This window comes from Panicum hallii, chromosome 5 (genome assembly GCF_002211085.1).
Source record: "Panicum hallii strain FIL2 chromosome 5, PHallii_v3.1, whole genome shotgun sequence".
NCBI classification, from domain to species: Eukaryota; Viridiplantae; Streptophyta; class Magnoliopsida; order Poales; family Poaceae; genus Panicum; species Panicum hallii.
In genome coordinates, this window is record NC_038046.1 from 53,319,612 (window position 1) to 53,456,338 (window position 136,727).

At 49.1% G+C, this 136,727-nt stretch overlaps 19 protein-coding genes and 2 long non-coding RNA genes across 30 annotated transcripts; 11 read left to right on the forward strand and 10 right to left on the reverse strand.

The window, feature by feature from the left end:
• Positions 1-1,872: 1,872 nt before the first annotated feature.
• LOC112894832 (phosphoenolpyruvate carboxylase 4) lies at positions 1,873-9,840 on the reverse strand. 2 transcript variants are annotated; one of them, XM_025962655.1, is made up of 20 exons: positions 9,685-9,840; positions 9,339-9,502; positions 8,305-8,419; positions 8,142-8,219; positions 7,904-7,972; positions 7,735-7,813; positions 7,573-7,649; positions 7,387-7,482; positions 7,116-7,257; positions 6,740-6,868; positions 6,384-6,445; positions 5,814-6,038; positions 5,403-5,528; positions 4,860-4,961; positions 4,617-4,763; positions 3,736-3,834; positions 3,386-3,474; positions 3,125-3,251; positions 2,828-3,034; positions 1,873-2,755 (listed from the first exon to the last, which is right to left on the reverse strand). In XM_025962655.1, exons 1-20 carry the CDS (start codon positions 9,838-9,840, stop codon positions 1,931-1,933), a joined length of 3,114 nt encoding a protein of 1,037 aa, XP_025818440.1. In that variant the 3' UTR covers positions 1,873-1,930. The 2 variants fall into 2 exon arrangements, with proteins under 2 accessions (XP_025818440.1, XP_025818439.1); XM_025962654.1 differs by having other exon boundaries at positions 6,740-6,880.
• Positions 9,841-16,024: 6,184 nt separating this feature from the next.
• Positions 16,025-19,113, reverse strand: LOC112894713 (piriformospora indica-insensitive protein 2). Of its 2 annotated transcripts, XM_025962507.1 has the most exons (3): positions 18,557-19,113; positions 17,152-17,572; positions 16,025-17,073 (listed from the first exon to the last, which is right to left on the reverse strand). In XM_025962507.1, exons 1-3 carry the CDS (start codon positions 18,794-18,796, stop codon positions 16,352-16,354), a joined length of 1,383 nt encoding a protein of 460 aa, XP_025818292.1. In that variant the 5' UTR covers positions 18,797-19,113; the 3' UTR covers positions 16,025-16,351. The 2 variants fall into 2 exon arrangements, with proteins under 2 accessions (XP_025818292.1, XP_025818290.1); XM_025962505.1 differs by having other exon boundaries at positions 16,025-17,572.
• Positions 19,114-26,156: 7,043 nt separating this feature from the next.
• On the forward strand, positions 26,157-29,534 carry LOC112891573 (receptor-like protein EIX2). The gene has a single exon (XM_025958467.1). It carries the CDS (start codon positions 26,210-26,212, stop codon positions 29,201-29,203), a length of 2,994 nt encoding a protein of 997 aa, XP_025814252.1. The 5' UTR covers positions 26,157-26,209; the 3' UTR covers positions 29,204-29,534.
• A 1,039-nt stretch (positions 29,535-30,573) lies between these two features.
• LOC112892774 lies at positions 30,574-31,301 on the forward strand. Its single transcript, XM_025959889.1, has one exon. The coding sequence runs from the start codon at positions 30,723-30,725 to the stop codon at positions 31,299-31,301; it is 579 nt and encodes a 192-aa protein (XP_025815674.1). The 5' UTR covers positions 30,574-30,722.
• A 73-nt stretch (positions 31,302-31,374) lies between these two features.
• Positions 31,375-32,575, reverse strand: LOC112891574 (peptidyl-prolyl cis-trans isomerase CYP26-2, chloroplastic). Its single transcript, XM_025958468.1, has 2 exons — positions 31,733-32,575; positions 31,375-31,623 (listed from the first exon to the last, which is right to left on the reverse strand). The coding sequence occupies exons 1-2, from the start codon at positions 32,527-32,529 to the stop codon at positions 31,512-31,514; spliced, it is 909 nt and encodes a 302-aa protein (XP_025814253.1). The 5' UTR covers positions 32,530-32,575; the 3' UTR covers positions 31,375-31,511.
• A 1,651-nt stretch (positions 32,576-34,226) lies between these two features.
• LOC112893316 (protein decapping 5-like) lies at positions 34,227-39,877 on the forward strand. 2 transcript variants are annotated; one of them, XM_025960567.1, is made up of 8 exons: positions 34,227-34,618; positions 35,111-35,211; positions 36,198-36,278; positions 36,356-37,318; positions 37,924-37,989; positions 38,764-38,958; positions 39,046-39,159; positions 39,225-39,877. In XM_025960567.1, the coding sequence occupies exons 1-8, from the start codon at positions 34,411-34,413 to the stop codon at positions 39,420-39,422; spliced, it is 1,926 nt and encodes a 641-aa protein (XP_025816352.1). In that variant the 5' UTR covers positions 34,227-34,410; the 3' UTR covers positions 39,423-39,877. The 2 variants fall into 2 exon arrangements, with proteins under 2 accessions (XP_025816352.1, XP_025816353.1); XM_025960568.1 differs by having other exon boundaries at positions 34,229-34,618; positions 36,359-37,318.
• A 3,137-nt stretch (positions 39,878-43,014) lies between these two features.
• LOC112893283 lies at positions 43,015-45,370 on the forward strand. Its single transcript, XM_025960523.1, has 4 exons — positions 43,015-43,698; positions 43,871-43,989; positions 44,128-44,253; positions 44,920-45,370. Exons 1-4 carry the CDS (start codon positions 43,483-43,485, stop codon positions 44,999-45,001), a joined length of 543 nt encoding a protein of 180 aa, XP_025816308.1. The 5' UTR covers positions 43,015-43,482; the 3' UTR covers positions 45,002-45,370.
• A 663-nt stretch (positions 45,371-46,033) lies between these two features.
• On the forward strand, positions 46,034-51,656 carry LOC112893281 (putative AC transposase). 6 transcript variants are annotated; one of them, XM_025960521.1, is made up of 5 exons: positions 46,034-46,223; positions 46,324-46,338; positions 46,596-46,818; positions 47,300-48,276; positions 48,364-49,284. In XM_025960521.1, the coding sequence occupies exons 3-5, from the start codon at positions 46,602-46,604 to the stop codon at positions 49,282-49,284; spliced, it is 2,115 nt and encodes a 704-aa protein (XP_025816306.1). In that variant the 5' UTR covers positions 46,034-46,223; positions 46,324-46,338; positions 46,596-46,601. The 6 variants fall into 6 exon arrangements, 4 of the variants coding, with proteins under 4 accessions (XP_025816306.1, XP_025816305.1, XP_025816304.1 ...); XR_003228763.1 differs by lacking the exons at positions 46,034-46,223; positions 46,324-46,338 and adding exons at positions 49,805-49,892; positions 51,116-51,656 and having other exon boundaries at positions 46,602-46,818; positions 48,364-49,287; XR_003228764.1 differs by lacking the exons at positions 46,034-46,223; positions 46,324-46,338 and adding exons at positions 49,805-49,892; positions 51,147-51,656 and having other exon boundaries at positions 46,602-46,818; positions 48,364-49,287.
• A 593-nt stretch (positions 51,657-52,249) lies between these two features.
• On the reverse strand, positions 52,250-54,203 carry LOC112895335 (transcription factor bHLH83-like). The gene is made up of 5 exons (XM_025963282.1): positions 53,526-54,203; positions 53,268-53,384; positions 53,069-53,134; positions 52,887-52,952; positions 52,250-52,740 (listed from the first exon to the last, which is right to left on the reverse strand). Exons 1-5 carry the CDS (start codon positions 54,060-54,062, stop codon positions 52,627-52,629), a joined length of 900 nt encoding a protein of 299 aa, XP_025819067.1. The 5' UTR covers positions 54,063-54,203; the 3' UTR covers positions 52,250-52,626.
• Positions 54,204-64,021: 9,818 nt separating this feature from the next.
• On the reverse strand, positions 64,022-65,827 carry LOC112893780 (cell division cycle protein 123 homolog). Its single transcript, XM_025961273.1, has one exon. The coding sequence runs from the start codon at positions 65,658-65,660 to the stop codon at positions 64,404-64,406; it is 1,257 nt and encodes a 418-aa protein (XP_025817058.1). The 5' UTR covers positions 65,661-65,827; the 3' UTR covers positions 64,022-64,403.
• A 3,554-nt stretch (positions 65,828-69,381) lies between these two features.
• On the forward strand, positions 69,382-71,541 carry LOC112894777 (protein MOTHER of FT and TFL1 homolog 2-like). The gene is made up of 4 exons (XM_025962586.1): positions 69,382-69,606; positions 69,729-69,790; positions 69,916-69,956; positions 71,324-71,541. The coding sequence occupies exons 1-4, from the start codon at positions 69,412-69,414 to the stop codon at positions 71,539-71,541; spliced, it is 516 nt and encodes a 171-aa protein (XP_025818371.1). The 5' UTR covers positions 69,382-69,411.
• Positions 71,542-77,127: 5,586 nt separating this feature from the next.
• Positions 77,128-80,452, reverse strand: LOC112891406. 2 transcript variants are annotated; one of them, XR_003228549.1, is made up of 7 exons: positions 79,636-80,452; positions 79,157-79,465; positions 78,979-79,077; positions 78,296-78,912; positions 78,145-78,225; positions 77,583-78,008; positions 77,128-77,511 (listed from the first exon to the last, which is right to left on the reverse strand). It is a non-coding gene; the product is annotated as an uncharacterized LOC112891406 (long non-coding RNA). The 2 variants fall into 2 exon arrangements; XR_003228550.1 differs by lacking the exon at positions 79,157-79,465.
• Positions 80,453-83,022: 2,570 nt separating this feature from the next.
• On the reverse strand, positions 83,023-83,902 carry LOC112891405. Its single transcript, XM_025958251.1, has one exon. The coding sequence runs from the start codon at positions 83,829-83,831 to the stop codon at positions 83,301-83,303; it is 531 nt and encodes a 176-aa protein (XP_025814036.1). The 5' UTR covers positions 83,832-83,902; the 3' UTR covers positions 83,023-83,300.
• Positions 83,903-88,300: 4,398 nt separating this feature from the next.
• LOC112894607 lies at positions 88,301-89,469 on the forward strand. Its single transcript, XM_025962371.1, has 2 exons — positions 88,301-88,576; positions 88,671-89,469. The coding sequence occupies exon 2, from the start codon at positions 88,889-88,891 to the stop codon at positions 89,207-89,209; it is 321 nt and encodes a 106-aa protein (XP_025818156.1). The 5' UTR covers positions 88,301-88,576; positions 88,671-88,888; the 3' UTR covers positions 89,210-89,469.
• Positions 89,470-90,931: 1,462 nt separating this feature from the next.
• Positions 90,932-92,042, forward strand: LOC112894080 (extensin-like). Its single transcript, XM_025961675.1, has one exon. The coding sequence runs from the start codon at positions 91,212-91,214 to the stop codon at positions 91,758-91,760; it is 549 nt and encodes a 182-aa protein (XP_025817460.1). The 5' UTR covers positions 90,932-91,211; the 3' UTR covers positions 91,761-92,042.
• A 4,560-nt stretch (positions 92,043-96,602) lies between these two features.
• On the forward strand, positions 96,603-97,309 carry LOC112892103 (leucine-rich repeat extensin-like protein 6). The gene has a single exon (XM_025959180.1). The coding sequence runs from the start codon at positions 96,625-96,627 to the stop codon at positions 97,120-97,122; it is 498 nt and encodes a 165-aa protein (XP_025814965.1). The 5' UTR covers positions 96,603-96,624; the 3' UTR covers positions 97,123-97,309.
• A 5,207-nt stretch (positions 97,310-102,516) lies between these two features.
• Positions 102,517-103,904, reverse strand: LOC112892100. The gene has a single exon (XM_025959177.1). It carries the CDS (start codon positions 103,801-103,803, stop codon positions 102,667-102,669), a length of 1,137 nt encoding a protein of 378 aa, XP_025814962.1. The 5' UTR covers positions 103,804-103,904; the 3' UTR covers positions 102,517-102,666.
• A 978-nt stretch (positions 103,905-104,882) lies between these two features.
• LOC112892102 (aquaporin NIP4-1-like) lies at positions 104,883-107,189 on the reverse strand. Its single transcript, XM_025959179.1, has 4 exons — positions 106,273-107,189; positions 105,894-106,106; positions 105,610-105,804; positions 104,883-105,479 (listed from the first exon to the last, which is right to left on the reverse strand). Exons 1-4 carry the CDS (start codon positions 106,432-106,434, stop codon positions 105,150-105,152), a joined length of 900 nt encoding a protein of 299 aa, XP_025814964.1. The 5' UTR covers positions 106,435-107,189; the 3' UTR covers positions 104,883-105,149.
• A 714-nt stretch (positions 107,190-107,903) lies between these two features.
• LOC112892101 (U-box domain-containing protein 4) lies at positions 107,904-111,367 on the reverse strand. Its single transcript, XM_025959178.1, has 2 exons — positions 110,980-111,367; positions 107,904-109,042 (listed from the first exon to the last, which is right to left on the reverse strand). Exons 1-2 carry the CDS (start codon positions 111,258-111,260, stop codon positions 108,241-108,243), a joined length of 1,083 nt encoding a protein of 360 aa, XP_025814963.1. The 5' UTR covers positions 111,261-111,367; the 3' UTR covers positions 107,904-108,240.
• A 9,912-nt stretch (positions 111,368-121,279) lies between these two features.
• On the forward strand, positions 121,280-122,388 carry LOC112892105. The gene is made up of 2 exons (XR_003228667.1): positions 121,280-121,747; positions 121,919-122,388. It is a non-coding gene; the product is annotated as an uncharacterized LOC112892105 (long non-coding RNA).
• An 8,039-nt stretch (positions 122,389-130,427) lies between these two features.
• Positions 130,428-131,010, forward strand: LOC112892104. The gene is made up of 2 exons (XM_025959181.1): positions 130,428-130,609; positions 130,701-131,010. Exons 1-2 carry the CDS (start codon positions 130,492-130,494, stop codon positions 130,883-130,885), a joined length of 303 nt encoding a protein of 100 aa, XP_025814966.1. The 5' UTR covers positions 130,428-130,491; the 3' UTR covers positions 130,886-131,010.
• Positions 131,011-136,727: the final 5,717 nt, after the last annotated feature.

Below are 136,727 nucleotides of genomic sequence, written 5' to 3' on the forward strand. Positions count from 1 at the left end.
CCCCCCCCCCCCAAAAAATGGAGCGCATCTAATATAAAATCATATTTGACACAATTCATCTCTGTAATTTAAACCCTGCTCAAAGAGCGACTTTCAGCTAGTCCTCTGCCATTGTTTTGTTTTTTTTTTTGATAAAGTGACATATATTCTTTTTAAAATAGTGACATGTTGAAATTGATCTTATGGCCACAGCTAACAAACCACACACATTTGTTGAGAACTTTGTTGCGACATTGTGTTTTCTAGTCTTTTTGTCGAAATTATAGAACACATGGAGAGGTACCGGTAATTTATGAACCGTACAACACGTTGCCGTTTCAGCTTAAGGTTAACCACACCCCCGGGGCAAGCTAACTACGCAAGCCAGCTCATGCCGCTCAGTGTGTGACGCACCGTCACTGTATTTCCGTTGACCCAGGCTTCACTAAAGTATCGCTGTTTTCTGTCCACATGTGGCTGATTGAACCCCCATTTTTGGGCATCTTTTGCTTTCCATGCAATCTCGCAGATGGACGTACAGCTAGTGTCCACATTGCTCCAACAAACAGCTCTAAATTGCTGATGCGACATTAGGCAGATGCCGAGCCACCTAATTGCCTAATTGTACGGTGCTGAAAGGAAATGGTAGCTTGAAAAAGATCAGGAAATAACAATGATATGCTCGCATGCATGTTTGTTAAAATGGTCAAGTACTAGAGTTAAAATGGGGTGCTGTGCTCAGGCAAAAGAAATGGTAGCTTATGTTTCCACGTCATATGATTTGGTGCTGACAGCTGAGCGAAACCAAGGGTGGGATAGTTAATCATGACGATTGTCAATTGGGTCCAGGGCGAAGCCAGATGAAAATGTTGCTGGGGTCTTTCCTATTTCTTGCCGGAGTCTTTATTTATAAAATAAAAAACCAGTGCAGAACAGTGATTCTCGCTGATTCAACCGGGGTCCGAAGACCCCGACAGCAAGGCCTAGCTCCGCCCTTGATTGGATCTATTTAAGCACCAATTTGCATTAAATAGTAAATTTGTAGGGGCACTTATTTTTCTTTTCTGAAAAATTATAGGGGCTCTTATATCAACATGTTCACATGTCAGGCGCTAGGGGCCAAATTTCTCAGAATAAGTGCACTTCTATCCAATTCCAAACATACTACTTGCTTTGACGAATGATCTTGTTACCTTTAATTACTAACAGTAATTGTGATGAAAGTCGCGCTGTCTGATGAATAAATTCGCATGCAGTGGAACCAGGAAAGTAGCGCCTCTCCACATTTTTTTTCACCCATATCGCTTCTAAAAATGCACTCTTTGTTAACGGTGACGCTCAAACGCACACGTGCTCGTTAAGTTTGTGGGAGCTGGTAGTGTCACCGTTTAGGAAGTAAACAGTGTAGGTGCCGGAAGCTATCCTTGCGAAATCGAAGCACGTAGACCAGCAGCGTATAAACAACTCGTCGAAAGAAGGAAACTTCGTCATCGAAAGGAACCATGTATAAAACTCAACGTTTGTATTGATGAGATGACCCGGTCAATCCACTGTCCACATGTCCATGGCCTGCGCGACATTTTAGGGCACGCGACGCGGCCTGCCGTCCTGCACCGACGACACCCCCGCTGCTGGGCAGCTGCGCGGTCGATCTCCCCGGAATCCCTGGCTCACGTTACCGCGTCGCCGTCGGCGGCGGTGGCCCACGAGATTTCTCGCGCGGGCTCGCGATCAACCCAACAGGCCCACCAGTGTCGGCGCGCGCATCAATAATTCACAACTCCCTCGCCACGCGCATGGGAGAAGAATCGACTGCAGATATTCTGATGAATTCAAGACCGTAGATCCGGATGAACAACAAAAATTTAAATTTGATTTCAGTTCATTGTCATTTCTAACAAAATCCGGGAAAGCTTCGGCGCCGCTAAACAACAAGACGAGGCAGGCGGCGTCAGCCGGTGTTGCGCATGCCGGCGGCGATGCCGTTGATGGTGATGAGCAGCGCGTCGCGGAGCCTGCGGTTGTCGTCGTCGCGGCGGAGCCTGCGGAGCACCTCCACCTGCAGCATGTTGATGGGGTTGAGGTACGCGAGGCGGCTCTCGATCAGCCGCCGCAGGCTCCGGTTGTGCGCCGTCAGCTTGCTGTGCCCGCTCACCGCCAGCACGCACCGCTCCGTGCGCGCCAGCTCCCGCCGCAGCTCGCCGCCCACCGCGCGCCGCTCCCGGGCCACCAGCATCTCCTCGTAGTGCGCCGCCATGGGCGCGTCCGCCTTCGCCGTCACCATCTCGATCAGGTCCAGCGTGCTCTGGAAGAAGGGCCACTCCGCGTACATGGCGCGGAGCTCCCCGCCGTGGCCCCGGTCCAGCGCGTCCTGCAGCCCCGCCCCGACGCCCAGCCACGCCGGGAGCACCAGCCGCGTCTGCGTCCACGCGAACACCCAGGGGATGGCGCGCAGGCTCGAGATGCCCCCCGCGGGCTTGCGCTTCGCCGGCCGGCTGCCGATGTTGAGGAACCCCAGCTCCGCCTGCGGCGTCGCCTCCTGGAAGTAGGTGATGAACTCCGGGTCCTCGTACACCGTGCGCCGGTAGTGCGCGCAGCTCACGCGGGAGATCTCCTCCATCAGGTGCCGCCAGTTGGGGTCGCGCGGCGGATGCGGCGGCCGCAGCGTCGCTAGCAGCACCGCCGTCGTGTAGATCTCCAGCTGGCGGACGGCGGTCTGCGGCAGGCCGAACTTGGCCTGCACCATCTCGCCTTGCTCCGTCGACCGGAGTGTGCCCTGATGAAGCAATATTTCCTATTTGTCAGGAACACAAGAACGCATGCGAAAACTTGATGCACGGCCACTCACCATTACTGAGCCCGGCGGCTGCGACTGGATGGCCAGGTACGTCGGACCGCCGCCGCGGCCGATGCTGCCGCCACGGCCGTGGAAGAGCGTCACCTTGATCCCGAACTCGTTGCACGCGGCAACAACGTCTTCCTGAGCCTTGTAGAGCTCCCATGCGGCCGTGAAGCGCCCGGCGTCCTTGCCGGAGTCTGAGTAGCCCACCATGACCTGCAATCATCGACGAGTTCAGAAGTTTCAGACAAAAATCGGACTGAAAAGAGGAATGTTCTACTTGCTAGCATTCCATTTCTTGTGTACCTCCTGGTGGCCGTTGTGATTCTTGATGATGTGCTCCCTGTACCAGTCGATGGATAGCAGCTTCCTGATTGCTGAGCCGGCTTCCCGCAAATCTTTCACGGTCTCGAACAAAGGAACAACCCTTAACCTGCTCACCAAGGAACAATCGCAGAGTAATCAACAAAAGAACACCGAAAATAAGATGACGGCCTTAGCAAGTCAATATCAAATCACTAGACTGTACAGATTCGCATGGAAATCAATCAAGAGCATCATGCTTACGTTCCACCAGGACATGGCCTTCCTAGGTCCCCGCTAACTGTAAGTCTTGCATCCTTCTGCAACAGCTCAACAGCGAGGACATCACTTGCCTGCAAGGGAAAGTGTAAATGAATGGTAAGTTAAACCATGGTTGAACACCGATCATTCTAAGCAGCAAACTGCTGAACACGTATGATTTGTCCTGGTCTACGGCATAAGGGTGTTAATAAGCATGGCATGATCACAATGTACTGCAATTTTACTCCAGTAGTGGGTGCAGGAGATGATCAGTCAAGTATAAAACATTGACTGCACACTTTTCAGACTTTATTTGTCTATTACTGCATTGTAGAGATGGTGTCTCTTCATACATTTGAGGCCATTGAGATCACATATGCTCCAAGTGAGTCGCTTCCTAATTCTGCAGCAACTTTGAAGGTGTCCAGAACTTCTTTCACATCAGCAGCAACCTGTACAAAAGGAAATAGATGCAAATGTAGGTGAATTAGTGCAGACTTTCTCCCTTTTCTTCTTCTTTAACGAACATGCAGTTTAGAAAGACATAAACTTGTGATACCAAAATTCAAAACAATGGATACTTAAACCCATTATTGGTATATCCAGGGATGTTAGTTCTGGTGTTGGAATCTCACCAAACACTTCACAGACCACTGCCTCTCTATTGTCAGTTTAGAAGAGCAGTAACTGTAGCCATTTTGGCACTGGGTCACCGTTAAATCAATTCCAGCAGCAGTAACTTCACTAGGGACCTACCCCAATATGCTTATTTCCAGCGGGAGCTGATAGCTTTGATCAGTTTTATAATCTCTCATCTTCAGAATGATATTCTAACATGATGTTGCAACATTACAATAATGTGGAACTCAATTAAAATGACTTCAAACCATTAGTAAAAAAACATCAAGCAGCAAATAACATGAAGAACTGAAGCAGTTTTATTCTGGAATGCAACATTTAACCTGGATAACATCTAAACAACATTTCGTCTATTTTTTTTTCTCGAACACGCAGGAGAGCTATGTATCTTTGTATTAAGAAGAGAGAAATGGTCCAATTACAAAAAACAAACCCCCACCTTGGACCAGAATGGGGGATGGTGAAAACATCCTTAAAAGGACTCTTACAAAAAATATAAAAAAAACAGGGACCTGACAACTAGCTGGCACCAAACTGGTGCAACTAAACCACCTCGTCTATAGGATTCGAAAAGGTTATGCAAGGACGTACTAACCTCTATGTTTGGAGGAACAAGAGGACGCTTCCCTTTCAGCTCTCTAGTCAAGAAATCCAACTTCTTCTCTTCATCCCACTCACTATAAACACCAAGATCTAAGTAAGATGTGACGGCATCAAGTGCTTCTGTGTGTCGACCAGATTCCTGCAGCAACAAACAACTTTGCCTAAGCTTTTATGAAATTGCCAATAGTAAAATTAGAAGTTTAGCAAGCAAAGCACCAGTTTTCATTATATGTACCTGGCGCACATCGAGCTTCATTAGCACCATACCAAAGGTTGCAACCCTTCGTATCAAATCTGCTAACCGGCCATCAGCAAGCACGCTAGATCCACATGATTCCTGCTTCACAGAGTAATGGCAGGTTTGAGCACTACTAATACAAGAGCAATTCTTATATTAAGAGTAAGGATTCTTTAGCTACCGTTGCTGTTTCTCACAATTCAAGTCTTATTTTATCAATTTAACTGCAGATACGTTTTCTATTTTTACTGAAATAAAAATTTCTCTTTCTTATTTCCATCCTCTCCATACATTTAATAAAAGCTGTCACGTACACAGTTTTTGTAAGAAAAATGGAACGCATCTAGTATTAGGGCCATCCACATGTTTGTTGGTGGTTATTCAAGAAAAAAAAATAGCACAGACAAACTAGACTTTGAGTGACGTCGTTAAGAATATTTGCGTCAAATTTTCCAACACGGATACTTGTGATTGTAATTTTAAGTAGCGTCACATGACTAACCCGGCATTCTGCAACCACAGTTATTCAAGAAGACTAACCAGTGATTGATAGCACAAGAGCAAGGGCTCCAAAACTTGATCTGATGTTTCACAATATTCTTCAGTGTCATAGTCACACGGTAAATCCTCAAGAAGAAGTTCGAGTCTTCTGCGTGTCTTCACCAGCTGACCACGGACATTATGATCAGAACAGTCAACGAAAAAAACATGTAAAATATACCAATTTGGTCCTATATGTATACCTAGCACCATTGGTTTGCTTTAGTCTTGAATTGCCCATTTGTATCAAATTTGACTATAGATCACTCTAGTTGCCAAATATTTGGATTTATAGTTGTCTATGGTACAGAAAATTTTCAAGACAAACATAAGATCTGTCTGATAAAGTGATAATAACAAGTTCTTATATTCACACTATATTTCTAATAAATGGAAAAATATGATTCTGACCTTTTCTTTCACATTACCAAGGACAACCCTGTAAGGAGTAATTCCTGGTTTGTCTGATATGCTTGGCTCAAGTAGTTTCCGGAAGCTACTTGATCGACCAATATGAGATTCTTTGAACAACTTCCTCAGTTGACCGCCACTTGCAGTTCTACCTATTTGTGATTGACGGCCAGTAGGAGATGACAATGGACTGTCTTCAAATTTTTCTGGCACATTAAGAGCTCCCTGGAAAACATGAGCCATGAAGTAAACTTTTATTGTATGAAAACAAATTTAGAGTTGCATTAAATATATCTGGATGGCAAGTGCTTGCTTCCTTGCTAGAAGAAAAAAACTTTATAAAGCAGTTGCCAGAAAAAATATTTTTTTATCTGGTGAGGTTTTCATATCTAATATGCAAATACTAAATTAGGTGAGGCTAGGCTTTATTCAAGCAACCTGTGCTAATGTGTATGCCTATTTCACCAGATGCATCAGCATAAAGTTTGATGGATAGCTAACTATTGCTCAATGAACTTCACATAAAGGTAAAGAACATTTTCAGAAGTCACAAAATTAACGTGTTCTTACTGGACGACTTCGGTTCCTTGGAAGATTTATGATCCTGAATTGGGATTCTCCATCACTGCATTCTGCATCAAAGGACAATTGCTCAAGGTTAGAAGTTGATGCGGAGATACAGAAATGCATTAGAGATGGAGGAAACCCAGGTGCTATTAGAGATGGAGGAAACCCAGGTGCTATTAGAGATGATGCATGATGTTAAATCCTAGCCTGTTACACAGGAGGTTTGTTAAATAAAGACACTGATTGAACCAGTGCATATGATGAATGGTGATATAATGAAATGCTATAAATAATTTGTCAATATTGTCCACTTTATGCACATAAACATAAAGTTATCTGCTCCAAACAGAGAAATCTACCTGTACATGAAGGAAGATCAGCACCAGAAGGAAGTTGTGCAGGTAGCGGCAAGTTATGATGTAGTTTTGCGTTGTTTTGAGGTACTGTTTGGTTCCAGGTGCTGGCCTTTAGGTCCTCGGATGCTGACTCTGTAGGGTTCACTCGAAAATATCAAAACAAATTATCCAATGAACTTTCTGTGAGACAACACATCATGTATGGAATGTTCTGCAAAAGCTCAAGCTCATTTCTATCGCACATATATGTGTTTCCGTCTTAAACTAGTAATAAACTAACAATCCAATAGTTGTCTTGGCTGATGACAAGTAGCCAACTTCTAGAGGAACTGTACCTAATCTAGATTTGATAATCAGGTAAAGAACCCATGAAACTGACCTTTGAGCAAAATTTCATTAGCCAAGTTTGCAACCTTGTCACTGCATCTCTTGACGGACAGCTCAAAGCTGAGATTCTCCAATTCCCTGATGTATAAGTCAATTGCCATCCACCGGGACAACAACGAAACATCCCTAGTCACCTGTACCATGGAAATGACAAATTGTTTCAGTATTTCTGATTGTATCAAAACTCAGAGAAGTGACGACTCCATCAAACCATTGCAATAGTACAAGTTTAGTGAAAATGCACCAAGTAAATGATATCTTACTTTTGCTGTAACATTAGGATTCCCGTCCCGGTCACCACCCATCCAAGAACCAAACTTGATTGGTGTGGAGGTTAGCGGAAGTGTCCTTCCAGTGTGCTATGTGCAAAATATGAAGAGGAAAGGTTTAGATTTCTTTTGGCGAACCAAATGGATGTTAAATCCAATAATGGCAATAATTGCATTTACCTTCTTTAGAGCACTGCTAACACGGCGAAGATAGTGTGGTACCGCTTTCCAAAGGGATTGCTCCACGATATGAAGACCTGCAATGTCAGTAAAAAATAATTATAAAATATACATAAACAGCATGAGTGACAAATCAGAGATCAGAACGCCTAATTTTCGTACCAGCCCTTGCTTCATCAACTGGTGTAGGTTTATGGCGCCTCAACTCATCTGTCTGCCATATTGCTGTGATTTCCCTTACCTACATATCAAAGTTCTGGGTTTTAGAATAGATAAGAAAAGAGGAGAGTAAAAGAACTACTGTGCAAATTCTCTTAGTTCTGATGTATACCAGATCCTCAATTAGCATTTCTTTATCCTCATGGCTAAGATCAGGGCGTGCATTGAACTCCAAAAGATGCTACAACACAGCTCCATCAGTAAGTGACAGCCAATGTAGTAAGATTTTCTTTTTAAAAAAGATAAACGAGTATAATTAGTGTTTAATATTTTATGAAACAGAACTCTGCAATCAACTAATGAAGGGAAATGGACAAAGAGTTGTAACAAACTATAGATGTTAAACTCACAGCTACTCTAAGGTGCTTGTATTGCAAAGTTCGCCGATTTATTTGGGTGGGATGAGCTGTCAGAACAATTTCAACCTCCTGCAAAAAGAAAATGATCAAGGGTCAACTAAAAGGCTTGATGATGCCTGTCATTCTTAAGAACTACTACAATGTAGAAAAGTACCTGCTTGCAAACAGTGTCATATAGTTGTTCCGGAGGGACACCACTTTGAATCAGCTTGTCGAATATATCATCACATGATTTTGAGAGTTTTTCTACGTTTCGTGCTTTACGAACCCTGCATAAAAGAATTGTAATATGTGTGATCCATGCCCAATAATAACCAGTTCATCAAAAACTGTAAAGTTTAGTTGATTTGCCAAACTGTAAAAATGTACGTTTGTCAGAAAAGTGCATTAGTACCAAATGGGTAAGATATTATTGTTAGTCTGTATCATTCATGACAATTGCGACATCAATCCACATAACATATCACCTAGGTAACTTTTTCTTAAGCATCTGGAGAGACTCCTGACCATTGCTAAATCTGTCAAACATATTTCGCAGCAGAATATTCCCAATGACAATCACAATCAACCTAGGATAGTAGGATGTCAAAGCCTAAGGCTCGTTCAGTTAGATGTGTCTGAGGAGGGTCACATGGAAGCAATTAACAATGGTCCAGCATTACAATGTTGTATGCATCATATATTCATATTGTACAGAAATTATTGGATTCTAGGCTGCGGAATAGAACAAAGGCTTCTGATACCTAAGGCTGCTACAATGCATGTCCCACCCCTATATCATATACACAATCTGAACAAAATAGTATGTTGGAGTCAGAGAGAACAACAAAATCCTGCATACTTATTTGAGTTCTACTTAAAATTTAGTCCCAAATTGTTTTGACTCAAAATTTGAGCATCAAACTGGGGGAGATGAGCCTTTCGAGTTGAGTGACTCATACTGTAAATTAAGTCTGAAATTGGGTTCATTCAAAATGTCTGCACCAAAAATATTACTTTATAACGGCTAGTTGTCAACTAATACACATGCACATTTTTAAAAATATTATGTTAAAATGTAAACAAAATTTAATCTTGAACGAGAACGTAATTGACACAGGAACCTGTACCAAAGCGGATCACAAATTCATAACCGCATCGCGCAAATAAATATGCACTAGAACAGCGTCAAAATGCTAGCGAGCCTACCTGTGGTGGGTCTCCGCGATGCCCATGAGGTTGAGGTAGTGCGAGAAGGCCCGGGCGACGCAGAGCGCGTCCTCGAGGGGCATGGCGGCCAGGTCGGCCTCCAGCTGGCGCTCGACGACGGCCGCCGTGTCCTCCATCCCCGCCGCGCGCATGGAGACGGCGCTCTGGTCGATTGGACGATCGATCGCGCGCCGACCAAACGATTGTCAGATTATCAGTTAACGTACATCGAGTGCAGCCAGTGCAGTGCGGGTGCGAGGGGTGATGAGATCGATCGATAAATGCGATGGCGAACGGCCAAACGCAGTGCATGATCTACGGCGATGCGACGGCGGATCGGAGGTACCTGCGCGAGGATGCGGTTGCGCTCGAGGATGTGGATGAAGCGGGGGCCGAGCTCGCGGAGGAGGACGTCGTGGAGGAGGGTGGCGAGGAGGCGGCAGTCATCCTCGAACGCCTGGAACGATATCCCCTCCGCGATGTCGTCCGTCGTGTCCAGCATCCTCCCGCTCCTTCTTCTTCCTCCTCGAGATCGATCGACGGGTAAATGGATTGATCGAGAAGAGAGAGAGGGGGGACGTGAGATGGAATGGAGACTGTATGTGTGAGAGAGTGGTATGCGAGAGCGAGAGAGGGGATCTCAAAGAGGGGAGGCGATGCACAGGTGGAGGAAAAACCGGAGGGCGCGGACAACCGAAATAGAAGGTGACAGTGCATGACGCAGTGAGGCATCCATTGATACTGGACAAATTATTTCATGACCTATTCATCGTTTTTCATTGTGGGGTTTTCCAGGTTGGCCAAGAGAGATAATGGATCAATGTATCTTGTATGAGTTTATCTCACCGGTACAAAAACGGTCATCCGTTTTGGTATTTATCCTGGCTGCAATTAGATACGGGACTAAAAAATAATCATCCGTCTTTGGTATTTATTCCGGCTAGAATTAGACCCGGGACTAATATAGATATTAGTTCCAGATCCAATATCGAATAGATCAGAGAGAATTTGATCCTAGTTGGTAGGTTCACACGGTCTTCTTTTAGTTCCGGTTGGAGCCATCCACCCCGGTGGATGGCTCCATCGTAACTAAAAGGGAGCATTAACTAAAAGAGAGCATTGGTCCCAGTTGCAGCCCGCCATCGGGATTAAAAACTCGAACAATTTTTTTCGCTCATTGTCGGTGTTTCGTATCGCCGACCAGTGAATTTATGTTTGTGCATCTATCCGGATGGTGTACAATGAAAACACAGAGGTTTATACTGGTTTCGAGTAGAATGTCCCTACATCTAGTTCGACCTGCTCGTATTTTTATACTGGTCTACAGTAGGGGTTACAAATGGACGAAAGAGTGACGGGCTCCTAAGTCTCTGGTGGCGAAGTGTTGTGTGGGGGAGTGAATATTTTTCCAAAATCCCTCCCCCTCCCTTTTATATGCCAAGGGGCAGGGATCGGATACACGAGAGAGAGGAAGGTCGTCGAGATCCTATCAGATCCGGTCCTACGGGACTGTGCGCATAGCGTATATTTTTTAGGATAAGGGATGGGATATATAGCGTACATTTCCTAGAATAAGGGATGAGATATAGCCCACGCCCTACATCTATTGTAACTATTCGTAACGTAGTAAGACTACTTGTAGTAAAATTAGTCGGAGATGATAGGAAACTACCCGAAAAGTGAGAATGATCATGTTACTTCTGGTTACTCATCATAATTTTGATCGAAAGTCACGTTGTTTGTTTGATTTTCTAAATGTTGAATAAATGTGCATGAATGGGATCAGCAAAATAGCATTAATTAACTATTTGATTGGCTCAATATGCTTCTCAATAAAAAATTTTATTGGCATGGGTGTTGCTTTATTTAGATAGCCTCACTAATTAGAAGCTAAACCTGCACTCTTTGTGGAAAAAATTTAAAACTAGAAACATTTATTTTAGGACATAACATTAACTTGTAGAGTGTAAATGCTAACATTTGGAAGAACGAAGTTAATAAGAAACTCCTCCAAATGATATTGTCCTACAATACAAAAGCTACGAGGTTCTAGGTGATAAAACCATATAAACATGATTTAATAAGACCTAGCAAATGGCACTTGCTGAATTGGGTCTAGCTCGAGAAGTTGGCTAGGAAAAATATCTTATAAAAATATCTACAAGGGAAAAGGGAAAAATAATAAAGAAAAAATAATATAAATAGAAAACATAAAGAAAAGAGAAAAAAAAGGAAAGGAGTATAAAAGTAATAAAAGTAAATGAAGGAAAAGGAAAACGAAAGGGAAAATAGAAAATTGGTCAAATGGGCTATAACTGTGAATGTACGTTCCACTGAATCCATGTGTTGAACTCACTGCGGTCGGCACAATCTTCATCCCCACCCCTGCGGACATGCGAAACAGTAACCAGAACAGTTATTGGACCGAATTAAAGCCACCTAGCCTGCATTTAGCCTTCGGATGATATGCTATGATTTTATCACGCGAGTGACCTATAACCACGGTGGTGAAAGTGGACTTTAGCCAAACAAGTACTTGTAGGTCTAACGTTTGAACTCGTCTTTCGCTTAAAAAAAGGAGTTGGGTGCACGTTGAATTTAGTCGGGTCGCATTTGTGCATTCACACTGGCCACATAGAGTTTGGCCCAACCTGAATTTGGTTCATGAAAGACCACCGCTGCTACGTTAAGAGTTGTTTGGTTTCGGAAGGCTAAAGTTTAGCTCCGTTATGTAGAAAAGAATTTTGTTATTTAAAAGTATTAAATAAAGTTTAATTATAAAACTAATTGCAGAATCTCTAGACTAATTCGCGAGATGAATCTAATGAGGTACGTTAATTCATGATTAGCGGATGGTTACTGTAGGAAATCATCGATTAATTAGACTTATTAAATTTGTATCACGAATTAGCACGATAATTTTTTTTAATATATGATAGCGCTAAAACTTTAGGACTCCACAACCTCAGCTCCGTTAGCAGCATACGGGATGGTCACACGACATCACTCCTTTCTCTTTTTCTTGCTTGCCCGAGGAAGCAGACGATGAACAACGGAGCATGGAACAAGGACACTGCGGCTGTGCCTGACTGGCAGCAGCACAGCAGTACGTGTCCTTCAGCTCGGGCGTTCGGGCAAATCTCGCAGCAGCAGGAGGCAATCGTGTCGCTGTGTCCCAGTAGCACGCGAGCACCATGGCTCCATCCGTCCATCGATCGATGAGATGCATATGTGGAAGGGAAATTTTTTTATGGCGTATTTTAAAAGTTTGGTTCTGTGCTGCACACGTCACCAAAAGAGAATTTAATTTCCACCGCATCACAAAAATGCAGTTTGGTCTGCAACATACCACGCGCAATAAGCAAATCATTTTCAGCAAAGAGGAAATATAAAAAGACTATTTTACTTTTAGGCCCACCTATCATCTTTGTCATATTTCTCCTTCTGCTCTCTTTCATCTCCTTTTCTCCCCGTCCGGCTCTGCCTCTGCTCTGCATGCTGGATGACCATGGAAAACTCACCCGACGCTCTCGCACAGTCGCACTCCCTCTCTGCCTCTCTCCAGATCACTCCCACTCGCGAACCGTGGTAGCTCGTAGCCCCTCCGGATCGGAACGCCGGGAGCCTGAAGGCCGAGCGTGCAGTTGCGCATTGTGCGGGGCTGCGGGATCGGAGCTGCGGCGGTGGCGCCATAGAGGCTGGAGTTGCGGTCGCGCGCTTTGCCGTTGCTGTGCTGTGTGCCGTGCGGCCGGGTGCCCAGATGGTCGGCGTTGGCTCATGCGGCGGTGCGGAAGTGCACAAGCAGGCAAGCAGCAGCCAAGAAGGGCCACGACGCCGAGAACCCAACCAGTGAAAAGGATGGCCAGCTATACTAGCTGTGACCAACAGCACCGTATGTTAAAAAAAAAAGCTCTCGTACGGCATGCTCCATTCACTTGTCATCTTATTTTAAAATTGATTGAAATGAGAGGGAGAAGGAGATAAGTGGGTTGGAGGGCAAAACGGTATTTTACTCCTCCTTTCAACCGAAAATGGTTAGTTATTTGGTGCGGTGCGTTGCAGACCAAATTAATCTTTCACGATACGTTAAAGACTAAATTAACTTCTGCGATATACACGTGGCACGAAACCATATTTCCACGGTGTGCGACAGGCAAACTTCCCGATGTCGAAACTCGGGACTTGGGCCCCGTTTAGATCGCAACTTTTTATAACATTTGGAACTTTTTGCTACTGTAGTATTTTCGTTTGTATTTGACAAATTTTATCTAATCATGGTCTAACTAGGCTTAAAAGATTCGTCTCGTGATGTACAATTAAACTGTGCAATTAGTTATTTTTTTTACATACATTTACTGCTTTATGCATGTGTCCTAAAATTGATGTGATGGAGAGAGTGTAAAAATTTGGAACTTTGAAGTGATCTAAAACGGGGCCTCGGAAGTTGCATTCAAGATGGCCACGAACAAACAGTAAAAGTGAACGTCTAATCGACAGGCATGGAGGCGCCGCATGATCCGGAGAGCAGCTCCGGCGGCAGCGGCGGGAAGCATCATTTCATTTCGGTCGGCTCAGGCGCAGAGCAGAGCAGGGCGGTCAGGCCGGCAGGCGCCTGCGGTCCGCAGATGGATGGATGGGATGGGCGTCCGTCGCCTCGACAAGGCAAGGCAGGCGCCAGATGAGACAAAGCTTGAGACGCCTCACACCTCCCTCTGGTTTCCTTTCACGATCGATGGGGAGCAGCGGAGCCTACAGGACAAGTGCAGAGGAAAGCAGGCGAACAAGCAACGCGCTGGGCGCTGGGAGATGAGATGAAGCGAGGCGACAGCAAAGAGACAGTTTGCCCCGACGGGGAACACCGCGGCAAGCACGGAAGCACCTGCGCCTCGCCATGCCATCTCCATCTCTCGCTAGACCAAACACTGATGACTGATGTGCTTGGGAGCAAGCACAGTATCGACGACAGCAGCTTTTTTTTCTTCTGAAAAGTCGACGACAGCAGTGAGGTACGCAATTTCCTCCGTTACACTCGACACGGTCACACGGCTGTACTGTACTGTACTGTACTGTACTGTACACAGCCGTATCGCACTTCTGGTCGCGCTCCGGTGCAGTACAGAAAGACGCCTGCTGCTTGACTCAACTCATGCCAAGAAAGAAAGTCCGGCTCCGGCGTACAGCATGCACTGACACGCTTCCAGCACGAGGCACCCCTCCGTAGTTCCATTTCTCCAGTCGGCCACACTCTCCTTTTCTTTTCTTTTACCGTTACTTTTACCGCTGCCTGTAGGCTGTGACTGCGAGGTGTATTCATTGCTACTGCTAGGTACTTCTGCCCTACTGCAAAGTGTGAGCTGTGCTGTGCAGTGTCCCTAGTAGCACGCAGCGGCACCACAGCGCAGCAGCCACACTGCTATACCTGCGCCTGCAAATACTACTACGTATGTAGCGGTACAATTCCTACGTACATGCGGCTGCCGGTAGGAATAGAGTACGGGGTGTTTGAATGAGGGGCTAGAAAGAATAGAAAGAATGTTTGGGTATGAAATAGAAGAATTAAATATGAGCTAACTATAAAATTAATTATATAAGCTGGTGCTAATTCACGAGATGAATCTATTAAATCTAATTAATTTATTATTAGCGTATGTTTACTGTATCACAATATATTTATATTATGAATTAATTAGATTTAATATCACGAATTGCCCTTCATTTACATTTTATAATTAAATTATATTTAATATTTTTAATTGATGTTAAAAATTTAGGATTAGAATTTAGCGCCGGAAAACCAAACATCGCTGCAATTCATTGCTACGCGCCCGGCGAGAGCGAGTGCTCCTACTGTCCTACTCCTACAGCTCTGCTCCTGCGACCATGACTAGAGCCTACTAGTCGCGTAGAGGAGGGGGTAGCGCCAGACCCCTACTGCTGCCAGCGTGCAGGCTGCCCGTCAGACAAGCTAGGCAGCAGCCAAGCCACAGCCCGCCGCTCCGGCCCGGGCCCCAGCTTTCCAAGGACCTTTCTGTCTCCGACTCCCTGGCAGCTGATCTGATCCGGCTCCTCTGAGCGCGCGGGGCCCCGCGCAATCACCGTCACGGTTCAGAAACAGATCAGGCAAGCTGGCCAAGCTCAGGCCAGCAGGCCAGGGCGCCAGGCACGCGCGCACCTGCACGGCGCTCGCCGCGGCAGTGTCGCCGCTTCCTGCAATCCTGCTTGCCCGTCCCTGTGCTCCGGTGCGCTTCTGTTCCGATCATTCGATGTCGCGGTACGAGAGCGCAGCACGGAGCGCACCGCCGCGCTGCTGTTTCTGCCGAGCTGCCGATGCCATCGCCCGCTCTCCCGTCTCCATGCGCCAGCGGCCAGCCGCCGCGGGACGGGCAGGCCTTCCCCCCGGTTGTGCGTCCGCCGGCCGCCGCCTCCGTTTTGGCTTTCGTGGTGATGATTCATTCTGTCTGGGATTCGCTAGAAAGCGCCCATAATAGTTTCATCGTGTAACGGATCGGAGATGTTTCCTGGCCGCCCTTTCTTTCTTGTGTTAGAATTCACTATTCAAATACAGAATTTTGTGCTTGATGATATGAAATGGATGAAAAATCACAAGTAGCACGTCAGAGCAGAATGTAACCCTCCATCTTCCAGATCAAGTACTTGCAAAGCTTGCCAGTACGAACCATCCAAGCGATAGGACGGCGGCTAATTATCCACTTCCTGTTGCAACATCGGAGAACACAGGCTAATTACACAGAACGAACAACCAACCCTGTCACCACTAGACACTTTCAGAACTCACCCTCTACTGTACTCTGGCTCTCAACCATACACACGTCCATCCATCCATGACCATGCTCGCTTCCCCCCTCATCCCATGATGAGCAGAAGCACCAACCAAAAAGGGGCAAAAGATCAGAGAACACACAGAAACTGGTTTTCGCTAAACTACCTACAAGTTTCTCCATGTTCTTCTCCCGTTCCATATGTCTGAACTCTGAACTGTCTGAAACCTGCCGCTATAGGAGCACAGACCCAAGAAACGCCGCCACGGTGCCCTGAACGGCCACCACGGACCAGAACCCGCCGCCCCTGGCAGCCGAGAACCCGACCGCCGACGACGCCGCCACGAGGCTCGAGCTCGCCTCGGGCTTCCTCCCCCCGTCCTGCGGGACGCTGGGCTCCTGCAGGTCCTTGCACACCACCACGCCTGACGGCGCGTGCGCCGCGTCCACGGCCGCGACGTTGTAGCACAGCCCCGGGTTGTCCCACGACGCGAACCGCCGCCCCATCCGCTGGTAGAACCCCGGCGCGAACTCCAGCGCGCCCGTCAGGTTGTTGCCGTTCAGGTACAGGGCCCCGATGTTGGGGAGCTGCGCGAGCCTCGCCGGCACGGTGCCCGTCAGCCGGTTGTGGTCCAGCGCCAGGTACCGCAGCCCGGCCAGCGCCGCCATGGACTCCGGTATGGCGCCGGTCAGGCCGACGTTGGACAGGTCCAGCGTCGCGAGGTCGCCCAGCGCCTCCCACCCGGACGGCGGCAGGCTCCCGCCCAGCGGGTTGTTCGAGAGCAGCAGGTCCTGCAGCGACGCCATGCCTTGCACGAACTGGGGCAGGCCGCCGGTGAGGCTGTTGTTCCTGAGGTCCAGCAGCGTGAGGTTCCTGAGCCTGCCGAGCTCCGGCGGGATGCTGCCTTGCAGCAGGTTGTTGCTCAGGTCCATCTTGAGGAGCCCCCTCAGGCCACCTAGCGATGAAGGCAGAGACCCCGTTAGATGGTTCTTGCTCAGGTCCACGATCAGCAGCTCGTCGTGGCGGGCGTTACCGAGTGTCGCCGGGATCGGCCCCGACAGCCCGTTCCCGGACAGCACCAGCCGCCTCAGCTTCAGCAGCGCGCCGAGCTCGGCGGGCACGGGTCCGGTCAGGTTGTTCTCGACGAGCACCAGCGACTGCAGGCTGGCCAGGCGGCCGAGGGAGGCCGGGATGGCGCCGGCGAGGCCCGGGTTGGTGCGGAACTCGAGCGTCTCGAGGCTGCCCGACAGCTTCTCCCAGCTGGCGGCGGGGATGGCCGTGGGGTTGCTCGCCGGGAAGCAGCTGTAGAAGGAGAGCGTCCGGAGGCGCCTCAGGTCGAACAGCTGGGGGCTGAACCTGGCGTCAGGGGCGCACTGCAGCGAGTTGTCAAGAACTGGGCCAATGCTGATCGCCGTTGGGTACCACAAACCATTGAACAGATCACATGACACCCCCTGCACAGATTCCGGCATCCGAGAACCAGTTAATCAACAGAATTTGAATTTTACAGGCAGGCACATTGCTACAATTTGAGTTTTACAGCCAATTTGTGTTCATCAGTTGCAGACAAGGGAAGCAACACATGTTGCACAGTAACGGGAGTGGTAACTATTAGCAGTAACAACAAACATGGTTGACCCAAGCTGGTGACATTTCTTTTAAAGGTACACCTACAAATTTGGCCCCTTCTTAACTTGTCCAGTAACAATTAGTAAATTGTAATTCCAGTGTAGTGTAAAGGTAAATAATTGCAAGAGCGAATTGCCATGGAGTATGTGTAAAGAAAAAGGCCTGTCTGGAGAGCAAAAGGAACAAGATACTAAAATAGCGAGTACTGTACGAGACATCGAGATGAAACATGACATTTCAAATCATCAGAGATTCTTTTTCATGTGTGAGGAAAGCTCCTGCCCAAGAGAGAAGATCCTTCTATATCGAGTAGGCTGGAGAGTGAAGGCTCAAAGCAGATGTCTCATCCAACAGTAAAGTGAATGCGCACAACGAACAGTGGCGCACTCTTGAACCGAACAGTTCAAGAACAGGGAACTCGAAGAACAGAAGCAGGACAAAACAGAGGCCGCCGGAAACCTGGAATTTCAGAACCAATACGAGGAAGGTTCAATAAAATCAAGTTGAAAGGAAAAAATTCAAGAACGAACATCTGGCATTTCCCAAAAAAGACACCAATTTGGACGTCGCCTGGTCGTTTCAGCTTGGATTTGGATTGGAGCTAGCAACAGGCCAGGCAGCACCAGCAAAGGATTGGTGGCCAGCATGGGCAAAGCAGACAGAAGAAAAACAAAGCGAAGAGCTTTTGGAGAAGCCGATGAGCACCCCGGTGCCAAGGAAATGAACAACAGATTCATCAGAGAGGGAAGTACTAGTCTGCGCACTGTGCCTGGCATTGGCAACGAATCAGCAGGCAGGCACGCACGCACCTGGATGGGCGACCAGCCGCAGGGGTCGGGGTAGAGGCCGGAGCCGTTCCACCCCTTGCCGACGAAGCCCTCGATGGCCGCGTACAGCGCCGCCCGCTCCTTCTCCTCCATCGGGGCCGTCGCCGCCGCCGCCGGGGCGTCCGAGCCGCCGCCGTCCTCGCCCTGGCCGGAGCAGGCACGGAGCACCACGAGCAGCGCGAGGCCGAGGGCCAGCACCCGGCGACCGCGCGCGGCACCCATCGCCGGACGAACAGGCCGAGCTGTGACTGGAACAGCACGCCACTCCCCTCTCCTCGGCTCCGGATCGAGCGCCCGCTCGCTATATAGCGGCGGCCATCGCTGGTGCTCCTGCTCGGTTCCGGGGGGCCGCGGGGCGCGGGCTGGGTCTCGCGAGGCGTGCCCCGTCTAGGTGGCGAATAAATGCGGCTCTCGCGGCGCGAGGAGTCGCAGCAGCGCCCGGGACATTCCCCTATGCCGAGTGCCGCTCTGGGGATCCCGAGGCGACGGAGGAGAAGGCGGAGGCAGGCGGGCGGCCGCCGCAGACGACAGGCAGGCAGGCGCTGTGGCGTGCGTGGGAGAGGCTCGCGGGCTCGGAGTGCAGGTTGGTTTTGTAGCGGGGGGCAGGGCACTGTAGAGGGAGGGAGGCCCCGGCCGGCGGGCGGAGGGGGGCTGGGTGAGTTTAAACACGCGGCAGCGAGCGCCGCCGTAATAAACGATGGGACGCACCGGCCGGTGAAACGACGGCGAGGGCGCAGTGGAAAATTCCCGGTGGGCGGCTGACTGGCTGGCTCTGCTTGCACAAGTTTTCCCTGAAACGACTTTGCGACGTCTCCCTGGGTAGACACGAGGGAGGAACGTCTCGTCGCGTGTCTCTTCTACTGCGGATGCGACGCACGCGTCCCCCTCCCTCCCTCCCCTCTCCCTCTCTGCCTAACCCATGTACGTGACGCCTGCTACTCCTTGTACAGTACCCAATGGCTGACACGTGGGCCCTGCCGTTTAATAACCATGAGATTAGGGCCGCGGCACCCAAGCCTAGGCTCATTTACACGCCTGCCCTTCAGCTGGTACCCCAAAGCAGAGATTACGTAGGTGACTAGCAGGTGGGCGCGGAGCGGTTGGCAGCGAGAGGGCCGCTGGCTTTTTAGGCCGGCCGCGCCGGTGGCTGATCCACCATCACGTCGCGCGCACCCAGCACCAGCAGGCAGCAGAGTAGTAGGAGTAGCTCGTAGATAGTAGAGGTGGGTGGTAAATACGCGAGCAGCCTCGTCTGGATCTGCATCCCTCCCAGGCCCAGTGTCCTAGCGGCGCCAGCGTGACGGAGACGGAGGGCGACGCCCCCCGTCCCCGCTCCTAGTCCCATCCCTACTCGGGCCCGGCGGCTAGCCCTGCGCCTACGCCTCGTGGCACTGGCTATGGCGTGGGAAAGGAAAGGGGAGGAGCGGACCACAGATCGCCACAGCAGGCGAGAGGCCCGGCGCCGGCGGGGCATGGGCATCCATGGGTGGAGCTGGAGCGTGCGAGCTAGAGCCACAGGCAAGCTGTCCCTGGAAGCACGGCCGCCTGCCTGCTTGGTTCGGGCGCCTGTTCCACCGGCCACGGCGCCTTCGTGCCGCTCGCTCCCTTGTGCTGCTGCTGGGCCATGCCACCGGCATCGCCATGGGGCCGACCGGCCGGGCGGCGGGGGGGCCGCCGTCCTTGCCGAGCCGTACGTACGGCGTGCATGCCGCGCCCGGCTGCCCATCGCCGTCCGCTGAAAAGGTCGCGCTGGCGCAGGGCGACACCTCGCCTGGCACTGCTCCGGCGCGCTCCCAGCTCCCACCCACCCGGTCAGGTGATGCTTTACTGTGGCCATCGCTCGATCGGAGCAGGATCCGGTACGGCCAGGTTAACGAATCCTCTCCCTAAACCATGTACCCCGCCCGGACAGCATGCATGCAGATGCAGCCTCTGAGCACGGCGCACACAGCTGATACCGCCGCTGCCGTTGCAGTGGCAGGGAGAGGAAGGCTCGCCATCGCCATTGCCACTGTGCACGGTCGCGGGTGCAGGCCAACGGAGTGGTTCTGGTTCGTCTCTCAACAGTGCCTGTCTGACGTCACAGCAGAGGTTTCTCATTCCGAAAGAACAAATGTAAAGATTTTTTTTCTTAAAAAAGTGGAATTGTCGCGAAAGCAGCTGTGAATCTAGCTGAGCCAACCAGCCAATCCCACGGCGATTTTTTCACAGCGCGTAGTGGAAGCAGCAGCGTCGCGAGTGGCATATGATTGACCCTCCTGATAGTTTTCTCTTTTTTTTGCCCTTTTGTTGTCTGAAGGGAAATGATTGACTCTTGATGGGTGGGGCAGCAGCAGCAGCGCAGCATGTGTGATCTGTTCTGGTGCCTGGCGCCTGTTAGAGGTGAGCTGGTGTGTGGGGCTCTTGTGGTGGTTTTTTTTCCTTTTTTTCTTTTTTGCTTTGGCGTGGCGGATTTGCTGCGGCGCCCGCTTCGCGGGGACAGAAAGATGAAACAAAAGAGAGGGAGGCCGGGGCGGGGGGGGGGGGGGGGTGGCGGGGGCAGCAGCGGGAGGCGGCCCACAGCTACAGCTCCTTTTCGCATATGTGCCATTGCCACTAAAAGGTTCAGATTCAGAGAAACGAAAGGGTAAAGATCTCATGCTCCTCTGCCTCTCGTCAGCATCTTTCCTTTTCTCTTCTTTTAATTTTGCGATACAAACCGGATGTTAGTCTGGACTCTGGAAACCACGTGGCGGCAAATCACGTGCTGGGTTGTTTATCTGTGAGCTTAACGTGACCTGACACGCACTCACACAGCATGCCGGTGCACGCACGGTCACTTGGATTGAGCAGGTGTGGCTGCCCTCGCCCCTGAGCTCTGTACGTGCTGAGAAGAAAAGGCGTGTGCCTCACCAGGCAGCCGAGTGGACCCGGGGCTGCGGCCCGCGGGTGCGACCAGCAATGCCATTCCTGTGCACCACCCCTACCTGAGAGGAGAGACGTACGGACCCGCGCGGCGCGCGTGGCGCAGGGCGGACGGTTAACCATCTGCCTGCGCAGCCGCAACCGACACGGGCCGGCGCTGCTGCAGCGCCTGCTGTAACGCCGTACGACCGTTTGGCCCCCGTTCCTCTCACGTCTCGTCAACACATTCGAACGCCAACCGAACGTACATCACGAGACGCGCCAGTGCTGCTGCTGGCTGAACATGCCTCGGGTACGACCAGAGCATCTGCGACCGATCGCCGGGCAGAGCGCCGCTGCGTGCGTGCGTGAGCGCATGCACGGGGCGAGGCGCGTGGCGCGTGGCGCCGAACCAACGGTATCGGCGTGGATGGGGGAGGGAAGGAGAACGAAGAGCTGGCCGGGTGGAGTGGAGGACGGGGCGACGTGGGGACGGGACCGTGAGGAGGCGGAGGCGGCGGCGGCGGCCGGCGAAGGAAGGGAGGAGCGGTAGATGGCGAGAGGTAATGCGACGTACGCCTGCAACGCGCTAGCTAGCTGCCGCGGCCTCAGATCGGATCGGATCGGATGGGGTGGGGTGGGGAGATAGAGATGGCCGGGCGCTTTTGTTCCGGTAGTGGAGGCCTGCCCGGGGCTACCTAGCTCGCTAGCTGCAGGCGACGGGACCACCCATCATCCATCGCAGGCTCGCAGCTACGGCGAGCCTGGAGGATGCGTCGTCGTAGGCGCCGAGAGGGCGCGGGGGCGAGCGGCGAGGAGGGGTTGGGTGCGCATGAGCGGCGCATGTGATTGGGCCCATGCCATGCCACCGCCGCCCCGGGCCGGCAATCATGGGTGGGGGACCTCGGCCTCCCCCTGCCTGATGGGCGGCGATTTTGCATGGCAGGCTGCTCGCGCTGGCCCATCATCATTCACTGAGCACTTGGGCAGAGTGGAGGTGGAGTGAGTGATGGCATGGGGGCGGAGTAGGAGCGGGCGCGGCTGCCGCCGGTCGCCGTCGCGTGCCATGCCCATGCCATCCCGCTGCGAAAGCTTCGGCAGACGAGACGATGCGCACCCCTGCTGGTGGTAGCACTGGTTGCTGTTCAGCAGCCTGAGCCTGGAGGGGGTTTCAGAACGTTCTATTCCTGCACCCCCCCCCCCCCCTCCTGCAAGCTTTGATTTACTGTGCGCGGTGCGCCTGCTCCTCCATTTCTTACTGTTCCCGCGTGTCCAGTGCGTCGGGCCTGAACCATCCGAAGTTTCTTCTAATTGCCTGTTCGGTTCAGTTTCAAACGCCAGAGTTTTACGGTAAACAGTCGGTTCAAATCCCATTCAACCGGAGCTGCGAAACAAAGTCGAGCTCGTTAACTATTAGTCTCGCACGGTCTGACGACCGAGTTTATCGCAGCACGGCGGCCGTAAGCTGCAGCCGTACCGCGCGCTGAACCGTAGCTGCCGGCTACTGACCGGGTCGGTGGGGTCAGTACGCGCCGGTTTTAAGGGCGGCGCGGACCGGAGTTAATTTGCGGCGAACCAGAAGGGTTGGACCGGACGGGGAGCGAGCGGAGCAGAGCAGAGCAGGTGGCGAGCTCCCGAGGACGGACGGCGGCCTGCGGGGCAGTTGGCAATGGCATCCGGCGGACCACGACGGCACGACGCGCCCATTACCCTCCCTTCGCGCGTTCCGTCCGGCGGGATGTGGTCAGGGGATGGTACGCTCGTACGCCGCCATGGATGCATGCGAATGCGATGCGGCTGTCAGGATCCCACATGACCTGCCGGCCCGGCCGTAGGACTGCCCTAGCGCAACTGTATGCATGTACGGGTAACTTTGGAGCAAGTGCTTTTCCAAAGTGGATTCGTATAGGGGGAGAATGAGGCCACGACGGCTATGCTTTATGCTCACTCAGAACACAAGGAATTTTTGGGACGAGTTTGGAGAGAAGCAACTCGGTTCCGGTTTCCGTCAGCGTGTGCAGAATTCGAACTTCCGCACCAAGTCGTCGGTGACTTGTGCTTGAGCTTTTTTTTAAATTTTATGGAAAGGTCCTCGTGATTTATGAATCTAACTTGGCAAATATAGCCGTGAGTTGTTTCGGATAAAGTTGGTATAAGTATCGGATACATATAATTGGCCATACGTTAATTTGTAAGGATCTACATGATCGATTCGTAGACGGATGGTTGATCCGACTCGCATACGAGCTCACCTGTCAATAATACAAGACGGACCAACCAAAAATTTAGATGAAAACTCGCATACAAACTCACCTCTCAATGACACAAGACGTGCTTTATAAATAGTATAGATATAGATATGTTTGGGCCATCCAGTAGGGCCCATGAAATGAAGGAGAGCCTTCAAAGACGACGTTCTGGCCCGGCCTATGAGGAGATTTTGGTTCACACTCTAGGGCTGCTTCAAATTTATATTTGTAATTTTAATATGAAATTTATCTTCATTTGAAATTATATAAAAAGATTATAAATTTGTTTGCACGGGACTACTTCTAGGAGTAGGCCGTCTTACACACTGCCCTTGCAAATTGATTTCACGGACAACCCTTAGTTGTGGTTTCAGCCCATCTCTAAAATTCGGCCCGATTACCAAGGGTAGTTTGCAACATGAACCACATCTGGAAATCGATTTTCGAGAAGAACTAGCCACCTGTTATAGTGGGCATGGAAGTGAGTAGTAGATGGATGAACTCTACTCCCTCCGTTCCTTTTGGGATTTCTAGATACATAGCTAGAAATCTCAAAACGATCTATAATTTAAAATGGAGGGAATAGCTTCATCCGACCTTAAAAAATGAAGATCCTGTAAATTATTTTTGTAATAATGTATTACTCTATTGACATATTTTGATATGACAGCGAAATTTGAGACGGCCCCAAATCAGCAGGAATCTGCGACGATCATAACTCACGAGGACGGGCCAATTATACACAAGCTGCATCACAGATTCGCAGCTACATTTTCAACTAGCAATCATTCATTTTTAAATATCACAGTCTTATGTCAAGAAAATAAATAATAAAACAATTATTAACTGCCACATGATCCACCAGATTCTGCAAGTTTTTCCAGACACCACAGTACATAGATGTAAGCTTATGTGAGGTGACAAGATTAGAGATGGCAATGGGTACACGACATCCGAAACCTGGTGGATTTTTACTCTATTAGGGTACGGGTACAGACTAATATCTATACTCGTGGGTTTCTTAATAGGTGATAATCTGTACCCAGCGGGTACGCGGGCACGGGTATGGCATCGTAGCATCCGAACCCGCAAACCTATGGATTTTTTAAACCCGACATAATATAAAGAATGCAGATCATATACTCATTTTATTATAGCCTAATAATTTTATTTTGAAACTTTGATGTCTAATGTAGTGAACTAGTGGTGCCATGCTAGGGATGGTGGATATTAACTGGATATTAATCTAGCTGTGAACTTGTGATGTTTGATGTGATCAATGGTGTTATGATTTGTGAAACACTCTATCAGTCTTATAATTGATGTTTATCATGTATTATTGCCTCAGTTTTATGCATGTGTGTATTGGCTGATACATCTGAGTGGTTGAGTACTTAACAGATTGTCGGGCACGGGCAGCCCGCGGGTACCCGCCACCCGTGCAGGTACGGGTTTGGGATATAATCTGTACACGGCAGCGGGTATGGATTTCTTAGTGAGTATATTTTATCCTGACGGGCACGGATATGGGCAAGCAATATCCAGCGGGCGCGTGCCCGTTGCCATCTCTAGACAAGACATGCAATCGATGGCCGCGCTCACGAGTGACGGCTTCAACACCTTATGCAAGGACGACGTTGACACTGACCTATGCCTTCCAATAGAACAATCCACGGGCAGGTGAACGTACACAGGCACATTGACGATCGTTGCCACAATGCGTCGCCCAGCTGCCATGTTCGTTGCTCGTTCTCATCACCTGCTCCTTTATATATTCATCACGGCGTATGCACAGCAGCAGCCAGCCGCTGGTGGTAACATTTCAGCTGCCGGTGGAAATAGCACATGTTGGGTGTTCATCTAATGGAGGGAAGGGAATGGCCCATACATTCTGCAACAATAACCGTTCGCTATTTAGGATCATAACTTAAAGAAAACAAAATTATATGTACTACAGATCATCAGCCGGGGAAGGCTGCGTTACTCTAGTATGGAGCTACCATTTGTAGATGTAGGATATATAGGAACATGTAAAATAAACTCATAAATATTGCCGCGCAGCAACCTCGCGTATTACTCGCTCCAGTCAATAATATTTGCCGTCTAATGTTAACCGTTATCGATTGGAGGTAGTAATAATACAATGTTTGCGCCGGGTCTGCATTCTACCTGTCGCAGTTCGTTCTGCAAAAAAATTAGCTTAAGCTGTATAACAACTAGCATGCACCTTCTGCAAGTTGAGCAGGAACCAGTACATAGATGTAAGCTTGAGTGAGGTGACAGGCAATCAATACCTCGCTATGGACTTGACTACTTCAACTTCAACACACGTATGCACCAGATGAGACCAAGACGTTGAGTGTCGTTGACCGACCTAGTCCATTAGAAGTGATGGTGCCATTCTTGATAATACCGTGCCTTCTGATGGAAGGAAAAATCCAATGGGCAGTTTAACATAGCAGAATCGTTGATTGCTGTTGCCATTGCCATTGCCATTGCCATCATGCATCGCCCAGCTTCTATGTTCGTGTTGCTCGTCATCACCTGCGGCCGGTTCTTCCTCGCCACGCATGCCCAGCAGCAGCCCCAGCCACCTGCTGGTGGTAGCACTGCGAGCGTGAGCTGCCTCCCGCACGAGAGGGACGCACTGCTGGCCTTCAAGCACGGCCTCACCAGCGATCCTGCGGGACTCCTCAGCTCGTGGCGGCGAGATGGTGGCCACGGCGAGCAGGATTGCTGCCGGTGGAGAGGCGTCCGGTGCAGCAACCGGACTGGCCACGTCCACAAGCTTCGACTTCGCAACACCGGCAGAGAAGCTTTGGTTGGCCAGATAAGTCCTTCTTTGCTTGCTCTGGAACATCTGGCGTACCTTGATCTCAGCAACAATGAACTTGAGGGGTCAACCGGTCGTCTTCCCGAATTCTTGGGTTCTCTGAAGAGCCTCAAGTATCTTAACCTCTCCGGTATACATTTTCGCGGTGGCCTGCCTCCCCAGCTTGGCAACTTATCAGAGCTGCAGCATCTGGATCTTTCCTCTACGGGAGGCACAAACTCAACTGATCTCTCATGGTTAACACGTCTTCCTTCCATACGATATCTTAACCTCAACGGAGTGAACCTCAGCACAGCAGTGGATTGGGCACATGTCATGAACATGATTCCTTCTCTGAGGGTCCTTTATATTTCCAGGTGCTCTCTTGCAAGCGCAAACCAGTCGCTGCCACACCTCAACATCACAAACCTTGAGGAGCTGGATGCCTTCGGAAACTCCTTCAACCATCCATTGGAGACCAGCTGGTTCTGGAACATAACAAGCCTCACGTACCTTAACCTCGGCTACACTAGTTTGTATGGTCGAATTCCGGACACACTGGGAGACATGGCATCCCTGCAAGTCCTTGATCTTTCATATCGTAACGATGATGACAAGAACATGCGCATCATGACTACAGACATGAAGAATCTATGCAATTTGGAGGTCCTGAATCTTCGTTGGGCTCTATTTTATGGAGACATAACTCAGCTGTTTAGGAATCTGCCTCGCTGCTCGCCGAACAAATTGCAGGATCTGGACCTCAGTGGGAACCAGTTATCTGGGATGCTACCAAGATGGATAGGGCGGTTAACGAGCTTGGTCCTTCTGGATCTCGGTTATAACAACATCACAGGACCTCTCCCAACGTCTGTAGGGCAATTTACTGGTTTGCGAACCCTTGACCTTTCTTTCAACCACCTGACTGGACATGTTCCATATGAGATTGGTATGCTCACTAATCTGACCTCACTGCAACTAAACAATAATGACTTGGATGGTGTGATAACGGAGAAACACTTTGCTAGCACGAGGAGCTTGCAGTACATAGACTTGTCTTATAATGCTTATAATGCCCTGAAGATTGAGCTCAGCTCGGACTGGCAACCACCATCTAGACTAACTAGTGCATACTTTGCAGCCTGCCAGATGGGCCCTACGTTTCCTGGATGGCTTCAATGGCATGTGAGCATTACCAATCTCGATATCTCGAGTGCAGGCATAGCTGATAGGCTTCCACAATGGTTCTCCGATGCCTTTACAAATGTTAAACGCTTGAACATCTCCAACAATCAACTCAGCGGAGGATTGCCGACCAATATGAGCTATATGTCACTTTCAGAACTCTATCTCAGTTCCAACCAATTAACTGGTCAGATACCCACAATGCCACCAAACCTAACCATCTTGGACTTATCTGATAATTCCTTGTCAGGGCCTCTGCCCGCTGAGATTGGAAACTCAAATCTAATGGAGCTGTCTCTTTTCTCCAACCAAATAACTGGCCATATTCCCGAATCTTTTTGTAAATTATGGTTGGCTGTGCTAGACTTATCCAACAACTTTTTGGAGGGAGAATTGCCACCATGCCTCGGGGTAATGGAAGATATGGAATTTATGGCCTTAAGCAACAATAGTTTTTCAGGAGAGTTCCCACCTTTTGTGCAAAACTTTACAAGTGTGCTATTCTTAGATTTGGCTAGGAACAAATTTTCTGGAAGATTGCCGTTATGGATTGGAAAATTGAAGTTATTAAGAATTCTACGGTTAAGTCACAATAAGTTCTCCGGGAACATTCCAGTGAACATCACAAATCTTGATTGTCTTCAGTATATAGATCTAAATAACAATGAGATATCAGGCTCTTTGCCGAGCTACCTGTCAAATCTGAAAGCAATGAAAAAGACAGACATGACAAGGGTGTGCTACGAGGATGATATAAAACACTTTCATCTTATTAGTTTGCTTTCAGTCTTGAAGGGGAAGGAAATGAACTACGGTTCCATTAGTAGAGTTTTTGACACGAATATGGTGAGCATTGATTTATCTTCAAATAATTTAAGAGGCGAAATTCTAGAAGAAATAACCACTCTTGATGCGCTAGTGAATTTGAATTTATCATGGAACCACTTCAGCGGAGTTGTTCCAAACAAGATTGGGGAAATGCAATCGCTGGAATCACTCGACCTCTCAAGGAACAATCTTTCAAGGGAAATACCAGCCTCTCTGTCAAATCTGACATTCTTAAGTTACTTGGACTTGTCGTACAACAATCTTACAGGAAGAATTCCATCAGGACAGCAGCTTGATACCCTGTATGCAGCAAACCCATCTATGTACATTGGTAACATTGGTCTTTGCGGGCATCCTCTTCAAAACAATTGCTCGAGGGAAGGTGATGCATCAAAGCAAGGTCGCCTAGGAAGAACTGAAGAAGGTCATGGGATAGAATTCTTTTATCTTGGACTTGGTTGTGGCTTCGTAGTTGGTACCTGGGTGGCATTTGGTGTTCTGTTGTTCAAGAGAAGCTGGAGAATTGTTTACTTCCAGCTCCCGGACAAATTGTATGACAAAATTTATGTCCTTGTTGCTACATGGACAAGACAACCACAAACTGGTTACCATGAAGATGAAGTGGACGCAATGATTGCTTCGACTAAATTTAGCCAAGGGTTGCATGAATAAATGGAAGCGGAGAAGTCTGTTCACTGCTTCGACTTATGTTACTATTACATATTGCTGGTTTTCTTTTTTTTCTCAAATGAAATGTAATATCGTTGTTATAAGTCCTGCTCCCACCCACATTCTTTGGGGGCAAGAGTTGTGTGATATTATCTTTATGAGATGGTGAATGGTATATTTTATTAAGCAGCTACCAAGAGCCGGAACGCCAAAAGCCCAAAATGGCACAACTTAAATGCAGGGTCAGGGTGTAGGCATGCAGTAGCAGTTGCCAATTGCCGCCATCCCCTGTAAAACTTTCGGCAATAATATTACTATTACTAGTGGAGGAGTGCAAGTGTTGTGCATATATGGGTTAAGAACGCTCAATTCCTACTGGTAAATGCTTGGCGCTGAGTTTTTTTTATCATGCACGCAGCGTATTTTCACTTTGGTTTCCGCTTGCTTTGTTCTGTTCTTAACTTCTTATAATTAGTATCTCTAGTGAGGTGTTACGTTAAGTCAGTGGGAGATCTAGGAAGAAAAGTTTAAAATCCACCAATGGCAAACCTAACACTTACAACTAAGGAAGCAGAAAAAGCGAGGACACAAAACACAAGAGGCAACAATACGATGTAACGGGAACATGGTATGAATAAGTACAAATAATAACAAAGCATAATGAAAATATAAACGATGGAAATAAGGTAGAAAACTTATTCACACGGCGGGTTGAATTTGGAACAAAAGAAATTGAAACTTACATTTTCTTTTTGCCCCCATCGTGAAGCCCTAGCGTAGTTGCTTATACCAAGGCTTCCTGGATCCTGAGCGCGAGAGCGGAGGGGCTGCCTCCTGGGGCGCTACGGTCGCCGTTACTCCCAACCAGGCGAGCACCGCGCTCCGGCCGCCGGCACGCCCTTCGTTCGTCGTCGTCGCCCGGGCGTCGCGGACCCCGAGAAAAACCGAAACGTCGATATATAGATTGGAGGAGTAGAGGAGTTCTTCGTTTGTGGACTGGGCCTGTTCCAACCTCGGCTCAGGTGCTGCTCTTGCTTAGGTAAGGCTAAAAGGCCCAGTAGGCCCAAGTGAACAAATTCTAACAGAGTGCCAAATAACCTGGATTATCTTAGCAGTGTTTTTTAACTGGTCATCTTTTTTGTGATACAAAATTTAATATCTCTCGGCCACCTTAAACCAACCTTTGTATAATTTTAGCACAAGTTCAATATAATCTTTGGTTTTGATATTCATTGCCGAAGGAAAATACTACTAGTTGGTTTTACTGGCTTCAATTTCTGAAAGTTTGCATCAACCTGGTAGGACATTTGATGCTGCAGAGATGAGTGCTAATTGTGATGTGCGTTAAGCGTTACAATAAACGGAAGCCACCTTTAATTTCCACTTCATCTGTTACCTCCTCGCCATCGTCAATGCTACAATGAACTCCCATCCGTGATCAATACTACGCGCGCTATATAGGATTCATGGCGCAGGGGCATTAGAATTTGCACAAACACAAGGCCCGGCTCATCCAACGGCAATGGCAACGACAATGAGCGTCGCAGCAGGAGCAAACCCCAAAGCCCTCCTCGCCGCCCTGCTCTGCGCCGCCGTCGCTGCCGCCTTCCCCTTCCCGGGATCATCCGCCGGCGGCGCGTCGGCCCTGGTGTCCCAGACCTGCCGCGTGACGTCGAACCCGGGCCTCTGCGTCGAGCTGCTCCAGTCCAGCAACCGGAGCGACGCCGCCACGACGGTCCGGGAGCTCGCCGTCGTCGCGGTGACTGCCGCCAGGAGGTCGGCGCTCCGCGCCAGGATGCGCGCGATGGACCTGAGCCACGGGACGGGAGGAGGAGGAGCGGTGGCGGCCCGCCTGGCGGCGCGGTGCGTGGCGCTGTACGCGGACTGCCTCCGCGACGGGGCCCGGGCGGTGGGCAGGGTGTCCACCATGCCGGTGCACGACGCCCGCGCGCCCGACGCCGTGAGCGCCCTGCGCAGGTTCCCGCGGAAGTGCGCGGGCCTCTTCCACGCGCGGAGGATCGCGTCGCCGCTGGAGCGGGTGAGCAGGGAGACGGAGGAGAAGCTGGGCATCGCGTCGGAGATCGTTCGCCTGTCGCGCTAGAATTGCATCGAGCTAATGGCGATGGAGCTGATAAGTGCGCCGTGCGCGGTTGGCATGCTACAATAAGCCACGGTGACGCTGCAATGGGTTGTTCGCGTCCTGTCCGGTCAATCTCCGTTCAATTCTTGTGATGGGAAGAACAGGGGAAGCGAAGAGAAGGAACTCTCGCGCTAAAAATGAAAAAGAGTGTTGATTGCTCTGTTGCTCATACTACTCCGTTTTACTTAGCACGCCGCAGTTGGAGACGACAACCTTGGTGTATGGACGGTTGAATCCTCTCTCGGCAACCACTGCTCTCTTGTCACCGATCAGCTTGGCCACTCTGCAACACACGAACAGTCAGACGCGGTTAGGTAGCTAGCCAGCTAACGCTAGCCAGAGTAGGACCGATTCTGACAGGACTGCGGGGGCAGAGCTGATGGATGGATCACCTGAAGTAGGGCGAGGCGGCGTTGTCCCGGACGGTGGGTACGGCGGCGATCTTGGCCACGACGTCCATGCCGTCCAGCACCCTGCCCACCAGCACCGCCGACGCGTCCAGCTCGGGCGCCGCCCCGGTGGTGATCACGAACTCGGTGCCGTTGGGTGCCACGCCCACCTGCTCCTCCTCCACCTCCAGCTTCCCGCCCCTGGCCACCAGCTTCGGCTTCGGGGGCGGCAGGCTCGGGTCCCGCACCACGATCGACACCGCGCCCGCCGCGCCGTGCACGGCGCCGCCCGGACACCGCGCGCGCAGGGAGTCCGCCTCGGCCGCCAGCCGGTCCGTCACCGCGGGGACGGCCGGGTACGACACCACGCCGCCGTGCTGCACATAGCCAGGCACGATCTTGACGAACTCCTTGCGCCGGTACCCGACCCCCGTGACGAGGGACAGGAACCGGGACGCGCCCGCCGGGGCCGCGTCGCCGAATAGGCCCACCGTGATGCGCCCCGCGGGCTCCCCGCCGATGGACACGTCCAGGAAAGCCGTCGCGGTGACGGGCAGCTCCGCGAGGCACGGCGCCGCCGCCGCGGCACCGGCGACGCCAACGGCTTCGGGTTCGGGTTCCTGCGCCCTGGACGACGCCGGCGAGACGCTCAGGAGCGCCGGCGCGGCCGCGATGGCGATCGCCGCGGAGGCGGCGCGGCGGCCGAGCTTAGGCGGCGGCTGCGGCGGCGAAGGGTGGTGGCGCTGGGTCTGGGTCGGTGCTGGCGTCGGCTTGGCGGTGTTGAGGATTCGCTGCGACATTGTTGCTTTGCTGAGGCTGGCACGGCATGCCGCGCATTCTTTACAAAGCGTGGTGACGAGGCCGGTGCGTGGATAAGGTGGCCAATCAGGTTCCTTTGCTGAGGGGCTTGGGATTCTCTGCTACCTCCCGGTTTGTGGCAGATGCCTGCCAGTGCCAGCTTCACCGGTTCACAATGAGACAACCTGAAAATACCAAACCTGACAATTGCGAGATTCTACCAGTTTTAGGCGCCGTCACAGAGCAACTGGTGAATGCATAGTAAGTGGGATATATACAATTTCCTTTTTTTAACAACAATTCAGCAAATAGTATTTTATTTGGAAATTGACAAAAAAAAAAGAAACAAGAGAGGAGATGCCAGTCACCTAAGTTCTTTCTAATTTGTTTGACTGTTTGGAGGCTACCTCCATCATCAGGTAGCTTGCATGTTACCACCATAGTGTTTATAATAGATGCATTACTTTCCACAAGAAAGCTCAAACCAAAGTATAGGCATGAGGTCTCCGTGTACACAAAACCAAAATCTTGAACATAGCCAAAAAGACAGTACCTAGCACACCTTTCGATGTAACCATGTGAAGATAACGAACAAGTCGGATATGATACACCATATGCTGAGATCGTTCTTGACAGTCCATGGTTGCAACATAAATGATAAAGGCAAATACACACAAGAATAAGTGTTATAAGTGGAGAGACACAAGAGAGCAAAGTATAGGCATGAGGTTTCCGTGTACATAATAGATGCATTACTTTCCACAAGAAAGCTCAAACCAAAGTATAGGCATGAGGTTTCCGTGTACACAAAACCAATATCTTGAACATAGCCAAAAAGACAGTACGTAGCACACCTTTCGATGTAACCATGTGGAAATAACGAATAAGTCGGACATGATACACCATATGCTGAGATTGTTCTTGACAGTCCAAGATTGCAACATAAATGATGAAGGCAAATACATACAAGAATAAGTGTTATAAGTGGAGAGAAACAGGAGAACAAAGTGTTGATAGCTCAATCTCATAGCATAAAAGTTAAGTAGTGAGGTATAGAGCACTAAACTTCATTGCTATCTCTCTCTCTCTCTCTTGCAATGCTATGCTATCACATAACTTGTATTTAAGCATTTCAGTCAAGATCCTACCATATAGCATAAAGGGATGGCATGTAGCTTGCCAACCCGCTTTCCATCACCTCGGCGCTACCTCTACTTTTGAGACCACGTGCTTCAATCGTCTACCCAAATTAACATATCCATTTCAAAGAAGAAAAGATATACATTTTGAAGGTCAAGCTAAGGTTGAAATTAAAGTTGAAAGTTAAAAACATTTAGTTGGCCTAGGAATCTTTTTGTGTTGAAAAATTTGGTATGTCAAAGTTGAAAGATAAATTCATAGTCCCGTGCCCACCTTGGAAGTGATTCTCGGGCTAGGTCATGAGGTTCTATGTTCCTTTTTATGAGGGAACATAGAGTTTGTTTAAAAAAAGAAAAAGAAAAGGAAAAAAAATAAAGGAAACATATAGTAGATTCAGTCCTCGACATTCAAAATGTGACTTGGACAGTAGGGAAAATCCATTTCTGCTTCCGGGCTTGCTTGCAGTTTGCACAGTGGATCGGGTCGGCATCTTTGGGCATTAGAAATTCCCAACCTGGGCCCCTAATCCGGTCGGACGCAAGCGAACCGCGCCCCGCTCACCCTCTCCACTCTCCTCGCCCATATCCATCCGAGAGCCCGTTTAATACAGAGCAGCGAGGAGAGCGAGCGCACCAACGGGATCTGCCCTGCCGCCTGCGCTAGGGTTTCCTCCTCCCCGCACCGCCTCGCATCCCTAGCCCTAGCCTCCCCCGCTCGCCGCGCCCCGGGATCCCGCGGCGGCCATGGCGGCGGAAGCGCCACCGTCGGCGTCCTCCTCCTCCGCGCCGGCCCCGCGGCCGCCGGCCGCGTCCGGCTCCGGCGGCGGGGCGGCCGCGTCCCCGGAGTCGTACATCGGGAGCCTCATCAGCCTGACCTCCAAGAGCGAGATCAGGTACGAAGGCGTCCTCTACAACATCAACACCGAGGAGTCCAGCATCGGCCTGCGCAACGGTAATTGGCGTCTCCCCTCCTCGGACGCTCTCACTCCGCGCCCCCGCTGCTGTCGCTTTCAACAGATGCGCCTGGTTGAGACCTAGATTTGGTAGTCCCTCGTGCGCCCGGCGTGGCGAATCCGAGCCCTCTAACTAGTTCTTTGCCGGGGATTGAGGGGAATTCGGAGCTTCCGTATGCTATGTTTGCCCACCACACTAATCCCCGAGACTTGATTTGTTAGCAGTTATTATTCCATTTGTTATGTCTGTCTCATGTCCGAACCATTTGAGCTTCCATTTTCAAAATGCTGTTCGGCCACCTATGTTTGCCACCGCACTAATCCCCGAAACTAGGTTTGTTAGCAGTTATTATTCCATCTGCTATGTCCTCTCATGTCCGGATCATTTGAGCCTCAATTTTCAAACTGAGATGCGCGCCATAGACCTTAACTATTGCTTTACTTCAGGTGCTGCTGTTGTGATCTACACCTGTCTATCCCTTGTTTTGTAGTGCGGTCATTTGGGACTGAAGGGCGGAAGAAAGATGGAATGCAGATTCCTGCTAGCGACAAAGTTTACGAGTACATCCTCTTTCGGGGAAGTGATATCAAGGTATATTGGAAACACCAACGGGGCTCCTGATGTTACTTTCAGTTGCGAGAATTGCGTGTTTCATTCTTGTCGCTCCCATTTCTGGTGCACGGTTTTGGTTAATGCATACTTTTGATGGTTCCTTCACATTGTTGGTGCCTTGTCTCTGCTTATTTAAGTACAAGACGTAGATTGGGTATATTGTGTTTGTATCACACGTGTTGGCTAATCAGTGTGAAGGTCTAAGGGGCACAAAAGCACGAACAGAATTATTTCCTTGCCACATTTAGCCATATCCGCACGTGTTGGTCATGCTTCACATTTACACTACTGTATTTGCTTCCTTTTCAGAGTGTTTGTATCATTAGAATATAAGATTGCTGTTAAGTTGCTAAGCACATGTTATTGGAACTGGGTGTTTACCTACAGTAAGATTGCCCACACGGAACTACACAGCCTAGTGTATGTTTAATATGCATACCTAGCCTGTACCATGTGCCCAAACCATGACCTAGAAAATCGATCTTCTTTTTCCTATTATTACTACTGCGTGTTATGTCCTCTTTATTGTGTCTCTTGTAAGCTTTCATCTAACCTACCTGAACTTGCTTGGGAAGATTCTGTAATTGTTCTTTATGTTTCATAGTATCCAACTTAGTAGAATCAGCAGACTAGTTATATCAGCTGTGCAGTAGTCAGTTGTGTATATTTTAATTTGATATGTGTGCAACCCATAAATGCATTTGATATGTGTGCAACCCATAAATGCATATGTACCATGTTCTCAATGTACTTATTTAAAATTTTTATTCTGAAGTTTCCTTATCTAAACTGTATGCCATCCATTGATTATTTTGCCTTGTATGTTTTGATGCATGAATGCATTTATGTTACGCTTCCGATGCAAGCATTTATAAATTATATACTTTATCTTTTACACTGTCTGCTACCCATTTGATATATTTACCATCATAATTTATCTGGGTTCAAATAATTTTCTTCTGTAGGATCTGCAAGTTAAGTCATCTCCACCACCACCACCACCACCACAAGCAGCTTCCCTGCACAACGATCCTGCCATAATCCAGGTACCACTGTGCCAGTATGAAATGGAAACTTGTTCTTTAACCCTTTAGGGCTGCGTAGCTAATGCAGTTATGTTCAGCAGTCACATTATTCCCAACCAGCATCAACTTCTTCAAGTTTGCCTTCAGCTGGGGGTACAGTTGTACCAGACCTCAGCTCCCAGGCGGCTCAATATGGGCTTCAGAGGCCAAGTTTTCAGAGTAATCTTCCGCTGTATCAACCAGGGAACACTCCATGGGGATCTTCAGTGGCGCCTCAGGCAGGAAATGCTTCCACACTTTCAGTTCCCTCAATGTATTGGCAAGGATACTATGGGCCTTCAAGTGGACTGCCACCTCATTTGCAGCAACCTCCTTTGCTTCAGCCCACACCAGGATTGTCGGTTCCCCAGAATCTCCAATATCCAGGACTTAATCCTTCTTTGCCATCTGGGCTGCAAAAGCTGTCGGAACTCCAACCCTCATTGATGCCACCTGGTACTAGTCAAGGTCCTTCGTCAGGTATCCTGCCTGCTACAACAGCTCCTGCTTCTGCGACCTTATTAGCTCCAGAAAGTTCAAAGCCTCTTCTCCCGAACATGGGATCGTTGTTTGCTCCTCCTGTGACATCTCTTGGTGCCACTTTTCCTTTTCCAAGCCAGCCAACTTCCACGGCTGAAACTAGTGCAACAGTGTCACAGAACTTAAATTCTTTTGGTAGCAGCAAGGCTGCTGCTCTTCCAGGCTCAACACTGGCATACCAAACTGTATCTCAGTCTATTTCTTCGACTGTTGCCCCATCTAGCTCGTCCCAAGTGGAGATGCCTGTGCCTTTGTTAGCACCATCAGGTCAGCTATTGCAGAACACGGCATCCATGCTTTCATCCTCGCACTCCATGCAGACACCTTTACAGATGGGCAGCAAAGAATCAAAGCAGGTTGAGCCTAAGGCAAAGGTTGCAGAACCACTGCTACCTGACCCTTTGCTACCTGATCCACCATCACGTGCTCTGCCTGAAAATAAGGAGCCTATATTACCATTGCCGAAACAAACACCTCAAAAGGTATACATATTTCTATTCCTGTCTTTGTGCTTATGGAGGCAAACAGGTCTCTCTTTTTTTTTAAAAAAAAATGGAAATCTATTCGAGTGTGTAATCATGTGCTGATGTTTTAATACATGTTTTATTTCCCTGAGTTCTCCATGACCTGATAAGCCTACAAGCATAATCTTGCTCATTTTAAATATCTGAACTGAGAAAATTAGTATTTTGGCTCTTTCTTTCCTTTTTCCCTAATTTCTATTCTAATGAAAGCAAACTACAACAATTTTAACCAATAACCATACTATCAACTGATATAATCCACTAGATAAGATGACGTTGCAATTTTCAACAAATTAGGCAAGGTTGCATGGATTATGATTGTTGGTAGCTTGGCATACATCTCACTACTCAAGTAGTCATAGTGCTTTTTAATGCATGGTGATGAATTCCCTTGCTGACTTGCATATCTTGTCTTACATCAACTTGCTTTTAAAATATTGTGATGAAACTGATGCTGCATGTTTTCTCTCAAGGAATTTCTTGTTTATCTCATGTATGTTTATATGTTTATTATTATCAGTAAGTCTTTGATACCATTGAGTTGTGCCTCATTTTTTTTTCAGTACAATGGATCTGGTTCACACAACCACCACAACTTCAGGGGCCGTGGAAGGGGTAGAGGGAGTGCGGTATGTTGATATAATCCAATTTGTGTTTTTATCCGAACTTATTTAGTCAAAAGGAAGCTATTGTTAATCCTGAATATTGTTTGACACGTTTGTAATACTCACCTTGTGGTGCTTGTGGCTTCCTTTCACTATTTTCTACCTGTCTGAATTGAGTCATTCTATGTATCATTCAGCTTATTCATGTTTATTTTGTTTTTTTGCCATCTATGAAGCGTGAAATTTGCTATTAGCATGAGCAACATAGGTGTGTTGGACATGTACATCGTTCAATTTTATTTCAACAGATCTTCCTGAATTAGTTTCCTAGCTTCACTTTATTGGTTGATAGTGAGTGGCCTGCACATGTTGCAATGTACAATCCAAGTGCACTTTAAAAAGTTTTTTTTTCGGGTAAGCTATGGGGAAATTGCTTCGTTTGGAGTTGGGAATCCCTGAGTCATTATACATATGCCCCTATAGCAAGTTTTATAGGAGCACTAGGAGAGGGGTTTTTGAAGGCATAGATTGTGCACCCCTTTGTTCTTGGCTGTAGTTTGGTAAGTCATTGGCTGAAGCTGACGCTTCATTAAAGAGGGGTGTGTTCTCATGAATTACGATAACTCCAAGAACAGACCATACAGACCTTTTGAGTGTACTTCCATATATTTATTTTGCAAGGGCCTCTTAGTCCATACCTGGATCTTTTTTGTATACCTTGGAAAACGATTCTCCGATTTAAAAATGGTTCTTGTTATTTGTCAGATTTGTTCATGTTTGTATGGTCTTTCTTTGCAGTTTTCACAGTCTGTGACAGCATTTACTGAAGAATTTGATTTCATGGCTATGAATGAGAAGTTCAACAAAGATGAAGTCTGGGGTCATCTTGGTAAGAAATCCCAGTCAAGGGATAAGGATGGTGAGATGGGAGGTGATGTGTTTGATGAAGACTTGGAGGTTGAGGAAACAGAAAACCCAGAGTTGGCTGTCAAGGTTTGATGCTCTTTTAGAATTGTGTCAGATATATTGATGGTTTCTCCTTTGCTGCAGGGGACCTGACCTGTTTTGAACTTTATGCAGCCTGTTTATGTCAAGGACGACTTTTTTGATTCCCTCTCTAGTGGAACATTTGGACGTGGAGGAGGGCCAAATGGAAGGGGCAGGTTTTCAGAAAGGCGGAGAGTTGACACAGAGGTACAGTAGCCACTTATACTTGAGTTTCCTCTATTACTGCTTTACTCATTGTTATTGCTGTGCAGACATTTGGCGAGTTTCCAAGGCATTGGCAGCCCTACCGTGGTGGCGCCCGTGGTTACCGTGGTGGTGGCCGTTCCCGTGGTGGGTACTATGGTGGCAGAGGCTACGGGAACATGGGGCAGGGTGGCTATGGAAACATGGGCACAGGTGGCCCTGGAAATTCGTATCCTCACCGCGGCGGGTCGTATGGGAGAGATTGATTGTAGCCAGCAGACAAGCGCATCCAACCATACTTGCGGGTGTTGTAGTCTTTTACCATATGCATGATGCATCCCTTACTGTTCAACAAATAAATGGAACTTACCACCATGTCACTTGGCTGCGCCTTGTCTAGGCAAGGCCTGCAGCTTCTGGTCATTGGTGTGGTTTATACCCGCGTTCTGTAGGAAGAGTTACCAGTATATGAGCAGCTGATGCTTGATAGGGTATAAGCTTGTGGCCCTTGGTGTGCGTGCCGAGCGCTTGGGATGTAGTTGTATAGGCCGATCTCAATCCAGGTATGCAAAGTTGGGCCTAGCTCCGTAACTTTTTTCTTTCAGATTAGCCATGTTGTCTGTTTAGTATTGGTGGTAGTGTAACTTTGAATTTTTCCCGCTTTATCTGAAGCTTCAATTGTATCATGAACTGCATTTCCTGAGCTGTTGCTGTTAATCAATCTTTAGCTTGTGAAATGCTGAGCGGTACTGGTTCAGTGCAGTAGTTTCTTTGGAAGGGTTTGATTGTTAGCTGAACGTAACAAGGCAGTGCAAGAAATTCGTGGCCATAAGCCAGTTGTGGTTTCCCGTTTTGTTGTAGGGTGGGCATCAGTTTGGTTGATCGCGGTGGGGCGATGAGTTGGTTCATCAGTAGTGTGCGGTGTGCCCAGCCCAGGTCGCCATGAATGAATTATGGATGCTATTTGCCTGCCTGCCCCTGCCCAATTGGATAAGGCAGCAACCGGTGTCCTTGTTCGGCGGTAAATGGGTGGGTTAGAATTTGCAGCTGGATCTGGATGGATGCCACAGATTCTGGCATTCTGCAAGCGGATGTGTGAGAGAGAGCTAGCCTCCATGGCTCGTCCTCTGGCTTGGGCCATCCCCTCGAAGCATATTGCACGCTGGGGGGAGTGGATGCCTAATGTCGGCGCTACCGGCCAACTTTTGCCGTCACCAAAAGGGGGATGGTCCACGTGCACCAAACACTGGACACGAGAAAGCAAGCTGAGAACACTGCACACGCACACGAAAGTACTAAACAAAGTGCTGGTAACAGCCACCGGAAATAGCAAAATTCACGAGGGAAAAAAACGAAGGCGAGTGATCACCGCAGTGATGACAGAGCCAGTTGGACCGGTGAGAAGCTGATGAGTCAGGCAATGAGCTCGCGACAGAGGAATCTTCCAGCAGGACCCAGAGAGAAGCGAGTGGGATTCACGGCGGCCCGGCCGGGTTGGTTGGTTGGTCGACGCAGATGACACCAGTGTCCTAAACAGTCAAGGTGAGCACGCGCACGTGCGGAGCAGGACAGCAGCAGCAACAAAACACGCGAGCGCTCCAAGGCAAAAAGCCTGTGCTCGCCATGGCCTCTCTTGCTCTTGGTTCTGGCCTCTTGTTGCTCTCTCCGCCGTGTAGCGCGGGCGCGACCATGCGCATGCTGGGTGGGATTCTGAAATTACACGATCAGCCAAGCTGGGCCGTTTAAACTACTGGACGTGCTTGAGACCAAAATTCTTTGCAGCTGAATCAACTTTGCTTACAGAAAAATGAACATTTTTAGACTGCATGCACGAATACTGTGAAAAGCGAAATAGAGGAAGTAAGAGTGTATTCGAGAAAAATCCTGCCTGCAAAATTTAGTACTGACCGACTGCACCAGGGTTCCATTTGCAGGGCCACGGCATCGCTGACAGGAACAGTCCACCAGAAATACCTGTCGTGTGGGCCCGCGATGGTGCCAGCTGTTTAAATGCATGATGCACGACGCGTCGAATGGCTGCACAGTGGTGTTCGGTTGTTCAGCAAGGTCTCGGCAGCCCAACCTACAAACAATGCACAGATTATTACTACCATACCTTATCTGACAAAAGCTAGGTACTGAGAAGCGGAAATGCAAGCATACACTGTGCACATCTATATTCATATGTTGTGGCGTGACATGAGCCACCACCATCATATCTACGCACATTTCTTTTGAGCGATTCCACCTAATGAACCAACTGCTACACTAGCCAAGTCTACTTAAGTTCATTTATAAATTTATAATTATGCACTATTGAGACGAAATGGAATCCGACCCTGCCTGGTCGCTCTCATCTGACGCCACCACACCCAGGTAATGTGCCCTGACCATTTCTTCCTGACCTGGCTTCCTTCCCTGAAGATCGCACGAGAGAAAGAGCCCCGATTTGCTGTTTTCTTGACAGCAACAAGGTTTGCTGTTGATGAACATGAGGTAACAAAGGTTCCTAAACCGATGCCGTAATCCGCTGCTGACCTCCACCGCGTGACCACCAGAACCACCCCCGGTTTGAGGGCGCGCGCGCCGGCGGTTGTTCAGGCAGCGGCGAGGCAAAAGAGGGACCATACGCGACGCATGATCCAACAGACATGACACAAAAAGCGAATAATCCAACAGGGTTTAGCTTGCGGACAAGAGGCAAATTGTAAACATCCAAACAGTAACCGCCAAACAATAATTTTTTAAAGATTAATTGGATATATACCACTACAATTGTCTGATTTCAGAGATCTACTATTACTACTCATGGTAGTAAATAAACGTGCCATTACAATTTTATCATTCTTGGAGATACGTCACTACGTACCTCTTCGATATTTTATAAAAAAAATATGGACCAAAATACGCTTATCTTCTTCGTCCCATCCTCTATCTCATTTCTCCCCTCATCTGCCTTTCCATGTCACGGCGGCCATTTCACCACCCGTCTTCTGGCCCAGCCGCGCGCATCCACCGCCGTCCCTCCTCCCGGCCTGCCACACGCAGCCCTGCTCTGGCCTGGCCCTGCATGCCCGCGGCCACCGTGGTCCGGCGGTCCAGTTCGGCTGGCCATCCTACCGCGCAGGTGGTGCTTCGGCCCTGCCAAAGCACGTCCACGCGCCGCACTTCGGCTCAGCCGCCTGGCCGGGCGTGCGACGTCCACCCTCCTTCCGGGTGGCTTGCCACGCTGGCGCTCCAGCCCGGGCCTCGCGCCGCCGCGATCCGGCTCGGCTGCCCGTCCTGCCGCGTAGGTGGCGGTCCGGCTCAGCCACCTTGGCGGCCGCATGTGGCGGCGCTCCGACCCGGCCTCGTGCAACGGCGAAAGGCGGGCACCGTGTGGCGCCAGCAGCACCCGAGGGCGGCGCGCGCGGGGGCGGCAAACAAGGGAGAGGAGAGGAGGCGGTTGGAGCCGTCAGGGAGTGAGGGAGAAGGTAGCGACGGAGGGGACACAGGGAGGGGAGCAGCAGCAGCGAGCGGAGGTGGTGAGAATAGCAGATAAGGAGCCGGCGCCATGAAAGAGAGGAGAGAGAGGATGAGAGGAAGAAAAAGAAGATGAGGATATAAGTAGTGGTGTATTTGTAAGAGTTGTAAAATTACAATGGTATATTTGCAATATTACGAATAGTAATGGCAAATCTTTAAACTCGGACAATTGTAATGGTATATATCCAATTAACCTATTTTTTAAATGCTCTGCTAGCCATGACACGTTGGCATGACACGCTTACACGCACTCACACCAGGCCGCCATTCAATTTCAATTTCAGTTCAGGCATAGTAGTCAGGGTTAGGAGCCGTATGAGACCATCAGTATGTTAACTACTAGACAGGAGTGGGGGCAAGCAGCAAGACGCTCTCCTTCCCTGCCAGCGCCACACCCTCCGCTTTCTCATCACCGCCTCTTGTCTCCCTCCTCCTCTGGTCCCCTTGCCAAGCCCACCCCATCAACATTTCTTAACTCTAGCTAGCAAGCTACAGGCCTACAGGCCACAGCTCCTCTGCTCTGTTCCGCTCTAATATTCCATCAGCTGCTCGCCTACAGCCATACTCGCCATTAGTGCGTAGTTGTTTGTGTACACGCATAGCTCATCCCTGTCCTGACAGTTGCGGAGCAAGGAGGCCAAGAAAAGGCTCGAGCCTTTTGGTTTCCATGGTAGGCAACACACGCCATGGAGCCGGAATGGGTATTCAGGCAGCTGAATTAGTTGTTGTCATCATCAGCTGCTAGGGAGTTCTTGGCTTCGAATATTTCTCTTGGGAGGAGGGGAGGCGGCGTTGTGTTGTATGGAGAGCCAGCGCGTGGTGGTGGTCGTGGAGGACGCGGCCGCCGCCCGCGCGGCGCTGCAGTGGGCCGTCGGCAACTTCATCCGCGGCGGTGACTCCATCACGCTGCTCCACGTCTGCCCGCCCGCGCGCTCGCGCCGGAAGCGCCGCCGCCTCCGCCTCGGCGGCTTCCAGCTCGCGCTCGCCTTCAAGGACCTCTGCAACGGCATCGCCGAGGTACGTGGCCGCCGGCGGCCCGGTCGGATCGGGTTGGGTTGGTTAGCCGGTCGGTCGGTCGGGGCTCCGCACTGAACGCAATCAATCCACCGGCGTGACGCTGCTGTTGCGCCGTCAATCACGGTCGCTGTCTCGGCGGCGATGGCTTACGGTGGATGCGATGGGATTGCAGGCCAAGATGGAGATCGTGGTGACGGAGGGGGAGCTCGGCGAGACGGTGGTGGCCACGGTCAACCAGCTCGGCGCCACCACGCTCGTCGTCGGCCTCCACGACAAGAGCTTCCTCTACAGGTGAGCGCGCGATCGCCGAATTCGATCGAACCAGCAACAGTTTCTGTGAATTTGATTTCACACCTGCGTTCTGATTTTCTGAACTTTGAACATGCAACTGCTTTACTTCTTCTGAACATTTCGCTTCTCCGGGTGCAGGGCGCCGAGCCCGTACACCAGAGTGAGGAGCCTGGGGTGCAGGGTCCTCGCCGTCCGGCAGCACGCCACGGCGCGGGACGGCTTCTTGAACGCCGACCTCACCCAGATCGAGACCATAAGCTTGCAGTAAGCACATCTCTGAACTCCGAAACTGTGAACATAGCAAATGGCTCGTTCCAAGGACAGTAGTTTCTTGGTTTAGCATCAGGTCGGTCGTTCAGAATAGAAAACCACGGGCGACAAAATCGCAGTGGGTTGGTTAGTTCACCAGCTCGACATCCTTGGATTCCCGGGCTCTGCTCGAGATTAGACAACTTGGACATCGTGCGAGGTCTGAATTTTTATAATCAACTGTGCTTAGGCGCTTCCAAGACCCAAATGGAGTTAACCCGCTCTGACGATTCTTTTCGAATGCGTTACAACTCGAGCAGCATTCAGAAAACCTGCATCCCGTAGTCCCTTTCTTTCCCCGTGAACATTCAGGCATTCAGGCCGGCTGCCTCCGACGATCCGAACCTTTCGTGCGTCGTTACGCTAGTATAATACTGCAAATGCCACAGCTTTTCGTGCTGGAAAATCATCCATCCATCCATCCATCCATCCATCCATCCATCCCATTTAAACAGAAAGAAAGTACGCTGGTAATAAATATGCATATAGTACTACAGCAGTTAGTTCAGTTCAGCATTATCTGGCTCTCTGATTGCGTCTGACTCGGTCAGTAACCCTTGGAACGATCCTGCTCTCTGATTGCCTCTGACTCGGTCGATGACCCTTGCAACGATCTTGCAGCGTACCGCCGCCGAAGATCCCGTTCCCGATGTTCACGCTCCCGCTCGGCGTGATATGGAGGAGATCGAAGCGGAGAAGGTGATGCTGCGAGGCGAGCGGAGCTCTTCTTCTGTCGGGGGAACAGCACGGCAGGCAGGCTGAGCCGAGCTGAGCCTGACGGGTAGATACGCAAGCACACATGCATGGACACCGTGACACCGGCAGTCGGCAGATTGACATAACTCAGCGGCACAGAGTGTAGAAAGAAATTGAAGGGTATACTCCGGCTCCAACCTGTTACCTGTAGCAGTGAGTGAATCGACAGATGATTTACGAAAGGTAGAGGGCTCGTTCTGTCTCTGGAAAAAACAGAGAAAATCAGGGGATTCGTTCGGATGTATGTGTTTCTGTCTATATGTATACGGCTTTGTCGTCTTCGGCTGAAGACTTGGTCTCTTGGTGTTCTTGGTCATTTACTCTTCTCTGAACTTTTCGTTTCGCCTCCTGGGCACTTCAAGCAGACCTACCAAACTAGCCCTCACAGCCAGGGACTTCGTCGTTGGCGTGGATCGTCAGTGGCTCCTGCAGGGGTGGAAGGGGCTATGTCGACATGGGTTGCAGATGGGCCTGTCTCCTGATAGTTGCTGCTGCTTAAAGTTCATCCGTTACGTGTTTTGATCTGTGCTGGGCTGTTGGCAACATACAACAATGTCGAAGCTCAAGAGTTCCGACTTCCTTTTCATGTCGGAAAAAAGAACTTTCTTTTCATGTCAATGTTGCTGATGTGATTGGTTTGATTTTGGAGAGAGATGGAGAATTTTCTTTTTACACGCATGGGCTCTGCAGGGGTCCGTTCAATTGATCCTTGAACACGAGTTCTCACTACATTGGCGCTGAGTTACTAGCGAGCGATGAATAAGCTAAGTTTCTTTTTTTTTTTTGAGAGGAACTGAGGAAGTAAAGCTAAGTTAATTCACATGACACCAGCCCAGCCCAGCCCACGAAACCCATGAGGGGAGCCGGCTGCTGCTGGCTCGCGTCGCCGGCGGCCGCCATCGAGCCGCTCCGTCCCGTCCGATTGAAATCCGAGCGAGTCGGATCCGACGCAACTACCCAACTCGCCAAACCCTAGCTCGCTCGGTCGGCGTCGTCGCCGGCTCGCCCCCACCTCCTCCCCCTCGGCTCCGACCTCCCTTGTCTCTCCCATCGAGAGCGGCGGCTCGGCTCCCCCGACCCGCACCCCCTCGCCGGCGCCGCTGCGTCCCGCCCGAGTCCCAGTCTCCGGATCGGCTCGCCCCCCGCCTCTCCCAAATCAATCTCGTCAGGTACCCGCCCCCGTCCCCGTCACTCCTCCTCCCCTTCGTCGTCGCGAGTCGCTAAGCACTGGGACGTGAAATAACCAGGAACTTTTTGCGATTTTGCCAGTTGGATGAGTTGCAGGTTTGCAACAGCAAGATAAATCTTTGGATTCTTCTCAATCGCATCAATCTTTCTGATCTCGTCAAACTGTTGTCGACAAAAATCTGTTTTTTAACCAAAAAAAGTGGCAATTTCACAGTTAAATTCTCCGTGCTCAATTCAGATCCTGAAGGATCCATGCTACGCGAGTTGTTGGACATGTTTAAAATTTTGTTCGAAATTCGAACGTTGACATCGAATCTGATCCTGCCATGGCTTGACTCCCCTTCCAACGGCAGGCCGGCATGGGGAACTCGACCCTCACCGACATGACGCTCCTGCCCGGCGTCGAGACGATCGTGGCGGGGCTGGCCGCCGGCTCCTCCTCCCCGGGCCAGGATGGCAAGGTCAAGAAGAAGCCCATGAAGTCCCTCTACCTCAAGTTCTTCGACACGGCGCCCGACGGCAAGTCCCGCATCTGCAGGCTCTGCAGGAAGAGCTACTGCATGACCACTGCCACGGGTAAGCGTTGGTGTTACCAGAATGCCTTGAAGGCTTCACCTATATGCTTTGACCTCCCCTGTTATATGACTGATTCAGTGCTGTTTAAAGTGTTTTCAACTCTTAGTCGGGTGAGGATAAGGGAGGTGTGGAAAACCGTATTGCAGGGCATTGACGGGGTTTCGGTATTTGCAGGGTTCACTTTTGGGCACTTGGAGTTGGCCTTAAGATCTCCCAGGAGCATTTCTTGGTTGCCTATTTCTAGGAAAACATATAGGCCAAAGAAAACGTTTATACTTTATATGTTTGAGCATCAAACACGATTTTTAAAGTTACTGGTTGCCGTAAATGGGTAATCTGTAGATTTGCACACTTCTCCTTTTCCAGTATAACTGGACTCAAGTTTTTGTAGATGACATGAGCAAACCTGAAGTCCATTTATTGGACAAAGTCAGTTCTACTTGTTGGACATACACTAATATGCACTCATGGCTGTATACAGGGAATTTGGGAAAGCATCTTAATAACCGCCACCCTGGTTATCACCAACTTCCTGAAGGCCCCAGCTTCACTGCTCAGAGTACCGTACAGACTACCATGGTTACTAGAAGCGAGAAACCTCATGTTCCAGTGCGAGCTCGGGCCCAAGCACAGCCTCAAGTTCAAAGTCAATCTCAAATTCAAGATCAACCTCAAGCTAAAGTTCATTCTCAACCTAAGACGAAACCAACTGTTGATGTTGACCATGTCAACTGGTTACTTCTTAGGTGGCTTATTGGCTCCTCCCTTCCGCCTTCCACCCTTGAAGATAATATGCTTATTGACAGTTGCAAGTACCTGAGCTCGTCTGTCAGGCTTTGGCCAAAAGAAAAGGTTCAAGAAATTACCCTAGAGGTGTTCAGAAGTATGAAGGAGGATGTCAAGGCATCTCTGCAACATATCAGTTCCCGGCTCTCTGTTACTCTGGACTTTTGGACTTCGTACGAGAAAATCGTATACATGTCCGTCAAGTGCCATTGGATTGATGAAAACTGGGTCTCGCAGAAAGTTCTACTTGATGTGTGTCGTATCCCATACCCATGCACTGGCCCCAAGATTTTTCAAGTTCTAATGGATGTCTTAGTGTCATATAACATTGATTCAAGAGTCCTTGCTTGCACACACAATAACAGCCAAAATTCAATAAACGCTTGTCATGAGCATGAGCTCGGACGGGAGCTTGAGTCCCATAAGCTGCCCTTTTGTTACATTCCTTGTGCTGCCAGAACACTGAAGGTTATTATTGAAGCAGGCCTGGAAAATGTCAAACCAATTTTGTCCAAGATCCGTGAGTTTATTCTTCAGACCAATTCAAACCAGGAAATGATGGAGGACTTTAAGCACTGGACTGAAGTTTATCAAGAAGGCTCATGGAAACTCCCCTTTGACCATTCAGCAAATTGGAGCAGCGATTATAATATGCTTGATGTGGTAAAGAAGGTACTGCGTAGTCCATTTCTGTACATTTTATCATGTTTGTGCTCTACAGTTTTAACTCTTAAGTTCTGTATATCTGTTTTCCTTTAGGCACCTAATGCAATGGATAGCACCATCAAGAAGGTTGAAGAGATCTTCGGACCAAGGGATTGGGTTCTGAGTACTGCAGAAAAGTCGGTGATCGATTCGTTGCACTCGTACCTTGAGCCTTTTTTCAAAACTACTACCAACCTTTGTAATTGCAAACTACCAACTGTTGGGCTGGTCTTCTTCTTCATGGACCATGTCACTGAGTTGATCAACATGTCCAAGAATGGCTCATCCCATGACAGCAGCCACCAAGAATGGCTCAAGAACATTGCCAGTGACATGTCCGAGACAGCTCGTAAGTTCATATCTGAAGCTTACAGCATCTACACCTTCACAGCTGCAATTCTTGACCCAAGGATTAAAGGAGAGCTCATCCCTGAAACCCTGAACTCTGCACGTAACTTAGAAGGTGCAAGGAACCATTTTGTCAGGGACTACAGCAACACCTTCCAAGCTGTTGGAAATGGTCATGGTGCTCAGGACACCACGGAGGAAGCTGGCGCATTCTCCTTTGCTGAAGAGATTATTCGTAAACGACGTCGGGTGAGCATGACCACTGCTGCTGACGAGCTCTCTCAGTATCTCGCGGAGCCCCCTGCACCAATTTCCACTGATGCCCTTGAATGGTGGAGGGGGCATTCCTCCCGCTACCCACGGCTCTCCTTGATGGCCCGAGACTATTTGGCGATTCAGGGGACCTCAATAGATCCTGAAGAATTGTTCACAAGTAAAGGGGACAACATCCACAAGCAGCAGTACTGCCTTCCCCTTAGTAGTATGCAGGCTACAATGTGCATAAAATCATGGATGCAAAGTGGGTATCTCTTCAATTTTCAGTCAACCATCATAGATTTCGAGAGTTTGGTCAAATCTGCTACTGCTTCTGGTGATATTGATGATTCTAGCCTTCTTCATAACTGAATGGTCGGTGATTAAGAATGCTAGTATGTTTTTTGGTTTTTTTTTCGTTTTAGGTGATCTTGTAAATAGATCTTGTGAATTTCGACTTCTATGGTGGGTCTCTTGCAAAATCCCCGAGTTAGAACTTAGAACCATGCGAGCAGCTTGTGCTTGCATAATTATGAAAATTCAGAATCTTGTGCTCATTGCAATTGTGAACAACCCTGTACCTGCAAAATTGTGTTTGTTTCTCGTGAAGATGCCATGCTTTGATACCAAATGGTAATTCTGCTTTCCTAATGTTATCAGGGGATTAATTTGTCTAGTCTTGATGCTTTTGTTTGCTGGTATACTCCTGTAGTTCGAGGAACCTTTTGCTGCTGCAGTACAATGTGATGCTTTTAGGAGTTCAGTTCAGTTCTTAATATTGTCGTGTTAGCACTCTCTGGTTGCTGGGAGTAGCTGTAGCAGTTTAGACAATCGATGCACCAAAGAGTGATGATGAATCTGTTCCATAAATTTCGTTTGAGTTATTTTGCAGATCATTTGCTACCTCAACGCTCCAATACTTTTCTACTGGAAAAGGTGGACCTCTGAGTCAAAGGACTAAAGAAATGGCATGTTCACAAGTATGTGCATTAAATTCATGTGATTTTCTGAATTGTTTTCAATTGTGATTTGCAAACAAAGGACAAAGCAATTGGAACTTTGGGAGGCAAGTAGTAGTGCTCCTCACGTCCTTGGCTAGTTTAATCCACTTTTCAATGACATGGAATGCCATTAATTCGTAGCCCTTATTGGTTTTAGTTTAAGAGTTGTTTTTCAAGAATCACATGGGATTGAAAGTGAGAATTGAGAGTACAGTACAATACAATACTAGTTGGTGTGGAAGAATCCTTGGATTTTATTCTGCTGGAATGATGTCTCAGAGAACAGAGCGCAATGCTCACGTAAGGGCACATGGCAACACCCCATGTTTACTGATTCCTTTTGGATTCACCATTATCAAATTAGCCATACAAACCTCAAAGGCACAAGATCCCAAAAAGTGATTTTTTTTTCAACAGATGAATGTACCAATAAAGGACTTACGCGAATGACACCAATTTCCAGAACTGATCTTTCAAGATTCACAGCCATGCTGTTTCAAGTTTCATGTACTCTCATTGTCTCATTGTTTCAAGTTTCCAGAACTGATTGTTTGACTTCTAAAATGTGTCTCATTGTACTCTCATTGTCAACAATTAAAGTAATGAAGTTCCCACATGATCTACTTCTGATGGGACTTCCGTTCTGTAGGATTGTAGCTAGAAACTTGTAGATCTTAGGACCACATTATAATTTTTTCCTTCATTTTTACAAAGAATAATACTGCCTGTGTGCTTTAAACACCGGCCATTTGCTTGGCACAGCTAAGATCTATCACATTTCCTGGCCATTATCTCATTATTAGGGGTTATTGTAGCATCTCAACAGCATTGCTTATCATTTTCCCTTTAATGAGGATCCGAATGACAGTCAGTTCCACATGCATGCGGTATGATGGTCAGCTATTTTCTTTTTGTCTGAAAACACATCCCTGGAGTATCCCATTTAATATCCCGTTCTCAGATGGGAGCCTCTTCACTTTTCGCTCTCATGTTCCCCTGCTAAGACCTCCAGGAAAAATTGTTCTAAGACCTCCAGGAAAAATTGTTCTTCGTTCAACATGCAAATTTTTCTGGACCTGCTTCTATATGATTGAGAATAGACAAAATAGGGAAAAGCAGATTGAGCAAATTAAACTGCATTTTTACGTCCTCCTTTTTTTTACACAAATTCTCACACTTTATAATATTGTGTCATCACTCAGGACCATCGCCGATGATTCATTTTCTGAACAGGAACTTGTGCTCATTCTACTGATAATATGTTCAATCAGTCCTCGAGAGAAAGGAAGCTGTTCTCCATCATTGAGCACCAGCGGCATCTCCGTCCTCTGGTCACTCGCCAATCGCCGTCCCAGTTGCATTACAGAATTGTTTGACCTGCAGAAAAACACCAGTTCTTGGACGATGATGACCCAAGATCATGTGCTACGCTATCAATGTTTTGTGGCAGAAAATAGCTAGTGTCAGAGTACAGGGTCTTGTAATCTATCACATCACGCCCCCCAATTAAGACATCTGACAGGCAGTCGTGGAGCCATGCTGTATTTTTACAAGCTCTCCATCAGTTCGTGCAGATCAGGTAGAGGTCGATTCATCTGGATCTCTCTCCATGTGGGAAGAATCCTTACTTGCAAGGTCATCCATGCTTCACTGACCGACCAAATGGCAAAACAATGCTGCATTTTTTTTCCATCTACCTCAGAAGCTGCCCGTCTCGTTCATTGGGATTTGGGCTTGATATTATGCTCCTGTCAAGAAGTTACTAACTTAAATTACTTGCACACGATCATGTCATTTAGATTAATTAGCTATTTTTTTTCGTATCTCCAGTGATAAATGCTTCCGTTATTCTAATGTCCAATTGTCCATCCTTCTTAACCTAAAAGCATGATTCAGCCGGAATAAAAAGGATGGGGATTCATGTATGAAAGTTTTAAAGTTGTACTGTGTAATAAAAGAAGAAGAAGAAGAAAGTTTTGAGAGGACTGTTTGATGAACAAAGGGCATGTTTGATGGTGGCCACATGATAAGTTAGTCATCTACAGTTTTTTAGGCCAGTATTTGGGTTCCTACCATACTTGTAACTTTCCACACTTTTTCAGCTACGCGGCCCGCAAATCACAGACACATCTATTTGGCAAACTTTTCCTATGGCGTGTGGACAATTTTTTGGCTACACTTGAGCAAAATTTGGCAACTGAGTGCAACGATATATGGACACCATCCAAGCAGGCCCAAAGTTATTCACTACAAATCTATTTAAAATTTATCTCAAGTATGGCTCATCACGACATGGACAGATTTATCTCTTCATCTTTCTCACCATCTATCAAACATCATCGTCCTCTATGGTTCATTACTTCGATTGTGGTAATCAGATTGTACTTTCAGGTCCTAACAATTTATTTGACCAAGCAAAGAGCTGATAATTGCGTACATCCTTGCTAGTTAAGTGTTGGAATCCAAAAATAGCTGTGATACTATCAAATGAATTCCTTGGTAAGCATTAATGAGACAGGAAGAAATGATCTTGTAAAAAGGGTGTAAAGAAACAAGATCCATGTATGACTGAACTCCAACGCTAGACTCCAGATATCTCAACGCCATCTCTACTACTTTGCCTTGTTCTTCACCAGCGCGCGATACATGCGTAGATCTAACATCTTCACCACCTTAGCCTTCTAGAAGAAGAAACTAAAACGAGAGCACGGCCTCATTTGTGAGGGTACTGCTGGGACGACAGGATGGCGTCCAAGGCGTCCTTCACTTGAGAGAGCTCTGGTGCCTTCCCTCCTTGTGCAGGCCAGAACTCATCGGCAGCCAACACCTGCAGCGTACACCATACAAGTCTGAATCAGGATGACTACTGAAACTGCACTTTTATCAAACACAAGAGATCAACCAAAAAAAAAAACTAAGATCAGACTAGAATAAGTTGAGTCGATCGACACAGACTATGGTGTCATCAGGTACCTTCACTTGCAGCTGGAGGAACTTGACATAGGTGATTGCCTTCTCAAGCATGGTGACCAAATCCACCTGCACGCGAGTCATTTCCATCTATATGGTTAACTTCTCGATCCACTTAATTATCAAGGGAAGGCAAGAAAAATACACCAGAACTACTAGATCGAGTGAATGATCGATGGATGTACCTTGGTGCCATTGGGCACGAGATCTTGCAGGACTTTGAGCTTCTCGGCGATCCTCTCTCTTCGAACCTACACATGCATGGAAATGTAGCTTGCGTTAATCCGATTCGATCGCGATAGAAACTAAACGACAATTATGTGTTGTCTCCCAAGAATAATGAAGATTCTCAAGAAGAAAAGGACAGAGGAAATGGTGTTTCACCTTTGCAGCCACGCTTTGAGGGTCCTTGGTAGGAGCAGGAGCAGCCTTGGCCTTGCTCTTCCTGCCGCCGCCGCCGCCGCACTGCTTCTTCGCCGCGGCAGCGTGCACCTCACCATCCTGACTCACAGACAATACCATCATGTTATAACTAGCCTGAATTGGGCGACCACTTTTGATGCGATCCTTACAACTAACCACGAATGAAATTCTTCTTGACTGTTGGAGATGAATTAATAATTACTGTAGATAGTAAATTACCGGTCGTGCGCGCTTGTTCGTGGCCTTGGCCGGCGGCTGGACGGAGCTCAGGTCCTGGATGCGCAGACCACCGGCATCATCATCAGCCGAGCTGCCTGGGCTCACGAGCCCGAACCTGCAGGCGGATCCGTTCTGCGGCGGCGGATGCTCGACCATGCCTGCGGCGGCGGCGTCCATCCACAGCGCGCACCCGTCGTCGCCGTAGCCCAGGTGGTGGTGGTGGTGCCCTCCGCTGCCGGCCTGCTCGAAGCTGAGCACCGACGAGCTGGAGCTGGAGCTGGCGCCCGAGCCGCCGTACCCGGCCCAGCTGCCGTAGTAGTCGCCGCCGGCCGAGGCGCCGTGCTTGAAGCTGTCGTCGTCGAAGGCGAGCTGCAGCGAGAGCGCCGCGGCTGCGGAGCCCTCGCCCTCGTCGCCGTCCACGACGACGCCGCCGTGGTAGCCGAAGAGCTCGAGGGACATGGAGGAAGGCTCCTCGTCGTACATCACCGGCCGGAGCTGCGGCTGCATCGCACTACTGCGCTTGCTTGCCTGAGCCATCTCGTCAATCACTCGACGGACTGATGGATCAACTAGCTAGCTTTGTGTCACTGTGAACGCGATACTGGTGTGTGGTCGTGCTTAGGAGATGGACAAGGAGTAAACGGCTAGGGTTTCTGTTCTTGGAAGCTCGCTGGGCTGCCTAGCTATGCATGAAACGTGTAGGCCGGCCGGCAGCTACTTTTATAGAGAGGGTTTCTGAAGAAGCTAGCAGCTAGTAGAGACTAGAGAGTAGCTGCTGCTAGGCTCTGGAGCTCAAGGCAGCAGCAAGTTGGTGTAAAAAATACTCTTAACTAGAGAGGTGTGTCTTGTCTTGACTCTTGATCAAGCGCGCTGGCACATGCACGGCGGCCGGAGTAGTAAGCACTGGTGTGTTAGCTCCGAGGAGGGCAGCCCGCAGCCGAGCCAGCCAGCCATGGATGGCATGACGCATGCCGCTGTTTAGGGTTACAGACCCACACAAAACTATCTGTTTAGCTCAGATGATTAAGGCAAGTAGCAGTAATTAGGGACGAGCGCTCGAGAGCCGCCGCGGCACGCGGGAGCCCCCATGTTCCGGTGGAAGAGGGAGCGACTAATTTACACTTGATCCTCCGCAGTTGATCCGCATACCGATCGATCCGGTTCACGTGGCATTCGAGGCCACTTCGTGCGCTTGCATTAAAGCATGGTAAGAGGAGCTCAGAGCTGGCTAAGCTAGGGGTATTTTTTTTAAAAAAAATGTAGAGCTGCAGCTGGACGCGAGTGCACGCACGAAGTATGTTATTATTAACAGCGAACAATCTCGGCTTCCAGCGCCCATATGCAGGACACGAAAAATATAGGGGATCCCTACTTTCAACACGGATGTTTCTCTCCCCTTATTCCTCCGCACACATTAACATTTCTCTAAAACCCTTGCAGTTTTGAAGGTTCCAAACACCTCAAATAATGGTTACAGAAACGGAGAGATAGGCATCGATCTGGCGTCCAATTACCATGAGCGAGCTAGCCACCATGCTCATGATCGTCTTCTTCTGAATCTTTATTTACAATACAAAGAAACTGAATTTGCTAGTACGATCACCGACTTGCATGCATCCAGCTAAACTGCTGGAGCTCTGGCGCGGCGGTACACTGGGCGGCTATACAATAATCGCCCTAGTCAGCTAACCGTACGTACCTTTAAACAATATATATATAACCGTACGTACTATATACATACATACATACATACATATATATATATACATATATACAAGCTGTACAACCTTCATGCATGGGCAGCTTACCAAGGCAGAATGGCGGATCGGCATTCGTATCCGCGCGCTCCAGCTTCGACGTGCCCCCACGTTTCAAGTTTTCAATGGGTAGTAAGCCATGGAGTACGGTGCAAATGAACCGAGCTTGATTGCACTTCAAATTAAAGCTTCACATGGCCTCGCCAGCAGCGCCCCCACGCTGCACCGAAAAACTATGTTCGGCGCAAGTGCCACACTTGCTGGGGAAGACGCTTAAACTATGCGCCCTCCGGCCTCCAGTGATAAACCTGGACCTGCTGCAATCCCTTCAGAGAGGAGAAACAGTGAACAGACAAACGGACGTGCGAACCAGTCGTGCCGCACGTAGGCGCCCCGCCCCGCCCCACCACACCAACCTACTACTCGTCTCCGTGCATCTCTCGCCATACAAAAATCTGAAAGCTCTGATGCAAAGTCTCACAAGTAGAATGCGCCAGCAGTATTATACGGCATCAGGGCAGTCTCCGAAGACCGGAGCTGACGCACTCGGCTGCTTCGAGTAAACAACAGCTAGTGCAAGCCTGGACTATATATTCTGTGCTGATCAGATGCTCTGGGCATAATTGCCCAACAAATCGGATAGTTTCGGGTATCATTAATTCTAAGCGTGGTTTTGTGCCGTGGTTGAGCTGGGTGCTCCGATATAATGGCTGTACAACTGTGTGTTGATGTGATTCGAGCGGTTTGTGCTGACACCCAGCACGCGCAACCACCCACCAGTCTCAGCTTCTCAGAATCAGGTGGCTGGCACTGCAATAGCACTCGAGTGATGTTGAAATGAGCAGCAGGCGTCGACTGGACAGGGCATAACTAAACATGAAGAGAGACCGCCATGTTACTGCTTATCAGTTCCCACTACAATCCAGTAGTTACTGACAAATGCAGTCCAATTTCACTGTAAGCATGGCGATGTGTGGTAGCAAGACAAAGTACTGCTATTATTAGTTCATGTGAAATGCAACCCAGATTAGAGACAGCGGATTACCTCATAGAACCATCACAACAAGCCTCTGAATCTGTACTGTTACCTTCTCATTACAACTATCACCTCTGCTTCAAGTTCCAGCCTGCGACATAAAACAAAAACTTAGGCCTGTCAAGAATAGGATACAGTAATCAGGTACTTAATTATTAAGACAGCATTTACTCGACCTTGTCATATAACCCAGGTCATGATCTAGGGCATTCTATTGATTTTGTTTACTCAACTGTCACCAACAGCAGGGTACAGCTCATTGTGTCCTAAAATAAACAGATACTGAAGTGCTACGGAATACCATAATGAAGTCCGCATGGTAATAAATGGATAAGTACTAAGTTATCAGTTAGCACTACATCCTGAGTCACCTCAAATGATCGCTTGTCGTCTGGCAAGCCAGTCTTACAATAGTCGACATTCAGATAATAATATGGTGAAACCAAAGCAATAAAATGCAGTTATCAAGCTGCTCTGTAAAGCTCCTAATGTTTTTACTCACAGATATATTTATTTTGCATTACATCACCATGTTTTCTGTTCAATGATGCATTGAATCTGCAGTGTCCCAGACTCCAAGCCTATGGGTTTCTCAAAAGGCACCCCTGCTATACCTTGAGTTATTGGCACTTGAAGAAAATCCGCGGAGTATGAGTCTACACATCAAGTTACCTTGCCCAGCAACTCTTGTTTAACACACTCAGATTGATGGATAAGTCCTTGCTGCTGGTCTTTGTGGTCCTTAGCAGCAGTTAGCATCTTGTAGACCTTAGCATCTTGGACTGTAGGCATCTTGGACTGTAAGACAGCAGTTAGTGTCCTCTCTAGGACAGCAGTTAGACTAGTGTTAGACTAGCATTATTGGCTTCGTTTGCTGCCCAGCAGCCTGCTGTATATATATGTGGCCGCCCCTCCCGTTGGAAGGCATGGCATTGTGAGTGTGAATGAAGAAAAACCTAGAAAACTTCCCCAACTTGAGTGTCATCCTCTCAGCTCAATGAGAGTGAAAATTGAGCTACTAACATCTGGTATCAGAGCCGTACTTTCCTGTAGGTTGGATATCTCTTGCTCCTCCCCTTCCGAAGCCGCTGTAGCAGCCCAGCCACCACCAGCAGCTAGTGCAGCAGCAGCTAGTGCTGCACCAGCCGCTGCAACAGCAGCAGTAGCTCCGGCTGCCTCTTCTTCCCCGTTCCCTTCCCCCTCTCCACGCAGCAGCCCCTTGGAGGCGCGCCATGTCCGACGCACCGTCTCAGCGCTTGGTCGCCTGGAGCGCACGGCGCCAGCAAGACGCCGAGCTCGCCGTGGCAGAGGAGCGCAGCCGAGCGACAGCTCAAGCCGCTGCAGCAGCGGCGAGGGCGGCCAGGCTGGCTGCAGCGGAGCTGGCAGCTGCCCGGGCGGAGGTGGAAGCAGCGGAGGCGGAGGATGCAGCGCGTGCGGCGGAGGTCGAGGTTGAGACCTTACGCGGCAGCCTCAGCGGCTCCATCGCCGGCGACACCACTGCCGACGGGGATCTTGAGGGGTTGGCAAGGGAGAGGGCGTGGCAGCGGACCGCGCGGTGGGCAGTAGCCCACCCCCACGGCGGCGGTCCAGGGGGCCGCGCGCCTGGCGGCGGAGGCGGCGCCTCTGGTGGCGGCGCTCCTGGCTGGGGTGCGCGCGGCGGCGCCCCCGGCTACCACGGCCTCCAGGCGGTGGTCAGGGACGTCGGTCCCGGCAGTGGGTGGCCCACCCTCACCAAGACCAACTACGTCGAGTGGGCCGCGGTTATGGAGGTGAAGCTCCAGGTGCGGCATATGTGGGAGGCAGTCCGGTACGGCGATGTCGACTACGATGCGGATCGACGGGCGCTGGATGCTCTCATCACAGCAGCCCCGCTCGAGATGCAGTTCACGCTTTCCAAGAAGCGAACTGCCAAGGAGGCCTGGGACTCCATCGCTGTGGCACGTATCGGCAGCGACCGCGCCCGCAAGACCACTCTCCAGGCACTTCGCAAGGAGTGGGAGAACCTGGCCTTCAAGCAAGGTGAGGATGTTGATGACTTCGCCCTTCGTCTCAACACTCTGCTGCAGAAGGTGGTGCAGTTCGGCGACGACACCTACGACGAGGAGAGAGCCATCGAGAAGCTCTTCCGCTGCGTCCCCGAGAGGTACAGGCAGATCGCTCGCTCAATCGAGTCTCTGCTGGACCTCTCCACCATGACGATCGTGGAGGCGATAGGTCGCCTCAAGGTCGTTGATAGCGACGAGCCACAGCCTCCCTCGAGAGGCATCTCCATCGGTGGGAAGCTCCACCTCACTCAGGAGCAGTGGGAGGCTCGGCGCGGTGACAGGAGGGGGGGGGACCCCTCTCCCTCGACTGGTGGCCGCAAGCGCGGCAAGCCGCGAAAGGGGCGCGGAGGTGCCCAAGTCGGGGCACGAGGGCGCACCGAGGGTGGCGCCCGCGGAGATGCTCAAGGCGGCGCCGCTGACAGGCCCAAGGCGGCATGAGACGACGCCTGCCACAACTGTGGCAGGCCCGGCCACTGGGCCAGGGACTGCCTGCAGCGGAGGCGTGGGGTCCAAGCCCACATCACGGAGGCCCAGCCGGATGACGAGCCGGCACTGTTCCTACTCCACGGGGACATGGGGCCGCATCCGGCAGCACCGCCTGCCACCGCTCTACTCCACCTCGACGAGCCGCGTGCCCGAGTCCTCCTCGGCGACAGCTCTGACGACGACAGGGTCGATGGCTGGTACCTCGACTCCGGCGCCACGCACCACATGACCGGGCGGCGGGAGTTCTTCTCCGACCTGGACGTCGACGTAGGTGGCTCCGTCAAGTTCGGGGACTCCTCCGCTGTGGAGATCAAGGGCGTGGGCTCCGTGATCCTCACCGCCAAGTCCGGAGAGCACCGGATGCTCACCGGAGTCTACTACATCCCGGCGCTGCGAAATTCCATCATCAGCCTTGGGTAGCTCGATGAGAGCGGCTCCCGCGTGGTGATCGACAGCGGGGTCCTTCACATCTGGGACCACCGTCGCCAACTTCTCGCCAGGGTGGTTCGAGGGAAGAATCGCCTCTACATCCTCCATGTCAGGGTGGCCCAGCCTCTTTGTCTTGCAGCTCACAGGGACGACGAGGCATGGCAGTGGCACGAGCGCTTTGGGCACCTCCACTTTGAGGCCCTGAAGCGGCTCGGCGCCAAGGAGATGGTGCGAGGCCTCCCGTGTCTCGACCACGTGGAGCACCTCTGCGACGTCTGCGTGCTGACGAAGTAGAGGCGGCACTCCTTCCCCCAGCAGGCGAGCTTCCGAGCCAAGGAGCGGCTCGAGCTCGTACACGGGGACTTGTGTGGCCCGGTGACACCGGTCACACCAGGAGGACGGCGCTACTTTCTGCTGCTCGTCGACGACCTCTCCCACTTCATGTGGGTGATGATCCTCGGCAGCAAGGGAGAGGCTGCGGACGCCATCAGGCGTGCTCAGGCTGTTGCGGAGACGGAGAGCGGCCGCAAGTTGCGCGTGCTGCGCACCGACAACGGCGGTGAGTTCACGGCGGCCGAGTTCACGGCGTACTGCGCGGATGAGGGCATCCAGCGCCACTACTCTGCGCCGTACAGCCCGCAGCAGAATGGCATCATCGAGCGGCGCAACCAGACGGTGGTGGGGATGGCCCGGGCCCTCCTCAAGCAGAGGGGCATGCCGGCCATCTTCTGGGGAGAGGCGGTGGTGACGGCCGTCTACATCCTCAACCGCTCGCCCACCAAGGCACTCGACGGCATGACGCCGTATGAGGCTTGGCATGGGCGTAAGCCGGCGGTCTCCCACCTGCGGGTCTTCGGCTGCCTCGCGTTCGCCAAGGAGCTTGGCCCCATCGGCAAGCTTGACGACAGGAGCACTCTGGGAGTGTTCATCGGCTACGCGGAGGGATCGAAAGCCTACCGCATTCTCGACCCGGAGACACAGCGTGTGCGCACGGCGCGCGATGTTGTGTTCGACGAAGGGCGAGGATGGGCGTGGGACAAGGCGGTGGACGACGGCTCGGCTCCGACGTACGACGACTTCACCGTCGAGTACGTCCACTTTGAGGGAACTGGGGGAGTAGACAGCTCTTCTTCGCGAGCGTGCCTACCCCGGTCCCCGAGCCTCCACCGACTCCGGCGCCCGCCACACCGGCGGCACTACGCCCTTCAGCTACGACTCCGGCTGCGCCGAGTTCCTCGGCTGCACCACCACAGCCGGCGACGCCGCGATCTCCAGTACCGATAGCCACTCCTCCGGGCCCGTCTACTTCGACACCTGCTCGTGCTGAGCACAGTCCGGTGGAGTTCGCTACTCCGCTCTCTCACGACGAGGAGCGCGTCGACGCGTACCATGACGGCGAGCCGTTGCGGTATCGTACGATGGAGGACCTTCTCACTGATCAGCCGGTGCCGGGACTGGTGCCTCACGACCTGGAGGCACAGTTGCACCTCGCATGCGATGACGGCGAGCCTCGGTCTTTCGCAGAGGCCGAGGGACACGCGGCATGGCGTGCCGCGATGCAGTCGGAGATGGACGCGATTGAGAAGAACCGCACTTGGGAGCTTGCTGATCTCCCTCGCGGGCACCGCGCGATCACCCTTAAGTGGGTGTTCAAGCTGAAGAGGGATGAGGCCGGCACCGTCATCAAGCACAAAGCCCGCCTGGTGGCACGAGGTTTCATGCAGCAGGAGGGCGTCGACTTCGACGATGCCTTCGCTCCCGTAGCACGGATGGAGTCCGTGCGACTCCTCCTTGCGCTAGCTGCCCAGGAGGGCTGGCGTGTCCATCACATGGACATCAAGTCGGCGTTTCTCAACGGCGACTTGAAGGAGGAGGTCTACGTGCACCAGCCGCCGGGGTTTGCGATCCCCGGCAAGGAGGGTAAGGCGCTACGTCTGCGCAAGGCCCTCTATGGCTTGCGGCAGGCCCCGAGGGCGTGGAACGCCAAGCTGGATTCCACGCTCAAGGGGATGGGCTTTGAGCAAAGCCCGTACGAGGCGGCCATCTACCGGCGGGGCAAAGGAGGCAATGCCCTGCTGGTGGGTGTCTACGTTGACGACTTGGTGATCACCGGCACCAAGAATGCAGAGGTGGCGGCGTTCAAGGAGGAGATGAAGGCCACCTTCCAGATGAGCGACCTGGGGCCTCTCTCCTTCTACCTGGGGATCGAGGTGCACCAGGACGACTCCGGGATCACACTTCGACAGACCGCCTACGCCAAGCGCGTCGTCGAGCTCGCTGGGCTCATCGACTGCAACCCAGCTCTTACTCCGATGGAGGAAAGGCTGAAGCTGAGCCGTGACAGCACGGCGGAGGAGGTAGACGCTACTCAGTACCAGCGTCTTGTGGGGAGCCTCCGCTACCTCGCCCACACACGGCCGGACTTGGCGTTCTCCGTCGGCTACGTCAGTCGGTTCATGCAGCGACCGACGACGGAGCACCAGCAGTCCGTGAAGAGGATCATTCGCTATGTTGCGGGGACTCTCGACCATGGTATCCACTACCCGAGGTGCCCTGGAGCGGCACACTTCGTCGAGTACAGCTACAGCGACCACGCCGGCGACATCGACACCAGCAAGAGCACGAGCGGGATCCTCTTCCTCCTCGGCAAGTGCCTCGTTAGCTGGCAGTCGGTCAAGCAGCAGGTGGTGGCCTTGTCCAGCTGCGAGGCCGAGTACATAGCGGCCTCCACCGCGTCGACTCAGGCGCTCTGGCTCGCTCGACTGCTTGGTGATCTACTCGGCAGAGACACTGGAGCAGTGGAGCTCAGGGTGGACAGCAAGTCCGCTCTGGCCTTGGCGAAGAACTCCGTTTTCCACGAACGGAGCAAGCACATCCGGGTGAGGTATCACTTCATCCGAGGTTGCTTGGAGGAAGGAAGCATCAAGGCGAGCTACATCAACACCAAGGATCAGCTTGCGGATCTGCTCACCAAGCCCCTTGGGAGGATCAAGTTCCTTGAGCTTTGCTCCAGGACTGGGATGGTCCAATCTTCCCACAAGACGACGCACAAGACTTAGGGGGAGAATGATGGATAAGTCCTTGCTGCTGGTCTTTGTGGTCCTTAGCAGCAGTTAGCATCTTGTAGTCCTTAACATCTTGGACTGCAGGCATCTTGGACTGTAGGACAGCAATTAGTGTCCTCTCTAGGACAACAGTTAGACTAGTGTTAGACTAGCATTATTGGCTTCGTTTGCTGCCCAGCAGCCTGCTGTATATATATGTGGCCACCCCTCCCGTTGGAAGGCATGGCATTGTGAGTGTGAATGAAGAAAAACCCAGAAAACTTCCCCAACTTGAGTGTCATCCTCTCAGCTCAATGAGAGTGAAAATTGAGCTACTAACACAGATAACTGGAATGAAAAAGGTATGTTGTATTATCTGCCATACCATAGTTCACAGAACATGGCATCTATGAATTTGAAAAATTATACCAGTGCAAGCCAGTACCCTATAGGCCAAGGCTATTCCCACTAAGTTACCACATGGCCTGGCTGGCCCGGCTTCAGCTTTAGACTTACTAGTAAATATGAGGTAGTTAATTTACGTCCAAATAGCTAACTAGACTAGAAGCCCACTACCAAAGCAACAGGCGGGCCTCAGCTCAAGTATGCAGGGGTTCATGAACCATTTGCTTATACGGCTTCAGGGTTATTAATAAGACAGCATATTGTGCCTATAAGCATGAGCCCAGAATAGCACCTTATATACATGTCATGTGGGGCTTACAGTATGCCCAACGCAGGAAGCAGAAGGGCCAGGAGAGGGGTTCAAACCTATTAGCTAAGAGATAGATTTAGTGTTTGGTTTGAGTTAGTTTGGTTTAGTTTGGTTTTGTCGCTGGGCTCTAGCAATATATAAGCAGATCCGAGACCCCGCCAAGTCTAGGCAAGCATTAGATTGAAATTCATCCTGTTCCTTACACCCAGCCTCCCTGGTGCGGCGCCGATCAGGGCTCCTCAGACCTCTGCGCCGTCAAGGTCCAGGACCACGTCCAAATACTTCATTTAGATATAATCTTCACCATAATCCTTCCCCAAATCGCCCTGCCTGTGACACATTTTGTCAAGAGGTCCTATAAACCTTTCATCATGCAACCGATTTCTGAAAAATTTAAATGACTCATTCGTTTCAACAAAGTTAACTGAGTTCAAGTCTAGCATCTGATGAAATTGTGGGGGGAATGATAGTGTTATCAGAGTTTACAGCCTCAACCTCTTTCAGTCTTTAATATTTCACATATCAATGTTTGCATACACATGGCTAGAAACCATCGCCTATACCATTACTGAGCATCTCTATTTTTGGTTGGCCAACCAGAAGAGTTCTAAGCAGGGCTTTGCATGCACAAACTATAAATCAATTCCTATTCCATTACTGTGCATAACTATTTTTAGTTGGCCAACCTATGCAGTAGGAGTCTAGTGTTCTAAGCTGTCTATGGTCTAATTCAGGCAGTGATGTGTCGTGTCATGGCCGTGGTTTATTGGGGAGGGAGGAGGCGGCAGGTGATTTCAACTATTTATAGTAAGATAAATCTCCTTCACAACTACAGATAAACAAATCAGACCCAGTTACATACCCACATGAGGTTCACAATATAAGTTAGCACAAAGAAACTAAAATTAGCTAGCATGATGCTATTTGCTATCTCAATTCTCAACTGAAGTTTCCAGATGAACAGGTAGATATAAGGAGCAATCATAAACAGCAATGAAAGATGAGGGATATTCATTGCAGCTGAGCAGACGGGCAACAAATTTCCACTGCAAATACATTTCTGAAGATTCAAGTACTAACCATCAGCTCCACTAAACTAAACCGCTTATTAGTTATGTTGGAGGTTATAACTGAATAACCAATACATGAGATGATGTGGCTATAATAGGTGATCTCCACTATCAGCCTAGCACTACAAAGGGTAACCGGAAACAAAAAAAAAAAACATCATAGTGGCAGGAGACTGCATATCAATCTTAAGAAAGCAGGTGACTGCTAGTATGTGGCTGGCAAGAAAATCAGCAGATATCACTTTAAGTTGTGCACATACTGCATACTCCAAACATCTTTTCCTGAAATGAAATTATCAATCACCATCTAGTGAGTTCATCTGTCTGTTGAGCTCTTCATCAGCCTTCTTCAGAAAAACATCCCAGCCACTCCCCTCCCCCCAATCCAGCATATCATATGGCACTGCTGTCATCAATCCTGGCCTCACTGCACCCTGCTGCATGACTACTCTAAACTCCAGCTCATGATCTCTTCCCTCCTCTTCAAGCTCCTCCCAAGTAAACAGCAGCGGCAAGGTATAACCACCCCATGGATTGAAATCTATCAGCTTGACTCGCCCATGAGTTGTCACGTACACATCAAATGTATAGCTGTTTGAACCAAACTGTGGTTCAATCACTTCCTCAAAGAAAACCTCAATCTTCGGTTGCACCTCAGAAATCCATCCAGGCAGCGATGGGTAGTAAGCTGATGCATCTCTCTGGGACACAGCAACCAGCTTCCGCTCCCGCACGAAGCATCTGAACTCTGACTCAGGGCGGAGTCCTGGGTACCACTTGCGGAGGGCGAGATGGTATTGGAAACCATCGTCCACCCAAGTATCCCCATTACTTGCTTCTTCCTGTGCATCTTCCGCATCACAATCCACAGCATTTGTCTTGCCTCCATCCTCACCTATGTCGCTTGAACCACCAGTCTCATTGGCATTAGGCCGAGCACCTTCCTCGGCACCAGCACTAACTTTCCGGGCATTCCGTCGAGCACCCTCCGGGCGCACAAAATCCTCGCACGATTGGCGCGCGGCGGCGAGGTCGTGGGCCACACAGTCGGAGGCGCGGAGCAGCATGGCAACCTCGGCGAAGCACGTGCACCGGGTCGTGCCATCCGCGGACATGAAGGTGGCGTCCTTGGGCGCGCTCCAGTTGAGCTTGGGGAGCGCGGCACCGCCGAGCTCCGCGATGGCGGCGTCGATGGCCGCCTCCAGCTCCGGGAACTCCGGCCGGTGCGGGTGGTCGGCGTCGGGGTCGTAGACGTCGTCGGTGCTGGAGCCGAAGAAGAGCTCGGAGCTGAGGAGGGAATCCGGGTCCGGATGGTGGGCGTGGACGGGCGCGAAGGGCTGGCGGCCGGAGGTTATCGCGGGGAGGAGGAACGGAAGCGGCTCCTCATCGGCGTCGGCGTCGGCGTCGGCGTCGGGGTCGGGATAGGCCGCTTGGCCGGCGAGGTAGCGGAGGAAGGCGGCGGGGAGCGGGATGGTGACGGTGGGGATGGAGTGGCGGCGGAAGGCCGGGTACCACTCGTGGATCTGGCAGCGGAGCAGCTCCTCGAGAAGCATCTCCTCCGCCGCTTCTCCGGGATTCGCGCGGCTTCTCTGGGGCCGTGGCCGTGGGTGCGCCTTTCCGAGTCTCCGCTCTCGGCGGCGGCGGCGGCTTCGTCTTGGGTTAAACCCTCGCCGCCGTCCGCCGTGCGTGGTCGTCTGGTCGAGTCTGTCTCGGTTAGGCCAAAATTACCTGTTGAGCGGGCTAGAAAGGCCCAATAGTCGGATGCATCATCAGACTATTGGGCCCAAAATTACCTGCCTAACTCCATCTGTCGTGCAAATTTTGAGCCCAATTTAGTCTGGGCTGACCTTTTTTTTTAAGTGTAGATAAGTATAGAGGTAACTGGTTTTATCATTTCGCACCGTACTCGGGCTGGCCTTATTCTTTAGACCATCAAATAAAGCCCAACCCTAAATGAATCTTCTAATAACGAAACAGGCTCCATGCACTCTGGCACCTCGTTAGTCCACGTCATCCTTTTCTTTTCATCGTTGGATCAACCAGCAATCACATCTTAACCGTGCATTGCATTCCGCTCTTTATCCTTGGAGAGACCTTATCCAGGTATTGTATGCATGTATTGTATTAGCAAGAGTGCACCTGAACAGGTAAAACAAGAATTAAGAATAAGTAATTATGTCTTCGTACCATTGCATACGACATTAGATTTCCCATCTGGCTCACAAAATGTCAGCGACAGAGAGGAGGGTCCTTGCTGGTAAATTTGCAAAGCGTGAACTTAGATCACTCTTGCTGTATGTCAGGTGAAAAGGCAATCTTAGCTTGGTATCCATAACGCTTGGTCAACAACAATAATATGAGCACGTTAGGTCCATTTTCTTTTAAATAAATGTGAGGTCCATTCTCTACCATTAACACACTGAAACTAATGACTATCATAGTCCATTAGTTCACCAGTTTTATGCATATGCTACCTTAGTAGTGAACTGTGCTAGGTGTTCTCAACCTTCCAAGATATGACAGTGCTGAAACAATTTAAGAGGCACTCAATCTTGTTTAATGCCAAGATGATCACAGGTATACTACTAGCTGAATGATATAAAAATGATCCCACACATTCTATTTATTCAGCTCCACATTTCTGAGTGATCATACCTTTGACAGTAATAAGCCAGGCGTCGGTGAAGGGCAAGCAAGTGCATGACGCTGGAATTTAGAGAAACTAGCCTTATCCAGTTGGGACGCGGCAACGCCACGCCTGCAGTTCTAGGGGGTGTTTGGTTCTTGGAGCTTATTTTAAACTCTGTCACATCGAATATTTTAATATTAATTAGAAAGATTAAACATAAACTAATTATAAAACTAACTGTATAAGCGTAGGGCTTATTCATAAGATGAATCTATTTAGCCTAATTAATCTATGATTAGCATATATTTACTGTAACATCACATGGGCTAATCACGGACTAATTAGGTTTAATAGATTTATTTTATCATTAGTCTACGTTTAATACTTCTAATTAGCATATAAATATCCGATATGACGGGATTAATTATTAAATTAAGCCCCCGGAACCGACAACCCCCTGTATCATCACGAGGAACTTAGCTCGTCGATGGATCCCAGACGGACCTAATATATTTTATTTGCTTAGGCCTGCTCCACGTTTTACAGGAAGAAAAATGATTCTTGAGAGCAGGGCCGGGGACAAGGATGAAGGCGTTTCTCCATTTGGGACCAAGATGGGGAACCATTGCTCGGCATGGAATTCCCCATTGGCATTCCTATCTTGGCTTGATCAGATCATTTAACTTCCTTCTGCCCATTCCATTTGATATAATATGCCTCCTTGCCTTTCTTCTCGTCAAGATCTTGCACTTATAAGGTCTCAATTCGTTTATAAATTCTTTCAACTGGGATAAAAGCTTTTCAAGCTAACATAATATAGGATTCTAAAAATGGCCTGTTGAGGGCCGGAGTTATCTTAGTTTCTATGAATCGTATTTTTATTTCTGAGTTTGAGAAACTTCTAATTTATGTAATATCAACTATGTAAGATATTTTGTTTGCTTCTCCTCTCTTAAATCATAAAGCAGTGCTCCTCAAGTAATATAGGATTCCGAGGTAGAAAATTTGATTTATTGGGAAAAGTTTCTGTTCTGGAAAAAATTAATTTTGACTCACAACCAAAACTTTCTTCGAGATAAAAAAAAACTTCCAAATTATGCCTGTTGCAGTAGGAGAAAGATGGGAGATATGGCCAAAACCAGTATTATCGTGGCTGGTGGAGTCATGCTTTGAGGTGACTAGAGGAAGCCTTGCAGGGGAGCACTGGAGTCGGTGTAGAGGCGATGGTGTCAGATGAGGGTAGAGGTGGGACTTGGGCCGGGTCGTGCCGGTTTGGCACGGTCCTCTCGTGCCTCGTGCTATGTCGGATCTAACTGCCAGGCACATGAGGTATGTCGTGCCGTGCCGCAATGGCACGACAATCTTTCTATGTATAGAAAATAAAAAGTTATCTTTTTTTATTGACTCTATTGAACAAAAGTAATATAAATTGATTGATATTAGAACAACTGGTTATACACGTGTCAACGGGCTATTTTCGTGCCGTGCTGGCCAAGCATGGCCTATCGTGCTAGGATCCTAAGCATGCACGGCCCTCGTGTTCGTGTCGTGCCGGCACGGTCCAAAATTTTTCGTATCGTGCCGTGCTCGGATCGTGCTAAAAGACCGTGCCGTAGTCCGTTCAAAAATAGCATGGCAAGTTTCATTACTTTTCTTCCATTCAAATTCCAAAACTACATAGATGGTGGTACACAACTGCACACATCAAGAACAAGCAAGAAACCCACAACGCACCACCCACCAAGCGACTAGAGACAATTAGAAACCTGCTCTAACAAGAAGATATACACCGAAGCTGTCCATTATAAGTATAGCCAAAGGCCAGCTGAAGAAGAAGCGGAAGGTAAAGCAAGACGAAGCCTCCAAGGTCATGTTGCCCAGAACGCCGCCGGCTTCTGTCCGAAAACGGACCGAATTTTCACTCGGCAATACCAAAGGGTTTCACGGGATTGACAACGCCCTCGTCGAAGAAGAAGCGGAAGGGGTAAAGCAAGACGAAGCCTCTAAGGTCACGTTGCCCAGAACGCACCACTGTCAGCGCCGGCGACCGCCAGGCCGAGCTTTACTCAAGAACCTTCTAACCCCATCACCGCACTCCAACCGCCGCGACCAATCAGCTTGACGACCACGAGCAGACCAAGGTGTCGATGAAGATCGAGTGCATATAATAGTTACACTACACTAAAATTACGCGATCTTTACCTGTGACACAGTACAGTGATCAGGGCCGGAGTAGATCGATGGATGTGCAGTGGGTAGATTCATCCAATGTGGACACAGTGCGCACACAACGTACCCAGCTGCGTCCAGATCATCACGGCACACGTGTCGCCGGGGGCCCGGCTCCCCAAGCCGGTACGTGGCGGCCGCGGCAGGCCCCCGCGCTGCGTCGTGCCAATAATCCAAGTCCCATGACACCAAGACGAAGCCCACCGTTTTGTGCCGTCCTCTCGGCCTGCTGCGCGCTGTATGTACATGCTGATCCATCCTGCTCCCGTAGCCGTGTGCGTCACGCGACGGGTCGGAGCGATCGAGTAGTTAACACTGCGACGGCAGCAGCCAGCAGGTCCTCCTCCCGGCCCGTCGTCGAAGCGCGCGCTCGCACACACACTGAGTGACTGAGACTGAGGCAGTGAGGAGGAGCTAGGGGGCCGGCCTCTCGCCGGAGATAATTGATGGCCCGGTTCGTGGATCCGCTGGTGGTGGGGCGGGTGATCGGCGAGGTGGTGGACCTGTTCGTGCCCTCCATCAACATGACCGTCGCGTACGGGCCCAAGGACATCAGCAACGGCTGCCTCCTCAAGCCCTCCGCCACCGCCGCGCCGCCGCTCGTCCGCATCTCCGGCCGCCGCAACGACCTCTACACGCTGGTAGTAGGCGGTTGCCTTTTCTTCCTCACTTCTAGCTAGGATTCATCGTAGCTTGCTAGCTTGTTGCCCGTGCATGCGCCGCGACATATGATAGTATAGATTCATCGTATCATATACTACAGATCATGACGGACCCGGATGCGCCGAGCCCCAGCGACCCCACCATGAGGGAGTACCTCCACTGGTACCTCCGGCAGTCTGATCGATACCCTTTACAATTATTCCACCTACTACTTTGCTTTTGTTCTTGCCACCCGTGCTACTACATCTGCATGGATCCTCCTTGAGAGAAATTTGCTGTATGTGCAGGATAGTGGCTAACATACCAGGGGGAACAGATGCATCAAAAGGTGAGTTTTTAATTATTCTTCAGTTATGTCTTTAAATTTGTCTCTAATTTGAATATACGTGTGCATGCTTGTTTAAAATTGTGGATTTGTGCTTCCTTTCTATGAACATAGATGGACAGCGTGCAGCGTCACTTTGCTAGAGCTCATATTCTTTCAAGCATACCCTTGGCCTGTGCGAACGCGCAGGTTGACGACTACTAGTTACATTAGTTTAGTTGTAGGAGTATATTACCTATCATGGATTATTATTTCATATGACTTTAATTTTTGTCGCTTTAGTTTCCCAAATTCAGCCAATATGCTTGCTTGCAGTTGCATGCATTGCTAATGGCTCTCAAAAAAAAAATTATCCACTTCATTCCGAAGTGTGTTCTCCTTTTGCTCTGACTGACTTATCACCCACAAGTCCATATGAGTTAAGTTACTTTTTCCTAACGTAAATGATTTAAACTTGTTGGGAAATACTTAAACTCGGCGTACATATGACAGGATAATATAAAGAATGCAAATTTTGGATTTTCTTTCTGTAGTTATTTCATGAGTGACCAACAATTTTTTAGTCTTTACCATTTTTCTCGAGTATAGCCGATGGTTTTTGCAAGTATATCTCTTACCTTTCCCGACAGTATTAACGAATTCACGATTACTACATCATTACTAAAAAGATGTATTATCCATGTTATTGTAGATAGATAATATAAAAAATTACATATTGTTGGCCAGTCTCAAGAGAGAAATTACATAATATAAAAAATTAGATATATAGTCTTATATAAAGTGACATACTACTGACATGACCAGAACAAGTCTGGGAAATGGAAAGGAACGCATTGAACCATGCATCCATAATCATTATTTTTTCACACCAGATTATACTTTGCTAGGCCTATGCAAAGCTAGTTCGATCAAAGAAACCGGCCTATGTCATGGGCGCGCCAAGCATCCATGGATGTGTGATCCCCGCATGATACTACTTTCCATATCTAGAAACGGGAAAAGTACAAAACCAACAGATAGGCGCCTTGTTGTTCCGATCCCATCGAGATTTGGGAAGGAATTTCATGGAGTACTGCATTTTCCTTTCTTGCACGCACCGGGGGTCATGTCAGGGTATGTGCCCAGCGCCGGCAACCTGCACGGCACAAACTCTCACGCAGAGCCGCCGTTCGCGCCGCGCGCGAGTTGGCAGCACACTGTGAGGCTGCCGCCGCGCCGCAACGTGGCGCCGCCCGCCAAGCGTTGGCCGGCGAGGTCGGACACGTGTGACGATGACGGCGTGAGCGCGCGCTCTCCATTCTCGCAGTCGCGGCCATGCCGGCACGGCAGGCGGTTTAATCAGTTGCCGACGACCGCGACGTGTGCTGCAGGTGAGGAGGTGGTGGAGTACATGGGCCCGCGGCCGCCGGTGGGGATCCACCGCTACGTGCTGGTGCTGTTCGAGCAGAAGACGCGCGTGCGCGCCGAGGCGCCGGCGGAGCGCGCCAACTTCAACACGCGCGCCTTCGCGGCGGCGCACGAGCTCGGCCTCCCCACCGCCGTCGTCTACTTCAACGCCCAGAAGGAGCCCGCCAACCGCCGCCGCTAGCTATACCTCAACTCCACGGCGCGCCAGCTAGCTATCGCTGATGCGTGAGTGCGTGCGCCGGCCGCCGGTGGTTATATCATAATTACCGCCGGTGAATAAGAGCTTTATTACTGTACCGTTAAGTACCTTATTAACTACCGTGTACTCCCACATTCTCTCTGCGGTTGTTCGTATGTGTATGGCTGTCTGTGTACTTGTGCGCTTGCATGTATATGTAGCATGATGCGTCCTGCAAGTTGCATGTATATGTATTTCATCACTAGCTCACCTCTAGCGATAGCTAGGGATAACTAAGGGTGGTAACAGATCATAACCTTAATTCTCTCTTTGTAATCCAACTCGACCATCCGCACGAGCTATGTGTCATTCTGTCTGAGCACTCAAGCCAGCAGTTGTTAGGGACGCGGATTTTTCGCATGTTCCTGCGACCGCAAGGTCTATCCAGGCCATTGGAACATTTCCGCGCGTTGAGATTCGTGAAAGGAAAAGGAATCTACCGTAAACTAAGCAGCAAGACCTGGCGGAGCGGCAGCATTGAAGCCAGGGGCAAAATGGGTAATGTACCGCGCTGCATTTTGAAATTCTCCTTGGCCACGATTGGGCAGAGAAGCTGTGCATCATGTCTTCTTTCCTCTTCCTGGAAGGGAGAACACGAACTCCATTGCCTACGATGGAGGCGAGATGCGAGAGGTCCAGTTCTAAATCCAATGTCCTCCCGTATGTGCTGGATGAGGTCATGTTCTCGCTGACCTCGCCGGAGCACAGTGCACGGGCACGTGCCGAGCGGCGGCCGTCCCCAACCATCGGCGCCGGGATCCAGGAGGAGTGCGGATGCAACTAAGAAGAAGAAGTGGAAGCCCAAGGAGGGTTTCAGATGGAAACCTCGCCGGAGACGCAGGGCAAAAAGGCAAGCACAAGCCATAAGAATAATCCATGTGCTCTTTATTAGTACATTTGCTCGATTTGCACAGTGATCTTTTTGATAGACGGATGCAAAGGAATGGAGTATGTCGGATATCTCGATACTGTCAAAAGCCCGAGCTTGGCTGGTTCCAACAATTCTCTGCTTCGTCTGGTTTCAACAAACGATCATCCTGACTCTTTTGCATACAATGGTAAGCAAATGTCAGATAATTTTCGAAGGCGCTAGTCTGAATGGAGTATGCTTGGGGTTCAGATAATGTTTCATTGATTTTGCAACTGCGTACTGGAATTAAAAAGAAAACATGCTAAATATGTGGTTTCGGAATACTTTCGTGCGTGCTAAGATCTGCCATGGCATTGGTTAGTACACTGAAAAAAAATCAGTTAAATAAGATGTTCACCAAAGTAGAATTATGAAATGAAAAACTAAAAACCAACTATTGTTGTCTGTGAACCATTCCTCAATTTAAACTAAGTTAATTAATCAATCATGTACAAAACAGAGAGAAGCTTTGGTACAGTTCTTGTATGTTGTGCATCAGAAGGAAATTTCTGATTTGCACTATTCAATTTGCCATCTCCTAGACATATGTCAGACAATGTGTAATGCTCTGAATAGGGGTTTTCTGTTTCATTCTTAGCAGGGATTGGTTGTTATTACCAGCAGCTCCTGTATGGCATGACTTATGGAAATATAACATTTGTCAATGAAGACAGTGAAGACACTGGTTTAGATTCTTGCGATGATCAGGCAGTTGAAGCACCAACACATAACGAAAGGTTGTCTGAAGTAAGTGCAGCTGACATTCAAGGCAACGGGCGAACAGATGGTGATTATATAGAAAGCGAAGATTTTTTGTCAGAACATGTACAGAAACATTTGATAGCTTGTCTTTAGACGGCAGTTGGTGAGCATAATGTAGCAGACCAAGGGAGAAATAGGCTTTCACTAGGAACAATACATGTTAGCACTTAGCACCGCTGAAGATTGTTATACAGTTGCCAATGGTGAGGCAGTGAATCCGGGAGGATGGAAAAAAAGGCTAGTAATTACCTTCATTATTGCCTTGCTACGTATAAACTGTCATTGCACCAGGTTCGTGAATCAGGAAGGATGGAAAAAAATGGCCAGTGAATCAGGGAGGATGGAAAAATACTAGCACCAGAAAATGGTGTAATGTGTAAGCTACTGCTAGGTGTCCCGCGCAAATAGCGTGGGTACCTAGTTTTTTCCAGACGTTTAAATTTTTTTACTTAAAAAGGTTGAATGCAAATAATTCTATTTACTTGTATCTTTGTAATTATTTTGTTCTAATGGTTGTGGTCCAGACACAGGTGCAATCTTTATTTTCTCTTTATTATATTTTGTTGTGTATTTTTGGATAATAATTTAGAAGAAAAATGAATATTTTATATAAAAATAAATTTTTTGTGGTATTTACTGGAAGTAACTAAATATTTACATATTTTATTTTGACATAAATATTACTTTTTAAAAAATATTTGCGATGCACAACTTTTTATTGAGTGTTCCGGTTACTGTGCATGATAAATAAATTGTTCCTAGACTTGTAGAAGAAAATTTAGGTAAGTGGTTCAATATAGATACCACCAGAAGTATAATATACTTTCTTTTCATTATCTTCCAATCACCCCTTGATATAGCCCTACTCTCGTATTATCTTAGGTATATATATCGTCATTATGCTCCTGAGAATCTTTATCCACTATACCATGGTAACCGAAGATGCATCATTGATAGTGCACGCCATTACTTTTGAGCACTGCACATAGCTTGCTATGGACGGACGTGCATGTCAAACATCGATTTTCAAGTTGCTTGGTTCTAGATCTCGCATCATCACTCCACAAAATGGTTGTAACATCTATCATTCCTTCTCTTCTAAAATTTTTTAGCTCTCGACCATCAACAAATGGCAATGCTACATAGCAAAACATCACCATCTCAGTTCTTCTCGTTGTCGCTAGTGGTGATCGCCATGCTTTGGTAACAGAGACAATGCAATCCATGTTAGAGTAATCATAACTTGGTGACAGGACTAAGATTATATCATGGCTATGACATGATTGCACCACCGTGCACTTATTGCTATACCTCTAATTTAATTTTATTAGGCTAGTTACCTATGTATTTTCCATGTTTAGATACTCTTATCTTCTCATCATTTTTCAGATCAAAATCACTTCTTAGCAATATTTCCATTTTCTAATTTTGCAGAGTATGCTACTATTTGGATAAGCTTCTTTATGGTTAACTCAACAATTTTCATTTTGTTTTAATTAATCTGGTAATTTTTCAACCCTCTCGGTGAACGTGATTACTTCTTTTAACACTTTATTTAAAATTCATATAAAAATTAACTACTAGTTTTATTAATTATCATTCTAAATTTAGCTATTTATTAAATATATTTGACATGAAATGTTAGTGAACTTTTGTCCTGTTTATAACTCGAATTTGGGATTTTATTATTTGCATTTGACCTGTACTATCTATTTAATGCTTCTTAATCACTATAAAAGTTAAATACTAATTTTTTCTATATTTAATTTTTGCACTCATCTATTTATTAGTTATATTCGATATGGACTCTTTAATCAACAGCTAATTTTCTTATATTTTTAATTTCGAATTTAGCTATTTTGCTAATAATAACTCTTTCTTATAAAGTGCTAATGCTAAAGCATTTTTTTTATATTTATAATTTCAAGTTTAGCTATTTACTAATTGTATTCGACATGAACTCTTTAGGTAAGTTCTAATTTTCTTCTTTTTCTAATTTGGATAGCTATTTACTAATCATATTCGGCATGGACTCTTTGTTCCTATCGGCGAACATGGGAATTTAACTATTTTGCTAATAGTAACTCTTTTTATCAAGTGCTAATGCTAATGCTAATTTTTTTATTTTTATAATTTTTAATTTAGCTATTTACTAATTGTATTCAATATGGACTCTTTAGTTAAGTTCTAATTTTATTTTTTTCCTAATTTGGATAGCTATTTACTAATAGTATTCGGCATGGACTCTTTGTTCCTGTCTTAATTTTCCTTAATTTTTAAATCTAAAAATAGCTATTATTAATCGTATTGGATACGAACGCTCCTAATTTTTCTTAATTTTTAAACATGAAAATAGATATTTATTTATCGTTTTGGATGTGAGCTCTCCTAATTTTCCTGAATTTTTAAATCCAAAAATAGCTATTTATTAATCGTATTGGATATGGACTCTCCTAATTATCATTAATTTTTTAAATCCGAAAATAGCTATTCATTAATCGTATTGGATATGGACTGTTGAGTTAATCTGGACTGTTAGATCTTCATAAAATCTAACGGCGCAAATTCTTCTCCTTTCTAGATTAAGGTGGAAATTTCTAGACCCTCTTGGCGAACGTGGTGGCTTCCTTTAACACTCTCTTATTAATATAATAGATTATCATTGCAAGGTATACATTGTGTAAGCTATAGGAATCAAATGTTGCTGATCTGCGCAATTTTTTGTTGGTTTTTATACGAACCGATGTGGTGGAGATTCCAGCGACACACATTGCCGCGCGGTGGCCATGGCATGCCTGAGATATGGTACCAACAAATCTGAGATTACGCAATTACAGAACAGAATCCAACAGAGTCGCCTGTATGGGAAGGCACTTGAGGTAGCCAGGAAAGGAAATCAAGAATTTGGTGAATATAAGATTGGGATGAAGTACCTCCATCTAGCTGTGGATGAGATTTAAATATATTGAAGCGCAACAGGATGGTGCATGCTTACAAGGTGGAAACAACGAGAACTGCATACTGGATGGAAATGAAGCTAACTAAGAAAGTGAAGCGGTATCTGCAAATAGGTATGGTGCTTCTGGTTGCTGTACAGCGAAGAGTGACGATGAAGTTATGAGGATCAAAGCACCACCAAAACCACCAATGAAGGGAAGACCTAGAACACAACGTTACCTTGCTTTGAGTGACAAAATTGACAAGAAAAACAAAGCACATAAAAAAACTGGAAATAGTAACTTGACATGGATAACTAGACACTGCAGGAACTGCAAAATGACCCGTCATAATAGGACTGCAAATGAGCCAAATGAGAAGCCACTCATCAGCTTTAGTGACTCAAAGTAGGTACAAGGGACTGCCCAAGAGTTACTTGAAGCATTTTGTATGAGCACACGATGTATGTTAATATCGTTTTATTAGAAGTACTGTATCCATGTAGACAACTGATTGATTCAATTATGTTTTAGTATGGATGCATAACTCGTGCAAGCGCAATGAACGGGAGAAACTAGATGCATGAGCTTAGAGTATGAATTTCACACCATGTGTTGTGTCACTGCTGTACTGCATCCTTAGAGTTTGAATTTCCTATCGTGTGATGTGTGAAGGAAAATCTACGCTGGAACTATTAGTCTGAAAAAATGTCTCGTAAGAATAAAAGAGCTTACACCTTCTGTGGGTCTGGTTAATGATGGTTACCTAAAAGACAAAAACAGTTCGAGCATAGGAAACAAGACTAGTGTAGCAGCATTGTAGAACTGGTGAGATGACCCATAAGAGTAAAAGTGCTTTCATGTTACACCAATGTAGTGTATCAGAATGAAATCCAAGAATTGCTAATAGAACTGGAGAGATGACATCAAATTAAATTGTTTAGAACACACATAAGGTTTACAGCCCACAATCAATAGAAGACACTGTCTTAATAGGGCACACAACCAAACTAAAGGTAAGTTTGTGTGCAGTGGAAACATTGCATATACCCATATGCAGATTATAAAAATGAGCAACAACAAAATACCAAGCTCTAAGTCCAGTGAGATTAACCTCCCAACACAAACTAAACGACACATAACTAAACTTAATAGCATTAGACTAAACTTGGTGTGGATGGGCAGACGGGCGTAGATTCCAAGCACCTCAAACAGATCTTCTGGGAGGTACCCTACATTACCAGCCATTGTAAACATTGTAAACAGCCAATACGGATTCTTTGCACGGGCTTCCGAGAGATTGCTCTACACAAGTAATAAATTAGTGCTGTTACTTCCTGACCCTGCAAGCGAGGAAATATGTACTAGGAACAAACCTCACATGGTTGCTTCAGCTGGAAACAAAGAATTTCACCATCAAATGCCCTTGCATAGTGTACAGCATAAAGTCCGCTGTCAACACTCCACAAAGCAAATATACAACACTGTAGCACTAGTAAGAACATAATAAATTAAGTAAGAAAAGCGTGAGATGTCGGAAAGCACTATCGATTTGCATCTTGGACCCTGGTCTGTTGGGTATTAGAAGGTCCAGTCATCTGGATCAACAGACCACCCATCAAAAAATTGATTAATACAAGCAATGACAGCCCTGTGAAGATCCATTACAGGCTGCTCATGATGCAAATCAAAATTTATTGGGTTTGTCTTCATAAGATTTGGGTCCATGACAGTTATCCTCCTGAACTTCATATCCAAAAGTAACAACTCCACTTGCCAAGGTACTCGACAGGCAACACCAGCTGCATGGATTTACAAGATAAAAAATAATAGAGTATTCTGAACTATCCAGAAATCAATGAAGTGGACTAACCAAAAGAAGAAGCATTTATTTTAAGTAGTTAGTGAACTATCCAGAAATCAATGAAGTGGACTAACACGATAGTGTAAATGGTCACCAATGAAGCTAGCCCTTATCTTCTCAGACCGTAGGTAATCTTCTTGAGCTAACACCGATTGCTGCAGCATACCATTTGTTAGCATGTTTGTAAAGACAATATAAGCTCAAGAATTTGAAGTGGTCACCTACCGCAAAACCGGCAGGAAGGGAATGGCGCCATGGCTTGTGTATTTCACCATACTTGACTTAGTCATATATATTCGTCTGTCCAGATACATCCAAAGCCTCGTGATAGTATCAGAAACATCAACTGAGAAACTTCCAGATAGAACAATGCATGACTTCAACACATACCCACGGATCGATGAAGTCCAAGGTTGATTGTGCAGCATGCCCATTTCAAAGACATAAAAAAATAAGAGCTAGTTGCATAAAACAAGTTCAATTAATAAATTAGTAAAAGGGAGTGATGAGGCGAATACTGCTCCAGTATCTTGTCAGGCATATTTGGTTGTATCAACCATCGGTACACTGTAATCTTGTACGCACGTGCCAGATATTGGTGACCGAAAACTAGCTCAAAATGTGAAAGTGGAAACTTGGAGTGACTAGTAACTATTCTCTTCAATGGCACTAATGAGTCGCTAGGGACTCAACAAAAGGCTATGAATGAAGATAAGAAAAATACACACCAGAGTCTGTGTTTTCTTGCTGGATTGCTTGACTCACCAAAGAGGTGCCTGAACTAATTTCAATATTTTGTTGGTCCCGTGTTGCAGCAGTGTTGTTTGCAGTAAAGGAATCACCTGTGAAATAAACAATTTGTCAATGACTAAAGGTAGGGTTCATTAGAATTGGCAGTTGATTCTGACCTTCGCTTGTGTGCTCTTGTGTCGCCTGTATTCCAAGCTCAGCATTAACAGACGCTTGATCTGGAATTGGTTGGCTGCTACCTTCACCGAAATTTCCATCTATTGACACGAGAACACTAATCAATTAGTTGGCAGGACACTACAAACAACAAAAATAACTTAACAGGACACTACATACTCTAAAAGAGTTCCACCGCTGTCCCACCACTGAAAAAATAGTTTGAGTGTGAATTAACTTTTGGTAACTCCAGGCAAACTTAAAAGAGTTCTAGAACAAACCGCCGTGTTGCCATAACAAATAAATCATAAAAAGCACTATGACAAGAAGGAATTATAAAATACCTGCTACCAACTGACATATGCTAAATGTATATGAACAAAAGTGTTCAACCATAAGTTAAAAAAAAAAAGCAATGGCGAGCTCATGCCTCACTTCTGGATGCAAATGGGAGGACACCTCAGTGCCATCAAGCACAAAAGGTTTGCTCTGCAGAAAACATAGTATATTACAGTCAAACAGTGTCTATTATGTACACATGAGCCTACGAGTAACACCCTAACAACATTGTGAAATTTTTAATTTGTATCTAACTCGACTAAAACTTGGCACATCATAATACATGCGCTGGTAAAATCGACCAACCCAAGAACACTAACCTTAGTGTGCGCCGATGAATCCCTAGATATAGATCCGGATTTGCCCTTTTTCGCCCTTGATAAATCTAAATCCTTCATGCAGCGAGCTAGATCCAAATCCTCCTGATGCACATCATCACTCCCCACAAGGACCCATCACTCCCCACAAGGACCTTGACAGAGATCTTCAAAGCCGAAAACGAGCTCCTGCCCGTCCCCTCCTTCACCCCTTCCTTCGCCATAAAGCTTGCTTCCAGGGGAACAATGGCGAAGCCGAAATGAAGTTCCGCCTGCTGCACTCATCTTTTTTCCTCGTCTAGAACACAACAGCTTCCTGGGGAAGACCGAAAGGGTGTGCACCTTGTCCGCTTCCGAAACTACCGCTCGTCCTAAACGCGGAAACGGGAACAATTAAACAATACAACCGGCCGGGGCAGGGGGTCCACAATCGGCTATGGACGGTGGCGATAGACCTGGCCGCACGTACATGTGAGCAGGCCTTTTCGAGCAGTTTTTGAGTAGATTGAAGTCCCCTCCGTCAAAAACGGATCGATCCATTGTGTCCGCAAGAATGGAGAGCCCCTTCCGCCATGCAATCGATTGCAGACTTGGGTGAAGGTTATCAAATTTGATTGCTGGGGTGTCGACTGGTGGCGCAGGGGCCGGAGGCAGGAAGGAGAAGGCCAGAGAAGGCGGCAACTATGAGCGGCTTGGTCATCCCGACTTGCAACTACAGCCACGACCTGATTGGACTCCGGCGTCCGCTCGGCAAAAGGCCGTGGCTTGGTTGATTGTTTCTGCAGCGGCTTGCAAACGCAGCGGCTCAGGAGAAGGGGCCTCTCCTCGGCTCAGCCTGGCATTGTGCGATTGCGGCGGCTCCGATCGACATGCAGACGAGATCGACTTGTCGTTATCCTGGGCGGTGTCGCACTAGGGCGCGGTGCGGCACCGTCGCAGAGAATTTTTTGCTTAAAATTATACAAGAGTCCGATCCGAAACCATCCCTTAGATTCTGTAGATTAATATTTAAAGCTCTTTACCATACCTAGTAATAACAGCAATTGACGCTTCGAATGTCTGCCATGCGTATTTCAATCTTTATTAGTTTTGCATTTACTCCATTCGTTAATGCTAGATAAATGTCCTGTAGTGGCGGTTTTAAAGCAGGTGCTCTCGCAGGCTGCTAGCCAGTGGAGCTCGCTCTTAAACTAGGAGATCCGGATTCGAGCTCTGCTTCTTTTTAATTCAAAGCGGGAAGGCTGCCTGCCTCTTTCTATCAAAGTTTTTTCTTATAGCGGTTCTAAGAATGATTTGTAATGTTAGTTATACATAAATAAACAACGGTTACACCGAACTTTTATTATATATTGTATTTGATTTCATATTTCTTCCTTACTTATTTCCTCACCTGAACTTTTATATAATCGAACCATGGGAATGATGGAAAGATATTTGTGTGCGGAGAGGAAAACTACCCCGTATGATATGGATAACCGTAGAAGTGTATATCGATGTTATACATAGGAATTTATTGTTTTCCTTTTTTTTCTTTTATAAGCGAATGGCTAAGAGAAAATTTTAGTAGTTCTAGAAGAAATATTCGGCCAATCAGTCTTCAACTCACCCGTGTGTATTTAGACCCCGTTTGATTCTGAAGGGCTAAAGTTTAGCCCTACCACATCGAAGAGATTCTTACCGAGTATTAAATAAAATTTGTTTACAAATTTTTTGCACAGATGGATGCTAATTCGCGAGATGAATTTAATGAGCCTAATGAATCTTGCACACAGTACCATCGGCTAATCATGGATTAATATACCTTATTAGATTCGTCTCCTGAATTAGCCTAGAAGTTTTGCAATCAATTTTATAATTAAAATTTATTTAATGCTTTTAAATAGCGAAATTTTTTTAAATATGATAGGGCTAAAATTTTAGCACTGCGAAACCAAACACCCCGCCAGCACGCCAACACGATGCAAATGGATCGGCTTTTTGTCGTTTTCTGCAGCAAACTTACACTACGAGCCACGCAGAACAACTAGTATGCAATGCAGCAGGTGAGCAAGAGTCCTTACCATCAAGCCAATTTCTAGAGGTGTTAACTTCTAGCGATGATTTCAGGCACATGATCGCATCACATCGTGGCAAATATAGAAAAATCAGGGTTCGTTTCCATATATTGAGCCTAACACAAACAGAATCACCAATCACCAGTCACAAAATTCATCTCTAGATTTGCAGGATGGCAACGGGCACAGGCGCGCTGGATTTTACAGTTCCAAATCCGTGCCTGCGAAAATTATTTACATCTACTAAATATCTCATACCCATAACGGGTATAAAATTTTATCCAAACCCAAACCTTCGGATTAACAGGTGGTCATCCGTGATCGAGAACATTTCTTTGCACTTTGTCATAATAGAAGCTTGTTAATAATCAATACGTGCATATTCTTCTCATTATCAACTATCCTTCAATTGAAACAATTAAGAGAGATAATACATTTATCTAAGCAACAAGTTATAGTTTACATAAATATAGAATGATCAATAAGTTTATAATTTATTGTATAAAGATGCTAAAGGGAATAAAATTACATAATTACATGTAACAAGTTTAGTACTTCAAGTAGCAATGGTACTAACAAGTTTGTTATAAGTTCACAACAAAATTGTGGTATTAAAATCAAGTTTGTTACAAGTTCATAATAAAATGAGGTACTAACATCAAATTTGTTACAAATTCACAATAAAATGGTAGTATATAATTGGATCGCATCGGGTTTAAAAAACCTACGGGTTTACGGGTTTGGATACTATAGGAACTAACCCGTGCCTATAAACCCAACGGATAGAACTTCTTGTCCGTTAACGAACCCACGACTCTAAAAGTTGATCTAAACCTGTATCCTAATGGAGTAAAACTAAAAGCCCATCGGATTTCGGGTACTAGTTGCCATCCCTTGCAGGCTGAGGGACTGTTTGGATCCAGAGACTCATTTTTAATCCCGGATCGCATTGGATGTTTGTATATTAGAAGGAATAAATATGGGCTAACTATAAAACTAGTTGCATAAATGGAGACTAATTCACCAGACGAATCTATTAAATCTAATTAATCCATCATTAGCATATATTTACTGTAGCACAACATTATCAAATCACGGACTAATTAAATTTAATGGAATCATATCGCAAATCAATCTTAATTTATGCAATTGATTTTATAATTAGCCTCTATTTAATATTTCTAATTGGTGTCAAACATCCGACGTGACGTGACTATTAGTACCGAGGAACCAAACACCCTCCTAAATCTCTCATGTTGTTCATAGGATGTGTGCATGTACTTAAGCGTCTGATTCAGTATCCTATTTCAGAAGAATATGATCATGAGATATAGTAGCCCGGAATACTTACTGATCTCTAGCATCAATTTGATTCTGTTTGAAGAAAAGGCGAAACGCTTCATCAGATGATTCAGATCGATACCGATGGCCACTTCGACTCGACGAGGTTAACCCGAATCCGTGGAGACACGGGTCAAGCTAGCTGGCACGCACGGCTACTCGCACTCGCACGGACGATTTGACGCGGCAACACCTCAACACACCTTGCAGATCAAACTCTCACTCAACTGCACGTGCACGTTCGTGCGCGCGCGCAGTTGTTAAGCACTTAAGCTAAGCCTCGTCGGCGGCATCCTTCTCGACAGGGGCCGGCGGCGGTGGCTGCAGCGGGTTGCCGTCGGAGTCGTAGGCAATGTGGCCGGAGGACTCGAGCGGACGGCACTTGCCGCCCATGATGATGGTCTTCTTCCACAGCGCCTCTTCCTCCTCGACTGCGCCAACGTCGTCGTCGTCGTTGCTGCTCCACCCGCCCGACGCCGGCGGCGACCGGCGGTTCCACGAGACCATCTTGGCCACCGCGGCCGCCTTGACGCCGATGCCGCTGAGGCTGGCGAGCAGCTGCGGCTTGCTCCTGCCGGCGCCGGCGCCGGCGCCGCTGTCCTGGTGCTCCTGCGGGGCCGGCGCCAGGGACGACCGCCGCTGCTTCCGCGGCCTGGCGTTCTTGCCGCTGGTGCAGAGGGAGACGACGATCGCGGCGACGGCAACGACGACGGCGACGATAAGGAGGGCGGAGGCCGCCGGCGCTCCGGCGTGGACGAACGCGGCTGCGGGATCGGCCTTGGGCTGGAGCAGAGTCCTCGCCATGGCCGGCCCCTCGTGCGCGCGCACACACCAAGCTCTGTTCTTTTGCAAGACTGAACTGCGGTCTTGGCCTGTGCGAGTGTGCAGTATTTGTTGGCAACGACACTGCGCTATCAGGCCATCGGTGCTGTGGCGCAATACCTCGCCGTGCGAGACAACTCACGACGACCGGCTGCGGCTGCGACGACGACAGGTCAGGTCGTCGCCGGAGACCCGGTCCAGCCAATAGCAGGCGCGGCCGGGTCAAGTCGGTCTGCGCCGCACGCGCACGGCGCCACGGCGCACCCCAGTCCCACCGCCTGGTGCGGCCCAGTCACATCAAGGCAGGAGGGCTAGTAGCCACGTACAGCTTGTATTGATCCCGACGGGCGACGAGATGTGCTCGGCATGGCAGTACGTTCTCTGGAGTCTGTAGATATACAGTACAGGAAGGGTGTGATTGGTATGGTGGCTACCCTCTAGCCAGGCTTCCACTATGCAGTCTAGCTCTGTTTGGTATCCTGTATAGCTTACGTAGCTAGGCTTACGGAGTGCAAAAGTAGTCTGCTGGCCTGGCTTACTTGGAACGTAAATAAGAGCCTGTTTGGTTACTTGAACCATATACGCCTATAAGCCTCTTATTTGGAGAGATTTATAATAACCTTAAAAAGATGTGAGCTTATAATAAATTTTTTAGTAGCAAATGATCTTTGTGCCTATTATTAATATTTTTAAAAGGGCTGAATGAATAAGGTTACAGAAGGGTAGAGATTGTAAAATATTGTTTTTCTGATGAGGTCCATAAAAAATAAAGCTCATAAGCACTTTACGGAGAGGCACCTAGGTGTTTGAATGAAACGAAATTTATTTAAAATTATTGGGTGCCTCAAGTAACCAATGCAGGCAGGCTGGCTTAGCTATCGGTGGCCATCTGGGCGAGGGTGATTCGTCTCACATCTTCTTTTGTCTTCTATTGCTTCTTCATTTTCACCGCTGCCGCCTTGCATCTTGCTGTCACCGCCGCCGCTCCCGGCCAGCCACCGTGTGGCCATCAGGAGGAGATGGGCTTAGGCTAATCACAATGGGGGTTTCATGTTCATATTTCCAAGAATGCTACGTCAACTTTGTAGAAGGATGAAACACCCTCTCTCAATAGAGAGTTTCATCTCACTATTTCATATGCCAACATACTACTTAAATGCTGCAAATAAATAACCAATAGGATTTACTCAATTGTGTGAAGATGAAACAAAACACTCTCAATGGAGGTTTCACACGGTTTCCAAATTCTTGGAAATGGGTTAACATAGTTTCATCCTCATGAAACTCCATAAAACTCTTACTTCTTAAATGATGTGCCATGTCATCTAAATTGCTGATGTGGCAGGCTAATTAATGCCATGAAACACCCCATGAAACTTCCATTATGAATAGTCTTATGGTGCAGACTAACTGAGATCGTACGCTTCTGCCTCGTGATTACACTGTGTACCATCAAGTCACCTCGGTCCCCACGGAAGAAGAACCCAATCCAGTTGCAGGTTGTTGAATGCAAAGACTGTAGGTCGTTTGAACGAAGCATCGTGCATGCTTCTCTCTCTAGTCATCATATGCGTGGTCTATTTCTCATCTCGTTAGCAGTTATCCAGGGCCAGCTCAAACCCGTTTAAGATTTTATTTGGATGGTTGTATTGCTCCCCCTGGGTTGCACTGTTGTACCTAGATTGGGGTCGAAACTTAACCAATCGGAGCCTTGCGCAGCCTGCACAACCAGAGACGAGCCTTATCCGCGTTTTCCACTGCAGAGCTATTTGCACAATCGAAGCCTGGTTAACGTATCTATTCAGATTACCAAACACCCAAACCTCTGCACTATGCAAGTCTGGGTCCTACCAATCACAACCATAAGCATCAAACTGCTTCTACGCCAAGAAGCATAAGTGCTATGAAATAGCCTCTATGTGATATGTGGGTGGGACAAGACATACTATAGTGGTGTGAGTTGCATAAAACATAAAATGACCAAGAAAAAATAAAAAGAAACGAAGAAAAAAGAAGGTGATTATACTAGTCCAAAAGCATATATTATCAGATTGGGTTGGGCTACGGATTCGCAAGGGTCTCGCACGGCCTTCTTCACATTCCATTTGGCCCAAACAGATTTTCGGCTCAGTGGGCTACTGGGCTCTATCAGGTATGCTCTTGGAGACAAATTTTAGGGGCTCTTCCAGGTAACGCGCGTGACTGCCAGCTCAGTCATCGCAGAAATAGCTGGCCCACACGCGCACCTCCCGAGGATACATACAATAGGTAGATTTGAAGGAAATAAATTCGTAATTTTCAACTGAAATATTCAAATTAAATTGCGAATGCACTATTGAATTTTTTATGATAAAATCTTCAAAATAAGATCTCAATTGACTATATTTAAATAATTTTTAAAATGGAACATTTTTCTGTAAGAAGAACAATATTATTTTGAAGCTGGAATAATTGCTCCAGCTTAAATTTTGTTCAAATGTAGTCTTATTCTGAAGATATCATCATTAGAAACATGATGATGATGTAATCAGAATTTAATTTGGATAGTTAATTTGAAAACTACAGACTTCTTCACTTGAACCTTTCTTTACACGGAACCCCATGCACCATATAACTATAAGCACTTGGTTGACGAATCATGGGCCGGAAGCAGTGGAAGAAAGAGAAAACGAAGCCCAAAAGGAAGAAAAAAGCTTCTGTGATGCTTTGCCTCGAGGTCACGATCTCGATTATTTCCGCAAATTTTAGTCTAATGACCCTCAGGCCTTACCAAATCAAATCTCTACTACAGTATCGTAGCCGCGGCCCGCTCCAGGCTATTTACCGGGTAAAACCTTGCGCCTTTTTCCTCTCTATTATTTTCAGATCAATCTTCGCAGCAAAAATTGGACGCAAATCCTCGCACCATGGCCCACCTTTTCTTTGACGTGACGTCACAACCGACACCCACCGCACTAGCAACAGGCATCTACAGAAAGAGAAAACGAAAAGGGGAGCTCTCCAGAGACGCATATCCTCGAGTGAAAAGTCTGGTTCAGAAATCTGCACGGGATTCCACCAGCAAAAGGAAGATTATAAACTGCACTGTACCAAAGATATGGATGGTGAATCAGTCAAAGAAACCGCTGCGGCAGACAGCAACGGTTGAAAGACGCTCGAGGCTTCAAACTCTTTTGACCGATCACGACATGATCCGTGATTTGTGGTTTGTATTTCTAGGGCTTATGCCCCGATCATGTAACCGCGCCTTCCATTTCTGACCTGGCTAGTGTCATTGGAAAATTATCCAGGTGGGAACTCTCATCCTCTCGATGACCTTTTAAACCTTTTAAAGGCAAAAAGTAAAAAACCGAAGAATTGGCTGTTAGAGTTTCTCTTTCATTCATCCTCTTGCTTGGCACTAGACCTGCATGTTTCATGTTCATGCAATGCCACGCCATTCATGCCATGACAGAAAAGAAAAAAAAATAATATCATTGAAAAGCACTGCATAAATGGCCGAAAAGGAAAATCACTAATTCATAAAGGTACCAGCATATGCATTGTGCTACCATTTTCTGGAAGAAAAGCAGCATGCATGGCCGAAAAAGAAAACGAAAAGAAAAAACCGCTTGCCTGCAGGCAAAGATAAGGGACACCCACGCATCATACATGCCCCTGTCTATCCTGGACTGGAAGGATATGGTAGGGTAGGGGAGGGATCACCAAATACGCTTGCTTGCTGCTACTTTCCAGTGGAGGAGAGGAAGACCGGAAGAGGTTGTTGCCCACTTGGCTTTCCCAACCCAGCCCTGATGAACTATTCGATCAAGTACCCTCTTGGATTTGGAGTGCTTGTCTCTCCCAGCCAGCCTTAAGTGCCCACAGGCCAGTCTGCATTGTGAAGCATGCACACCACGCCATCCATCAGTTCAGTGCTGCTGCTGGTGGCCAGTCCCCATCCTAGGCCTGCTTCCCCTTGTGCCCCTCTTGCAGATGCTCCAAAGCCCCTGCCAATTTGCCTTGCATATCAGTGTGCCTCACATCACAACCAACCAATTTCTCCCTGCCGTTAACTGCAGGCTCGTGCTCAGCTGCAGTAACCTGATTTCTTGATCCGTCACTTTTCAGAGCCGAGCCTTTGCTTCAGTATCCTGGATGCATGATTGGAATTTAGAAAAAAAAGGGACTCCACTTTGAGGCGACTGGAGCTGCAGATGAGGAGTCAAGCAAAAGGCAGCGCCTCTCTAATTGCCATGTCACCGACTTCAGAGCTGTTGAGCAATGCTGACTAGTCACTCCCGTGCTTGTGAAGTGATCTAGGAAAGGAGGTCGCCTGAATCACATCAGCTTTATACTTCCATTAATTCAAGGTGGGAGGATGATTGCTGCTTTTGTTTGCAGATCATTAAGTGAGGCTACACTACACTTCTCTCTCTGAAAAAAGACAAGCCAGATTGACGTTTGGTGGACTGTCCCATTGAGATCTGATCACGCCTCGAAAGAAACTGCAGTTTGATCAGTTTGGGTTTAACACCTCGATCGGCCATTTGCACGCTAATGTCAGGTCAAATTTTCCTTGCCTGCAATGTAAACTGTAGCCCAGTTTAGTACTGCAGTCCATGGATGTCAGTTGTGATCGTCGCTGTCAGTTACCATCGTCCAAGGTCTGACCTCTCACCTGTAGGAAGATTGGCACCGTTGCAACGAGACGCGGCACCGACACTCAGTTACATCAGTCTCCAGAGGTAATCAGAGATGAAACTGGACAATCACCATCAGCGGATCAGATTTACTACCGTGATTACGCGCATACTCTGACAGAGAAATCATGAACAGCAGCTCTGTACTGTAGCAGCCCGGCAGTGCCGCATCAGCGCCACTGAAGGCCCTCCGATCGGCATCAGACGGCCAGCAGCAACTCCAGGCCGGCATCCCGGTCTCCAAACTATATTCTTAGCCAATTGGCACGCCGGATTAAAGACGTCTTCTTCGTCTACACTACACACCCGTACAACCTCATCGTCACTGGCCAAAAAGCTCCGACGAGCGAAGCGAGGATGCCGCCGTCCCTGCGGCCAGCAGTCCTGCTGGTCGCGGCCGTGTGGCTCTGTTCGGCCGCCTGCGCCGCGGACGACGGCGGCATCACGACGCTCTTGCCGCCGGGGACCGCGTCGCCGTTCCCCTTCTGCCCGGTGCGGCCGGCCGGGGCCTCCACGGGGCCGTTCCCCTGGATGACGCCGCCGCCGCCGCCGTCGACGGCGATGTTCCCCCAGGATCCGGGGTTCCTCCCGTCGGGGGCGTGCCCTGTCGGCAGCAGCGCGGTGGCATGGCTGCCGCTGCTCGCCGCGCTCTCTGCTTTCTTGGTGCTTTTGCGGTGACTCGCCCACGGCCGCAGCAGTTGTTCAGTTCAGATTCATACCACGCTGCCTGAATTTCTGAATATGATTCTAGGCCTTCGTTTCATGTATACATACATGTAGCTCTGGACAATCTAGCAGAGAGGCCTTTTTCTCTTGTTTTTCCTTTTCTTTCCCCCCTCCCCTGCAGTAGTTCTTTAGCTTCATTCATGTAATCCTGTTTCAGCAGATACAGCTGGAATCAAATAAAATTCCTTCTTGTTATGGGCTCTGAACTTTTAGTAGGATCCCTGTGTACTGTCACTTGATATCATCTTGTATGGAAGCTGCTGTTTTCCAATGGGGGAAGGTGGAAGCAAGAAAGAATCCGCTTGTGGTAATCGGTGAACGCTGGACTTGCTAGTCGAATTTGATTGACCTTTTGGCTATAAACCATCTCCGGGCTGCGAGCTGCATAAACTGGAATTAAGATGAACAACACATGAATGAAAATGAAAGCACTTCACTTATCTAAACCATGGGTAGAAATGATCTACGTTTTTGTTACCAGCACCTCTTCTGTCCCCTTTCAGATGAACAATTTTTTTTATGTAAACTCCGGCAAGCAAGATGCAGGCCTGTACTTTGTATCATGAAACGGGAGATTGTTGCATACAAGATTTGTGAGAGGGGAGTGGGAGAGAGTATGTGCTATTCTAAGCTACATTTCATAACAAGTTGCTCCACTCTTGTGAGTAGCCAGTGTTCGTCTTACGATACCTGTGACTGTGAGACAGGCACTCAAAAAAAGAATCCATGAGGAAAGCTACAATGCTTATTCATTACTATCTATCTACTCCAACGAAAGTGGGTTAGTACAGAGACTGGTGTGATGTCGTATGGCTAGGCAGTGACCTATCCATTTCTGGTGTGTGTCTCACCTCCCCAGTCAGTACAAGACAGTAATGGCTACTGACCCAGCAGCAACGGTTGATGACTAGCTAGTCTTTTCCCTGAATTCGACAATAATGCAACGCTTATAACTTCCCTCTGATGTCAAATGTAGTTACCTCAGAGGAGACTCGTCCCTTGGAAATTTTACCATATTCGCCAAAAATCAAGAGATAATTTGAAATGGAGCATCTCTTGATGAAATACGATGCAATGCATGTCCTGGAAAAAAAAAGTTTTATGGTGCTAATTGTCAATCTGCGAGGCTGCCACGCGTGGACACCGGTGCTAAGGCGCAACGGCTCTCACAATTCCATCACCATCACAAGTTAAAGAAGAAGAAAGAGACGGCAAATGAGTAGGCTCCAACGTTCTGAAGAAGAAAAGAATTTGAATCACCAGGCATCTCTAGCGTAATTTAATCTAAACACAACAGCCACAAACAAAGGGAGCGGAGCATCTAGCAATCCAAAACGCTTCCGCTCACGAACTGGTGACCTATGGGTGGTCCATCTGAAGGAAACGGGTTCAAACCAAACAAATCGGCAAAGGGAGAAAATATTCCAATCACTTTCAGAGATCGACTCGAGAGAGAGAGAGAGAGAGAGAGAGAGAGAGAGAGAGAGAGAGATGGCACACAGCGCAGCGGCAACGGAGACGTTTAAATCACGTCACCTTTTCCGCGCGAAATAATTGCAGGCTTGCAGACGCATAGATACACTTAGGAAGGATTAGATTAGATTAGGCCGTAGTAGCTTGCTGTCACAGGGACAAGTATGCTGCTTAGGCTGTAGAAAAAACGCAGGCGCTTGGCACCGAGAAAAGAGAGGAGGGGACGCGAGGACGACGACGACGACCTCCACCCCGAAAGCTAAAGCGGAGGCCGACCACTATAACCACCACCCGACCCGAATTATACTCGTCGAGGAGAAAAGAAAAGAGGGCGCCGAACCGAGCTAGAAGGGAAGAGGCGCGGCGGCATATACTCCACTACTCCCCTCCACTGAGCAAGGCCGACCCCTCTCTGCAACACACACAGACACACGGTTGCAAGGAAAAGCTTGTTCGGCTCAAGCGATCGCGATCGGGCGGCATGGCACGGCGGGCGCGGCCGTGCGAGGTGACGCTGGCGCTGGCAGTGCTGCTGCTCGTCGCCGGCGCGGCGGCGGCCGACGATGACGAGAAGTGCGGGAACCCGTGCGGCAACCCCTGCGGCGTGCCGTGCATCTACGCCAGCCCGCCGCCGCCGGTGTACTACCCGCCGCCGCCGCCGCCCGTGTACACGCCCCCGCCGGCGCCGGAGTACTACCCGCCGCCGGCGCCGGAGTACTACCCGCCGCCGACCCCGGAGAAGCCCGGCTGCCCGCCGCCGCCGGAGGGGGGAGGCGGGTATGAGCCGACGCCCGACACGCCCGGCGGCGGGTACAACCCGACGCCGTCCACCCCCGGCGGCGGGTACAACCCAACGCCGTCCGGGTGGTACGCGCCGCCCAACATGCCGTCCTACAACACCCCGCCGGGGACGCTCTACCCGCAGGATCCCGGGTTCCAGCCCAACGGCGCGCCCGGCCGCGCCGCCGAGTGGCGCGCGGCGGCGGCCTTCGCTGCTGCGGCGGCGGTGGCCGGAGCCCTGGCCTTGTGATCGCCGATCGACCGATGGGGCCGTGGTGACCAAGCGCATGGCGTTTTAATTCCGCTTCACCGTGTTCATTAATAATAAGATTAGAGAAGGGTATAAATTCGGTAAGAATTTTTTTTCCTCGGTAATTCTTGTTGTTCATCATGTCGTTGCTGTTGGTAATCGTTCTTGTCATGTACCTACGTTGAATCCATCATCTGTTTATGATCATAGGAGAAACATGTTCATCAGGCTATGCAATACATATATATACATATACAAATCTCTGATCAAAATCGAATAGCATGTTCCATGCATGTCTCGGTCTCGGTTGGTTACCTTTGGTATCATGTTCTCATGGTGGTGCAATCTGACCTCTAAAATTGTCTCGTTTTGTTTCTTAATTCTTTGTCTTTGCAATTGTCTTTTCTTATTCCTAGATGCAACCTTGCTTATGCAGCTTTTTTTCCCGCTCGAAAAGAAAGCCTTTCACAACCTTTTCCTCAAATAAAAAGGTGACTCTCCAGTGAAAAAACTTTGGGAGCTCTATGTGTTTTGTGCCAAAGAAAAAAAAACTAAGGTATTTCTCAATTTGTATACTACATTTTGTAGAACTTCTGCAAACGTTAACGCTAGGAATAAGAAAGCTTATCCGAAACCGGCCGGCAGGATAAATGTACGTATACTACTTAGAAAAGAGGGAAAATGTTGGCCGTTGGATTGTATAAGCGCCCCGCACCACCTTTTCTTTTCTTTTCTTTTCTCTGACTGATGGCCATAGTTTAAGAAGGCACCCTTGACTACATGTCAACTACTCAGCTGTTACTTTTGGGTGCCTGGAACGAATTCAGTAATCGGTCAGCTTCTGCCTATTATTGTCCACAAAATTACCTTTTCTTCAGAAAACTTTAACACGTACAGAACTTTACACTCTCTTTTTTTTTCCCGCGAAGCACGTTATTCATCAAGAAAAAGAACATACATGGAACTTTGCTCACATCCTTTTTGCAAGATCTTTTCCCCTTCTAAGTTCTGCTACCAACCACCGAATATTTCGACACATCGACATTGTCTAGTGGCTAGTCTGATTTCTCACTAAATTGCATTTGAGACGGGTTAGTCCAGTGTCGCTACAAAAATCACGTACTTCTCCGGTGGCCTGCACACGCCATGGTCTGCCGGTATACGCGCAACACTGTTCCTGGCCGAAGCGAAGCATCAGAACGAGATGTCCATGTGACCCGGCGACGGGCATGTGCTGCGGACGAACGTGTTGGCGCCTCACGGGATGATGGAGAGAGGCCGTACGTGTACGTGTGTGACGACGGCGGCGTCGCACTCGGCCGACCCGACGGTGGTTGCGGCGTTGCTGTCAGTGTTAGTACGTTCGACGTTCCTGAACAAGGCTTTAACTTATCATTAGTCCCCATGTCTGTTTGCATTAAGTTTTACCAGTACCTAATCCAGACTAGCAGTAGCCGGCCAGTAGCTAGTGGTGTGCACAGTGCACTGTATCATCGCGTCGGGTCAAGTCTCCTTGTAACTTCTTTTTCCATCTCCTTCGGACACTTGGGGGCTTGAAAAACCTGCGCGCATTTGCGTCCGATCCGGACATATCCGGGGCCTGCCTGCCACGTATTACACGATGTAACTGCCTAATACTCCCTTCTCCCTCCGTCTGAAATGTAAGATATGGAAGGTTTCAAAAATTATACCCAAATATCAGACATCCTAGGATGTTTTGGAAAGTAATTATTCCCAGTTGTAAAATTAGCAAAATAACTATTTGGAAAGTAATTATTCCTAATCAGTTGTAAAATTAGCAAAATAACTACCAAACAAGGTATTAAAAAGGGTTACCAGGCGTTATTTTTTTATCTCATTAATCTGTCAAAAAAATGTTAGAATGCCCTGTATTAGTGGACGGAGGGAGTAGCCGGCAGTTGGTAGGATGTAGTAAGAAGCAAAGCTAAGAAGGATAAATTTAGAAGAATAGTGGTAGAACTGGAAAGGTGGTTAATTTAGAAGTGAACCAGATGCGGTTGTTAGTGAATGTTTCTATTTTTTACGACAGTTTCTAGGACTCATCTTTTCTTGCCCCTACTTTTAGTTCAGTAAATGAAACTCTTTGTGATTTACCTTTTGGAAAACAAGTAGAGTGACACATCCTCTTCGTGAATGTCAACCTTTTGGAAAATGTGCTACTCGGTTGTTGTTGCTGACTGGTCGGCCTCCTTCCTGACTCCCATCCATGGAATGGAGAGAGGACATCTGGACAAGGTCGTGGCGGCGTGGCCCCTTTTTGCGGCCTTTATAGGCCCAAAGGCAGGGCCGCGGCGCGCTTTCGTTTGCGTGCCTGTGCCACCAAACTGGTGAAACATGCAGTACAAAAGGCCGAACAATAATGCTGGTTTGAAAAGTACTGTTCTGCCCTACGATTTGTTGCGTGCTTCCGTCCGGTCCTTGGCATTTCATCACCATGGCAGTCGTAGTACGTGCAGCTAAACGAACTGGCCGATTCCCTGCACGCAGTCCTCCGTGACGTGCAGCGGTGCAGAGCCGGTTACTGATGACGACGACGAAACGATGAGCAGAGCAGTGCTTGAGAATTCCGGTGCCGGTGCAGAAGTGGCCGTAGTTTGTTGAAACTCTGCTTCCTTCGTCAAGATATTAAATGAAATGGTTCAAAATTTATATATAAATATAAAGCAAAGCATTCTAAGATATTCTGAAAACTAATTATTCTATAAAATCAGCAAAATAATAACCAGATAAGATATTTAATAGGTGCACATGCGATCATTTTCTTCTTCTTGGTCTACAAAAATATTAGAATAGAGGGAGTAGCGCCTGGGCCAAAGCAACAAGGCTGCTAGTAGTGGTAGTCTTTTCGCGTACGTCTGGCCTGCTGCCCTGCTTAATTTGCAAAAGGAAATAAAGAGGAGAGTGTCCAGCCGAAGCCGAGCTGAGGTACTCTTCGGAACGCAAAGGCCAGGGGCCCAATTGAAACATGCACGCACGGCCGTGCACCTAATCAGAGTACAGTATTTGTCAGAGCGAAGACTATTTGGCCTCCTGGCTGCTCCTCAAGCGGACTGGTACGCAACGCAACACGGGCCAAGCTAATCTTTCCAGGCCACAGCGCCCGCACTACAACAGGTCTGAACTCTGAAGATCATGATGCGTCCATTACGCTGTTGCTCCATCTCCTCCTCCCTCCCACGGCCGCCGATCAGGAGGCGGCGTTCGCTAGCTTGCAGCATCCGGCCGGGCCGATCGATCGCCACGGTAGATGTCGGTGATGGGTCTCCTCGTCGGAGCAGTGATTATTTTGGTACTGACGAAGGGCGAAGCTAGACGGCAGGCAGGCAGACACGCCACGGTGAGAACCTGCGAGCCTGCGCAGGTCGTCGGGTTGGCGCAGCCGGGAGCAGGCCGGCGTGGGCAGGGAGACTGGTTGGATCGGATCGGTTGGATTCAGCGAGAGGGGAAGGAGAAGCTTCTCATTCTCCTGAGTTCTGACAACCCTGCCGGCCGGCAATCATGCATCCGGCCCCCGTCCTTTTGTCAGCTTCCTCCTCTCCGACCGTTCATCCATCCCATGATCATCGGTAGAGAGATCATTCCATTCCCCGGCCCACCTACCAAGGCCGGGGATACGATCCGGTCTGATCGTCCTACTCCTAGGACGTGCTGGAAGGCAGTAGCAGGCTAGCAGCGGATTTGGAGCCTTCTTCTACCTGAACATTCCGCGCGGGCGGCCGCAGAAGCAGTCATCTGGGCGACAGATGTGCAGATGCCCCGGCCGGCGGCGCCGCTCATGGGTGCCTGCACGCCCGCGCTGCTGCTGTTAGGTACAGCCTCCCTCCCCCATCACTGCGTGCGCCGACCCGCCGAACGATCTGCCAGTCCTCCGCACGAAACGAACAGCAGATCGGTTCGCTCCGGTCCGTTGGCCGCCGGGGACGTGGCCTCATCTCATCGATCGAGTTCTTTCCTCAGCCACCGCCGACGGGTACCCGAGGTTCCTGGACTGGACACCTGCCCCGCCGGGCGACACGAGCAGGGAGAGCCCGTTCCGGAAGGGATCCGCATGCCGCTCCGGATGCTGGCGCGCACGGCGGCACAGATCCGGCGAACGCGCCAGGCACCTATCAGCGTGGGACGGAGCAAACAGAGGTTCCCATCCCATCCCAATCCCATGCAGCCATGATTTCCCAGCATTTTGCCTCGAGAGAAGCTCGCCCGCTAGCACAGCCGCTCTTGGCTTACACATCAAACAATTTCTCCCGCCGTTTTCTCAATACCTGTTGTTTAAACTTCTCCTACTTAATAACACGCATAATTAGAGCGAGTTTGACTAAGGGTAATTTGGTTATTTCGTTGCCCTCTTTAACTCTTAAAACAACAAGTGTTGCGAAACGGAGGAAATATACTATTTGTTTTCAATTTTTTTTAAAAAAATCAACCGTTTGGTTCGGGCAAGTGTGACCTCGACAGCCATGAAAGCAACATCATAGTCTACCAAAGCACTGAAGCAGCAGGACTAGTCAACGAAACGGTCCCACAGGCAGAGGCGCAAGGCGCGCGCACAGGCGGTCGCCATCCCCAACCCCCAAATTTAACCACACAATCAGACCGTTCCGCCCCGCTCCCCACCTCCACCTCTTCGTCCGCTCCCCGCGCCTGCCACTCCGCGCGCCACGCCACCGCTCGGAGCCGAGCTGCGATCCTTTCCTTATTTACGCGCGCGCGGGGGGGCACGCGAGCGCACACCGCCTCGCCTCGTCACTGCGCGCAGACCACGATCTCCAATCCCCCCCCCCCCCCCCCCCCCCAACTCTCTCCTGGCAGCCTCCTCGGCCTCGCGCCTCGCCATCGCCTCGCCATGGCGACGGCCGCGCGCAGCAGCAGCAGCAGGCTCCTCGTCTCCTCCGCGCTGCTGCTCCTCCTCCTCCCGGCGCCGCAGCCCGCGGCCGCCGACGGCGCCACGTACCCGGCCGACTGCCCCTACCCGTGCCTCCCGCCGCCCGCGGCGCCCGCCGTGACCGCCAACTGCCCGCCGCCGCCGCCGTCCTCGTCGTCCTCGTACGCGTACCCGCCGCCGGCCCCGTCGTCGTCGTCCTGGAGCTACCCGCCGCCGCCGGGGGGCTACATTCCCTACTACCAGCCTCCCGCGGGAGGAGGCGGCGGTGGCGGTGGCGGGGGTGGCGGAGGCGGGGGGTCCGTGTACCCGGGGCCGCCGCCGCCAAACCCCATCCTGCCGTGGTACCCCTGGTATTACAGGACGCCGCCGCCGGCGTCGGCCGCGTCGTCGGCGAGGGGGCGCTCTGCCCTTGCCGCGGCGGCACTCTTAGCTGCCGCCGGCCTGCTGATCATGGTTTAGCTTTAGCGGGCACTTGGTCCCCATTTTGCTTCTCCTCCGATCCCCAGGTTCCTTCTTCTTTGTCAATTTATTTATCATTCGGCAGGATTCAGAAATATATAAGATGCAACATTAATTATATTACTGTGTACTACTAGTATCAGCTAAAAATTGCTATAGTATAACGCTATTTATTTCTTCTTGATCACCAATCGACTTTGGGTATAGTGGAGCAACTATTGCTAGTTCTTGATGAGAAGAGAGCATCATACATGCATGCATGGGCGCATGGCCATCTAGCTAGTGACTGCAAGAATCTGCTGCCTTTTCTCGGTGCCTCAAGCTCCTTTCAGTTTTTATATGTGCGCAGCACTAGTTCTTCCTGCCGAGCTACCTTTTTTTGTACGCGCAACCCATTGCTAATGCCTTTTTATTCCCGTTTAAAGTGTTCGATACTCCGTCGAAATGCGCTTTATGCCTACGCTGCTACGAAATTACTTAGCTAGCTGGCGGCACCGTATCTGCAACAGGCAAGATTCCGCAGTGTGTCAACTAGTAGACGCTCGTACACTGTACAGTGCGTGAGTAATTCGGAGACCAAGGTGCACAGGACTGAGAATAAAATCCGCAATCACTAGCTAGGTTTACGGAGTAACATGGATACGGTCCTGTTAATCTCGGACAGCATGCAGTAAACGTTGCAACTAGAGAGGCCGGGAGCTAGCTGAAAAATAAAGGGAAAAGTTTGGTTTACATCCTTGAATTATTGCAAAAATTCAATTTTCAACCTTCAACTACGAAATCGGGTAATATAGGCCATCCAACTATCGAAACCGGGTAAATATGGCCCAGAAAGGGTGGTTTTTCATTTTATGAAAATTAAAAATATTTAAATTTAAACTGAAAAATTCATAAGTAACTCATTTTAAATAAAAGAATACGAAATGGGTATCAAAAATTTTCTAAAAATGTAACCTATCTATTGACACTATACTTCTCAGTCATTCGAATCTAATTTTTTATGTTCGTAGCACTTGGTTGCTTGTAGTTATGCCTATTATTTTTAAATAAATAAGATTCAAATAGAGAAATAATAGATATGTTATGTTTTTAGAAAAATTTTGATACTAGTTTCATATTTTTCTGATTTCAAATGAATTAGTTTTGATTTTTTAGATCTAATTAGGATTTTTATTTTTTTTAAAAAAAATACAAAACTACCTTTAAAACCACCCAAAGGGCCAAATCTGCATGGTTTTGATAGTTGAATGGTTTATGTTACCCGATTTTATAGTTAAAAGTTGAAAAATCAGATTTTTGAGATAGTTTAATGGTGTAAACCGAATTTCTCCAAAAATAAAATAGAACAAGGCTCAGAGTTTCACGTGGGTGATCGAAGAGGAGGCCTTTGGAACCGTCAATCAACCCTTTACAGGTACATGCTTCATTTAGGCTAGAGAGGGAGCTGAAGAAAATGGAATAGAAGTTCAGAGTTTCGTTCACGCGAACCACTACGGGGCCGATCGAGTAAACCGAGACGTACGCCAGCGTGCGTTTGCCTGCTTGGCTCACGGGCCGCTCGTCGTCGTCGAAAGCAGTTTTGATAGTACGTAGGAGCTAGCAGCGCCTGGTGATGAGGCTGGCTTGTGGCTTGTGGCTTGCTGGTCCGCAAGGCGATCGATGAATCCATCCATTGGATGGCGCTGTGGAGTGGTAGACGCATCAGAGATCATCGCCGACTGGTTCGCGGACGATCGTACCCGGGGCATCGGTCATCGGCGGACGGAGTTGGTGGCGTCCTGCCGCGGTTGGGGTCAAGAAAACCGGTCGCGGCTGCCGGCGTCTTTGCTTGTAGCGAGGGACTTGCGGCTCGCTCCTTTGTTGGCTTGCCACGCACATGCAGTACGTGACTCACGTCGTCGTGCCCCCAATCATTGACGCGCTCGCGCTCTGTTAGTACCGCGCGACGGGGGTTCTAGAAGGATACGTGGTTACTTGCTCTGTGGTAGTCTCGTTTCGCTTGCAAACTCTTGCTAGGCTCCCTGTTTGATACCATGATATGCGTGCATGGGCATACAAAAATAAAGAAAAATCAGGAGCTAGAGAACGAGCAGGCTTTTTCCACGCCGGCGAAGTGCTGAGGAGGCGTGCGTGAATACAGCATAGCACGGTCGACCTCACAAGGAATGGATCGTAGCAGCAGCAGCCGCCGCCGGCTTTCTGCGCACGTCCGCGCTGTTCAGACCGGACGCTCGCCGAGGCCATAGAGGGCCATGAAAATGTGCCTCTCGCTCAGGTTCCTTGGCGATCCCGTTAGCACAGCAGGCCGTGCGGACGCAGTGCCGTTGCCGCGAAGCTTCCCGCCGACGGAGCAGAACAGACAGCAGAGGAGAGCAACGGCTCCAGACACGCCGGTGGTGTGAGGGAAAAGGGAGCAGCGAACAAAGCCGGGCCGGGAGGAATAAAGCCTATTTATACTGAACAAAGAAAGGAAGGCTCCCGCTCGGCTTATGTTGGGTGGCGCCAAAAGCCTCCCGCCGTATTTGCCAACACGGCAAATTCGACCAGGGTTTATTTAAAACGATTGATCAGTGGTGCCATGGCATGAGTGGATTATTCCCCCGGCCACGCACACAGAAAGGCCTCTTTTCTCATGCTTTGTACATCTATCGACCGCATGCCTACAAAAACTCACTTGTTCCAAGCTAGCTAACACGGGCGCAGCTGCTCTCCCAGATAGCCATGATTACCACACCGGCGAGCAGCTTCGAGGCGTCGAAACTTCGTTGCCGTGAAGAGTCCTCGGGAGATCATGCCCATGTGCTGGCTGACTGGCGAGGCACATTCTCTTCCACAGCCTGGAGCTGCGCAGAGAATGATGGATGGGCGCGAGCACCGGCACACGTGTCGACGCGCTCGCGCCAGATCCGAGGCCGGGGAGGCGCCCGATCCGTAGCTCAAGCCTAGACTCTGCGCACTCCGAGGTGCTCTCGGGAAGATGCAGAGGAACCTGCCGACCTCCTCCAGTACTGGCCGCAGACGGTTTCAGGGAGCAGATGATCACCCTCGCTCGCGCGGCACAAGCTTCCCTCTTCTCGCCTGCTCATCTTCACGGGTCCCGCGGTGAAATCTCTGCTCCAACAAACTCGAGCCGCACGGAAACAAGGGTCACGCGGTACAACTGCACGAGCGTGGCGATGGAGGCCCATAGCAAACAGCAGGTTCGACTTGCCAAGTTGCCACCTTCTTTGCTCGGTCATGGCGGCAAGGTGGCCGTGGTGTAGTATGTGCGTGCCGCACCTTTGCCTGCGATGCAAGGCATCATTTTTCTTTCCCACCGCGCGCATGATCCAACTCACACTTGAACGGAATGTATCGGTACCTGGAGATCGAGGAGCCAAAAAAACTCGCAACCGCAGCAAGCCAACAAGTAGCAACGAACTTCTGGTGCAGCACAATACTCCATGACCAAAGTAACGGGGCTTCCTCACCAACCAAGGCGCCCAAGCTGATTGAAACCAGACGAAATGCAAACACTAGTATATTATTTGTATGGCACGAACTAGATGCATGGGCATACATACGACCAGGATACTCTCTCCGTCTCAAATTATTAATCATTTTAGCTTTTCTAGATTTATATACTTGCTATGCATCTAAAGATAATATATATAATATATATATAGATACATAGAAAAACTATAAATCTAGAAAAGCTAACCATATATATATATATGTATATATGTGTGTATATATATATATGTGTGTGTGTATGTGTGTGTGTGTATAACAAAAGGCAACAACAAAGGCAAAGCGGACCATATCTCATCCAGGAAAGAGGAACTTTTACACATGCTCGGGATCGATACGGAACTGCAAGTGTGGTCTGGTGTGGCATCCCTTTCGATTTTCAAGGAAAGGCTTTTTTTAACTTTTTTCTAACCTCAGCGACCCACAGTTACCAGGAGTGCCACGCAGGGTTGGTGCCACACTGCCACGGGCCGCAGAACAGGAAATTTCCCAAGTGGCATAGCAGAGCAGAGAAGCCAAAGATGAAGACTTCCTCAAAGGCGGCTATGCATTGTCTTCTCTGTCATGTGAATCAGCAAAAGGTTGTCCCACTTACACTCGAAAATAAGAATTCGGAGTGCACAGCTGTGTGCATTCCAAAAAGAATAAAGAGAAAAACATGTGATAATTTGAAACATTTACCATAAACAATTTGTTAGAAGCACCGGAGCAACATTTAAGCTAACATGAAAGTTGTTTAAAAACTAGCTGATGGATGGATGAAAAGGCATCTCAACCTGTCCAAGGCTTCCAGGAATGCAATTTGCAGCAGATACAAAGAAATAGATTAGACACCACACTGGACTGTAAATTCAACAAAGCGGAAACAATTTTCCAAACCCATATACTCATACCTTCATACCTCACACATTGCAAGGTAAATAGTTACGGTTACCTCCGATGATGGGGAAGCCAGCAGACGAGCATTCAAAACCACAAGACTAGATGGAGATAATTAAGAAGATATTAAACAAACAGGAGACCGTGTTATTCAGGCTGATGCAAAAAAAGTAAAGTAGTTTTCTGAAACAACACACGACCAAATTTCTGAGAACTGTAACAAAGGTGGAGTTGAGGACCAAAAATATCATATGCGACTAAGAATTGAGGACATATCTTAAGCAAAAGGTCATGTACAAGCAGACACCTATTGGGGTTGGGTAAACATCCAGAATGTGTTCCATTTGTGCCCCAACAAACCTTGCCAAAATTTTGGCAGTCGGAAAATTAAATACTTGTTTGGATAGTTACCAAACTTTTGCAAGCCTGTGCTTCCTAAGCCTGTTTGTCACATCCCAATCATTTCTTAGTTCTTACCAATCCATGGCAAAGGTGCTTAGGCCTGAAGATAAACAGATCTTCAAGATGTAACAAGGAACAAAACAACGAACATTTAAGACTCAGACCACAAAATCAGATAAAGATACCTAAGAAGATATTAAGTCTAAGGATTATTCAATTTGATCTCAATCAAACAAGCTTAATCACACAAGTTTCATTCATTAAAGGGAGCATTGTAGCCAACACTAATAAGCAGCAAAACTTGTGCCACAGGACTTCAGAAAGAGTCATGGTGAGCCAACATGTCTGATATGACTGCAGCTAATCATGCAATTCACAGCTCAATTCAGAATTTTTGGTTGGGCCTCAGATCAGTTCATAACTAAGGCCTCTCTCATTATTCACTACTTGTCCAAAAGGCTGGCTGCAACCAAACATGTTTTGATCTGGATGATTGGATCATAGATGTTAGGATTCCACAACAATGAAGCTAGGATATCAGACCATACAAAGTTACCAACTATAGGGTCACTACAATGAAATCTGAAAACGTCAGTTTCCATCTTCCAACCAAAACATTTACTGTTATACTTCAATATTCAATACCGCAACACATAATAACTCATCACTGCAATGCAGCAAAACAGTCAAAATTTCCACACATCAATTTCAGAACTACAAGGAAATAGATTCGAGAGCACAAAACTGATTTGCTCACTTATCGTGCTGCAACCTACGCAGCAAGTCCAGAATTGGTCCAGATGACTCCGCTTCCACAGCTAGCTGCCTCACCATCACCTCAGCAGCCATCAACTCCTCTCGCACTTCAGTGCTCAACACAAGATGGGAGAAATGATTATCCAGCAGCACTCCCAATGCCCTGATCACTGCTCCAAACGACGGAACGCTGTCACACTGCTCCAATCCGAGCATCCCCACAGCCTCCGGGCATGCCTGTGCCTCTGGGAACCTCTGGTACTTGCCAATCCACTTGTTGAGGTACCTCATGAGCCTGACCACTTCCCCGCCATCAAGCTCGGCCACAGCCGCTCCAAGCACCACGGAATCCACATTCCCCGACGCGAACAGGTAGTGCAGGCACACCTCCGGGGAGGAGAACCCGTCGTGCCCCATCATGAGAAGCAGCGCCGCCTGCCTTGCCGCGGCGTCGACCTTCATCTTCTTCCCGGGGCCCTTCTCCCGGCATTTCTGGACCGCGAGCACCGCGGCGTCCTTCCACCGGCCCTTGACGCGCATCATGGCGTCGTAGGCCTTATTGGTGCCCGGCGAGAGGAAGAAGCAGAGCGCGGCGAGGATCTCGGAGGACCGGAGGTCGGCGGCCTGGCGGAGCACGGAGCAGACGAGGTCGGCGCGGTTGTTGTCGGAGAGAGTGGAGATGAGGTCCGCCGGCGGGTGCGGGAGGCGGCGTGACTCCACGAGCGCGAAGATGACGTCGAACTCGGCGAAGCTCGCCGCCTTGGAGGCGACGAGGGAAGCGAGGGCGGCGGGGAAGTAGGGGGCGAGGGCGCGGGTGGCGGCGGGGAGGGCGGGCGGCGGCGGCGGGAGGGAGAGGGATTGGGACAGGGCGGCGAAGAAGGAGTTGAGCAGGGTGCGGAGGCGCGGGAGGGAGGAGCAGGAGGTGAGGGAGGCCGCGAGGAAGGAGGCGGCTTTGGGGAGGGTCGGGTCGGCGGGGGCTAGCGTCCAGGCGGAGGGCGGGATTGGGGTCGGGAGCGCGGAGGAGGTCGGCGGCGGCGGCGCGGCGCCTGGGGTGAGCACGATTGGGTGGGCGACCGGGCCCCCGCCGGCGGCGGGGTTGGCGGCGGAGCTGGTGATGGCGGCGAGGAGGGTCATGGTGCTGGCGCCGACGAGAGGGAGGATGGGGAGGGGTTAGGGTTTTGAGGGAAGAAGGGAAGATGAATGGGGACGAGGTGATTTGGAGAGGAAATGGCTGGTTGACGTGACGGGCCGTGCGACTGGTATGGGCTTCAGAATTTTGCGGTTGCCGGGTTGGGCTGTTTCGCGCTTCTCACTTTCCTGCAGCAGCAACGCGCCTGTAGCTGGGCCGGCCTGTAGTTGGAGTAGTTTCGTTGCGAGAAAAATAAGAAGAGAAAGAAAAACAAAAAAAAGGAGAAATGAAATGAAAATGAAAAATACTTGAATAGCTATTGTATTTGTCAGCCTGATTTAGTTCAGATATAAATTATAGCCATTAAATTTGCCCGACATATAATATATGTCAGTATGGTCATTAGCTCGTTAACAGTTAACCACACATGTTTAGATGATGTAGAGTAGATTTTTATATCTTATCATGCAATGTGGTAGGTCACAGCTCACATGTTTCTATTCATAATCTGCTTTTTTTTTCTTTTATGTCATCCTCTTTCCTGCTTCTTTTTAATTTTCTTCTATAACATTTTACATGCGGAGTAGTGACGTGGGGCAAGGTTTAATGTTTATTGACCATGATTCTAGCTCACCTGCATCCTCGGTCCATTTATCTATCACTTACCACAGCTTGAGCTCTTCCCTATTGACACCGCTCTAGCATTGATACAGAAAATAGATGGGTCGATGGAATATTCGAATAAGAATAAAAGGATCAGGCCAATGAATGGAGCATACAATTAGTAGATTGATTATTTACCATTGCTTGAGGTTCTTAGGTCTATAACTATTTGCCTAACAACAAAATAATATCCCAATTTGGTCGTGCTCTAGATGATACGACATGATCAAAGCTAATCCACATCATCCAAATACGTAGTATTGAGAAACCAATTGTTATATTAGATTAGTCAAGGCAAGTTTAGTGGTCTAGATTTACTGCTTACTAAGTATAATGGCCCAACTGATATACCTCAATAAGTTAACAAGTCTAATGGCTACGATTTACATTTTTCCAAGTATGATGGTCAAATTGAAACATGTTGACAAGTATAATGGTCATTCATGTATTTTACTTTGAAAAAGAAGAAGCGTGGCAAGTGTTCAGGCTGACGCAATGCTGAAGCACACAGGCGCGCAAAGCAACTAACTGAATAGAAATTTAAAAGCTGAGAATAGTGTAGTAAATACAGCGGAGAGCTTAGTTTGAACTGCTGGGAAAATACATGTATTTCCACAGTTTTGAAGTTTTTCTCGCCGCTGTTACGACGAGCGAGGGGAGCCATCCATCGCGACCACGGCGGCGGTGGCTAGAACTGCTGCGACGCGACTGCTCCAATGGCGTGCGGCGTGAGCACCGGAACGCTCCTGCAGGTTTTGCGCGCCGCTGCTCTCGCCCAGCCGCCGCAGAAGAAGGCGAGGATGGCGTCGGAGTTCCTGACGGCCCGGTTGCAGAGCGCGCCGAGCAGCATGCCGGCGAGGGGCGCGACGAGGTAGATCCACACGGAGGTGTACCGGCCGAACACGATGGCCGGGCCCAGGGTCCTGATCGGGTTCATCGAACCCCCGGAGACCGGCCCGATGACGAGGCCCAGGGTTCCGACCGCGGCGCCGATGGCCAGCCCACCAACCGTCTGGTTCTGCATCGTTCATCAGCAAAAAAAAAATGGATTATCCAAATCTCGGTCAGTTCATCGTCTGTTCTCGGTGGCGTACACTTTGTTCACGATGAACACGAGAGGAAACAGTAGTGGATCGATGGGTACGCACGGAGCCTCTGGAAGCGGTGGCGATGACGACCATGAGCACGGCGGAGGCGAGGAGCTCCATCAGGAACGGCAGCCTGGTGTGGCCGGCCATCGGGGCCGTCCCGTAGAAGTGCTCCTCCCGCGGCCGCATGACGCCGTTCACCGCCAGGCAGGCCAGCACGGAGCCGGCGAGCTGGACCACCACGTAGAACGGCAGCTGCACTCACGGCACAACACCATCGTCCCAAGCTCGCGCGCGCATTGGAAGAAAGGAACTCCAGGTGACCATGGATGGATGGATGTTACCTTGGCCCAGGGGAGGTAGCCGAAGGCGGCGAAGGTGGCGGTGACGGCGGGGTTGAAGTGCGCGGGGCCGAGCCACCAGAGCACGAACCCGACGGTGAGGGCGACGACGAGGCACACCATGGGGAACGACAGCGTGCCGTGCATCTCCTGCATCAGCGCCGCCACGGCCGACCAGAATACCAGCAGGAACGACGCCGCCCCTTCCACCATCAGCTGTGCATGCTCATCAAAATCAAAAGAAAAATGAGAGAGCTTTTGCTGGTACAAACTCTTAGATTAGCTTGGCGTGGCTGTCATCGCTAGTTAATCTCAGTTCTAATATAGTTAAGTAATTTACAGAATCGCTCGCTTTAATTTTTATCTGCGGAAAATAATATACCTCCCGTATGAAATGCCCGATGGCTAGGCCTCTGCTGACATGATCGGCAGCCGGTTCCTGGTCGCCACGAGGCTGCTCTAGATCCTCGCCGTTCACCTTCGAACGCCGGTCGTCGTCGCCATCGCCGCCGGCGACGTCCTTCCGGACGTGATCCGCTGCCATTTCGCCACCGTTCTTTACTCGTTCGTGCCTACCGTACAAGCGATCTTCCCAGTCGATATGTAGAGATAGGAATGGTTGGAGCAACCGCGGTAACTAACTGCTGCTGTTCAAAGCACACTCTTGGCTTCCATCAGAAACAGCACACTCTTGGCGTGTCAGGACTCAGGACGGAGAGATAGGAAAGCCGGCAAGTTTCTGCTGCTACGGATTATGCCTGAATCAGCTTGAGGGCTTGCGATGAAACTGAACCAACAGAAGTGGCTACGAGCTCTGATTCAGTCGCTTTGCATGCTCCCCCGGATTCTTGGTCTGTCAGAACAGAAGCACGGTTAATTCGTTCAGGTTGGCTGCGAACCTGTTATCCGTCCCTGATCACCTCCTCTTCCTCCTGGAGCTGTTGAGTGATCAGGCAAAGTAGTATGCGTCTCGATCTGATGATGATGGTCGATGGACAAGATGAACAGCTCAGGACACTGAACTGCAGACAAGCTACTAGAACATGCTGTTGCTATAGGTACAGATAGAAAAATGATAGAATTTGTTGCTAGAGCAAAGTGCTTTTGTTTCGTTTCTTTAGTTGACAGGTCCGGCACTCTTCCTTGTGAAGCCGTCAGGGTGTCTGATTGCTGTCGGGCGCCGGGGATCTCCTCCACTGAAAAATTGCAGCGCAAGCTGCTGAACTTCTTCAGAGACGAGATGCGGAACGAGGCGTGCAGAAGCCCCCGCACGCGAAAGCTCCCACGCCAACGTCCTCCGGACGTCTCATCAGCCGGTGGATAAGCTTAACAAAGCTACGCGCCTAGGACACCACATGATCAAGCTATGATGAAAAAGAGAAGGCATCGATCGATCTCCCTTTGGGACGGACGGAAAGAAAAAAAAAAAGAAAAGAAGAAAGCTTCTTTCGCCAGAGTTGTCAAGTTAGCCATGATCACTTCACCGTCTCAAGGATGAAACAATGGTCGTGATCACGGCCTAAAAACTAAAAAGGGCCGGCCAATGAGACAAAAAGCTTTTCACACGCAGCGAAAAAGAAATGTGATTATTGGCACACCTTTGGGAATTGGAACTGCATCATATGAAGCTATGAAAGTGTTAAAAGACAAAATTGAAAGAGATTTTGTCTAGCTGATAAAGTTTCAGAATAGTATTCGGTAAGTTGAAAAACTGAAATAAAGGTTATTTTAGTGCAGCCTGGTCAATTCAAGAAATGATTCGTACATTGAGAGCGAGGTCTAACGGCCCAGAAGTTTCAGAATTGTTTACTGAAGAAGCAAAGCACAACCGCAACCGAGTCTGAGAAATACGGGAAACCACCCAGAGGGCCATGTCCGGTCAGAAATGAGGGGGATCACAGTCAGAAACAGATCAGACTTAAAAACAAGGCGATCGATATGCTTGTCAGGCAAAAAAGAAGACATCATCAGTACACAGAAAATTGTGGCGTGAGCCCAACAGAGAGATTAGACTGGCTTTTCAAGACATTAGGAATGGGATCCTTTACTTTATATACAATCCATTCCCCAGAGGAAATGTCTTTCTTTTTGCATCTTTTCTTTTGATACATGCACAAAACCTTGGGAAGGGAAAATAGTGAGAGAAGAAAACCTGTCCTCTTTTCTTTAGGGCAAGACACACAAGATTGGCGAACGAGACGGAAAAGGAGTTCTACGTCAAGAGCTTCGAGTATATAATGGCTTAGACCGGTCACTCGGTCCTATCAAGGCCTGGACCGGCATCACCAGCAATCTCATTATTTTGCGCTATCTTCTATTTCCATTGCACAAAAAGGTTGGCGGTCACCTCTCAAGCGAAGGAAGCCCGGCGCTGCAAATGCCTCAGGCTCTGCTCCATGCTGACCTTCACCATCTCAGCAAGCATCTTCTTTGCCTTGCCACCACGGTCTTCACCGTCTATTTGGGAAGCAATGTTGGTCACTATGTTCTCGAGCGTGTCTGGCTGCAGCCTTGATCTTGAATACGGGGAGTTCCGCAGCAAGTCAAGAAGAACATGGGCTTTCATTCGAGACTTGGGTGTGCCGTGTACTGTGAGCTCAAGAAGACCAGGAATCGCCCCCTCATTTAGAATGAGGTCTCTGTATTTGCTGCGGTCACTCTCACACATTGTTAGGAGCGCTCCAACAGCATGCTCTCTGCCCTGAAGGGAGCCTTCCTCAAGTACCTCCACAATGGTGAGCACTCCGCCTTCCTCAGATGTTAAGGCCACTCGACATTGATCAAATGCAAGCAATGACTCCAGAAGAGCACAGCATTTGTCGGCAGTTTTGGAGGACCTCTTGCCACCCTTCAGTAGCTCTATCAAAGGGGGAATCGGTTGGACAGCAAGGATGGCTTGAAGGTTGTCTGTGATTGTGGAGAGGTTGTACAGAGCCATCACGGCGTCATTCTTGGCTTGTGGATTCCCTTCTTTAAGGACTTTCACAAGTAGAGGAATTGCTCCTGAAGCACTTATGATAGGCTTATTGGTGGATGAGGCCGAAAGTGTAAGCAGAGCAGCAGTTGCATACTCCTGCAAATTCAGATCACTTGATTGCAAATAACCAAGCAGGGGCTCAAGTGCTCCAGCATCCACTATCTTGGTTTTATTCCTGCATACATGAAACAAACATAAGTTTATGAACCACTTGCATCATAAATAGTCCACACTAAGGTAAATATTCATGAAATTGATTACTACACCACTCATCACATTTCATATAAGTTAGGGCAGCTACTGGATATTACATATGGACTTAAGGCTTCCCAACCACAAGGATAGTTCAATAAATGGCATCCAAGCATGAACATAGACCACGATGCATACAATACCAATATAATTTACTGAACCAGATCATACTTCTTATGTCTAGTTCCATGCTCTGAAACGAGCAGCATAACTGCGAGATATGGGTACCTAGACTGTATGATGGCCCTTGGCCCATACACGTCAAGAGGGGAGGAACTTGAGGCCCTAAATATCCTTCCCATACCTTATCCTATCTGTCCTAGGCCAGAAAACAGAATAACGTCTAAAAGGGATGTTCCATACTTCCATATACAATCTATTTAGACAAGGACTTGACACTCCCAACTATTGGAACAGTTGATTCCACTATCACCAGTCAACAGAAGCCATCAGATTCTCGTCAAAGGACTACCTGATCATAACAGTGGCGCTCAATTTACCATTTCCCTATCCTCGTTTTGCTTCTAGTAGAGCGCTAGGGAAGGGGGCATATTACAAGGAAAAAATCTGGTACATACCACCATACCAGTCTGACTCCACCTTTAGCCACAGGCCACAAGTTGGCACGAGGCCTAAAGAGGAACATGAGGTCAACATGTTTGGATATGTACCGAGACAATTAGGTCACGGCATGGGCACAAAATTTCTAAAGGAAGTACCAGATAACTGTATCCTGACCACACCAACAGCAGTTGAAAAGGGGGGCAAATATTAGGCAGCCGAAGAAACTTCACAATTATAAACGATTTTTCCAGCTTCCTGTGATAGATTTTTCTCAGAAGCAGCCAATCAGGGCAGGGTGGTTGGCAGCCTCCGGTCAGCTTCAAAATCAGACCAACTGCTTGTTGCGACATCTAAACCGGCCGTTTTCTTAGCCTTTTCTAGTTGCCATCTTCCAAGAAATTTATACCACAGACTAGGAATCCCAGATTTGTTGAAGGGTCATCGGAATAAAATCTCTGTGCTACCAGCAGATACTAGGCGATTGCTGAGCGTCTAAAAAAGCAACATGGTACCTTAGCTGCAAGATGATGATGATGACACCGGTTAGAAATCCGGTGCGAGGTTATCCTACCAGGTTTCTTAGAATATGCTTGCGAATAAATCCACAATCACGAAGTCAGTATGTTGCTAATAAAATTCAAGGACCCATCTCCAGTTTGTATAACATGGTAAAATCAATTAGATAACGTATAGTACTACTACTAGTAGATTACTAGTTCGGAACTACAACAGACATATAGGATTGAACTCTATCAAAGGCCACAACTATGCAATCTTTCAGGTAAAGTGGAGCAAAACACAAGGGCGGATTTAATTGATTTTTATTTTAAAAAATTAATTGATGCCCCCCCTAGATGTTTTCTTTTTTTTTGACCGACAGGGTAAACAAAAAAACCGGTCAGCTTATAAGCCGCCGCGACTAGAAAAATTGGAAGAGGAACATCGCAAAATCAGTTGAATAAGTGCCAATAGAATTAAATAGGCCTATGCTGGAACGAGACGACAGAGACTGCAACTTTTAGTACGATTCGGCGCGCCTATGCCAGAAAATGAAGCGATCGATGAGGGTTTTTTCCTTTCCAAATTCGGCGTAAAACGGGACATGCTTTCGGAAAATCCAATAAAGCGACTCACCCCGAAAGCAGCAAGGTTTACCGAGAATTTATCGAAGGAAGCCCGCCGTCACAAACTAGATTTTCTTCCTTTGATTTGATTTGGAAAGAGGAAAAAAACAGAATCACGCAGATGGGCAGGACGAGGAAGGGTTCAATCGGAGGAGGTCTGAGTCGCACGCACCTCTCGTCCTTGACGGCGAGGTTGAGCAGCGCGAGGAGCGCAGCCTCCCCGGCCCCGGGCGCGGCGGCGCGGAGCATGGCGACGAGCGGCTCGACCGCGGCGGCCAGCTTGCGGCGGTGCCTGGCGGAGGCCCTGGTGAGGCGGCGCACCTCGCGCGCCGCATCCACCTCCCCGGCGCGCACCCGGTCGACGAGCGCCCGCAGCGCGGCCGCCTCGGACGGCCGCTCCGCCGCCGCGACGGGGGACGCCTCCCCGGACGAGCACGCCTCCGGCGACTCCATCCCTGTATCTCGCGCAGGGGGTGAGGGGTAGGTCCCTGTCCTTGCCGCGCCTCTCTCTCGGTGCGTGTTGGGGAGGTGCCGGAGCGAGCGAGAGAGAGACGGGGAGGGAAGGTGGGGCAAGAGCGCTGCTTCTTATTGCGGAGGGGAGGCAGTAACTGACGGCGACGGCCGTTATCTCGCTGCTCCGCCCCGTTCCGTTACTCCCCCGCTGCCGTTGGGGCTCGTTACTGCTGCTGCTGTGCTGCATGAATGCGTTGCTTGAGGCTGGGGCGGCAGCCGTGGAGGCGTGGACACCGGGAACTGCTACGGCCACATGGTGCGCCTGCCCAGCCCACACCACAATGCGATCGGACTGATGATTTTTTTTCTGAAGGAAGTCTAACGATGATTTTGAACCGAACTTGGATTTGAGCTATTACAATAGAATAAAATCCCTGACAAAAACTAATACGAATTCGATAAGCGAAAGAGATCCTGAAGTAAGCCATCATCCACCGTTCCCAAACGGGCACTAGTACAGAATAGACCGGGGTTGGATGCAAGACCACTCCCGGGTTCGATGACGGGGACTTCGGGACTTAAAATGTTCTTCTCGAATCAGTTTAAAAGAAAAGCATCACATCTAGAGTTACATATACGGTCACATATACTGTGCAGGTAGGGTGGTAAGAAAATATACGTAAGACGGAAGATTTTAAGTTTGATTTCTGCGGACTGCAGGATTTGGTTGTGCTTGCCGATTAGGGTTTCCAGCTGAAATTAATAAGCATTTCAGTATCAATAGGGCATCAATGGTGCGCGTTGGATTTGGTGCCGCGTAATTGAGTGAGTCACAGGTTTACCTCGTAGACCGATTTTTCTTCCTACTCTGACCCGTATTTAGTTGGGTCTCGATGTTTGCCTTAGCAGTCCTCTCATTTGATTAGTTCGTTTTGCTGATTAAAGTTTGCAATTTTGGAGCAAAAGAGAATCTCTATCCACCCAATTTTCTTTTCGATCCTACAGGTTCGACCCCAATTCTCTTTTCGATTCTAGGACAGGTACGTAGCGGACTGGGTCGTGCTCAAAACCACAAGGATAGGTCGCGCCATCGTCATCAGCGTGCACGGTCAGGACGCACCCGTGGTACCTTATCGAGAAATGAACTCGTGGCACCGGTGCCAAGTCAGTAGCGTGTGAGAGGGTGAGAGCTTCCTTCCGAATCAGGACGCGCCAGAGGCCCAGAGCGACCGGAAACCGCCGGAGATCCCCCATCCGCACACGTGCGTCGTCTAGTCGCCGCCAGACTAATCGCGCGCGCGTGGCTGGTTAGCCGGGGGGAGCGGCGGAGGCCCTCGCCGGGCGGCGACGACAGGGCGGCCCGCGGCGGAGGGGCGGCGAGAAGACACGTGGGAGTCCTGCGGCGATCGGTCTGTCCGTCACCGGATCGCTGCGCGTGACGGCGACGCTGGTAATCAGTTCGCTGGCCGGAGATTTGAAACTAAGCGGGACGCGCGCCATGAGCTTGGTCGGAGCGCCGACCGATCCATCGTGCTCCCAGCGTGGTTCGACTGGCCAGCCGATGGATCGGTCGGGCCGGCCGGGGAGAAATCGACGGCCAGCTAGCCAGCCAGTAGGCACTGCGTGTATGTACAGCATTGTTCACGCTGTACAGCTAAGCCGCACGCGCCACTGATTCTGATTCCTTGCCCGCTGCCGACTAGGCGCGCACGTGCGGGCGTCACGTACGGAGCAGTACTGCTCCAGTGCGGCGGCAGTGCTCCAGCTAGGCAGCAGCAGCCAGTGTCAACTGTCAACGAAGGAACCGAGCAGGAAACTACTCCGTACCTAGCTGGCATGCATGCCTAGCTCAACCTCAACGGCACCCGATCGAGAGCTAGCTGCATGCATGCGCCAGCAAGATTCAGGAGGGAGGGGCCAGAGCGAAACGCACGCTGGCGCATGCGTTCTCCACACTCGATCAGGATCCGGCTGGTTGCTGCCGCCACATGCCGATGCAGCCAGGCAGAGAGCAACCCCGCCGTTGGCCTTGTCTGCCGCACTGTTCGGTTGGGAGCTGGCTCGACGGGAAATCTGCATCGCTCTCAACAGTGATGGGGACCGGCATGGTGGTGATGGGCAACAGTCTCTTGGAGCAGTACGGTTGTTTAGATCATTTTTGGAAAAAATAGAAAAAAATCAACTGATAAAATGCGTCGGTTAGTTGGGGAGCTCGCTTTCGCCCGTTCAGCTCAGGTGTGCCTGCGTCTGGAACGATCTGATGGACGGGTCACCAACCTGAACCTGTTCATACATGCTGCCACGTACGCCTCGTGGTACTCTATCATTTTTCCGTTAGTGAGGGCTTCGATTCTGCATGCTGCTGTTCTGGCCTATTCGCTAGCTGCTGACCTCACCGGGGCTGATCCTAGGACCCCCTAAAGATTCAGCAGGATTTCAGGGCAAGTCCAACTGAAATGTGATCTGATCTATGGAGATAACGGTATTATAATCGTACGGCTAGCTTAATCTGCTGGTGACCTGGTGCAACTACTTGCACGCACGCACGCTAGCTCGTGGACGGCCTCTTCCTTTGCTTTTGTGGACACTATTCAGCAAAGTTTATTGTACTGATGATCCTCAGAAGATGCAGCCACGCCGGTTTGTACGGTTGTTGGAGTGAGACGCGCAGCCACTAAAAGTAGTACGTCTCTGCTCTTAATCAACTCCAGACCACCCCAAAACTAAAAGTAGCTCCAACTAATTAATCTAATCTAGCAAAAATTGCATGCGTCACTATACGTAGTGTGAAGTAAGAATAGCAGTAGTGTAATTCTAGGAGACCACCTTAGCACATACCATGGTGATGAGACTTAATTAAGGGTTGGAATCTGGATGCAAAAATTACGGAGCGATGCCACTACCCTTGCAGCGCTACTAGCAAGCGCGTACGGTTTTGTCGGTCGACGGGTTGATCCGCACGGTATGATGATACGTGCCACGACGCGGCACGCCCATCATGCACGGCACCACTCTGATATTTCAGCGGGAAAGCGACGTGCTGGTAGGTAGCACGTGCGTGCCGAAACAAAAAAAAAAAAGTACACCGTCCAACTCTCCATCTGTCACGTCCGCCAATCGGTGTACACATTCCGTACATAGCGGTGTGATGTGATGCACACCTAGCTACGCGCGTACAGTACGTACGTGCACAAACTTAATTACATAGCTCGATCACACCAGTTGCTATGAGGTGCGTACGTGTCAACTAATTGTGAACTCGATCGTCATGGCCATGAGGCGCTGCACGCATAGGCCTGCATGTTACCTTTGTAGTGGACTTTTTTTTTTAAAAAAAGAAATAGATAGACTTGCATGCATTTTTTCTCTTTAGTGTTTTCCAGCATGCAGTTAATGGTTCATTAGGTATCGTGCAGATGCCATTTGCCGAGCAAGTTGGGATTAAACAAGACGAGCGCATGGTATTCTTGCTGATCCGCCAAGATTAGCAGATGGCAACGCATGTGCCGCCACGGCAACAGGAATTGTTCCCGACACCCAAATGATGCTCTACTCTACTCTACTCTACCCCTTCGCTTTTCTTCTTCTTAATAATGGGTCGTGACCCTCTTGTTACGTAAGCATGATGGCAACAAGGGCTAGTTAGGGCTCCAAGATTCATTATTTTTCGAATTAGAAAACTCTAGCCACTATGATACTCCTAGTTAGCTGCAGTGAGCTGTCTAGCTAGCTAGCTCTTCGTGTACGTATGAGTACGCATAGTACCCCAGGCCACTTGCAACTAGGATCGTCATTATGTACGCAACTCGACCAATTAATCTGCCTGAAGATACTTTAAGGTTTTAAAAACCTGGAGGCTAGCTTAGTGTAATCGCGATGGAACCGAGTGCTAATTTCTTATCAGCATAGCTCTCGGGAGATACCCCGAGACCAGGCCAATTAACAAACTTGACTGGCGGATAGTATATTGCTGCTCGATCGGAGGGAGTACACCACCACTGGGTTACGTGCACTTTTGTTAATTAATTACTAGATTAGATTAGAAGCAGCCATGAGTGATGAGTAGTTCGTAGTAGTGGTAGCATGCTTAGATGACCTCGGCCAGCTTGCTATACGGATTAAACAAATTAACAGTGGCCTGGTGGAAAAGAATAGCATACCCAGCGGTCAGCTCGGGCATCGGAATTAGCACTTCTTGGGGCCGTGGATTGGTTGCCCGTATAGTAGCTGTGTGACCGTGTCCAAGGATTTGGAACCACATGCATTCATTGATGCTAATAAGAACTGCGGCCAGGACGGTCTTACTAATCACTCTAACGCGATTTTGCCAGGCATCTTACTAGTACTGTGGAAACCAGTAACCTTCGTGCACTCGTCTGCAGGTTAAAATAAACTTAGTTAAATCTGTATCTATGTGCAACTTACTGGCACTTTTTGCTAGTACGCGCTGTAACCAGTTACTCGCTGATCATCAGCAGGCAACTTGGTCTGTGTTTTTTTTCTTAAAAAAAATTGTCGGCCTAGTTGGAGCTGACATGCGTAAGTATTCAATTCCACCCGCAGAATCACCGCGTCACGACGCAAGACGTCACATCCCCCTGATGATTAACAATCGCGTAAATTAACTTTTTGTAGGCCGGGCTCGGTACTAATTTGACCGCATTGAAAACAATTAACCGCATGCCGGAACCGTTCGGCAACCGTTCACCGCAAGATTAATCCGCCGCAGTAAATAGATCCAAAAAAACGGCGGCAAACGTACGGCGCGGCGGGGAGAACGGGACGGAGGAGGAGGTCGGCGGCCGTCGACGGAACGGCGGAGCGGCCAGGCGCCGTTATGTTGGTTTGAGCGGCTGGAGGGGAGGGTGGTTTGGGTCGGTCGCGTCGCGTGGGCGTGAAGCCAAAGAGAGGAAAAGCCGATGTGCCTTCCCTTGGCTTCAGAGCTATCCATCCGCCCGGGCGTCACATGATGCCCCTCTCGTCAGACTCCAGAACGCCGGACTAAAATAACCTTCATTATCTATGCCTGCCTATCCGATGCGAGGCAGCCTTTCTTTTTGTCTGCCTGGCCTCTCTTTCTTTCTTGGCATGGGCGCCTAGCATGTACTCCGTAAATTAAAGAAGACGCACAGGGAGGGAGAGAGCCGGAGAAGTAAAGGGGAGGAACGGCGATCCAGCAAGGAATAAAGCGCGGGGGCGTTCACGTCCGGACTCCGGAGGCGGCAGCACCCAGTCATCGCGCTTTGCTTACGCGAGACACCTGCGCGGGCCCACGGCGCGGCGACACGTGGCAGGGTACGTGCGATCCACGGCTCGCGTGGGCCGGGGAGCGGGCCCCGCGCCCACGCACGCGGGCGCTCCCGGAGCCATGCGCGGGGACGGGGGGGTCGGTCGAGGGGGGTGGGGCGCCGCCTGACGTGGACGGATGCCACACTCGGGCGCCGGCTCGGCCCCGCTCCTACTCGGATTCCGATCCTTCCAGGCGCCAGATGGGCGGCGTGGCCTGCCTGGCCGGCAACTGGATTTGGTCATGTATCCGTCTCACCCGCCATTCCCGTTGCGCAGTAACTTTATATTTTTTTAATGCACAAAACTGCCGTGCTAAGTGAGATGCATTTCGACTTCTACCATACTCTTGCCTCGAATATTTAAGTTTCGTACCATGACGGTATACGTCGACTAAAGTAAACATCGCCATATGCCAAATAAATCGTCTCCCATGATTAATTTTTTCAATGTTGAAAAGAGAGCGCTCCTCTCTCTCTTAGCTGTCATGTTCACTTGGAAGACTATATGTACGTTGAATCAATATAAAGCCTACTAGACCAGTTTATCTAGATAAATGTGTACTTATCTACGTACATTTTTATAGGCAGACACTTGCCTTATCAGTAGCAGCAGTAACGAATGGGTACGTGCCATCCTAACCATGGAGACACATGGCCCCCCTCCCCCCAACCCCTAAGCAAAGCTTTATGTAGGGTCATTTTCACTTTCACATTTTTCTTGTCTCTAACTCTGGATCTCACTTCAAAAAAATGATTAGATGGGCACACTGGTGAGATAATTGTTGTTGCATCTGAGGAGGAGTCAGATTGGTATTGTTAGTATTTGGGGATTATTCATGGACTTGTGGGTTGTGATGTCGAGAAGGCCGCTAGCTACCTTGTGGCAATTTGCGGGTTACACACGGTATGGATAGATGAGGATGGTGCGTCGCACATCCGGATGGTGGAGGACATCCGATGGGCCGTGTTGGTAGAAAGGCGGGGAAGAGGAGTGGTTAGATAGAGCAGCGTGTCGAGGAGGGGGAAACGGGAGGCAACAAGAGGCACGACGCCGTGCGTGATCGCCACGGGTAATATCATTGGATGTCAACGATCGGGGGTGGCTTTGACGTGCCTTGATCTACATGTGCTGTGAATAACAAATAAATAAATCATGCTTGCTTGAAATTTCTCGTAGCAGCCCGCAGGATAATGATATTTCCAAACTCAAAAACAGAGTACCATGCTAATTAATGCTCTGATCTACACAAACTTTTTGGACCGAATTATCAAGCCACAAGCATTTCGCATTGCGGCTAGTACAATGAATGCGAACGTTATCCGCATACTTTTCTTGCGTTGCCGTGATCTATACCTAAATATTACTTTGATTTGGTTAGATCCAACTTTTGGCACCCTTGATTAAACAACTGCAATTAGTGGGATTCGCCCTTTTACCCTCTGCAAGCCTGCCTTCGTCTTCCCCTGCCACTCATCCTCTTACAGCAAGCTTAGTCAAAGCATGCTTAGCACTGGATGTATGCATGCTATAGTAATAAGCTTTCTTTTTTTCCGAGCTCGGTTGCGTTTGCTTATCACACAAGGATGCTGTCCATAGTACTAGCACTAGAGTCCCTAGTGGGATTGCTAGGTGAGCCTGCATTTCCATGCCGCGCACGTCGTTTTCGGTGAAAAGCCATGGACGAAGAACAGCAAGAGCCAAGAAAATCATCGCGATCCATCAGGTGTGCGCCAATCAGCAGCTGGTGCGTTTTTCTTAAAGCAAGTCTTGTGGTGGTATTGCTAATACACAATTAATGATTGGAAAAAACACAAGGCAGGTTTGTTTTCTTATTCATACGAGCTTTAAGTAATGTCGATGGTAAAGGTGTAATAAACGAAAAGAAAAGGTGATGAAGTCGACGGCACGCACGAGCTAGCGGCTGGAGTTGGCGCTGGAGCGCGCGGTAGGGGAGGGGTTCTTGTCTGACAGATGCAGGGACCGATCGACCTCCATGCACGAGTAAACCGTGACAGATAAAGATAAAAAAAATAAAAAATGGAACCAGTTCTGTGAGCCTGCGACTGTCTGGCTGACCACGTACACACACTTGCATGTACAGTGTGGAGCTGGCCGCTGGGCCATGTCTGTCTGGATCTGGCTAGCCGCGACTACTGCCCGGCCGTCGGTGATGGGTACGCCGGCGCTGCCTGTCAGCGATCCAAGCTGTGACCAAACAACGAAACACGTGAGCGAAAGGGAAGGGTTCGATCACGGCCGCAGGCCAGCGACTGACTCACCCACCAATTCTCTGTGGGCAGGAGGAAGGCCGGACTGTCGTGGAAAGATTTCGGGGCCCAAAAGGAAGTATGGCCCATGAGGCCGAGCCGCAGCCCAGTGACGCGAGCGGGCAAAACAGCGGGTGGTCAATCCTGACCCTATCGAAGACTAACCGGCGGTAAAGCTCCGGTAAATACCGCCACCTGTTAAAAGCTAACCGCCGAATGGATCAATCTTGGTCAATGCATCTTTTCACAATTCCTGCAGCGAAGCAGAGGAAGCAGGAACCAGTGACCGACCCAGGAGGGCGGGGAATGCATCTTTTCACAGCAGAACATGATGACGAGCACAGCCACTAGCAGGACTCTGTCTGAGGTGCCGTAGGGAAGGAGCCCCTGGAAATCGTCGGATTGCATGGCACAGGAAAGTAGCAGCGTGGGCGGGCAACGCACGACTGTTGAGGTGCCGTAGGGATTTTTTGAATTGGCAGTCACAGACTCACAGGCTCACAGCCGTTGTTGGCCGGTCATCAGTGCTTGCTCGCAGTCGCACCTATGGTTGGTACGGTCGCGAAGGCCATTCACTTCAGACTGATCTTTGCCATGACACAGATGCTTTAACCTTCCAGTCTACAGATTGACAGGCGATTAGGACAGGGAGTGTAGAGTATAGACCAACACACAAACCGAGCAAACGGATCGAATTGCGCCACGGTCAATACCATCTGACCAATGCCAGTTCTCTTCTTATCTCTTCCGGGAGCTGCGCGACGGCGTCGCGGCCTCCCGGCCGCCCGGCGGGTTCCACCGAGAATTCTCAAGAAAACAGGCTGGTAGGTGTGGGTGGAGTGGAGTGGTTGGACAGGTACGTGTTCGTCCCGTAGCGGAGCATCAACATCAATCTAATCGTACCGCAGCACTGCTCCACTGCCCAGCATGCTCAAGCTGGATTGCTAGGAACCTGGATCTGAGTGATAGGATTGTAATAATCTAATATCATAGGGACTGGCCGCCATTGTGGTATAAAAGGTCATTAGCACGGAGAAGACAACCAAGGCAGGCTGATCATCAGGAAGGAGGCCATCAGGCTACCAGCACGGTACTGGCCTGGTAGCACCACATGAACAAGTTCTCTTCTTCCCTGCCGGTGATGATGGCGATCATCCTGGTCGTCACCGCCGTCGTGTCTTCCTCCGTCGTCCACGGCTCGGAGGCCCGAGCCCAAGCAGGTACGCACGCGTCCAGTTGATTAATCGATCGAGCAGCTCGGAACCTGCTTCCTGCTCTTCTGTTGATATCTCGCTCTAGGCCGGCACTGAGATTAAACTGCTCATGACGACGACGACGAAACGTGTGCGTGCAGATATAGATGGTGCTGTTCTACCTCACCCGGATGGAGGCCACAAGGGCCCGGCGCCGCCGGCGCCGCAGGGCAAGCCACCACACCGGCCGCAGCCGCCGTGCTGCGTCCGGCCAGGCGCGTAACATCTCAAACACCAAGACACGGAGCCAGCGCCGGCCAACGATTAGGCGGAGTACGAGTCTACCGAAACTTTTTAGCCGCGTGGATTGTCTTGAGATCGGGAGATATTGTACTAACTTGATATAATTGCTTTGATTTCAGTAAAACTTCCTTCTCCTGTTAAGAAACGATTCTTATTCAGAATCATCTTAATTGTCACATCCTTTGGTCAATTAATTGTACAGCTTTGAATTTGTGTGGAGCACAATGAGCACTTGCCCAACAAAAACAAAAGAAAAGAAAAAGGAAGGAAGGGAAACACAAACATGGCCCAGCACATGCGACAACTACAAACAAGCCCATTAAAGGTGTGTCCCCAGCCCATGCCCACGAGAAGCCCGTTGAGGCAACGACACGATAGGCACTGTATGGTCTGGCCCGCCGAATTGGCACAATTTAGATCCACGTAGCTAGTGGCTAGCTGGAATTAGATAGATAGAGCTAGCTAATTTTATATTTCTTTTAAAATTACACAGTACAATTCAGATACTTATAACATACGCACACTTATCTCTATGAACACACGTACGTAAATTTTATCTTCTATGAGCATTTTTAAAGATTGAGCCGGCAAATTTTCAAGATTGACAAAGTCACCACATGTATCTAGCTGTCGACAGGAACGTCGTCTGCTACGACGAGCACAACATCGTTAAATCCTAAAAAATTCAATCATATAGGAAGTTAAATACAGGACCACTGAATACCGCTAAAGCTCTTATAACCACTGGACTATACGTTCTTAAAATTATTAATAATTTTATAGTTGTTATTCTATTATTAGCTAGAAGAACTTTAGCTGCGTATTGGCTGGTTCTATTAGAATCCATTCAGTTAAAATTAAAATTAGCTATAATTAGCTCATATATCTGATGATTATCCGGATGGGAGTCCGTTCATAAATATCCCGTGAATGTTAGTGACAGAGTACTTACACGGATACGGACATATATAGGGTCCCATGCATATGCATTTGCAGCATGATGAGACACTACATGATTTGACCAGACTGGCCCTGCTTCATTCGGTGGCGGAGACCGTCGGTATCAATCTACTGTACGCCTGCGTTATTGGTCGTCCACACGCCTCCATGGACCGACCATGGGCATGAATTGATGGAGGATTGGAGGTTGAGCTGCTAGGTAGCTGGATGGGATTTTTTTTCTAGTCTTATCTTATACGGAATACTCCTCTACAAAAGGCCATTGAGCGATGGAGATGATGAAGGCAGAGAGGCTAGCATAGCATCCTGCTACTTTCTAACCCTGCTGCCATGAAGTTCTTTTCTTGTCTCTCTTCCCTGCAGCTGCAGGCCATCTGCGCGCTGATGGCGATCCTCCTGGCCATCACCATCTCTTCTTGCTCCGTCGTCGTCCACTGCTCGGAGGTCGAAGGAGACTCCAACGCCCCAATCGATGGTACGAGGCTAACCAATTAGTGGAATGCAGATATGATGAAGAACCTTGAATTAATTGATCCTATTCTAAACCATTTTGTTGTTCGCTCTCGGCGGCTCTCGCTGCGAGTACAGCTAGCAGTCGAAAGCTTCTTATTTGATGACGGCGACGAAATTAACACGCGCATTGCAGGTGCACCCGTAGCTCACCTGGACGGAGGTCGCCGGGGCTTGGCGCCGCCGCCGCCGCGCGGCGGCCCCGTGCGCGCGTACTTCGTCGAACCGCGACCGCCACCGACACAGCGGCGCCGCGTTTAGCACCTGACCCGGAAGATAGGCCGGATCGGAGCTTGAGGTGACGCCAGTGATTAGTGCCGTTGGCGGTGAATTGGTGGTGCCGATCCCTCGTCACGTTGCTTGGTTAGTTCCGCATCTGGTGGTGTCACTAAGAGATGGAGGCGCAAATATGCTCGTTAAGCTTTCAGTAAAGCTGCGCGTGATGCCTTCGGTCGAAAAAGAGATGGTGGCGCAGGTCGATTTTTCCAAGAAATTATTACTTATTGTACAGGATTACCTCGAGTACAGTATTGTTGGGTTAATAGTTGTACCGCTGTGAACTGGACTAGTACGTAGTAGAAGTCTACAGTGACCACTCACTCTCCATTTTCTTGCCTAAACTTGTCCACGAGAAGAAGAAGAAAAATAGAAAGGAACCCAAAATCTACGGCCCAGTGGCCCACGCTACAGCTATGCCTAAGGCCATCCACGATCACCGCGTGCAGCCCATGGAAGGCCCGTTGAGCCACATTGCGATGAATGCTCTCCATGACCCGACCCGTTCCGTTGAACGGCCGGCATCGACGGATCGTACGCCTGACGGTGACGGACTGACGGCTGACGACGATGTGCTCCGGACTTCCGGAGTCTGGGCATTCGGTTTAAACTGACAATTCGGTTCGGCTTGCTCGGTGTTGCAAAATTTCGGTTACAGAAATAAGAACCGATCGGTGCGGCAGAAAATCAAAAACCGACAATTTCGGTAGGGCGTTGCTAGCGCCGTTGGTTCATCGCAACATCAAAAAAATAACATCTGCAACGTAGATAATAAATTTTTGTAGCATAGAAATTACCGTTTGCAACACTAAAAATATATTGAAAAAAATTACGATATCTGTTGATGATGACCAACTACTGTAACGTCGCAAACTTTTGGTTGCAACAATCTCATGTCGACAAAGAAAAAAACAAATTAAGATTGCAACATCATGAAACCGCAAAGTGCAACATGAGCAAATGACATATGAAACATCTCATTGATTAAGAAAACCTAAATCACAGTTATAACATCATAGAATCGCAACTGCAACTCCAACTCCATAAAATCACTGTTGAAACATTACAAAGTCGCTGGTGAAACATTGCAAATTCATGGTTGAAACATTTATTGTAACATCACAGTATCGCAACTGCAACTTCACAAAGATCACGATTGAAACAATACAATTTGTCACCGAGAACGTAGAGAAGGTCGCGGCGAGCGGCCCCCATGCCGGAAAAGGCGAGCGGGGGGCGCGGTTGGGGGCGAGGTCGACGACGACGCTGGCGAGCAGCACCTGCAGGTGGCGGCGGGCTTGGTCCGGGGAGCGCCGCGGCACCGCCTCCGAGCTCGCCAGAGCACCGCCGCGCGCAGCCCTCCCGGCAGCTTGGCTGAGCAACGCCGCCCTCTCGCTGCACCATCATATCCCAGCCCGGGTGGCCCGCCTCTCCCCACGCGCCCGCGGTACTCCACCTCCCCCGTGCGGATCCAGGCGACACGGGCGGCCGAGGCGGCGCGGCTCGACCGGTTCAGACGGCGGCGCTCGATTCCTCAGATCGGCGAGGTGATGGCGCATGCGGAATCACGGCGGGCCGGTCTCCTTCCCCGGCGGCGCAAAATCCCTCAACACGGAAGAGGCAGAGCATCCCTCGCTAAGCCTCGCCGCGCGGCCGCTGTTCCGCCAGGTTGCCGCGCGCCGCGCGCCGCTGTTCTGCCGGGCGCCGGGTGGCCGCCGGCGCACTGGGCTGCCCATGCGCCCTCTGCGTCCGCCGCCGCTGTCGCCGAGTGTGCCGCGCCGCCGGAGGCATCGAGGCAGGGATGAAGCGACAAGGGAACGAGAGAGAGAAATTCTGTACGGTAGAAAGAATGTGGACCGTATATGCCTTGTGTGCTGGGCCTTGGGTTGAGGCGTCTAAGTGGGCCGAAGTGGAGCAGCGGGCTTGGTGTTTCGGTTCGGGCGGAGATGAAAACCGACACCGACGCCGATCACCGATGTCCCTAAAAATCAGAACCGGCACGAAACTGAAAAACCGAGAAGCCGATAGTTCGGTTCGGTTCACTTGGCTCGGTCCGGTTTCCGGTGTTGGGTAAAAAAGTGCCCACCCTAGGAGCAGCTGCGCCCGTACAGGTTGGCGAGCTCATGCCGAAGCCGCCGGCACGGAGTTGGCCGGACTAGCCAGTCTGGCCGCTGTCTGAGAGCGAGAGGGAGGGTAGCTAGTATGGTGACGGATCGGATGGTTCAAAACTTACGGCGGCTGGCTACATGCAGAGCTCGCGCGCATGGCTCCGATCCTCCACGGCTCCGGCCTCCGTGCCAACGTACAGCCGAGGCAGCCACAGCTTTTGACCGGACCGGCCCTTGCTCGCGACGTGCTTCGTTGGGTAGCGAAGACCATCGGGATCAATCGCATGTGTGTACGCTGTACACTGCTCCACTGGAGTGAATTTCTACGAGACTACTCCATCAGATCCTAGCAGTCAGTTACTCATCAGTCCTATATAAAAGGCGCTGAAGACGAAGGCAAGTGTACTGGCAAAGAAGCTAGGGCGCAGCTACCGTCTACTTGATCTTGGTACGTACACTCCTTATTGCCATGGAGAACAAGCTCCCTTCCCTGCCGGCGGTGTACGTGCTGATGATGACGACCATCGTCCTGGCCATCACCGTCTCTTCCTCTCGCTCCGTCGTCGTCCACTGCACGGAGGCCAAGGCAGCCCATCATCAGCATGCTGGTACGTACGCACAACAAACCGGCTAATTAACGGAGCCCTGCAACTTAGTGTCTAGCCTGGCAGTGAGATTAATAAGCTGCTGATGATGGAACGGCATGCAGGTGCAGCTGTGGCGCATCCGGACGGAGGCCGTCGGGGCTGGGGCCCGCCGACGCCGCGTGGCGGGACCCTGCGGAGGCCGTACATGGGCCGGCGCCCCGTGCACCCCCCGCCGCCGAGCCCAGCGCCGCCTCTTGCACCGCCGCCCGGGAAGATCGGCCGGAGCGGGTAGTGGTAAACGAATAATGCCTATTATTAATGATGACGGCGCGCGTGTCCTGATCCGTTATAGATCTTGATGCTTCATCTACAAATGTGATAAAACTCCTTTGGGACTAGCCTAACCAAGTTTCTTTTGGGCACTCCTAATCATACGTTATGTTGTGCACGTCTTGGGTCCACGGTGGACTTTTTTCGCACGTGGATTTGGGCGTTCCTGATCCCTACTGATTAGATATATTAATAACTAATAAAATAATTATAAAGAAAGAAAATAAACTATGCTGGTCTATCCATTCTATCATGTCTGGGAAATATTTCCTATCTGATGTATGCATGTGTAACCATGGCAAAACAGAAAGGTACTGCTTTGGCGTTGGCGTGTAACATTAATCGCTGCTTTGCTTCCTTCATCGAGGGACAGCCTCATTGCCGGCGAAATAAGTTTTCATGACAAACCGATGTTTTCATGACACGTGACTGGGCCGAAGTCCATTACAGGTCACAGTGCTAAGAAGGTAAGAAAAGGAGGACTTTTTTTAAAAAAGGGTTTAAAAAAATTAAATTTGGAAAAGGGGTGCCGATTTGAAAATATTCGAAAAATGGGTGCCTCCCGCCCGATCAACGGGCGGAAGGTGTGGGGCTGGAGACCTCCCGCCCATCCAACGGGCGGGAGGGGCGGGAGGTCCAAAAATATTTCTCAGGCCCTCGGGAGGGCCTCTTCACGAATAAAAAACTTTTCTTATTCGCGAAGAGACTCCTGAGGCGGCATCCCGCCCTCCCAACGGGCGGGAGGTTACCCGGAGGGGCATCCCGCCCTCCCAACGGGCGGGACGTCCCCCCCTATTTAAGCCCCCACCCACCCCCAAATTCTCATATTATTCAGAAAAAATCCAGAAAAAAAAGAAAGGAAGGAGAGGAAGAGAGGAGAGGAAGCGGCGAAGCCCTGTTCACACGTCGGTTTGGAGGTATATTCTCGTTCTAGTCGTATAATTATCAATTGTTTTTAGGAATATTTGTTAGGGTAGTTATATTTTGAATAGTTTTCAGTATTTTCAATAGCTTTTAGAAATATTTATTAGGGTAGTTCTATTTTAAATAGTTTTTAGATATATTTCTTAGGGTAGTTATATTTTGAATAGTTTTTAGTAATTTCAATAGTTTTTAGATATATTTCTTAGGGTAGTTATATTTTGAATAGTTTTCAGTATTTTCAATAGCTTTTAGAAGTATTTGTTAGGGTAGTTCTATTTTAAATAGTTTTTAGTATTTTCAATAGTTTTTAGATATATTTCTGAGGGTAGTTATATTTTGAATAGTTTTTAGTATTTTCAATAGTTTTTGGAATATTTCTTAGGGTAGTTATATTTTGAGGAGTTTTTAGTATTTTTAATAGTTGTTAGAAATATTTCTTAGGGTCGTTATAATTTGAATAGTTTTTAGTATTTTAATAGTTTTTAGATATATTTCTTAGGGTAGTTATATTTTGAATAGTTTTTAGTATTTTCAATAGTTTATAGAAATATTTGTTAGGGTAGTTATATTTTGAATAGTTTTTAGTATTTTCAATTGTTTGTAGGAATATGTCTTAGGGTAGTTATATTTTTCATGCAGATATGGCGCAGACACCGGAGCTCCTTGATGCAAACACCGATGAACGGCACAGGTCGTACCTGGCAGCGGTGGAGGGGCAGCAGCTTCACGAGTTGCACCCTCGTGTAGCAAAGGAGTTGTTGCACCTGGACGACCGCTGGCTTGACAGGTGATACTTTGTATTTTTTTACGGAATGAATGTATAGCTTGTACGATAATTGTAACCACAATGCAAATATACAGGTTACGTGAGGCTGGTTTGCTGCCACTCGCACGTATGCTTCAGGCCGGCGACGGCCAAGATGGTGGCGCCAAGAAGCGGATGCAGCTGGACCGCTCTCTACTTGCGGTGTTGGCGGACAGGTGGCGTCCGGAGACGCACACGTTCCACTTGCCGTGCGGGGAGATGGCCCCCACGTTGCAGGACGTGTCGTACCTGCTCGGGCTTCCCATTGCAGGTGAAGCTGTTGGTCCGATTGTCGTGCCACCTACCTAGAGGGCGGAGCTTCAGGAGTGGTTTGCTCCAGTGAACCCGCCACATTTTGTGGACGTACCCGACGCGCCCGGCCCCGCCAAGGGTTGGGTAATACAATATAGGATACGTACAATTATTTTTAATTAATTTAGTTGAATCATATGTGACTACCTCTAAGCATTGAAGAAATACATTTCAGCCTCAGGATCTCCACCCTCTGGCTGGGCAGTACGAGGTGTCGCGCTGCCTGGAGGCATATCTGTTGTGGTTGTTCAGCTGGACTCTTTTCTGCAACTCTAGCGGTAATTATGTGGACAAGGTTCTCATCCAGTACGCGCGCGCGATTGCCGATGCTGAGCCGGGCCAGGTATCTGGGTGGAGCTGGGGATCGGCAGTGCTTGCTGCCATGTACCGAGGTCTTTGCCAGGCCTGTCTCAAGACGGAGAGGACCGCCGTCATCACAGGGTGTCCACTTCTGTTGCAGCTATGGTCATACGAGCGATTCAACATAGCACGCCCCCTAATCAGCGAGGAGCCTTATCCGCCCGAGATGTATGGGATGTGGCACGAGGATAGCCCCACGATGGATTCGCTTTGGACCAATCGATGGATAAGCTCTTTAATTTACTGTTGTACGTTTCTGTATATGCAAAGTACCGACGCGGTTGAGTAATTTTGCAGATGAGCTGGGCACATCGGTAGGTCCGAAAAGCATATCCGCAGTTCGTGTCCGAATCTGATCGGATGCGGCCACAGGATGTCATCTGGACCCCGTACACCACTGCGGCTGTCCAGACACGTGCGCCGCACGGGTTGTCCTCCCTCTACACGCGTGACGCGGCGTACTGGCTCACAAAGGCGAACCTAGTGTTCGATATTGTCTTGGAGCCGTACTGCATCGAGCGAGTGATGAGGCAGTTCGACCAACGACAGCACTTTCCTCTTCCACCTCGAGCGTTCCAGGCCGTGCCGCGCAACGTACACGAGTAAGTTTGTGATAGCTCATTTTGTATTAATTATATAATCGTTATCATGAAATAATGTTGTCTTTCAAATGTTTGCACCAGATATTCGCGCAGGGGATATCATGCCAACGAGGTCAACTGGGTTGTCAAGCTGCAGGAGTACGTAGGAGGGTGGCTAGACGCACCTGACGATGTGTGGGACGAGCCGCAGCCACACACGGAGACATCTTACGGCGCATACCTCCGCTGGTACCTCACTCGCACGTGTCCGTACGTCACTCTTTTCACGTATTGATGACGCGGAGCATCAGCACCAGCCGACCATCTTGGACACGTATCCCTCGTACCGTGATCAGGCATAGCGTGGCGCGGTACGTCTTTCGCAACTTGAATTATTAATCTTTTTATAAAAGATCGATAACAATATTACTCTGCTTCCCATTACGTATGCAGATCGATCTGATCAACTGCGCGGAGGTTGAAGCTACATCTCAGATCACGTTGCGTGGAGTACGTGTACCGGACGTACAGTACAAAGACAGCTTTCGTAAGATTCAAGACAACTTGACACGAGCGTTACGTGCACTGACGTGTCACGGCAGAGACGACGTGGGGGCCTCCAGTTCATCTCATGTGTCCGCCCACGTGTACACAGCTAGCCCGTCGACCTCTGCTGCACCGCACGCGTCCAGCGGTACTGCCGCCAGTTCCAACTGTAAGTCCTTTATAATTTCTATTTCGATCAACTTTGATTTACACGACTAATTTCGTTTGTTTTTATAGTCATGCACTTGATGGCAATGGGACCTCCTCCTGCAAGAATGGAGCCTCAGACGTTTGGCGCTTATGCTCCAGGAACGTCTCTCCCATCGGGTTCGACACCAGCTGCTCCGTACTCTCACGGCTATACTCAGCATGCATGGTCGATGGAAGCTTCTGTACACGGTGGTCTATTCGGTGTGCCGGACTGGGATGACTGGGAGGGCGGCTCCGTCACTTGGTCGGAGTTGGTGGGCGGCGGCGCCGGGCCTGACATCATTGGTCTCTCCCAGATGTATGACGCTCCAGGTGCACAGTGCCAGGATGATCCGTTCACGCCAGCACCTCCTCCGCCTCGTCCTCACCGTGATCCAGATGCATTCACGTACTCAGAGGGCCACATACGCCGACGGCCTAGGACCAGGGGGGAGACAAAGAGAGCACGAGGTCCGGGACAAGCGGGGTAGATACTCCTGATTCGGTGGACTCTATAGATTTAAACTATTTTTGTATGATACTATTTTATTTTTATTTTTAATGGATTGATGTATCGTATTATCGTAATATTTGGATTCTACGTTGCAAAACGTTATCATTTAACCATCTTCATACGAGTTTTAGATACAGTAATCTTCTTCATAAAATTGAATTAAAATTTAATATGTATACAAAAGAGTATGGCGAATAAATGTTGTATTTGAAAAAAATGTATGAATTTAAAATAGTATGTAAAACAAGAATTCGAACAGAAAATAAGAAAATAAGAAAATAGGAACTTCCCGCCCGACGGACGGGCGGGATGCCTCAGGGGACTCAAACTTTTCTTATTCATGAAGAGGCCCTCGGGAGGGGCCTGGGAAAAATATTCGGACCTCCCGCCCATCCAACGGGCGGGAGGTCGCCGGCCCCACGCCTCCTGCCCTTTGATTGGGCAGGAGGCACCTATTTTTCGAAAATTTTCAAAACGGTACCTCTTTTTTAAATTTAATTTTTTATCCTTTTTAAAAAAACTCAGAAAAGGAGCCCGTTTGGCTGGGGAAAACTAACTCCGGCCCACGGATCACAACTGCGAACAAACACCGGATCATGTGGGCCTGCGGCGGACCGGAGACAGGCCAGTTTTTCTCATTTGGGCCAGGGATCACTCAGGCAGTCGGGCCCGTCGTCGCCATAGAAACAGCCCAACCATCGCTCGGCCTTGATGCTTCAAACTGATGACGTGCGCCTCCTCTCACTCTCAGCCTATCATGTCCGTCCGCGCATGGAGGAGAGGACGACAACGCCAATGCCGGCCAGGCAGACGACGACGACCGACGAGTCAACACTTGGGAACTGGGGAGTGGGCCTTGCCGCCGGTGGACACGACGGCAGCTAGCCGCAGCCTCTGACCGGGTTTTCCCTTGCTCACACGTTGCTCCGTGCGGTAGCGAGCTAGCTAGCGGACGAAGACCGTCAAGATCAAATGATCAATCCATTGTTGTATAGTACTTGCAATGCACCTCCGGCCAGTGGTCGTCTATGGTGTATGGTCCACTGGCGTTGACTCCACCGGACTCGAGTAGTATAAAAGGCGGTTAAGATATGACGATGGAGGAGACGAAGAGGAGGACTAATTGAGGAGGCTACCACTTAATCCTGGCACTGTTCAGAGTTGAGACCAGAGCACCATGAAGAACAAGCTCCCCTTGTGCCTCTCCTCCCTGCCGGCGATGCGCGCGCTGGTGGTGCTAGCGATCATACTGGCCATCGCCATCCCTTGCGCCGAGGTCCAAGCAGCAGCCCATGGTACGCAGCACGCACGCCTAACTGAACAATTAGCGGAGTGGTTAGTATTAAGTTAGTTGCTGACGATGGAACCTGTCACCTGCGCGTGCAGATGATGCGACCGTAGCTCATCCGGACGGGTCCCGTCGCGGCCGGTGGCCACCGGCGCCGTTTGGCAACCCCGCGCGCGGGTACGGCGTCCCGCCACCGCCGCAGCAGCTGGGGCGGCGCCTCTTGCACCGCGCCGTCGGGAGGTCGGGCGCCGGAGCTGGTAGGGACGACGTCTACAATTACTGATGCGTTGTTATCGATCACCACGTTGTGTAAATTGTTTTGTGCACTCGTGGACGACGCATGTATGGTCGATGGGTGAGTATATATAAATAATCCTCATTCAGCATCGCATGGTAATAATTAAGTCAGTGATGGAGCATTTCTTCCTTGGGAGGCTGAGAGCCTGAGACACAGCTTTGTTCAGTATCATCACCTTGCGCCTGATCTGATCCGCTCACATCGGAGGAAACATACGCACGTCAGTAACGAGCAGCACTGGATTATTAAATTCCGAAATGTTGTCTCCTGATGAATTCTCGGTATCTGGCGGGTCCGACTGCTCCTCTGACTCATAATAATCAACAAAGGGTGTCGCTCTCCGGTGACAGAAAAGTTCAGAGCTGCTCTCAACGAGAAGCAGCAGCTCGAGGGTATGGAGGAGAGGACGAGACCTCCCGAACGCCTAACGAGTCAAACTTGGCAATGGACATGCTCGAGAATGCTCGTGGACTACCGTGTGCACGCATGCAGGGTGTGAGTGCCGCAGCTTGGCATTATTTGCCCACAACGTGCTTCGTCGGACAGCGAAATCCACCATCAAGTGACATGAGATCAGTTGCACTACTCCGTATGTATATTTTGTGTCTCTATTGGAGTTGAAATGTTGACTTGCTAGGAAACTCCATAGGATTCTTCTTATCCTGGCATTCTCTATGGGTACGTTTGGTTCAGCTGTGAGCTGTGAAAAAGCTGCTATCAGATGCCTGCTGTGAAAAAGCTGAAAGTCGTTTGGTTCAAACTGCTGTGAGCTGTCGACTGTGAAAAAGTTATATATTATCTTTATGCAAATTGACAGTATACAATATTTTTTTGTGATGATCAAATTATTTTTCCTTTAGATCTTTATTTTATATATATAAAAATATTTGAAGTTAACTTTTTTTATTCTTTTTTATTTTTATTTTCCTATATATGAAAAAATCTTTATTTTCTTATATATAAAAAAGAATTGAAAGTGTATATACGTGGTCAATAGTAGGTGTGTAGTTTTCACAAATTCGGAAAAGCTGCAAAAGCAGGGTACAACCTGCTTTCAAATTTGTACTACAGGAAAGCAGCTTTTTCAAAGCAGCGGCAGAAAAGCTGAACCTGTTTGGTTCAGCTTCTGCTTTCTAAAAGCAGAAGCAGGTTCAGAAAGCTGAACCAAACACAGCCTATATATATGCTACTTGCTGATCTGATCCTGGTATTAAGCTGCATCACGCTTAATCCTACCATGAAGAAGTTCTCTTCTTATCGCCCATCCTCGCCGGCGATGACCATGCTGATGATGCCGGTCGTGTTGGCCATCGTCATCTCCTGCTCCGTCATCGGTGGCTCTTGCTCGGAGGTCCGCGGTACGCACCATGGCTAGGCTATAACTAGCTACTACTTACATTTTGGAATAGATAGCTACTAAGTGCTAGAGAGTTTGTCTTTGAGTTACCTCTACATGGTATAAACCAGATGTGGACCATATCCCCTTATATCTAGCTAACACGGATCGGAGAAACTCGAGAAAACTTTGCTCCACGGACTAATTTTTAGTCTGGATCACATCGAATATTTGATGCGAATTAAAGAGACTAAATATGAGTTAACTATAAAACTAATAGCATAAATGGAGGCAAAATCATGAGACATATTAAACCTAATTAATCTATCATTAGTGTATATTTACTGAAGCACAACATTGCCAAATTATGGACTAATTAGGCTTAATGTATTCATCTCACGAATTATAATTCATTTACGCAATTAGTTTTTTAATTAATCTATATTTAATACTTCTAATTGGTGTCCAAATATCTGATATGACGAGCACTAGGAAGTTCAGGGATCCAAACAACCCCTTAATTTTCTACTAGACTACTGGTGAAATCAATTAAGATGATGACAACACGGTACATATGCAATTAATACAGCCCATCCTGACGGAGCCCTGAGGCTATTCATAATAGGAGTTTCATGGGGTGTTTCATGGCATTAATTAGCCTGCCACATCAGCAATTTGGATGACATGGCACATCATTTAAGAAGTAAGAGTTTCATGGAGTTCCATGAGTACGAAACTATGTTAACCCATTTCCAAGAACTTGGAAACCGTGTGAAACCTCCATTGAGAGTGTTTTGTTTCATCTTCACACAATTGAGTAAATCCTATTGGTTATTTATTTGCAGCATTTAAGTAGTATGTTGGCATATGAAATAGTGAGATGAAACTCTCTATTGAGAGAGGGTGTTTCATCCTTCTACAAAGTTGACGTGGCATTCTTGGAAACATAGACATGAAACCTCTATTGTGATTAGCCTGAGCGCACGCCGCCACCGGCGCCGCATTTGTTCTTAACTTGTTTTTGCCTGTGATAGTAAACCCAGCAGTATCCACATACGATTAGTGCATTTAACAAATGTGGTTTGGAACGGGTCAGCGGGTTGCGTATTTGTAGACCGGCCGGATCGGAGAGGAGTACTCGAGAAGGTTGCTCTGCTTCACCCGGGAGGAGAGCTTTCTTGTGGCGTGGTACAAGGCACAAGCAAGCTCAGCGATCAGAGCTTTCCAAGCTTCCACGTCGTTCCAGCTCTGGAGTCAGACCGAAGCACTAGACGATCCACGCAACGATCCTGTGCGGCGACACGACGAACAGGCCGGGGCATGAGGCGCCGCGCCTCGCACCGTGCCATCTTTTCAACCGACGATGATGCGCGGGCGGGCGTCGAGCGATTGATCTGGTGCGTTCGATTGGCCGTGGACGCAGGAACCCCCTCGGCCGGCCAGTCGGCCTGCCTATGACCCAGCACTCCAGCAGCTCAGGGAATAGCTCAGGAACGGGAAGTGGCACGAACCGACCGCTGGAAGCCAAGCCTGGAAATCCTTGCGGGCGCGCACGCAGGCACAGGAAAGCGCGGGGATCGGAGAGGCGAGCAGGCAGCCTGCGCCTGTGCTCCAGTCCAGCCTCCAGCGACCGGCGGGCAGCTGCCTGTGCCCCTGGCTCTCGCTTGCACGCTCCGTCCATGTCCCCGGCGGGCGGCGGCGGCGGGCCTCGCTTTCTTTTCCCATGCCATGCCAGCGCCATGCGTGATTGGTTAGGTGTATTTCCTCCACCCAGACCCGTGGGGTGCACCGTTGCCGTGTTTGACCCGTGGGGTGCACTGTTGCCGTATTTGGTTCGCTGGCCTCCCTCCCAAGCCAGCCCCGCGGGATGCAAGATTCCTCTCGAAGCCTGGCTCCCATGATACGTCCAAATCGAGCTTCTCCCCGGAACCAGGCTCGCTCCGCTCGTGCAGGCGACGGCTCCCGGCGTGCAGCGGCCAGTGCGGGATAGGCATTTTACACTGAAATTTCCATGCATTCATGCAACCAATCACTAGCTCAATGCAGCCTGGCTCTAAGCCATCCTAGCAACCAAACATGCCGCCCTTGCATGTGAAGGGCCTGGTTGTGGGGAGCCTGGTTCTGCCAAGCAATGCAGGCTGGGCACATCCTGAAACCAATCAGGCCCTAACTGCTGCCCGCTGCCGCTGGTCCGCCAGACCGAGCAGGGACAGGAGGACTGGAGTGGGAGCGGAGGGATCGAGTAGGCGTCACCATCAGTCTCCATCGCAGGCTTGCTGATCTCGACCGGGCGAGGCAGCTGCAGTGCTGCTCTGAGTGTGTCAGTGTGTTTGGCTTGGACCCCCTTGGTGCTTGGGGGCAACGTGGCAGTGGAAAGCCAACGGCTCAGCTATCTCCGGCCAAAAATCCGGCAGCATCTCGCTGCGCTCTGCAAATCGGAGCAACAAAACCGCTCTGCTTATCTTCTCCTTTTCCTTTCTCGGTGCACCCCAAATATTATAATTTTTACACTCTCTTTCCGTCATATCAATTTTAGAACACATGCATGCATGGAGCAGTAAATGTATATAAAAAAATAACTAATTGCACAGTTTAATTGTACATCACGAGACGAATCTTTTGAGCCTAATTAGTTCATGATTAGATAAAATTTGTTAAATACAAACGAAAGTGCTACAGTGTCACTATTACAAATTTTTTGCAATCTAAACAAGGCCCTCGTCTCGAAGTTTTTGTTCCATCACACAGTTTTTTTTTGACAGTATGTCAGTTCATCTCTTGCATGAGTGCTACTCCTACCGTCCTACCTGCTTTCCTCTCGCACGAACGGAAACGGGCTGCCCACTGGATGACCGGATCGTAACCGTCGATTTCTATTGACCTCCAATCAGCGACGGACGATCAGGCCGGGCAAGCACGACCAGCTGAGCCTGGTTGCATTCCAAGACGACGTACACGGTACACCACAGCAGTGGCGGACCGTCGTGGAGGCGAACTGGGCACCGGTTCCTGTTTCCTCCACGTCCTGCTCCACTTTAAGTCTACATCTTTGAACTTATTTAGATGATTCTGGAAGCACAAATCCATAAGAAACGAGCTCAACTCAAATCCATAAGAACGAGCTCAACTGGCCCCATTTGTTTTAGCTCGACGTTCCGCCACTTCACCACAGGAGAGCTGGCCAACTTTTTTGTTTGGAGATGATGATGGGTCGTCGTCGGTTCCAACTTCCAAGTCGCGTGCTCCCGTGCAGAGGACCGGTCATGCTGCTTCTCTCCTCTCACCCGATGACATCCACACCAATGCAGGTACGTGGAGCTGAGGGACAGAGTAGCTAAGCTAGTATACCGAGGCACAGCCTCACAGGTTGACTGCTCCTGTGTCGCAGACTCGCAGCTTGCTTCGTACGGCATCCAAGTCGAATCCCATCCGGGACTATTCCAGATACGGCCAGAAATCTTCCAGGTCAAGGTCAACGGCTTGCCAGGAAAATACTTTCAGCTCGATCCTCCTGCCTAATTACGGTCTTTAAAAGGGAAGGCGGTCAGGATTATTAGGATGGAGACGGCCAAGGCAAGCTCAACCATGGCCAAGAGGTGCTCTCCTTTTCTTCCCAGCTGCTGCATGTTTGCGGCGACGATCGCCCTGGCAGTCGTCGTCTCCTGCTCCGTCGTCGTCGACTGCTCGGAGGTCAAAGGTATGCCGTATGCACGCATGGCGCGACCAACTAGTACTAGAGTGCATCAAGCTATCGTAAACCGATGGTGGTTGATGGAATTGAACACGCATGCGGATGCAGATGACGCAGCTGCACTTCCGGACGGAGGGCGCGGGGGCTGGGCGCCGCCGGCGCCGCGGACGGGCACCGTGCACCACATGTGCCCCGACCCGGACCCCGAGTGCGGACACCCCGGCGGCGGCGCTCCACCTCCGCCGCCCCCGCCGCACCGGAAGATCGCCCGGAGCGGTTAGGAACGCCAATATGATTAGTGATCTGATGACTGATGACCCTCTTATTACCACTGTCACGACCCAAAAATTAAAAGCACGGGATTAAAAATTAAGCAACATCATCATGAGCATCATCCAAGCATTATGGAGCATCATATGCACTTAATTACATGTGACCATCCATTTTCTTGTGTGAATTATGTGTAAGTTGTGAAGTAAGTTTAAATTTTGCTATGTGACTGTGCCCCCAAATATTTTATTCAAATACTAGATTTCAAATGGTGATTTTTGGATATTTTTGTGCAATTTTTGAATGCCTAACCCGAGCCATAAAATTCTTGGAAAGTTTGAAAACTGCAATGTTGTTTGAATTTTTGTGAACAATCCATAACAGATTTTTGAGCTCTTGTTGTTGCATTGTGTTCTTGATGATTTGATTTAGCTTCCATAAAAATTTGGTGATTTTTGGAGCCCGGGAAGTGCACGTTTTTGAATTTGTAAGTTGAACCGTTGCTTTGTTCTTTCTCCCTTTCCTCCCGG

Excerpts from the sequence above, each read along its gene's own strand:
- LOC112892104 (XM_025959181.1), top strand. The coding sequence starts at position 130,492 with ATGAAGAACAAGCTCCCCTTGTGCCTCTCCTCCCTGCCGGCGATGCGC. Across the intron at positions 130,610-130,700 it reads GGTCCAAGCAGCAGCCCATG|ATGATGCGACCGTAGCTCAT; the intron begins GTACGCAGCACG and ends CTGCGCGTGCAG.
- LOC112894080 (XM_025961675.1), top strand. The coding sequence starts at position 91,212 with ATGGCACGGCGGGCGCGGCCGTGCGAGGTGACGCTGGCGCTGGCAGTG.
- LOC112894713 (XM_025962505.1), bottom strand. The coding sequence starts at position 18,796 with ATGGGTGCCGCGCGCGGTCGCCGGGTGCTGGCCCTCGGCCTCGCGCTG. Across the intron at positions 17,573-18,556 it reads GCGGCTGGTCGCCCATCCAG|GGGGTGTCATGTGATCTGTT; the intron begins GTGCGTGCGTGC and ends GAATCTGTGCAG.
- LOC112892103 (XM_025959180.1), top strand. The coding sequence starts at position 96,625 with ATGGCGACGGCCGCGCGCAGCAGCAGCAGCAGGCTCCTCGTCTCCTCC.
- LOC112891574 (XM_025958468.1), bottom strand. The coding sequence starts at position 32,529 with ATGTCGCAGCGAATCCTCAACACCGCCAAGCCGACGCCAGCACCGACC. Across the intron at positions 31,624-31,732 it reads GCCGCCTCGCCCTACTTCAG|AGTGGCCAAGCTGATCGGTG; the intron begins GTGATCCATCCA and ends CGTGTGTTGCAG.
- LOC112893316 (XM_025960567.1), top strand. The coding sequence starts at position 34,411 with ATGGCGGCGGAAGCGCCACCGTCGGCGTCCTCCTCCTCCGCGCCGGCC. Across the intron at positions 34,619-35,110 it reads CAGCATCGGCCTGCGCAACG|TGCGGTCATTTGGGACTGAA; the intron begins GTAATTGGCGTC and ends CTTGTTTTGTAG. Across the intron at positions 39,160-39,224 it reads GGCGGAGAGTTGACACAGAG|ACATTTGGCGAGTTTCCAAG; the intron begins GTACAGTAGCCA and ends ATTGCTGTGCAG.
- LOC112895335 (XM_025963282.1), bottom strand. The coding sequence starts at position 54,062 with ATGGCTCAGGCAAGCAAGCGCAGTAGTGCGATGCAGCCGCAGCTCCGG. Across the intron at positions 53,385-53,525 it reads CGAACAAGCGCGCACGACCG|GATGGTGAGGTGCACGCTGC; the intron begins GTAATTTACTAT and ends TCTGTGAGTCAG. Across the intron at positions 53,135-53,267 it reads CTCAAAGCGTGGCTGCAAAG|GTTCGAAGAGAGAGGATCGC; the intron begins GTGAAACACCAT and ends ATGCATGTGTAG.
- LOC112894832 (XM_025962654.1), bottom strand. The coding sequence starts at position 9,840 with ATGCTGGACACGACGGACGACATCGCGGAGGGGATATCGTTCCAGGCG. Across the intron at positions 7,814-7,903 it reads AAATGCTAATTGAGGATCTG|GTAAGGGAAATCACAGCAAT; the intron begins GTATACATCAGA and ends TTTGATATGTAG. Across the intron at positions 5,529-5,813 it reads TTGGTAATGTGAAAGAAAAG|CTGGTGAAGACACGCAGAAG; the intron begins GTCAGAATCATA and ends GTCCGTGGTCAG.
- LOC112891405 (XM_025958251.1), bottom strand. The coding sequence starts at position 83,831 with ATGGCGAGGACTCTGCTCCAGCCCAAGGCCGATCCCGCAGCCGCGTTC.
- LOC112893283 (XM_025960523.1), top strand. The coding sequence starts at position 43,483 with ATGGAGAGCCAGCGCGTGGTGGTGGTCGTGGAGGACGCGGCCGCCGCC. Across the intron at positions 43,699-43,870 it reads TCTGCAACGGCATCGCCGAG|GCCAAGATGGAGATCGTGGT; the intron begins GTACGTGGCCGC and ends ATGGGATTGCAG. Across the intron at positions 43,990-44,127 it reads GACAAGAGCTTCCTCTACAG|GGCGCCGAGCCCGTACACCA; the intron begins GTGAGCGCGCGA and ends CTCCGGGTGCAG.
- LOC112893281 (XM_025960521.1), top strand. The coding sequence starts at position 46,602 with ATGGGGAACTCGACCCTCACCGACATGACGCTCCTGCCCGGCGTCGAG. Across the intron at positions 46,819-47,299 it reads CTGCATGACCACTGCCACGG|GGAATTTGGGAAAGCATCTT; the intron begins GTAAGCGTTGGT and ends GGCTGTATACAG. Across the intron at positions 48,277-48,363 it reads TGCTTGATGTGGTAAAGAAG|GCACCTAATGCAATGGATAG; the intron begins GTACTGCGTAGT and ends GTTTTCCTTTAG.
- LOC112892774 (XM_025959889.1), top strand. The coding sequence starts at position 30,723 with ATGGCAACGACAATGAGCGTCGCAGCAGGAGCAAACCCCAAAGCCCTC.
- LOC112894607 (XM_025962371.1), top strand. The coding sequence starts at position 88,889 with ATGCCGCCGTCCCTGCGGCCAGCAGTCCTGCTGGTCGCGGCCGTGTGG.
- LOC112892100 (XM_025959177.1), bottom strand. The coding sequence starts at position 103,803 with ATGACCCTCCTCGCCGCCATCACCAGCTCCGCCGCCAACCCCGCCGCC.
- LOC112892102 (XM_025959179.1), bottom strand. The coding sequence starts at position 106,434 with ATGGCAGCGGATCACGTCCGGAAGGACGTCGCCGGCGGCGATGGCGAC. Across the intron at positions 106,107-106,272 it reads TCGGGCATTTCATACGGGAG|CTGATGGTGGAAGGGGCGGC; the intron begins GTATATTATTTT and ends GAGCATGCACAG. Across the intron at positions 105,480-105,609 it reads CCACCGCTTCCAGAGGCTCC|AACCAGACGGTTGGTGGGCT; the intron begins GTGCGTACCCAT and ends TGAACGATGCAG.
- LOC112894777 (XM_025962586.1), top strand. The coding sequence starts at position 69,412 with ATGGCCCGGTTCGTGGATCCGCTGGTGGTGGGGCGGGTGATCGGCGAG. Across the intron at positions 69,607-69,728 it reads GCAACGACCTCTACACGCTG|ATCATGACGGACCCGGATGC; the intron begins GTAGTAGGCGGT and ends CATATACTACAG. Across the intron at positions 69,957-71,323 it reads GGGAACAGATGCATCAAAAG|GTGAGGAGGTGGTGGAGTAC; the intron begins GTGAGTTTTTAA and ends CGTGTGCTGCAG.
- LOC112893780 (XM_025961273.1), bottom strand. The coding sequence starts at position 65,660 with ATGCTTCTCGAGGAGCTGCTCCGCTGCCAGATCCACGAGTGGTACCCG.
- LOC112891573 (XM_025958467.1), top strand. The coding sequence starts at position 26,210 with ATGCATCGCCCAGCTTCTATGTTCGTGTTGCTCGTCATCACCTGCGGC.
- LOC112892101 (XM_025959178.1), bottom strand. The coding sequence starts at position 111,260 with ATGGAGTCGCCGGAGGCGTGCTCGTCCGGGGAGGCGTCCCCCGTCGCG. Across the intron at positions 109,043-110,979 it reads CTCGCCGTCAAGGACGAGAG|GAATAAAACCAAGATAGTGG; the intron begins GTGCGTGCGACT and ends TCATGTATGCAG.